Source organism: Erythranthe guttata, chromosome 2 (genome assembly GCF_056151865.1).
Source record: "Erythranthe guttata isolate IM_541 chromosome 2, IM_541, whole genome shotgun sequence".
NCBI classification, from domain to species: Eukaryota; Viridiplantae; Streptophyta; class Magnoliopsida; order Lamiales; family Phrymaceae; genus Erythranthe; species Erythranthe guttata.
Window position 1 is genome coordinate 4,613,669 of NC_142534.1, and position 115,376 is coordinate 4,729,044.

At 35.5% G+C, this 115,376-nt stretch overlaps 13 protein-coding genes and 1 long non-coding RNA gene across 20 annotated transcripts; 5 read left to right on the top strand and 9 right to left on the bottom strand.

Annotated features, from left to right (window-relative positions):
* Positions 1–3,679: 3,679 nt before the first annotated feature.
* Positions 3,680–8,041, bottom strand: LOC105962609 (yacP-like NYN domain protein). Of its 2 annotated transcripts, none has more exons than XM_012986923.2 (10): positions 7,637–8,041; positions 7,004–7,075; positions 6,783–6,913; positions 6,534–6,694; positions 6,139–6,208; positions 5,542–5,596; positions 5,237–5,320; positions 5,035–5,073; positions 4,350–4,396; positions 3,680–4,033 (listed from the first exon to the last, which is right to left on the bottom strand). In XM_012986923.2, exons 1-10 carry the CDS (start codon positions 7,760–7,762, stop codon positions 3,925–3,927), a joined length of 894 nt encoding a protein of 297 aa, XP_012842377.1. In that variant the 5' UTR covers positions 7,763–8,041; the 3' UTR covers positions 3,680–3,924. The 2 variants fall into 2 exon arrangements, with proteins under 2 accessions (XP_012842377.1, XP_012842378.1); XM_012986924.2 differs by having other exon boundaries at positions 5,233–5,320; positions 7,637–8,036.
* Positions 8,042–11,734: 3,693 nt separating this feature from the next.
* Positions 11,735–15,651, top strand: LOC105962608 (NAD(P)-binding Rossmann-fold superfamily protein). Its single transcript, XM_012986922.2, has 3 exons — positions 11,735–12,712; positions 13,543–13,892; positions 15,367–15,651. Exons 1-3 carry the CDS (start codon positions 12,212–12,214, stop codon positions 15,533–15,535), a joined length of 1,020 nt encoding a protein of 339 aa, XP_012842376.2. The 5' UTR covers positions 11,735–12,211; the 3' UTR covers positions 15,536–15,651.
* A 573-nt stretch (positions 15,652–16,224) lies between these two features.
* On the top strand, positions 16,225–18,350 carry LOC105962610 (Polyketide cyclase/dehydrase and lipid transport superfamily protein). Its single transcript, XM_012986926.2, has 5 exons — positions 16,225–16,496; positions 16,606–16,882; positions 17,230–17,388; positions 17,727–17,873; positions 17,996–18,350. The coding sequence occupies exons 1-5, from the start codon at positions 16,462–16,464 to the stop codon at positions 18,116–18,118; spliced, it is 741 nt and encodes a 246-aa protein (XP_012842380.2). The 5' UTR covers positions 16,225–16,461; the 3' UTR covers positions 18,119–18,350.
* A 3,075-nt stretch (positions 18,351–21,425) lies between these two features.
* On the bottom strand, positions 21,426–22,865 carry LOC148772163 (uncharacterized). Its single transcript, XR_016034491.1, has 2 exons — positions 22,536–22,865; positions 21,426–21,973 (listed from the first exon to the last, which is right to left on the bottom strand). It is a non-coding gene; the product is annotated as an uncharacterized LOC148772163 (long non-coding RNA).
* A 4,817-nt stretch (positions 22,866–27,682) lies between these two features.
* Positions 27,683–29,384, top strand: LOC105962611 (putative methyltransferase At1g29790). Its single transcript, XM_012986927.2, has one exon. The coding sequence runs from the start codon at positions 27,863–27,865 to the stop codon at positions 29,237–29,239; it is 1,377 nt and encodes a 458-aa protein (XP_012842381.2). The 5' UTR covers positions 27,683–27,862; the 3' UTR covers positions 29,240–29,384.
* A 6,265-nt stretch (positions 29,385–35,649) lies between these two features.
* On the bottom strand, positions 35,650–41,973 carry LOC105962592 (leucine-rich repeat receptor protein kinase HPCA1). Its single transcript, XM_088825732.1, has 19 exons — positions 41,892–41,973; positions 41,600–41,720; positions 41,431–41,502; positions 41,291–41,365; positions 41,121–41,192; positions 40,865–41,026; positions 40,709–40,783; positions 40,444–40,515; positions 40,284–40,355; positions 40,099–40,167; positions 39,588–39,662; positions 39,414–39,485; positions 38,677–38,811; positions 38,111–38,589; positions 37,843–38,007; positions 37,479–37,615; positions 36,720–36,939; positions 36,357–36,592; positions 35,650–36,254 (listed from the first exon to the last, which is right to left on the bottom strand). The coding sequence occupies exons 1-19, from the start codon at positions 41,971–41,973 to the stop codon at positions 35,775–35,777; spliced, it is 2,871 nt and encodes a 956-aa protein (XP_088681858.1). The 3' UTR covers positions 35,650–35,774.
* Positions 41,974–47,327: 5,354 nt separating this feature from the next.
* Positions 47,328–54,566, bottom strand: LOC105962594 (leucine-rich repeat receptor protein kinase HPCA1). The gene is made up of 19 exons (XM_088825735.1): positions 54,355–54,566; positions 54,104–54,224; positions 53,932–54,003; positions 53,767–53,841; positions 53,605–53,676; positions 53,346–53,507; positions 53,178–53,252; positions 52,806–52,877; positions 52,624–52,695; positions 52,454–52,522; positions 51,694–51,768; positions 51,533–51,604; positions 50,657–50,791; positions 50,092–50,570; positions 49,853–50,017; positions 48,850–48,986; positions 48,546–48,765; positions 48,209–48,444; positions 47,328–48,044 (listed from the first exon to the last, which is right to left on the bottom strand). The coding sequence occupies exons 1-19, from the start codon at positions 54,434–54,436 to the stop codon at positions 47,565–47,567; spliced, it is 2,871 nt and encodes a 956-aa protein (XP_088681861.1). The 5' UTR covers positions 54,437–54,566; the 3' UTR covers positions 47,328–47,564.
* Positions 54,567–57,512: 2,946 nt separating this feature from the next.
* Positions 57,513–63,222, bottom strand: LOC105962612 (leucine-rich repeat receptor protein kinase HPCA1). Its single transcript, XM_012986928.2, has 18 exons — positions 62,577–63,222; positions 62,153–62,273; positions 61,970–62,041; positions 61,577–61,651; positions 61,409–61,480; positions 61,151–61,312; positions 60,975–61,049; positions 60,779–60,850; positions 60,604–60,675; positions 60,447–60,515; positions 60,238–60,312; positions 60,087–60,158; positions 59,861–59,995; positions 59,294–59,772; positions 59,019–59,171; positions 58,581–58,937; positions 58,245–58,480; positions 57,513–58,148 (listed from the first exon to the last, which is right to left on the bottom strand). Exons 1-18 carry the CDS (start codon positions 62,659–62,661, stop codon positions 57,669–57,671), a joined length of 2,862 nt encoding a protein of 953 aa, XP_012842382.2. The 5' UTR covers positions 62,662–63,222; the 3' UTR covers positions 57,513–57,668.
* Positions 63,223–73,715: 10,493 nt separating this feature from the next.
* Positions 73,716–75,878, bottom strand: LOC105962599 (uncharacterized). Its single transcript, XM_012986912.2, has 3 exons — positions 75,150–75,878; positions 74,267–74,707; positions 73,716–74,184 (listed from the first exon to the last, which is right to left on the bottom strand). Exons 1-3 carry the CDS (start codon positions 75,625–75,627, stop codon positions 73,994–73,996), a joined length of 1,110 nt encoding a protein of 369 aa, XP_012842366.2. The 5' UTR covers positions 75,628–75,878; the 3' UTR covers positions 73,716–73,993.
* Positions 75,879–77,801: 1,923 nt separating this feature from the next.
* LOC105962613 (Transducin/WD40 repeat-like superfamily protein) lies at positions 77,802–86,811 on the bottom strand. Its single transcript, XM_012986929.2, has 14 exons — positions 86,252–86,811; positions 86,067–86,151; positions 85,286–85,325; positions 84,946–85,197; positions 84,163–84,262; positions 83,968–84,042; positions 83,012–83,110; positions 82,753–82,869; positions 82,540–82,655; positions 82,256–82,355; positions 81,793–82,151; positions 79,824–81,576; positions 79,031–79,168; positions 77,802–78,951 (listed from the first exon to the last, which is right to left on the bottom strand). The coding sequence occupies exons 1-14, from the start codon at positions 86,381–86,383 to the stop codon at positions 78,175–78,177; spliced, it is 4,143 nt and encodes a 1,380-aa protein (XP_012842383.1). The 5' UTR covers positions 86,384–86,811; the 3' UTR covers positions 77,802–78,174.
* Positions 86,812–89,438: 2,627 nt separating this feature from the next.
* MLO13 (Seven transmembrane MLO family protein) lies at positions 89,439–92,367 on the top strand. The gene is made up of 14 exons (XM_012986930.2): positions 89,439–89,659; positions 89,761–89,818; positions 89,927–90,111; positions 90,192–90,308; positions 90,407–90,467; positions 90,592–90,674; positions 90,768–90,842; positions 90,925–91,013; positions 91,109–91,158; positions 91,234–91,274; positions 91,389–91,595; positions 91,678–91,745; positions 91,841–91,901; positions 92,034–92,367. The coding sequence occupies exons 1-14, from the start codon at positions 89,537–89,539 to the stop codon at positions 92,229–92,231; spliced, it is 1,416 nt and encodes a 471-aa protein (XP_012842384.1). The 5' UTR covers positions 89,439–89,536; the 3' UTR covers positions 92,232–92,367.
* A 43-nt stretch (positions 92,368–92,410) lies between these two features.
* On the bottom strand, positions 92,411–95,269 carry LOC105962615 (uncharacterized). Its single transcript, XM_012986931.2, has 5 exons — positions 94,879–95,269; positions 93,843–94,097; positions 93,491–93,727; positions 92,981–93,198; positions 92,411–92,891 (listed from the first exon to the last, which is right to left on the bottom strand). Exons 2-5 carry the CDS (start codon positions 94,074–94,076, stop codon positions 92,696–92,698), a joined length of 885 nt encoding a protein of 294 aa, XP_012842385.1. The 5' UTR covers positions 94,077–94,097; positions 94,879–95,269; the 3' UTR covers positions 92,411–92,695.
* A 6,005-nt stretch (positions 95,270–101,274) lies between these two features.
* LOC105962595 (endoglucanase 9) lies at positions 101,275–109,210 on the top strand. Its single transcript, XM_012986909.2, has 6 exons — positions 101,275–101,337; positions 101,380–101,590; positions 102,373–102,671; positions 107,540–107,995; positions 108,110–108,245; positions 109,005–109,210. The coding sequence occupies exons 1-6, from the start codon at positions 101,275–101,277 to the stop codon at positions 109,193–109,195; spliced, it is 1,356 nt and encodes a 451-aa protein (XP_012842363.2). The 3' UTR covers positions 109,196–109,210.
* LOC105962616 (putative serine/threonine-protein kinase PBL3) lies at positions 103,435–107,231 on the bottom strand. Of its 6 annotated transcripts, XM_088825764.1 has the most exons (12): positions 106,920–107,231; positions 106,405–106,501; positions 106,036–106,117; positions 105,453–105,588; positions 105,233–105,369; positions 105,005–105,141; positions 104,688–104,926; positions 104,395–104,598; positions 104,208–104,297; positions 103,963–104,067; positions 103,731–103,886; positions 103,435–103,628 (listed from the first exon to the last, which is right to left on the bottom strand). In XM_088825764.1, the coding sequence occupies exons 3-6, from the start codon at positions 106,084–106,086 to the stop codon at positions 105,067–105,069; spliced, it is 399 nt and encodes a 132-aa protein (XP_088681890.1). In that variant the 5' UTR covers positions 106,087–106,117; positions 106,405–106,501; positions 106,920–107,231; the 3' UTR covers positions 103,435–103,628; positions 103,731–103,886; positions 103,963–104,067; positions 104,208–104,297; positions 104,395–104,598; positions 104,688–104,926; positions 105,005–105,066. The 6 variants fall into 6 exon arrangements, with proteins under 6 accessions (XP_088681890.1, XP_088681885.1, XP_088681904.1 ...); XM_088825759.1 differs by having other exon boundaries at positions 103,731–104,067; positions 106,920–107,209; XM_088825778.1 differs by lacking the exon at positions 106,405–106,501 and having other exon boundaries at positions 106,920–107,199.
* Positions 109,211–115,376: the final 6,166 nt, after the last annotated feature.

The window sequence follows — 115,376 nt, forward strand, 5'->3', positions numbered from 1 at the left end:
ACTTAACCACATGGACAAACCACCCATTCACATGCAAAGACCTAACCACATGATCACTCACTCACGCCACGCCCCGAGACAATAGGTATCGTGGATGTTCCTTGGAACTCCCATCGAGACGAACATGGAAGTAGATATTCTCGACCTGGAAAGATGAGAAGGCGTCGCGAGAACTTTAATGACCGTAACTTAAGGAGCTCATGACAAGAAACTTCGAGGTCAATAGCCGCTCATTTTGCAACGTTCCCTGCCTTGGTAAGCCCCTTTATTCCGGCCATTATGAAGAAGTTTTACCGCTCGAATTTATGATCCCCAATCTACCCTAGTTCGATGGAACCGAAGATCCCCAGAACACTTAAACAATTTCTTCGCCAAGATCGATCTTTATGGCCTCAACGACGCCGCCTACTGCAAAATTTTCCAAACTACGTTGGCTGATCAAGCACAAACTTGGTTCAACGGCCTGTCTGGAGAATCCCTAGATGGTCTGAACCAGCTATCAGAACGGTAGCTTAGCCAATATTCCGTAAACAAGAAATACGCCAAAATTGGTTCATAACTCTTAAAAGACAAACAACGCGAAGGAGAACCGCTAAGAGATTATGTACAACGGTTCATCAAAGCTGTGCACAAGGTGCCATATGTTAACCACGACCTATTAGCCGACATACTGCAACATAATTTGAAGCATGTTTGCTTCCAAGGGTCCATCGGAGGACCTCCACAAACCCTGGAATAACTTCTGAACCGCGCCGAGAAATATACCCGGATAGAGGAGGCCGTAGAGATGGGTCTCCCCGTGAAGAGGAAACGCAAAGAAGAGCACCATGAGACAAAAATGAGAGAAGAAGGACACTCGAACCACGCCCCTACATACCCAAAGTTCACTACCCTAAAAGTAAAACTCATGGAAGTATGGAAGGTGGCGGAACATAAAGGTTTGGTCCAACCTCCACGACAGATGAAAGAAAATCCGAAAAGGCAAAAATCGGATAAATATTGCAAATACCACCGAGATCGGCGCCACACTATCGACGAATGCTTCCAACTTAAGCAAAGCAATCGAAGGACTGATTAAGAAGGGACACCTTGGCAAATTTGTGGATACCCCACGACACTCAAAATTCGAAGGTGATGCTGCTCAAATTCTAATGTATATTATCGGAATGTGTATAATAATGATGCACAATACTAACTTTTATTAATTCAACATTGTTAAATGATATTTAAAGCAAACAATTGTATTAACTAAATGCATAATTTAATTGACCTGATGGGTCCATCGGCTTCTTTCCTATGTTTCTAAGACAAAAACGATGACATGAAAGAAATAAGAAAAGTAAATAGGTTTTACCATTCAAGAAATTAAACAAAAGACATCCTTAATAAGAATCAATGTTGTTGCTCACAAGCCAAGAATTGGCAAACCCAGCATGAAGATGAATCATTGGAGCACGGTTTTTCATACATAGTGCCATCATCCCACCTCGATCTTCACATTGCTTTATCCTCGGGAGTAGGCATATACAGAATCGGAGGCAGACTCGAAGGCAGTCTCGGAGTCTGAATCGGAGCTTCATCCCACCTCGACTTACGTTTCAGTCGTCGCTCTGAAGTTGGAGTTGGAGTTGGAGTTGGAATTGGAATTGAAATTGGAATTGAAGTTGGAGTCTCATCAATTCTCCCGCCATGCTGTGACATATCCAACTTTCTATTTCTTTTCTTTGTGTCTTTGAATATCTCAACTTCACCTGCAAACCAATCAAAACAAAAGAAATCTGGATCGGTATTAAATTACGGTCAAGTGAAAAAAAAAAAAACGATTTATCATAATTGGTAAATTTAAAAGATTAGAAAAAAAAACATTAATATAACGAATTATATTAAAATAATTCATTGCATTCTCATAATATTAGTTTCCCAATAGATTTTATAAGGAAATATTTTATTATTTTAGTAATCATAGACATGTGCATCGAATAGGTTACCAAATAAGCAATATTTACAACTAATGATAATCGATTATGTGGAATAATTAATGGCACGTAGAATATGATTAGGACGCTACATAGATCTGCCATTTGTTGAATGCATGCCAAATGTTGATTTCCATAATTGAATAAATTATGGATTGAGAAAATATCTTGTTACTAATATTTACAAATTAATCATAATTAAAATAATGTCATTTATTGATTACCATTAAATGTAATATGACATTATGAAATCTATATTAAATGAAATGAAAAGGAGTAGACACAATCTATTATCAAATAATGATATTACGGAAATGATATAATCTACTATCATATTATGGAAAATTATGATTAAATAGATATTTTATATGTAATATTTAGTGATACATGACTGATGATTAGGATGCCTACGTGGATGGTGATATGGATGACACATGTCCTAATTCTAGATAATGAGGATTTCAATTTATATATTATATTGATATTGATTGCAAATAGGAGGGTAATATTCGCCACTTCAGTTTACGAGTACTATTTCGATTTAAAAATGGTAACTTACGAACACCCCTTGATGTAAAGACAAATTATGAAAGCACCTATCTAGTTTGCATAATTACATTTACCCATTGAGGTATCTGCCATTAGGGATGGCAACGAGTCGGTTCTGGGCCGGGTTTGCCTAAACTCAAGACCCGACCCACGGAAAATATATAAACCCAAGACCCGCCCCAACCCGTTATAGCGTAGACCCAGACCCGCCCCAACCCAGACCCTAAGTAAACGGTTCTGACCCGTTAGACCCGTTAACATACAAAAAGTTTAATATTTTTTTGACTTTCATAACATTTTAGCTTGTATATTTTTACGAAATAATCTCAATACTAAAATACAATATTTTAAAAAATCTCTATAAGTGATATAACATGAATATAAAATTACAATTAATTATATTTAACTTCGATAATAAGTAAAATTCAAAATGCAAGACAATTAACGGTGGTCGACAAGTGATAAATATTACTCACGAGAAATAAGATTCAAAAAATAAAACAGTGAAAATAGGTAAATGAGAATAGACAAGATGAAAATTGATAGTTTGATAAATGAAATCCGAAATTATATATATATATAGTCCTCCAAAATTTACAAATTTACCCTTGTACTATCAGTGGTGTAATTGTAAAAGTTTTATTTAATAGGAGGTGAGTTTAAGGTGTAAAGCAAAATTACAAACACATGGGGCACTTCTGTAATTTAGATATACTTTAGGGGTTTATATGTAAATTAAAAAAATATATTTTTTTTCTATTTTATTTTTATTCAAAGGCAATTAAGTCATTTTAGTGGTTCTGTTAAAATTTTTGACTGACTGCTAATTTAATGGGATAAACGTAATTTCAATAACTACAGCAGTTATATCGTAATTTGAACTTACCTCATGGTTGTACTTGTATTCGAAGTTTACCCTAACAAAATTCTCTCTCTTCATCTTCTCTTTACTCTGTCTATTTTTCCCCATTTTTGGAAATAAACGCCCACAAAAGGAAGGGGCTGCACGATAAATCGAAGCTAGTGAACTCTTTTTTCGCTTCGAGGGTATCAAGATTTGTTTCATATGCATCGGAAAAATACGACGCTAAAAGAAATAATCCAAAACGACAAACAATATAATTGTATGAAAAATTCCAAAACGACAAACGACAAAATTCCAAATAATTTGCAATTTCATTTTAAAATTTACAATTTGCCTAAGATATTTTTGCCTCAAGCGAAACATTTGTATCTGAACTACATTAAATTCGTTTTTCGCTTTCTTTACAATTTTACTTTTTGTCACCATACTGCATTGCGTCGTACCAAAACGACCACTACCGGTTGTTATAACTGAATTGAAAAACTCAAGTTCGTAAGTCGGAACTAAAATTACGATCGTCATGAATATTAAAAATCAGTGAGACGACGCATTTTCAGACAGCTTATCTCTGAGATGCTTAAGAGCATCTACTACTTCAGAATCAAGATTGTGCTTCAACAATTTACCCTGCATGGAAGTAGATCTGTACAAACAAATAATTAAACCCTTCAATTTATTCAATAGTACCCCAAAAATATAGTCGTACGAAATAAATTATGTTAGTTTGAAAAATACGTGTATCTGAAATTCAAACCCAAAACCTTTTTCGATTGTCCTCCCATTTGTGAGTAGAAAAATTCTTGAGTGAGATTTAGTTATTTTTCAAAATACAAATTAGAAATATTCGAATTTGATTAACGGAAATCTCGTGATGGGATCTTAAAAACAAAAAAAAAAAAATGATTTTTTTTTTTCATGAATCTACCATTTGAAATTAAGAGTGAAAACATCTAAAATACCTATGTTCTCGAAGCATCTCCTCGACTTCTTTTTGAGAAGCTTTGATCTGCATTTTACAGTCACAGCATCAGAAAAAGAATGGGAGATAACAGATCTAAAACAACTAGGACAGATTTAATCTCCAAAATTTCCGAATCCCCCCGATTCCGATCTGAAATTTTCCGATTTTGGAACAATAATTTTCATTCCGAATTCCGAAATTCCAATTTGCAATTTTTCCGACATTTGTTTTGGATTGGAATTGGAATATATATGAGATTCCATTTTTTTACAAAATTTACACTTAAAATATCGAAAATATTATGCATTTTGTATTTTAAATGACTAAAAACTGCAATCATCCAAATCCAACGATTCCGATCCAAAAATTTCCGATTTTGGAAGACGTTTTTTAATTCCAATTTCCAAAATCTCAATTTCTGATTTTTCAGATATTTTTTGAAACGAAATTCGAATTAGTTTTTCACTTCTGAAAAAAATTGGAATATTTTCTGATTCCACATAACTTTGGAATTTCTAACAATCAACAAGACTCCATCTTTATTTAAATTTTGTAATAATCACTACGAGACTCTATAAAAGACACCAAACTCATCAGAAAATTGCTCGATACTACGCATTCCGAGTTGTAGATATAAATCAATACAAATAGTATATAGCATAGTTTTTCTAAATAATACTTACCTCAGATACCAATGCCTTTGAACTCCAGATAAAAGCTCCCTGCAAATAATTTAAATAACGAAATATTGACTGAAAAAATTGGTTATTGCCACACACACCATTAAATGAACCCATACTTCTCAATGGGGACTATAACACATCTCAATTTAATTCGGCGGAAAAAATAAAATAAAATCAAGAATTGTAATTAGGGTTTACATACTGCTCCATAAGCTGCATGCTGTTGACAGTGATCGGATGTCACAACCCATACTTTTGGACAGCCATCGCCCCTCAAAGCGGCCACCTAATTAAAAAAAAAAGAAAAAAAAATATTACATCATATTTCAACAGCAAATAAACACAATATCCGTCGAAGAATTACTTTCAAGTAAAAAAATGTTTTGAGTCTCAATAACTATGGTTGACATTACAAATTTTTAATTATTTTATTGATAAAAAATTGAGTTTCAATATAAAGAATTTAGAATCTAGTAAGTTTATTAGAAGCTCGATTATTTTTCTCACCTCTTTCTCAATCCATGCGTCAGCACAGGTTTCACCCGAGTATATTATATCAATACTGCATCAATTTAGATAGCTGATATTGTTAACAGAAATGCACTAAGTACCGATATGAATTCATTAAGACACAAAACAACATTTGAATGACGAATTACGAGTAGAATTCAAATTCCTAAAATAAATCATAACTTTTTTACGTGTAACGAAAATGTCGGAACTTCAGACAATTTCAAGCTCTATGTGAGCTGTCCAAAGGTAAAGTTTTGCAAATACTGTTAAAAAGTGATAATTAAAAGTATAATTTAAACAACGTCGAATTTATCTAACGCTCACGAGAATACATAACAAAAATCGATAAAACAACCATCTGCTACCAAAAATAAAGGTTATATGCGACTACAATATCTCAAACAAGCTGTTTTTTTCGATTCCAATATAACTGAAATATATATATATATATATATATATATATATATATATATATATATATATATATATATATATATATATATATATATATATATATATATATATATATATATATATATATATTTCAAGAAAATTAAGGATGTAAATAATTTAGGTTAACTAAAGGAGTACCCAGAAAAATCTTCTTTATGTGTTGGTAGTCCAGACATCATAGCATCAAATACAACCACCACTTTCACCTCTGTACATGGAATAGCGCATCAGATAATGAAAAATAAATAATCGAGCCTACTATATTATACGCACATATCATTTTATTCGTCGAATATTTATCACAAGTCCCCACATAATTGATCCAAATATATTTAACGCACAATCTTGAGTCCTAGTATTGCTAAATGTAAAGCTCCTTTCAGCCACTAACCCGTAGATTGAGCTATTGCGGGTGTTATAAAAATACGTAGATTTATTAAAAGGGGAAAAATGGATAGATACAGAATTTTGTGTTTTCTGTATATATAGCACGATTCATAAATTGTAGTTAAGAAATGATTTGAAGCACAAACCTCTTAGCACACTAAACTCAATGAGTTCCTCTATAAGCTTTTGGCGAGCAATATCGAGTCTGCCACTCATGAAATGCTTCTTCAATTTCGCCCAATAGCCACATACATTATAACCATCGACAAGCAATACGGGAATTGCAGTCTCTATACCCTGGTTAGTACTGTTAAAAAGAAAAAACTCAAGAACATAAGTTAATCTTGATTAAACGGTTTCAATCGAACACTCGAAATGGAAAAAAAAAGATTTACTAGTAAAGGGTCAATGTAGGGTCTCGATAAAGCTCTGAGTCGTCTGGCATTTCATCCTTCTCTACCCTCTTTCTCCGGTAACTAGTAGTAGGCCTCGCCGTGTTTGAGTTTGATTTTCTCGTTTGGAACTCCTATTAAATTTAAATAACGAGTTAAGAAACTTAGAATATAACAGATAATTTCTTTATTTTATTTTTAAGGATTTCTGCCGAAATGCAAACCTTCCATAATTTCAAGAACTGTAAATTCTGCTTCACATTTGACGTAATTCTCGGAGGTGGTGGCTCCGAACCCTACAAAACAGAACCTTCACTCATCAAAATCGAAAAGTCATCCACATAAGAAAATACTGAACCCCATCAAAGAAAGCTCGGTCCACATAAGCATTCTCTTTCCATCGAAATACATACAATGGAATATAACGTAAATCCTGTCAATTTATTTGTACAGATAAACTAAAAGAAAATCAAATTAAATCCACCAATCGAACAACGTCTTTAAATGGGAGACATTGTCAAGTAACAACTCTTACACAAACTCACCTTCTTCTCCAATCGATCGTCGAGTCTATTAACTTACGAAAGTTCACAAATGCAATCAATTCAGACATGGAAACCAATCAATTAAAATAGTATAACAAATTAATACTCAACGGCCTTGTTTGGGAATAAGGATAGACTATATAATCAAGCATTTTAAAAATTGGTTCGGGAATTTAATCAAACACTTGAAGTACATGAATGATATTGAGTCCAACCTCAACCCCTATTATAACAAACATAAGATAATCCTATCCCATCCTATCCGATTCAATTAATCTTATCAAAAGGAAGAAAGATAAGATTAAAAAAAACCTGATGAGAAGGTGTTTGAGGTGTCTTAATCTTCTTGGCGACAATCTTGGAAGCATAACTGTAGGAACTGTAGGATAATGCCAGAGCAGACGATGACGATGAGATTGTTGATATTATGGGTGTCATCGATCAATCTTGTTGGTCTCGCATTTCTTACAATCATTCATCTTCTTCGTACGTTTGTCAAGAACATACCTTTGTGCAGAGGGTGAATAAACGAATTTCAGTTCATGGGTTTCTCATATTTGCCACTGAGTTAACACCGATTTCTTTGAATTGTGTATAAATGGTGGTGTTCAGTGGCTATTTTTATTAAAAAAAATTGTGGGTGGATGGTGTTTGATTGTTCGAGGGCGTGTCGCGCAATAGACCACCCGTTAGCCACTTGCACTTCTATTGCAAGTTATTAATAATACTTTTTATTTTTTGTCTAAGAAAATTTTAGTTTAGGATAAATTACTGGAATTCCTGATGTAATGTTAAATTACGAATAAATCCCTCTAGTTTGGCTAATTACAATCATTATTTTCAACTATGAGGCTTTTTACACGTCAATCATTAGGGTGTCGAATTCAATATAATCTTATACATTATGTGGAATGTTCTCTATTTTGTACTTATTTTGTATAAAAATGCAGTTTTTGATCCACCACAATCTGATATTTACAAGCTAAGAGACACATCTTATGATCATCTTGCTTCAAAATGTGGAGCTCGAAAAGGTAAAACAGATACAAACTTGAGAATATTTCACATAATCTACAAGATTCTACTAAAATTGATACTGCAAAGGTGAACGTGTAAGAATGATTTATAGTTAACATGGGTGATTGTAATTACCAAACATAAGGACCACCGTTGTATAACCATATATATTGTAAATATGAGAGGTGTATTCTTAATTTGACCTTACACCAGGGATGATCATAATTTACCCTTTTATTTTATGATAATATATGGTAATAATATTGAGTTATTAGCACATATCCCAATGTTATTTCGAAAGTGCACAAAACGTCATGTGATAAATAAAATTAGCACATACCCCTTATATATTGTATTTTATATTGCACACCGCTCCTTACATCAAAATTATCACTTGACTTAGATGAAAACACGAAATTAACACTATCTATTTTTAATAGTATTCAAACTTAAGAAATAAAAAAAATATCAACAAACCAGATAAAAGATAAGGAAATCGCAAAAGAGTGCCCCGCCAATTTTATTTACTTTTGTAGCATGTTCGTTCATCTATCTTGAGTCAAAGATTTTTGTGATGAGTAGTTGTTACTGCTGAAGGAGGTGGATGAGGGTGGCGATGACGATATTTTGAAGGTGGAAATGAAAGCCCTGATCTTGATGTTGAAGAGGGCCTTTTTGATAATATGAAGGACTGAATTGAAAATATCAAAAACTTCATTTGAGTATTTTCATGTGAAAACACACACTCCCAATTGTACATAAGACGAGTATAGTGTACGAATGGCCTTTGCCTCTTTGCTAAAAAAATTAACATGAGTTTTTTGGCAATTAGAGATTATAAAAGAACGGTAAGTGCTAATACTGGTAATGATATGCAAAAGTGATTAATCCAAACTCTTTTCTCTATCCAAACCCACCAAAACTTCCAAAACTCACACGAATCCTCTCAACTCATCTCAAATCCCAAAATCATTTCAAAATTTAAAGTAATTTCAACTATAAATTAGTTATATGTCAATTTTTTGTTGTTTATTTCATCAATTACATGTTAAAAATCCCAAAAATTCGATCTCTAGTTTTTTTTTTATCTGACTTGCGCGAAACCTATGCCCAGAAAGGACGTGCTAAATGTTTTCACGCCCAAATTGGGTGTCAAAAAGCATTTTGCACGTCCATTTTGGGCGTAGGTTTGTGAGCCCTCTTTTTGAAACTTCAACAACGAAAACTAATAATTTTACATCCGATGCACTAAATTTTGTTTCTAAATCACTTCAACGAGACGGGTTTTGGGCTAATTTAAGATTTTTTTGGGATTGAGAGGTTATTTTTCTAGTGATATAAAGTGAGAGTGAACGGTATTCGTAAATATTGAACTGTTATTGTCAAGTTCCATTCAAAAGCAGCACAATCCTTACATGATGGTTGCAAGATAGACCCAAATATCTATTCTAATGACAAGTCTAGAAAATGCCATCAAACTAGCTAAAAACACATGTTCTGAGAGCATCTCCAACCATTGGGTTAGAGCTGCTATATGCTAAAAAATCAGAAATTTAGCATTTGTGAACTAAAAAACCATCTCTAAAACTAATCCAACGGAGATGTTAAAATTTTGCTGCCAATGTAAAACTAATCACCCAAGAGCTATATATACCATTTACTGTTCAGGAAAGCTAAATGAAGAAATATTAAAATAATAAATAAAAAGTACTATCCCATTCACAAAGCACACGTCTGACTTTGTGTATTTGATTTTTTTTTTTCCTTTTGGTTCCAGAGACTTCTTTCCACTTAGGTTTTAATTTATTTATTTAGGTAATTTTATTCAATTTTTTGTTTATAAAAGACATGTTCCATAAATCTAATTTTGGTATATTAGGTTTAATTATCTTTTTATGATTTTTCAATGTTTGATTCATTTATTAAATTTATAAAATATATTATTATTAATAAATTAATTACTATTTATTTTAAATAATCAATTCATAAAATAATTACAAAGATATAAAATCAAATCAAATTATAAATACAATATATAACAAACACTACTTACAAATATCAATTCATAAAATAATTGAAAATTAATAAAATATAATAAAATGCTAAATTTTAAATGATATGATTGGAGTAGGATAGTAAAAAGCAGTGTTCTAAAAATCGGCCGAGGCGGCCGATTAATCGGTCTCCGAGGCGGAGGCGGTCCAAAACCTTTACGATTTTAGTGTAAAGGTTTGAAAAATCGGTTTTTTGCCTGTGAGGCGGTTTTAGGCGGTCTGAGTCGGTTCGAGGCGGTTTGAGGCGGTCAAACCTTTAAGGTGGGTCAAATTCGGTGGCAAAAATCGGTTAAAAATCGGTTTTTTTTTCTTCTTTTTATAATTCAAAATAAAAGTTGGATTTTAATAAAAGAAAATATGAGTTTATGCCTTATTTTGTTTATGTTAATTGTTATTGTTAAAGAACTAATGATGTATGCCACGAATGTTCAAGAATAAATGTAAATTCAACAAAATTGTTTTTTTATTTATATTTTATAAGGATATTTATGTATTATGATCTTATGATTATTAAACTTTTATTATGTTATTAGGATATATACATAATGGAGATATAACTATGTTTAAATATCTTTTTATATATGTTTGGAGTATTTATAAATAATATTTAGAAATATATTATATTAAATTTTAAAAACCGATTTATTTCCGATTTATCACCGATTAATCACCGCCGCGCCGATTAATCGTGAGTCGGTGACTGACTGACTCGGACCCGATTACCGATTTTTACAACCTTGGTAAAAAGTGAGGTGGTATAACACCATTCACTAGCTATTATAGATATAGCATCTCCATTTTTAGCTCTTCACCTTGGAGATGCCCTAACACAACACAGTATAGCTAAAACTAACCCAACCTACGGTGTGTACACATGACATGAGTAAATCACACTTTGCATCAGCATTTGTGCCAACAATTGGGCAAGCTCATATTTGTGATCACTTGGTTGATTTGTTCTAATACTTCAACACACTAATTCAAAAAAATAGAACGTCTCTTGTATGGTTTTCAAGTTATTATACGGGAGTGTAAGTTTATCCAGTGCATTTATATGGTTGGCTGTCGATTCCTTCATTACCAATAATACTTTTCATAGGAGGGGAGGTATGCTCTTATTTATAATCTTCTCATCCGGACACCTCCTTAAAACCAGAACAAGCGTATACTTGTTGCCGATTCCGTCGCCCTCTTTACCAACTTTCTGCCATCCTCAAAGCGGTCCAGGTCATCATTCCCAACCAATCTAATCAGGCGTTCGCCGCTCGTATGCCTACTATTTCCATAGGTGCTTCACCTTTTTCGGTTGTCGACAGTCATTCGAGCATTAAATGTTGGTGTCAGCACATTTAATGAGCCGAGCCGACGAGTGCAACAAGGATACATTAATTCGCCCCCATATATGTAGAACATAATCACTATAACACCCCTCCGAGTGCCGCATATCCACTCGGCTCTCGATGGCGTGCTTTCTTCCTTCGGACAAGCCATTTTCTCGACCGTGTCCCTCCGGTGGGTCTTAGTGGGCTAGTAAGTGGCCTTTGCTTCATGGACTCCGGATCCAGATTCCAATTCCCCTAGAAAAGAAAAAAATTGAGAAAAAAAAATCAAAATTTTTAAAATTTATTGTGAAGTCCAAACGAAAAATACTATTCTCTAATTAGTAATTACACTTAATCGAAATATAATGTATCGATATTTCCCATTTCCTCAAGAACATCCACTCCGGTGTCGAACACTATATAATAAATCTATATATCTACAGAGCTAATTATGTTTTTCATTCATACATCACTGCATCTCAATTAAGCGGAAAATGGCAGACCAATCAGCAACCACCACCACCACCGCCGCCGCCGCCAAGAAGCCGGTGTGCGTCACCGGAGCCAACGGCTTCATAGGCTCATGGATAGTGAAAACCCTCCTTGAGAACGGCTACACCACCATCCACCTCTCCGTATTCCCCGGCTCCGACCCATCCCACCTCTTCTCCCTCCCCGCCAGCCTGGTCGTGCACCAGGTCGACCTCCTCGACGCCGCCGCCGTCGACAGGGCCGTGGAGGGGTGCGCCGGAGGTGGGGTCTTCCACGTGGCGTCGCCGTGCACGCTCGACGATCCCGTGGACCCACAGGCGGAGCTGGTGGACCCCGCCGTGAAGGGCACCCTGAACGTGCTCGCCGCCGCGAAGAAATTCGGCGTGCGGCGCGTGGTGCTCACTTCATCGATCTCGGCCATGGTGCCCAACCCTGGGTGGACACGTGGCAAGGTGTTTGATGAGTCTTCCTGGACCGATCTCGACTACTGCACATCGCGTCAGGTTTCTCTCTCTCAATTTTAATTTTTTTTTTAAATTCCAATTTTTTATTTGGTTGGATCAAATTTAATTAGGAAATTCGATTTAGATTCGATTTGGATAATTTTATTTATTTATTTGAATAATTCTTAGAAATCAAGCACGTGTTAGAATTTTCTTGTGAATGACTGATATTCTAGCATAACTTAAGGCAATGAAACTTATTACCTATGAAATCTACTTTTGTTGTTGAACGAAGATCGTACGTGTTCCGAATTCTTGATTTTCGATGTAATGTTACTATATATACTTTAGGGTGCATTGAAAACGAAATTGCCGTAAAAAGCACTAGAAAAATCGATAACAACGAATCGTCATATTCAATTCTTGGCTTTGTTCAATGTGAAACGACCCCGTTATCAAGTTTCGGCGGCCTTTTTAATTTTCTAGCATTCACTAGCTTTACTTCATGTCTCGGAAACTCGTATTACCATGTCTAGTACTTATGTGGTGACTACATTTACGAGCTAAACGAATTGAAGTAGTTAGTGGAGTAAATGCGAAAAAACGTACTCAAAGAACCTCTAGAGTATATTCCATATTGCCCAAACAAACCACAAAAAAAAAAAAGATCGTATTATTTCCCATCACGAGTCATGTATCTCCATGCTTAAAAGTATTTATTTCAACCGACGAAAAATATCCGATTGCGATTCTACGTAATCCATTAGAGCCCACAAGGGTATCTAGATTTTTTTTTCACCTCTACTAATTGCGAAATTTGATTTCTTGAGCATGATCATAATCTTGGATGTTGCTTCCGATTTACGCAACGGCTTTCTTGAATGTGACAGAAATGGTATCCAGTGTCAAAAACCCTAGCCGAGAAAGCCGCATGGGATTTTGCATCGAAAAACGACGTGGACGTGGTAGCAATAAATCCCGCCACTTGTCTCGGCCAACTATTGCAACCCGGACTGAACGCCAGCTGTGCGGTCTTGCAGCAATTACTGCAGGGGTCGAAAGACACACAAGAGTACCACTGGTTAGGTGCCGTCCATGTCAAAGATGTCGCTAAGGCGCAACTTTTGCTCTACGAAACTCCTTCAGCCACCGGTAGATACCTTTGCACCAACGGTATCTATCAATTTGCTGAATTCGCCGACAAAATATCGAAATTATTTCCTCAATATCCCGTCCACAGGTTCGTTTTTCTCCCCCCACCCCTTTTGAACTATGCATCTATATTTTTTTCTTAAAAACTGCGAATATCTGATAAACCGAAGTAAATAGTGATCTCCCAATCGAAAACTCAACTAACCAAGATTGCAATAGTGAACTTTTAGAAGTAGTGAATTCGAAGTTGGCAAAATACGAGACAAGAAAAAATGCTTCTAAATTGTATGTCATGATTTCTATGCCGAAAAGCAGATACGGGGGGCGATACTATTTGATTTGATTTGATTTGATGATCTCAGTTTAATAATTATTTCATAAGTTGGCAGAGCAATAAAAGTTTGTGGATTTCGAGTGTTCATTATTTGGATCGATTTTTCGGCATCTACATGATTTTTCCATCCCCTACATGATTTTTCCATCCCACTAGCATCGGATCTTATCTTCTCTTTCTTTTTCGTTTGCTTTCTTGGCAAGAATCAACTTTCGTAAACAATTTTTTTTTTATGTGTGTGCATTAATTGCAAATCGGGCCCGTATTATTAGAAAATGCTTTTTCGAAGCAACTTTTAATCTAGATAAGCATCAATCTTATAATGTAATGATGCAATCAACTTCTCTAAATATAACCTTTTTTCATCAACTTCCCATGTGCACTATAGAACCCTTCAACGGGGCATTTATTCTCGACTTGTGACCGTGATCGCGAAATAAACTTAGATTCGTCGACTATCGACAATTTTAAATTGTACTTAATTAGCAAGTTCTTAGTATCTATCAACAATAAATGTATCCTTAATTATTATATAATTACCTGACAAATGATTTATTTAAGTCACTAGTCAATTGTCCTGAATTATTCAGTCTTGCATTGGTGTATGTCAGAGATTGTTCTCATATCCTTGGTTCAGTAATAATAGAAAGGAAAAAATAAAAAATAAAAACAAAAGCTGGCATGATTATTGGCAAGGGCAAATTACAAGGACCCCTGAAGTAATGCTTAATTACGAAAAAAAACCTTTCTTGTTTGGATAATTACGAACACCCCCAAAGTATTCTTTGTCTAAAGAGTTTACCCTCATAAAAACTGAATCAAATAGATTCTTTTTAATATCCATTTTGTAATGACCAGAATATATACCCTCAGGGCTCTAATTGTGAGGTTTGAAAAACAATTGTAATTTCTTTTGTATAATTTTATATTTTAAACTCTTTATTATTAAACTTTTTTTGTTTTACTGTTAACTAGCCGTCGTAAGGGGTTATGTTTAAGGTTTTATATTGCTGAGAGGTCAAATGTAAGAAAATATAAAATTGAATTTATGATGACCCTTTTTCTCTCTTTCATTTAATTATTTAATCCTACATGGGTATTTTAGACAACCACTACGTTCTATTAGAGTAATTATACAAACATGGACGGGTTTTTCGTAAATAGGCCATACCTCAGGGGAGGTACTTGTAATGGTTTATCCAAATTAATCCCTTTTTTTTTGGTACAGATTTAGGGGCGAAACACAACCGGGGCTCGTTTCTTGCAAAGATGCTGCAAGGAGATTGATTGATTTAGGATTAGTTTTTACTCCAGTCGAAGATGCTGTGAGGGACACCGTGTTAAGCCTTGAAGCTAAAGGCTTCCTTGCACAGCAAAAGCCATCATCATCAACTTAAAAGTGCTTTTTTTTAGAAATCGGAAAAATCGGCATCTTTTTCGTTGTTTATTCGATGCTATAATGAAACTCCAATAAAATATTTTTATTTATTAATCTAAAGTAGTTTTATAGGCTTCATCTTTGCTGTTAAATCAATTAAAAAAAAAGATGAGATAATCTGATCACAATTAATTACTATGGTGTAATTAACGTATTAAAAGCACGTGATCAAAATGGTGGGCTGATTGCATGGTTTTGTTTTCTGTTATATTGTCACCCAAAACCAGGCAAGTTTAGGTAAAATATTAATGTGTGTTAACCTCTATTAGCCTGTCTTTTAATTTCCTAGAGAGAGAGAGAGAGAGAGAGAGAGAGAGAGAGAGAGAGAGAGAGAGAGAGAGAGAGTTTATGAGGAGTTTATGAGAGAGAGATTGTTGGTAGATGTAAGAAAAGGAGATTAAAAAGGGTTAAGAGGAGTGGGGAAGATGATGCACATGGAGTGCTCTTTGGCTTTTAGAGAGAGATGAGAGAAGAGAGAGAGAGGAGAGAGAGAGAGAGGAGAGAGAAAGACGTGCAGTAGTAATCATGGAGGTTCTTCTGGCATTCCATGTGCATCTATCTTCTCGGCCCACTTCACATTATTTTACACACTATCTTCTCTCCTAATACAAAACAATCCAACACTTTGTACTTTGCATTTATTTAACTCTTAATAAATATCTCTCTCCCCTCTCTCTCTCTCTCTCTCTCTCTCTCTCTCTCTCTCTCTCTCTCTCTCTCTCTCTCTCTCTCTCTCTCTCTCTCTCTCTCTCTCTCTCTCTCTCTCTCCATATAATCTTCTTACACACACACACACACATATATATACATCACTCTCAATCTTCTTACAACACACCTTCATTAAAAAGAACAAACCCCCCCAAGACTTGGGGACGTGCCGGAAATATGCGCAGCAGCCCTTCAACTTGCAGTAGATCCTGGTAATCAAAATCGACCGTTTTCTCTAATTTGAATTTAAATTTCTCGACCGTTGATGATTGATTTTAATTTTAATTTATTTTATTATTATTACTATTATTGTTATTGCAGGTCTATAAGCGAGGATTCGTTGAGAAGATACGTGTTCCACGCGAGTGAAAATTGCATCCAAGAACTGCTCTCGGCCTCGGATTCCAACCGGGCCGATAATGAACGTAGAATAAACGTGGTGGACGAAGATGGATGGAAAGTGGTGGCGGTGGATAAAGGAGTCGAGATATCGAAACGAAGATCCGGAACATTCCACACTTTCCGAAGCCGAAGGGTGATCAATTCTGTTTCGCCGCAGCAGTTTATTACCGTGGCTAATGCAATTGATGCTGCCAAGGTTGTTTTTTTTCTTTTTCTTCAACTTAAGTGATCATGTTTCATCTTTTATAATGTTTATTTCATTTAAACCCTTGTGTTATATCAAATTGCTAAAAGACTCCCCCGTTATTAATATTTGCAGAAACCCCCTTATATTGCATTTTTTTAGCATGTAAACCCCCTAAAGAGTGAGTTTTTCAGGGGGCAGTTGCCGAAAAAAATTGAATCATAGAGGGATTCTGCTAATAAAATAACATGGGGTTTTTTTTAGCAATTAGAGAAAATACAGGGGTGCTGAATGCAATAAACGCGTGTGTGTATTTATATATACATGTGCATATATTGATGTTCCAGTTGTTAATGTAGGAATGGGATGGTGATTTAGTGGAAGCTAAGTACATAAAAGACCTTGAAGAAAATTTGAGCATCATTAGGCTGAGATTTGGCGAGAGATCGAAGCCGTTATTCCGTAACAGAGAATTTATAGTCTACGAGCGTCGCGAAACCATGGATGATGGCACTCTGGTAAATAAAACTATTTCAATTAATCAATTCGAATTTCTATTTTCGGAATAACTTCTTTTTTTTTCCCTTCTTTTTTTCGAACTAAACCGAACAAAGTCCAAGTGTATAAAATGCTTCTTTTAAATAAATTTACTAATACTAATTATATTTTGTGATATATGTGCATTGAGAATTTAAGATGCTAAATTCGAGAAAATGTATTTCAATTTCAGTGAATCCTGTGCTAAAGATTCTTTACACTGAATGACGAACTTGTTATTATGGATTTGAAATCATCGATCAGCTTGTTCGATCGAAATGCAATTCTTAAATTAATAAATAAATAAATAAAATAATAGGTAGTGGCAGTGGCATCTCTTCCAAAAGAAATAGCAGCAGGATTACATCCAAAGCAAAACAATTCAATAAGAGGGGTATTGCTGCAGTCTGGATGGGTTGTTGAAAAGCTTGAACATGATTCTTGCATGGTCACTTACATTGCTCAAGTAAGCTAATATATTATTAAATCAATTTTTTATTTATTTATTTTTCATTAATAAATATGGGGTTTTTTTTAAATTAATAATATTATTATTAATTAATTTTTTTTTTTAATTTGGATTGGCAGTTGGATCCTGCAGGATGGCTGCCCAAATGCTTTGTGAACCGTTTCAATACAAAATTGGTTATGATAATTGAAAACCTTAAAAAACAGGTGATGGCTTGCCCCACTAGAGGTGGTGCATCATGATTATTTATTACTTTTGTATAAAGTATATGGACCAAAAAGAAAAAAAAAAGAAAAAAAAAAAGAAAAAAAAAGAAAGAAAAAAGAAAAGGTGATTTATTACTTCACAAGGAATGTTGTGATGAAATATATATTATAGTCCCTTCGTTTCTAAATATGTGTCGGTTTTTTACTTTGGCACAAGTTTTAATTTTTAAGTATTTCATTAAATATGTCTTGATTTTAGAAAAATAAATACTGATAGATCAAAATACTCTTGTTTACTAATTAATACAGAAATAGTGTTGGAAAGTTAATAAAATTATAATTGAAAAATATGTAATTAAAATGACTGATAATATGAAATTAAAGAATCTCAAAAGAGAGAAATATTGTGGAGGGAATACTATTTTTTATTTGTCATGATTATACTTTTTGGTCTCGAATTAGTCATAATCACCACAACTTTTTGAATATTATGTATAAACTTTATTACTTAAACATATTCAACCAACGAAAGTAAACATGATTATATAGATGCACTGGGTGGTCGTATAATAGCTGCTTACAAACTATATGAGAGATATAAACCATATCAAGTTAATCATATGTGATAAGTTCGATCTGGCGGCCGGTGACAATAAAATTGAATTTAGATCAATTGACACATGCTTACTTGCTCCAATTGTTAGGCCAAGAGATCTCTTGAGGACAAATAAAAAATAAAAAACATGCCATCTTAATTACCTTGTAATTAAATATGATTTTGTTATAATATCATCTAATTAAACCCTATACACCATCAATATTTCCACACTCGTCATTAATTCTTCCGATTAAACCCTTTTCTTCTCTAAAGTCTGTTAGTTGGGCTTCTCTCTCGTATGGTTCAATTGGGCCTCGCTTGAAATTTAACTTTGCATATCAAATTCAAAGTTTAATATGGCAGGTGTTAGCCCCTTAGATGGTTACATTGACTATGACTCGACCGTGGCCGAGTCATGGCCGAAAAATGGGTGTCAAGTAAAGGTTGGCACAAGACAGTCACACATTGCCAATGAGTTGACGAGCATTGGGCAAATATTTGGGGTGTTTATTCAAGAAAACAAGGAACGGCTTGATTCGAGTGTGAACGGTGATACGAGTGTACTTTGCTGATGGCACAAGTGAGGAAGTCTCGAATGTTCGGCACTTGGCACGAGTGATTCTCGGCAAGTGGCACGAGAGAGTCTCAGCATTCCTCGGCGTTTGGCATGGATGTGGCTCAACAAACGGCACGAGTAATCATCGACAAGACTTTTGGCTGGTATATAACCTTCGACTTTTCTGGTTTTCGTTGTTGATTTTTTTTCTTCTCTTTTTGCAATCCTTAGCCTTTACATCAATTATGAGAATAATTCAATCTTTGTTCTTTTCCTAGATTCAAAACGCAATAATTTTGTAACTAATTCTTATTAACCAAAAAGAAAAAGGAAAAAGAGACTCATTCGATCATACCAACTGATACGGGCTCAATTGCCCCAGAGGCCCGTTAAGCAAACAAACCCATTAGAAGGCCCAAGCGCATAGGCTCAGACCCATGCCAAGACATGTCATTCCTAAAGCCCCTACTTGCGGAGCAGACAGCAGTTGAATGACAAGACCACACGTACGGCTACAACAACTACGGAAAGCCGATTATAGTGGTGTTGATAGGAAGAGTGTCCATGTCAGATTTGGAGAAGGGAGAGCTCTCTTCTAAAGACACTAGCACTGTCCGCAACTCCTAAAAGGGGCTCGCCTCCTACGAATAATCAGTTCGGAGGAGTTATGTCAACTCTACGTGTGGTTAAATGAAACAGAATGTCCCACCACCTCACCTATTAGGTACGTATAAATAGCAGTTCTCTGGACGAGGAAAGAGAGGTCACATTCTCAATACTCTACTTTGACAATACACTTATTTTTCACGTCTAGATTCCAACTAATTACTTGACCGTCAGAGTGGTAACGCCGAAAGACCATCTCCGACACTCTTTTTTTTGTAGGTCACTTGGGCTAACTCTTGGGCTTACTTTTGGGCTTTTTCTTCGACGTCTTTATATCTAAAATGATTTGTGCAGGCACAATTTAATTGTGCAGGCATTTTTTTTTACCCTTCTTCAAAAGTCAAATGGTAAATATTTTCATAAACTCTCTCAAGCTTTTGGAGTTCGATTTCAGACCCCGATCGAAACGACAACGTGTTCGTGTAATATCACACGAGTACTTGAAGATTTGAGAAAAAAACGAAAACGTTACCTCCGGGTCTATATTCGTTGAATCCATTTCAGAAAATGTTGAATATCTAAATTTTTTTGACTTGAATGTTTAAATTCAATTTTTAAAAGATTATAGAGTTTGGTAAAAAAAATGTAAAAAGGTAAAAATTTAAAGTAAAAAAGTAAAAAAATATGATAAAAAACTGCATGCACACCTAAATAACGCCTGCGCATATAGCCACCATTTATATTCATCCATCAAATTCTTTCTTATTCCTCGTATTAGTCATATCACTAACCATAAAGTTTTAGTTTATATTTTATTGAATTGAGTATAACCTTAGTTTTTTGTGTTTAAATTTTTATTTAGTAAACTGCCACATACCCTCATGTTTTATTTTAGTGTGATTTTCATTAGTAGTTAATTAATTAATCGAGTATTTAGTGGAAATGAGGAACTATTATGATATATTTACTTAAAAAAGAGCGTGACTTGTACATGATATATAAATAAAGGGTCCATTTGATATACACCCCTTATATGGAAAATAAATGGGGATAGGTCCACCCCTAAAATTCTTTCTTTGAGATACACCTCTGGAGAGGCAAAAGTACTATTGTGTCCTTTTAATGCAATTTTCGCCCAACTGCATTCAGCATTTCCACCAACTGCATTCAACATTTTCACCAACTGCATTCAGCATTCTGGGTCTGTATTTATAAATTTTTGATTTTTTATTTTAATAAAATTCTCTTTGTTTGTTTTTTTATTCTATATATTATTTTACTGTTTTTATTATTATTATTATTATTTTGTGTTTTTATAAATTATATTTTTTATTCTTTCGATTTTTTTATTTGTTTTATTTTTAATTTTTTAATTTTTAATTTTTAATTTTTTAATTTTTTAATTTTTAATTTTTTTTTAATTTTTAATTTTTTCAAATTTGAAATTTTTACTGTACTGAAAGCTACACATGATATAGAGTACTACAGGTTCTATAGTCATGTATAGTTATGTAGCTAGTCAGACCGTTGATTATATTTAAAAAAACCGAAAAAAAAAACCTTCATCTACATAAACAACAAAATTGGCAATTTGAAACTTGATATTATAAATCAATTATTACCCAACAAAAAATTAGAAAAATACAACCATCAACATCACTATACATAACAGAAAAAACCACAACTTACATATAACTATATATTACTACAGGTCACTACACGTGACATGTATGACTACATGTATATGACCACATGTGACTATATATGACTATATATGACTATATGTATATGACTATATATGACTATACGTATATGACCACATGTGACTATATATGACTATACGAATATGACCACATGTGACTATATATGACTATATGTATATGACCACATGTGACTATATATGACTATATGTATATGACCACATGTGACTATATATGACTATACATATATGACCACATGTGACTATATATGACTATACGTATATGACCACATGTGACTATAAGTTGCAATACGGCAACAACTCCGATTATAAGTTGCAAACTAACTATTTTGAATTGACGAACACCATGTCCTCTGGACAAAAACTTAGTGCATAGAAGTTGTTCAAACACCGAGACCTAAACACCGAGACCTGTGACAAAAAATCAACTTCAGTGTAAGACATTTACATTATAAATCAACAAATACATATCGAAATGCACACTTACATAATTTTTTTCGAGAAAGTTTCTCCACTTTGAGACACGGAATAAAAATTATAATTCTCTTCTTCTACACCAAAAAAATCCGACAATTTTCAGATCTAAAAAATGCAATAATCAAGCTGAGATAGGAGCCAATTGAAAGGCACAATACACAAAAAAAATAAACACTTGATTCCAAAAAATATGATCCTTTCACCAAGAAAAAACAAAGCCCTAACGGTTGATTTCTTCCCTCGAACCAAATAAACCTTCAAAAATCCACAATAACAATAATTTTTCCCAATTTTCAATACCAGAGTAATTAACATACATGTGCATAAAGAAAAAAAAAGGAGATCAAACGATGGTTGCCTTGCATCGACGCTGTCACCAGATCTGGCGAGAGAGAGTTTTTTTTTTTTTTTTCCGACCCAAATGATTCGTTAGGCAAACGATTAGAGGATTTAACAAATATAATTAGAGAACATAGAAAATATAAAAACGAAGCACCTTGAAGATGTAGATCTTGTACGTTTCCACGCTATTCTTCGTCCCATTCTTTGTCTACTCTTCGCTGATGGCTGCCTTCATCCTTGGGGAGCTTCCTTGCAGCCTCCGGTTTCTTCTGCGCCACCGTCGCCGGAGACTTAGAGATTTTGTATTTTTTTTTTCCATAGAGAGTTAGAGAGAGAGGGGCAGAGAAGACGGGAGATGAAGAGAGAGGAGCAGAGAAGACGGAGATGAAGAGAGAGAGAGAAGCGCAGATACGAGAAGAAGAAAAGAGAGAGAGGCAGAAAAGACGAGAGAAAAAAGAGAAATAAACGGCGGTAGTGGGTGAATGGAAGAGAGAAGATTAGGGCATATATTAATTAAAAATTAAAAGGGCAAAATCGGTATTTTAGGTTGTCCAGGGGGGTCTCACAAATTAAGATTAGAATTTGGGTTTTTGACTAGGACAGAAAAAATTATTGGACCTCCTCATATATATTTTCAAAACTAGGGGGTTATCACTCATTTACCCATAAATAAATGACTGCAGTGTTATTTAATATGGTTAGTAGTTAAAAAATACTTAGAAATAGGCCATTTTGAGATTATTGATATCATAGGGACTATTATGATATATCTAGGAGAAGAGGGGGCTAAAGTGTTATTTAGTGTTATTATATGTTATCAACTACATCTCATACAAGTCTTTAATAAACTCAATTGTCAGAACATTAACTTTTATTTTACAATAAGTATAATTAATGTACATAATATTATTACATTAATTAATGTCAAGACTCAAGATCTAAATCTTCAAGAAAAATAAATGCTTTCGTATAACGATTAAGCTTGTCTTGAATATTATTTTACAAGCACACTAATTTCAACTCTTTTTAATTGGATGAGATTGTAAACCACAAATTTCTCTGAGTGTGCAAAATTTAAAATATACGAGACAATAAAAAATAGGAACAAATAAATTTATTAAAAATGAGTTACAATTTTTGGATATTTTTCTGATTTTTTTCTCCTAAATCGATTCGAGGGCTTATAAGTTTTTTTATTAAATCGAGTAAATATAAACACCTTGAATTCATATACGTTATGAAATTTGAGGCGGATGCTCCAGACTTGAGCATGAGAGCTCGATGTGTATCTATGTGAGTTTGATTTTTTTATGCACCGAAAACCTTATTTTATAGGCACAAGCTAGGTTTTCTTGGCACAAGTTAGGGTTTCTCAACTTGCAGCGTGGACATACATTTTGGTCAAATATGTTATAGACTTTAATTTGAGATCTAAATTAATAAGTGATTTATTTTGGTTATTAATTAGTTATTATCACAAAATCTCGATGTCGAAAGAGATACGATACGTAATGAAATTTAAATGATAGTTTAGGGTTAAATGCATAAAAACCTATGGATTAATTAAGAGAAATCGGCTAAACGAATTAATGAGTCCATATTAATCTTTTTTCGTTAATAGTTAATACTGTTAATTATAGGAAATTTCGTGCAAAAACTTTGTACCAAATCGGAATTAGTGCATATTTCTACAACACATGGGGAATTTATGTAAAAATAGTTTACTATAATAATCATTTGAAATTCAAATGATTTTCTTAAATTAAGTCGAGCACATTAATTTATTAATTTACAATATTATGGAAAACAAAAGATTGTAGGGGTGGAAATTGGATGAAATTTTTGAATCCGACAATTTCGATCCGAAAATATCTGAATTTGGCTCCGTATTTTCATTGCGATTTTCGAAGTTTCAATTTTCGAGTTTTTTCGAATTTATTTGTAACAGAATCGGAATTGCATATATATGACTGAAAATTCCGATTTCAGATCCGATTTCAGTTCCGAATATTTCGATTGTTTTTTGAAATATATAATATAATTTTATGATATATTTTATAATTCCATAATATAACTTATATTATATTTTCTATGAAAAATATTAATATTCAAGTAAATTATAACCTTAGAAAAAATTAATTGGTGCAAAAAAAGTATCTTTTGCATTTTTCGTTATCAGAAAATCTTTTTTCAATTTGTAATTTTTTTTTTCTTTTGAAGAAGAAGAAGAAAGGATATTATTAGGCTATATAGTCAAACTAGCAGGAAGAAGAGAGCCTTCACTACAATGTGTTCCGAATCTAGTAGCAAGTAAATGCGCCAAATGGTTACCTGTGCGCTTAACAAAAGAAAATTTACATCGAAGAAACACTTGTTCTTACTAAGTTTTTTGAGTTGTGTGAGTTTTCTTTTAATTTGTTGTTCCTACATGTAGTTTTATTTATTGTGTTTCGTCTCTCTTTTGAATTTTCTTACATTTTCCTGCAAAAATAAAAAAAAGATAGAAAAATACTGTGAAAATTTGATCTTATATCCAAATTTGGAAGAAGAGATTATAAACTAATGTAATTTCCGAAATTCCGCTGATTACGAGGCATTCCAAAATCGGAATGAATTTTTGCATTTTGATTTTTTTGGAATGAAAATTGAAACTCAGTTTTTTACTTTCAAAAAAAATTAAATATTCCAAAAAAGTCATTTTCGATCCATTCCGTCTGATTTTCACCGTAGATCATAGTAATTAGCCAAATATATCCTTAAAAATATGTGAGGATTTAATTTATTGTTTTGTCGAATTAGAAATGAACCATGTGGAAGACATTAATAAAGTTGCTTATAGCATCTCCTTCTCTATTTCATTTATTAATTAGTTTTAAATAATTAGGCAGTTCATGAACTAAAGTCTTATTTTATTATTAATAATTAATGATAGTAGAGCCAAAATATTAGTCTTAACAAATTTTAAATGGCTGCCAAACATTTTGCCAGCTAAAAACAAAAATAAATGATATAGTTTTAGCCTTCAGTTTTTCTACATTAACAACCAAATATTGTGTTATCAAATTAATTGAATTTTTCAGTTCGGCCAAACACGCCCCATAACTATAATGAGTAAATTATTTTTAATTATTATTAATTTTTTTTTTTTGTGGAAAACAAGTGAGAAACAAGACTTACTTTAAAATCTATTGGAGCCAATTGAAAGAAATCATAACCATCTTTGCAAGTTTTTTTTTTTAAATAGAAACAAAACTGAAAGAAAAGAAGTAAAAAAAAATTAGTATATCTTATTATTGGAAACGTTTTATATTTCAAATATAGTGATAAATTTCAATAATTGGATGGATATATTGCATTTTATTCCTATTTTACCTATTGCCATCGCCACCATTTAATTCCTTTAATTCTAGACTTTTGTTTTGCAAACTAAAATAATCGTATACGGGTGTAACTTGTATGTTGAGCCATATCATTAAAATAATAAATAAATTATATATTTTATTATTAACTTAATCTGTCGGGCCTTAATCGGCTAGAACCATAGAAACTCAAACTCAGTCCAACTTACTAAAAAATACGCTCGACCCGAGGCTCGACTCAAATATAATCGGGTCAAGCCATCGGGCTACAATTAGGCCCATCTCAGTTGCCGGTCGTACAGATAGATAGTTCTTCACGTTTACTGAATTTTTATTGAGCTTACAAATTTGCGTTTGAGTCGAGCTCAAACGATTTTAAATCGAGATCAACTTATGTAGATTGTTACACATATGTTCAATTTTAGTTTGTCATCTAACAAACCTAACTCAAACAAATTGCGAAAATCTCGCATCAAATATTTTAATTTAATTTCCAGTCATATACATATAGGCTATAGCCATTGAAATTTTGAGATTCACAATCAGCAAATATCATTTTGGTTTGGTTTGAATTTTTTTTTAAAAAAAAAATACCAATACTAATAATTCATGAATTATTGTCGACATAAAGCAACATTTTTTGGCTCTTTCAAAAAAACAAGAGGGCAAAATTTTGGAGTGTACTGCAACTACTAAATAAAATTTCTTACAAGGGCCCCAAGAGTTCTTAAATAACACAACGACCCCAATTCAACACATGCATGAGCATTCACTCCAAAAGTCATCATCAAAACGGAAGGCTGTGTTCATACTTTACATTCAAAGAGTTGACTTTTGCTACGCAGTAGTCAACTATGACTTCTCACTAGATATACTAAAAGACATTTAGATCTTAAATCTCAAAAAGATTCCTAAATTGACATTTTTTTTTAATTTTTTTAATAAACATTATTAAATTAATCGTCCTTGAACGCGGGCGTCGTACGCGGTCACACTGTCACAAGCCTAACATTTATATTGGGGTAAATTACAAACACCCCCCTGAGGTATGGTCAAATTACAAAAATCCCCCTCTTGTTTGGATAATTACATCTACCCCCCTCAACTACGATTTTTTCTTACACCTCCACCCTTATTGTGCCAAATTCAACATAATCATCTAGATTCTGTGGAATGTGCTCTAGTTTGTACTCGTTTTGTGTAAAAATACAGTTTTCGATGCACCACAAACTGATATATACAAGCTAAAAATCACATATTATGATCATCTTGCTTCATAATGTAGAGTTTGAATGGGATAAACCGGGTACACAAGTGATAATATTCCATAAAATCTCGAAGATTCCACTAAATTTGAGGAGTTGAGGGGGTGGTTGTAATTATCCAAACAAGAGGGGTGTTTTTGTAATTTGACCATACCTCAGGGGGGTGTTTGTAATTTACCCTTTATATTGTCCTATATTGGAGCAAGTGACCTTCAATTAAAAGGTAAATTACACATACACCCCTGTTGTATATTAAAATAATTTTAAGGTCATTGTAGTATCGGTAATTATAATTACCCATCGAAACATTGTTAAAAATCCTACAAAATAATACATTAAAATAATACATTGGATAAATTATTCCACTAGGGTTCTAACGGACTATTAGTTTCAGTCAATGGTAGAGACATCGTATAGCTAGGAGGTGGCATAACTCTCTTAACATTTCTTAAATCATTATTGTTTCATACAAGATTTATAAATTTTCGTCTTGGGGGAAACAAATATAGTGCATATTGGTCCCCCAGACATGAAATCTTGACTCCGATAATTGTTTCAGGGGTGCAACTATAATTACCAATACTACAGGGACTTTAAAGTTATTTCAGCATACCTCAGGGTGTAGGTGTAATTTACACTAAATTAAATTCCAATTTTAAGACTGTATCCAATAATAATAATAAATCTAGAAAATGTTTGTATAAAGAGAGAAGAACCAACGTTGCATGTTTTGTACACACTGTCTCAATTCTTGTTCTTCTGTCTTTCTTGATTATCTAAACACAAAGTATATATATACACCTCCCACTGTGTGTATGTGTGTGTGAGAGAGAGGGAAGATCTAGAGAGAGAAAGAGATGGGTGGTGAAGACTCCACACCAAGAAAGCAAGCTTTCCCACAGAGCCAAATGAAGTACAAATTCAAGATACTACTCCTCATCGTACTCACGAATCTGCTCACCTTTTACATCTTCACCGGTAATAATTCTTACTCGAATTTCCAGAACCCCATTTCAAGAATCTCCGGCGGCGGCGCGTGCGACTCCGCCGCCGCCGCCCTCATCCTGAAACTCAACGCCACCATAGACGAACTCGCCGCCAGCCGCTCCGAAATCTCCCAGCTGAGGAAACAGCTCAAATCCTCCCACTCCCAAACGGAGGAGCTCATAAACGAACTCTCCCAGCTCAACGCCGCCGTCGAACGAGCCGCCGCCGCCTCAGACAGGCCGACGACGGCGGCGACGAAGTCCACCTTCGACAACCTCCTCGCCGACGTCTCCGACGAGGCCAAGTTCGCCGTCGGCCCGCACAAACTCCCACTCGGGTACAACCCGCGGATGGGCTCCGACGAGATCTACTTCTCCGTCGGCGGCGGCTGCCTGAACCACAAGGAGGACCTCGAAAAATACATGTCGTACCAAGTCGGCGGCGAGTGCCCCGTCGACGACTCGCTCTCCCAGACGCTCATGCTGATGGGGTGCGAGCCCCTCCCGCGGCGGCGGTGCCACCCCAAATCTCCGGCGAACTACGTGGAGCCCAACCCACTCCCGAAAAGCCTGTGGGCCACACCCCCGGACACCAGCATAATCTGGGACCCTTACACGTGCAAGAACTACACGTGCCTAACCAACAGAAGAAAAACCCCAGGCATCTACGATTGCAAAGACTGCTTCGAATTGGACGGCAGAGAAAAAACCAGGTGGCTGTACGACAACGGCGGCCTGGATTACGGGATAGATCAGGTCCTCGAGATGAAGCCACGTGGCACAATCAGGATCGGGCTGGACATCGGGGGCGGGTCGGGCTCGTTCGCGGCCCGAATGAGGGAGAGGAACGTGACTATAGTAACGACTTCGATGAACTTCGACGGGCCGTTCAACAGCTTTATTTCGTCCCGGGGTTTGATTTCGATGCACGTGAGCGTTTCGCAGAGGTTCCCGTTCTTCGAGAACACGTTGGATATGGTGCACTCGATGCACGTGCTGAGTAACTGGATACCGGATACGATGCTGGAGTTCACGCTGTATGATATTTACCGGGTTTTGAGGCCGGGCGGGCTTTTTTGGCTGGACCGGTTCTTCTGCTACGGGGCGCAGCTGAATTCGACGTACGTGCCGATGTTCGACCGGGTCGGGTTCAGGAAGTTGAGGTGGAATACCGGGATGAAGGTGGACCGTGGGTTGGATAAGAATGAGTGGTATTTCTCTGCTCTCTTGGAAAAGCCCATGACTTAGATTTTCTTTTTTTTTTTTTTTTTTAATGTAGTCATGTTGTTTGTTATGAAAAATTTCTCGTTTTTTTTTTTTGTTAACAGTGTCATAATTGAAACAGATTAATTGAGCAAGTTGCAGCAAATATGGATTTGTCATTTTGCTGAAATCATGCTTTAAAGTCTTTGTTTGATTTTCTTTTATTAAGTCATTGAAAAGATGGACCAATTCTTTTTGCAATTTTCTTGAAAAAAAAATCATTAATTTTGGTGCTTGCTGCCAAATGAAGCAGCAGGCATCGGTATGGCGACCGTGGAGTGGAGTTACCGGATGAATTGCCGAGTAAATAGATGAGAACCAGTGCGCGGCTGTTGCTCCACAGCGCTACAGACTCCACCCGCTCCTACCCACCGCGGGGCACCGTAAAATGTCGGGAATTCCCTTGGTTGGGGGAAGTGAATGCGAGATGCCAGCGGAATGATCAGTCGGACTTAACTAGCACGAGATTCAACAACTGAAGCTACTATTCAACAAAACAGCAATAAAGCTACCAAGAAATATCAATGATAAATTACACCCCATCAGCTAAGGTCAAATTACGAAAATTCTCCTCATGTTAGAGTAATTACAATCACCCTATCATTTATGAATCTTCTTACACGTTCACCATTGCACACGTCCACCGTTGCAGTGTCAAATTTAATCGAATCTTCTACATTATGCGAAATATTATCCAGTTTGTACCCGCTTTACCCCATTTGAGATCCACATTTCAAACAAGATTAGTTTCTTGTCTTTTAAATATCAAATGCATTTTTGCACAAAACGAGTACAAACTAGAGAACATTTCATGAAATCTAGAAAATTATGTTGAATTTGACACATAAAAGGTGGTCATATAAGAAATTTCATGGTCGAGGATTGGTTATAATTATCTAAACACAATGAGTCACATCAGTAATTTAGCTAAATATCAAGAAATAGAAAAAATGATTGATAAGTATGGGTAAAGTATCATCACCCAAAAACAACCAATAAACCAGAGCATAAACTAAAAAAACGATCTTTTTCTTGTAAAGCAACAAGTATTGACCAATCATCGATTACTGCTGCTCCTCCTTCAAATCAAAATCATCAGTATTCCTCTTCTTTTTCTTCTTCTTCTCCACCTCCTTCGCCTGCACTGAGTTATTAAAGGCGTCGGCCGTGCGCTTCAAGTACAAGGACACGGCGGCGGAGGAGCCGTTTTCGACGGCGGCGAACCGGGAGATGAGCTTTGCCGCCCGAGATAGTGTGACGGGCTTCGACGAAATCAACTGGCCCGATATTTTCCTCATTCTTTCTGGTGTTGCCGGAGATGGGAGCTTTTGGTGCTGGCGGCGGTGGCGGTGGCGGCGTTTGGAGGAGTAGTCTGGTGGGGAATGTGGATTTGGGGGAAATTGAAGAATTACAGACACGGACGAATTTGCCCTTAAAGAGGGCAACCATATATTTCTGTAATTTCAGAATGGTCTTCCAAGACCAAGCGGTTAAAACCTAATATTTTTGCCCCTACAAAAACCACATTTTTATTTGGGTTAAATACACGTTACACCCCTAAAATATACTTTATATAACATTTATCCCTTAAAATAACATTCGTAACATTTATCCTTTCAAGCATAATTTATTTTTTTTAAATTCTAATATCTTCAAATATTCTCTTTTATTGAAAATAATAAGTAAAAAATAATTAGATTACATCAGTATACAGCTAAAAATATCCTTTGAAAAAATGCAATATTTTAAAATTTAAAAATATTATCTTACAATGGTTACATATTTAATAAATAACATCTAACTGTTCTTGGACCAATTAATCGAATATATTCATATCGATAATTTTTAAGAAATCAATACATAACTAACAGTAATCTTAAGTATTCAAATTTATTTTAATTCATTAATTTTTAAAATATATAGTCATTCATTATTATACGATATATGTGACACCCCTTTTCTAATTACACTTACTTAGTAATTTAGAATATGCTACCGGAAGACTTATAGATATTAATGAGTGTGGAGTGCTCGTTTTAAAAATCACCTTCTACAAATACAAGGTTACACATAAATTTTTCTTTTAAAATCAGAGGAAGAGTGTCCACATAATACCATATCATATACAATTAACCAAATATCACAAAAGGAACATGCATGACTAGATTAATTAAATTATCAAGAGTAAATATTAGGAATTTCAGACAGATTAGGTAGATCAACTTAGAAAATTAATTTCTCTTAAACCTTTCATGAAAAGATCTCGAAAGTTTAACCACATACTCTCATATGTGTCTAATTATGTATTTAAAACTGTTTTCAAATATCATTAGCCATTTGAGAGAAATAATTAAATAAATGCAACTGTACAGTTTGAAAATCCAGAATAGGGGAGGGAGCTTTGAAAATTATTTATTAATTCCCTACTATTCTAAACACTACCAAATTTTATACCAAAACAGAAAATTGAGTTAGGAACATACTCCAATTTAAATAGATCGATTTGAGTAAGAAAAACTTCACATATTGATGCATGTCCTAAAATGACTCTGCATGTGTACAGTTATGTAAATTTTCATGCAATTCTAAATAGAAGGTATATTTAATACGGATTATCAAATAACAGGGCAGAACACAACATACAACTAACCGATAAGGATTATATAGAAGTTTGGCAAAAAGAGGAAATCAAAATCCTAATTATTATTAGATGCAATGTTCTTACTAATAAGATCCCCCGAGGGGTGGAAGAGTACGATAATAGATATCTAAGACGGTATCGAAAGTCTTTAAAATTAAACTATACAAGTAGAACAATATGGCTAAATTAAGAGCACACAAGCTCCACACGCCTTCCATATGAACACATCCCTCGATTCTCGAACTCGACTCCAACTTTACGACTCGTGCTCGGGATTGAAAGTACCTACAAGCATTTCAACACCTATATGAGTCTTTTGGACTCAATGAGAATTTCGAAGAAATATCGAATACACATAGGAAAACAAGCATATATTTATGATATGTATATATGTATATATGCCATCTCAAATCACACATATACACAATATAAACATTTCGATTTTACCTCAATCGTCATTTCATTGAGGAACTTTACCAAATTACCTTTACCTTATTGGATTACCTCTTAGACCATTCTCATTTTACCTCTTAGACCTTCCTTTCATCATTTCATAAGGAATAAGAGTAAATCCCTTACAAGGGAGTCGTCATTCTTTTACACACACATTCATTCAAGTGTTCATACAATGTGTGAGAAAAACATTTTTGTTCGGATATCCTTTGGAAAATCAAGTAAAACCATAGACAATAGGCCTTCATTTATTTGAAAACCGTTTCATAAGTGGAATCAAACCACACACTCTTCATATCATTTTGGGGTACCAGTCCCTCATACCCCGTGCTTATTCGATCTATGTTTTACAAGATTTCCCAACTTTAAACACGTGCAAGTGATGTTAGCACATACTTTCATTCATTTCAAGCAACTTGATTAGGCGTGTGAGAAAAACATTTTTATTCGGATATCCTTTGGAAAATCAAGCAAAACCATAGACAATAAAAGCCTTCATTTATTTGGAACACGTTTCATAAGTGGAATCAAACCACACTCTTCATCTCATTTTTGGGGTACCGGTCCCTCATACCCCGTGCTTATTCAATCTATGTTTTACAAGATTTTCCAACTTTAAAAACATGCAAGTGAAGTTAGTATATATTCTTCATTTCACATATTCAAAGTTAGCTTTCACTATTCAAAGTTAGCTTTCACATAATCACACATATTTCCACATATTTCACAAAGGCACATAGTTTAGTCACAAAATCACAAAAGCAAGTACGACACATAACAAGTCAAGCAAAGAACATAGATCACATATTTACACATATAGCAAAACAACTCAAAGCATTCGGTTATTTATAATTACTATCTCCAAGTTTCATTAATTAAAGTCCAAGCCCTCTTTCTCAAGAGACTTGAAGTTTTCTTTCAAGTAGCACCAGATTTCCATTTACTTCATTTTCTTTCCAAAATATTCGAACCATCAACAATTCAATCACAAAAAATTCCATTTTTATTAATCTTGTTCTCGGTTTTTATCTTCGTATATTATCTTATTACTCATAGATCATAAACCATGGATCGTAAGCTTCCTCGATCCGAAGGGAGTACACTTACAACCACGTAGGTATATATATATATATATATATATATATATATATATATATATATATATATATATATATATATATATATATATATATATATATATATATATATATATAGCACATATAGATTATAAATAAACCATGGATCAAGTACTTTCTTCGACCACGCAGGTTTACGAAAATCATGGATCGAAGTTTCCTTAAGATCACGCAGGTCTAGTGTATATACATAAATAAAATTACAATATTATTCTTAGTTCTTCAAGATTATATCATTTAAAGTTTAGATTCTTACATGCATGGATGATCAAAGCAAATTTAAACACAAAGTTTTATTTTCTTTCTCCTTTAGTTTTCGGTCACCACAAGAACATTAACAAGAAATTAAAGAGAAGAAAAATACTATTGGTGTTGAAGCACTTGTAGCAAGAATTCGAAAATTATCACCTTTATCTTCTTAGAAAAATACGAAGGTTGTTCTTTAATTTCCTTTTTACAAGGAGAAGAAGAAGAAATTTTAGAGAGAGAGGAAGATGAAGCTTAGCTTCTTGAAATTTTCGAAAATGAAGAAAAGAAAGAAGATGAGGAAGACTTACTCCTTTGGCCAAGAATTTTACTCTTGAAAGAGAAATTTTGGGGCTTTCCTACACTATAATTTTGAAAATGGGGAAGAAGAGAAAGAGATTTTGATCTTTAGAATGTGTAGAGAAAAATGAGAAGTAGATGAAGGCTTGGGTTCTATTTATAGAGTTGTGAGGGACTTGCATGCTTAATGATTAAGGAGTGGTCTCTTTGTAATTTAGAAAAAACTTAGGAATTATCTAGAGGGGACTTCTTTGTAATTTCATTTAACTCTCCAAAAGAAATTCAAAAAGGAAAATCTTAATGTACATGGGCTCACCTAGAGAAGGGTTGCACTCAAGGAAAATTTTGGGCTTGTGTTGTACCATGGTCAAAATTGAGGGATGAATAGGAGGAATTTTTTATTTTTATTTAAGAAATATGTGATTTTAAAATTCTCCAAACAAATAAGTTCTAGCAAACAAAGGAGTATAATTAATCTCTAGATTAATAATTAACTAAGATGATCAATTTAAATTCGTCCAAAAATTATTTCGGACAATGCATCTTATATGAAATTTCACCGGTTATCACATAAATAAAATCTTAAACTAATAAACGCACATAAGAGATAAAATCACGTTAACTAAATAGATGCTAATTAATGAAAAATATTAGAATCTTATGTTTATTATGTTTTAAATTTTAAAATATAGAATAGTTGAAGTTGAGGGGTAAGTGTTACAAATGATACTTCATGGGGTAAGTGTTACATAGGCTGTACTTCAGAGGTGCAAAGTATATTTTAACCCTTGTTCTTTTATATACAATTAAACCTCTATAAATTAATAAATATGGGACCGATAAAGAAAAAAAATCGACCAATTTAACAAAAAAAAATTAAATAATTTATCATTTAATCATTATTAATTTATAGAATATAATTTGGATAAACGTTAGAGAGTGGAGACACAAAACAATAACAAATTTGTTGAATTTGTTACACAATACGGAAGCGCGAACATGTACGATACTTCATACTCACACAAACACAACCAAGAAACCAAATGAAACAGGAGACATGCGTGGTTCAGAGAAATAAATTCATTCGTCTCGAGTGGGAGCCAAATTTTACTCTATTTCCTATATAGATTTCGTTTTTTACATTAGCATAAGTTTTAATAATCCTAATAAATATGTCATGATTTTATGAAAATAGATATTGATAGACCAAAATACCCTTATTGACTAAATCCTCTATTTATTTGATGAACTATATATCCATCCAAATTTGTTCAGATTATTCAATCCATAGTGGTTGGGTTTGTAGTTTTACACGTGGTTTGACATAATTACCCTCAAAACATTAATTGCAATTTAAGAAAATATCTAAGTTTTGCATCACACGTCCGTGAATAGTCAGATCTCCAAACTTGGGAACGTTTTCTAATTTTTCATGACAAAAATAAAAATAAAAAACCTAGAAGTTAGTTGCATAAATTACTTATCCTAGATTAAATTATGATTTAGGGATACTTTAGTATTTCTAGCATTAGTTCAAGTAAAAGAAATGTAGTTACATTGGATACTTTATCAAACAAGCCAAACAATGGATTAATTGACAATTGAAAAGTGGCAAAAAGTTTATGATCACAAGGAAGCAAATTGCTAAATTGAATTACACATTCAAGAATTACAATCATCACTCAACAAATAACATACTAATTTTCAAATCAGAAAAATTTACATAAATAAATAAAAATTCCCTCTACTTTGGTTGAAAACCTGAAGAACTATCAAGATAAGAACCACTGTAGGCAAACAGACTCTCATCACTATAAGGATGCTTACTCGCTTTGTTCGCGTCTACGTAAGTCGACGAACTCGGTGTTGACTCAGCATTAGGGTTTATCCCCGCGATTTCCATCGTATTCTCAATCTCCTTAACAACCTCACTCATCGAAGGCCGATTCGACCCTAGTTCTTTAACGCACCACAAAGCCAAATCCACAAACATTTCGACGCTCTTTGCCGACATTCCGGAAGCTACTGCGGGGTCTAGAAGCCCTTGTAGGTTATACATACTTTTCGACTTATCCATCGATGACATCACTTGTCTTACAATATGCTTATTCTTTTCGATCGGAAGTCTTGCAGTCAAAAGTTCGAACATCAATATTCCGAAGCTGTACACATCGCTCTTTTCCGTCAGTTGCTGTGTCATGTAGTATTCCGGATCCAAATATCCCTAATTTAAATTAAAAAAAAAAAAGAGTCGATTTTTTCGTTAAAAAGAAAACTCGAATGAAAATAAGAAAATGATGAGTGATATATATGTATGTATGCTGACCATTGTGCCTTTAACTTGAGTAGTGACGTGGTTCCTTTCGGAATCATGCATAATCTTAGAGAGGCCGAAATCGGCAACTTTGGCGTTGAGGCGTTCGTCTAATAAAATATTGTTCGATTTGATATCTCTGTGTATGATCGGAGGGTTTGCCTCGTCGTGTAAATATTGTATCCCTTTGGCTGCTCCGTGTGCTATTCGAAGCCGCCTCATCCAATCTAATCGTATTCCCGATTTTCCTTTTGATCACCGAAAATCAAGAAATGATATCTTAGTTCACAATCCCCTTTCATTTTAGTTGCAACTTTTGTGCATTTCTTTATTTATCGACACGAAAAACAAAATAAAATTTAAAGAAATACGAACCTGAAATACTATCTCTCAATGTTCCATTTGCAATGAACTCGTAGACGAGCATTTGTTCGCCGTGATCGAAACAAAAACCGACGAGACTGACGACATTCTTGTGATGAACCCTAGAGAGGAGTTCGATCTCGGTTTTGAACTCGAGACGGCCTTGCATAGATCCTTGCACAGCTCTTTTAATAGCAACCAATTGTCCTTTCGCAAGGGTTCCTCTATATACCTGAAAAAAAAAAGGTAGAAAATTTTCGATATGAAACAACTTAACTTCTCTTTAAATAAAATAGGGTAAATTACAACCACCTCCCTGAGGTATGGTTAAATTACAAAACCCCCTCTTATTTGGATAATTACAAAAAAACCCCTCAACTATAAATCTTCTTACACTTCCACCATTGCGGTTTCAAATTAAGTGGAATCTTCGAGATTATATGGAATATTACCACTTCTGTACCTGTTATATCCCATTCAAACTCCACATTTTGAAACAAGATAATCGTAATATGTTTTTTGGCTTGTATATATCAGATTGTGGTGCATTAGAAACTGTAAAACGAGTACAAACTAGGGCACATTCCACGAAATCTAGATGATTATGTTGAATTTAACACCATAAGGTGGAGATGTAAGAAAAAATCATAGTTGATGGGTAAGATGTAATTATCCAAACAAGAGGGGTTTTTTCCATAAATTGACCATACCTCAGGAGTGGTTGTAATTTACCCAATAAAATAACAAAAAAAGAAGATGAAAATTTCTAACCCTTCCATAGCCGCCACTTCCAATCGCATTGGATTCTGAAAAGTTATTCGTGCTTTCTTTAAGTTCTTCGAACGTGAAAGCTTTGGCTCCTTTCAGCTGAGGAACTGCTCCGCTGTTCTTACTCGGGTCCCACAATGCTGAAATCGCGAGTAAATAAAATGGTCACTAAATTTAGCAATGAGCTACAGTTAAACCTCTATAAATTAATACAGGCGGACTAGCAAAATTCTATTAATATAGCGATATATTAAATTATCGAGCTGATAATTTAGTAGGTTTTTACCGAATCGGGACCGAAAGAAACCATTATTTAAGCGAGGTTATTAATTTATCGAGTATTAATTTATCTTAAAAACATACATACCGAAAGGATCATTCATTCGGTCGGCTGTTTCGGCTCTTGTCCTCTGTCGAATCGCATAAACACCTGCAACTATTAGCAGCAATAACAGAACAGCACCGCCAACTGCCGCTCCGATGATAACGCCCGTGTTCGATGACTTTTTCGATGGCGAACCCTCCACCGAAACTGAAAAACAAAAGTAACGGACATGAAAGAAAAAAAAAAAAAAACAGATTTAATTCAAGTGGAAATCAAGAAGTTATATTTATAATATTTTGACATTTGCTACCTTGAAAGTATGGATAGCTACGGCCGATGAAAAAGAAGGGTCCGAATTCAGGCGGAGGCTTGAACGTTTGATTGCTCAGCGTAAATCCGATCCCGGAAATCGCGGTGCGGTTGAAAAACTCTTGGCCCGACGGAAAGACTTGCAGATCAAGCGAAAGGTAATTATCGATGTTTCGATTCGGATTGCTGACAGAAACGGAATCCACAGGGAGGGAGCGAGACTTGAACACGGACATCAGTTTGTTTTCGAGAGAAACAAAAATAGTCCCGTTTCTGTAGTTTGAAAACGATGGGGCTCGGAAAATAAGCGTCCCCGTGTAAGGGTAGGCGCATTTACAAGTCGGGGACGAAACGGTTTCCGAACTGCAATTCGAAGGCATGCAGTTTTGCGGCGGTGTTGAGTATGAATTGTTAGACGGTTGAGGAATGGTGCAGTAACTCTCTTGCCCTCCTTCGTTGCATATCGGGTTTCCGACGAGTCTAGCGCATGCACGTATGAATATACATTATATATAGAAAGAAAAAAGATTAAATGGTTTAGAGAGTGATGTATATGTGTATTTTTACATGACTTGAACGGTGAAACCAGCTCGTTGAGTGAAGGCGTCGATCAGATTGTTTTGTAAATCGATGATCTGTAGCTGGTTACTGTGGTTTGAGCCGATGTTTAAGGTACCGTTGATTTGATTATTCTTCAATGTTCTGATCAAGAAAAAAAAATCGACATTTTTATTCCTTCCCGTCAAATTTTCGTTAGTACTTAATCAAGCGTGTGCTCATATGACTGCCTTAACTGACGGACTAACGGTAAATCGACATAAATGACCAGAAGTGTTAAAATATTGAAACATGAGGGATCAAATATGATTTTTTTTAAACATAAGGGATCAAATGTGAAATCGTTGCAAACTTAAGGGATGAAAGCTATAAATTTCCCAAAAGATGTATGATTATATTACTGTAAATATACAGTTTTCATCACTCAAGTTTGTACTGATTCCACATTTGGTCCTCTATGTTCACAACAAACATATTCGGTCCCTCATGTTTCAAAAATTCAACACTTTTGGTGTTTTTTGTCAATTTTTCGTTAGTACTAATGAAATCAAACGTGTGCCCATGACTGCATTAACTGACGAAGTAACTGTAAATCGACATAAATGACAAAAACACGTTGAATTATTGAAACATAAGGGATCAAATGTGATTTTTTGTGAACATAAGGGACCAAATGTGAAATCAATGCAAACTTAAGGGGTGAAAACTGTAATTTTCCCATAATAGTGTCCGAAGAGTTAACTTACACCGTTTGCAACTGGAGAAGGCCAAACAGAGAAACTGGAAGTGATCCTTGAATTTTTGTGTTTTCCATTATCCTGAAAATTCGGAGTTTTTATTGTTCGGTTAGTCGTAAGATAAATAATAACACGCGCGAGCGAGCGAGCGCGCGCACACACACACATTCTTTAGAGACATACAGTGTAGTCAAGGACTGCAAAGATGAAAACCATGGTGGAATATCCGTTGCATCGAATGAATTATTGCTCATGTCCCTGCAAATTTTTAAATACCGGTTAATGAATATATAAATAGGGTAAATTACAAAAATATCCCTGAACTTAGGCTAAATTGCAAAAAATACCCCCACTTATCCGTAATTACCAAAACCCCCAACATTAGTTTCCATCTAAATACCGACTCCCTTACGCTGTGATTTTTCGCACAATCTTTTTTATTCCAGGGAATATTCCCCGAAAATGCCGATTCTATCCCTATAGACGTGTCATTTCTTTATGCTGTTTTTTAAAGAAATTACCCTTAGCTGCCTTTACACGGAATCTTTATTCTTGTTCAATAGTACATTCACAACTTGTTTGTATTACTGTTACACCATGAGGCTAATATCTGTCTTTAAAGAATAGCATAAAGAAATGTCACGTTTGTAGGGGTATAATTGGTATTTTACATGTAAATTCTATAGTAACTTACACATAGTGGAGCAAATTCATCCCAGTTAGATTGGGCAATGATCCAGTCAGCTTATTATTTGCCAAGAACCTGAAAATGTTCAATCGATTTTATTTATTTAATTCTATTTATTTTTATATTTTATTATTAAGTAAAAAAAAAGAAATTGAAGATTAATGCAATCAAATTACTTTAATTCTACTTACAGCTCCTGGACAGAGGTGAGGTTGTTGAAGTTTGAGGGAACTGGTCCACTCAGTGAGTTCCTATCGAGCCGCCTGTTCGATCCGACAAAACCGATAACTTAAAGAAAGAAAAAAAAAAAAACGAGAGTCGTAATAAATAACGGGTAGCGACGATACTTACACAACCTCCAGTGTACGTACAAGCCCCATTGTAGAAGGGATACTTCCAGTTAGCTGATTGTTTTCGAAAAGCCTACGCAAAAAATAACCGTTATATTTAGTACAGTTAAAACATCTATAAATTAATACAGTCGAGATCACTAGTAAAATATTATTATATTTAGCGAAATATTAAATCATCAAACTAATAATTTAATAGGTTTTTATAGAGTCCGGACCAGAAGAAACTATTATTTAATCGAGGTTATTAATTATGGCGTTCTTACAAATGTATGAGAGCCAAGTTTGAGTTAAACAGCTGGGGTGGTATTACACCGGACAACTGATTCTTTCCGAAATGGCTGCAAGAAAAATTAACGGTATTCGAACATTGATACATTAAATTATAAAAAAAAAAAAAAAAAACGAGGAGTACAACGTACAAGTGCTTTGTATTGACGAGCATATCGAGACCAGGTGAGGTTCCATCGGAGACGGGGATTGTTCCGGTAAGCTTATTATCGGCTAAATCCAGCCAATAAAGATTTAACAAGTTACCGATGGAGGGTGGTATCGAACCAATGAAGTTATTCGAGTTAAGCGATCTTTATTGCCAGAAAAAAAAAAAAAAAAAAATGGGGTCGGGGTTAGAATTAGATATTAACTAATTACGGACGAAAGATTCGTTTAGATACTTACAAGTATCTGAGCTGTTGTAGAGAGCCGATTGAGGGTGGTATGGGGCCGGAAAATCCGCAACCGACGAGTATTCTGAAATACATAATAGAGTTGACTTTCTTGTAAACGAGTGTATTATTTGCGTCGACCGATAATTAATTAGTTACGATTTTTTTCTTTTTTGTTCTTACAAGCTCGATAGTTTCTTGACATTTCCGATTCCCGAAGGAAGAGATCCAGTCATGCCTTTGTTATATGACAGGTCCCTATACATACATAAAAGCAAATTAGTATATACTATATATCAGCAAAATCGCACACACAAACTTACAAGGTCTGCAACTCGGTCAATCCCGAAATGTCCGAAGATAGTTGACCGGTCAAGTTGATGCTCGCTAACGTGCTGAAAGTTTCGACAAGAAAAAACAGTTAGTTAGTTAAACACCGAAATATGCATCTTCCTACACATATGCGAAAACTGTATGTTCATTATTTATTACATGGACACGACGCGGTCGTTCTTGCACGTAATCCCGTCCCAAACATCTCCACAAGGATCGGACCCGACCCAATTCGGCGGAACGTTAATCCATGTGTCTTTCAACGCTTTCAACGCAACATCTGCGAAACAAATCAAAAACAACATTGTACGACGATGTAGTATTATTTCAAGAACCGGTACTTTTAAGCAGGCTTTTGGACAACTTTTAAAAGGGTCGAAAATATAATTCGATAAGAATCGAAAGAAATAAATAACCCTTGGATCGATAATCAAGAACTAGCAAAACTTACAGTCGTTTGAATTCGTGAGTGCCGCGATAGATAAAACTTGGATAAACGCGAGCAGCATAGTGAGATGGATTCCCGAAATCATGATTACTCGATAAACGAACAACGACAACCGAATAGCTATATATATATATACATATGAACTTCAGAATGTAACAATATATATATTATGAGTACACCGAGAAACCTTCAAAAATGTAACAGCTATATTACAGCAATGGCTTGTGCCCAACACTCACTATATATTTTATTTAATGGAATAGTATATATATATATATATATATATATATATGTTTTCATCCTCAAATTTTGGTCAGACCGAAATAACAGATGGTGCTGAAAATGTCAAAGTATATACGTTCAAATCATGACTATACATTGAAGTAAACTATATATATCGACCTGCTCCTATATACATGTTGTAATTAATTAAAGAATGTTAAATGCAATTAGCGAAGCAAGTGCCCCCAAATCAAATTAGGATCGGGCTGGACATCGGGGGCGGGTCGGGCAAGATGATTATAAGATGTGTTTCTTGACTTGTAAATCTTAAATAATTTTTTGCACAAAACGAGTACAAACGAACATTCTATGAAATCTAGAAGATTATGTTGAATTTGACACCATAAAAATGGTCGTGTAAGAAATTTCATAGTCGATAACTGATTGTAATTATCTAAACATAATAAGTTTTTTCATAATTTGACGTTACATCACGCACGAGTGGCCCGTAATTTATCCTAATATCAAGAAATAGGAAAATAATTTGAAAAAAAAAAAAAAAAAAAGACCGATCTTTTTCTTCTAAAGCAACAAGTATTTGACCAATCATCGATTACTGCTGCTCCTCCTTCAAATCAAAATCATCAGTCTTCTTCCTCTTCTTTTTCTTCTTCTTCTCATCCTTCGTCTGCACCGAGTTATTAAAGGCGTCGGCCGTGCGCTTCAAGTACAAGGACACGGTGGCGGAGGAGCCGTTTTCGACGGCGGCGAACCGGGAGATGAGCTTTGCCGCCCGAGAGAGTGTCACGGGCTTCGACGAAATCAACTGGCCCGATATTTTCCTCATTCTTTTCGGTGTTGCCGGAGATGGGAGCTTTTGGTGCTGGCGGCGGTGGCGGTGGCGGTGGCGGCGTTTGGAGGAGAAGTCTGGTGTGGAATGTGGATTAGGGGGTGGAGGAAATTGATGAATTACAGACACGGACGAATTTGCCCTTTAAGAGGGCAACCATGTTTCTATAATTTCAAAATGGTCTTCCAAGTTGTTAAAACCTAATCTTTTTGCCCCTACAAATACAATATTTTTCTTTTCTAATTAAACCTCTAAAGATAAAGGAAAAAAAAAATCATCCAAATTTAGAATATTAAATACTTTTATAACTTATTCATTGTTAATTTATAGAATTTGGATAAATACTTGACAATGAAGACACTAGAACATAACTGAAGCGCGAACATGTACGATAACCAAATGAGACAAGAGTTTTACGTGGCTCGGAGAAATAAATTCCTACGTCCGAAGTACGAGCCAAGTATTATCTCATTACTAAATGGCTCTTTAGGGGCTTGAGGAAATAGGGTGATTTGACTGAGATCAACTCCCCGACTCTCTATCCTCTATTTATTCGATAAACTATCCACCCGAATTTGTTAAGGTTATACGATCCATAGTGGTTGGTCGGTGGTTGTGCTTGCGGTTTGACATAACATTTGAAAGTATAAAAAAGTTATGTGCAACAGAATCAAATCATAAGGGGCTTAAGTGCTATTTATCCCAATTTATTTGATAAACTATCCACCCAATTTTGGTCGGATTATACAGCCAATAGCGGTTGTTGGTTGTGTAAAAGCCAAAAGTCAATGGCGATTTAACGAAGATTAAGCGAGAGAGACAACTTCGGTCATTGTGTAAAAGCCCTAGAATAAATCAAGAATTTTGATATGGCGAAAAATAGCGGAAATAAATTAATTTTCCTATATTTAATAAGGGATATTTTCGTATTTCTAACATTAGTTCAAGTAGAAGAAATATGTTGTATTGGATACTTTATCAAACAAACCAAACAATGGATTAATCGGCAACGAAAAAGTGGCAAACAGATAGGGGGCGGCTATTTTAAAAAAATAGATAATAAATAGATAATGACAGTAATACTCATAATGAAAATCAATACCACACTAATATTAAAAAGGGGCTCTTTCAGAAAACCCCCTCATTATTTTTTTTTAATGGAGAGAGATCCAAAATATTTCACTCCATTTGAGAAAAGCCCACACCCATTTTGAGCTAATTTGTTTTCCAGCTTTGCCCCCGCCCGCCACTTCATCACTGGGTCACGCGCTCAACAATTTTTTTTTTTTTTTTTGTTTTTCCGTTTTTTTTTTTCCGTTCCTTTATGTACCAGTTTTCTTAATCGACTATGGATCATAGTCGATTAGCCTTAATCGGCTATGCTTCATAGTCGATTAAGGAAATTCTTTAATTTTATTCTTTTTTGTTTTTCAATTTTTTTTTTCTATATCATTATATATTCAACTAAAATGAAGCATAGTCGATCAAAAGTCTGCTACTAAAAATAACAAATCAAAACTGCAAAAAAATGCAAAATCAACTATATTTTACAAAAAAACAAAAAATATAAAAAAAATTATAATTGATTTATACAATTGGAATCAATAAACAAAAAAAAAACAAAAAAAAAACAAAAAAAAAAGAAAAAGAAAAATTGGAATCGATCAACTTTAATCGACTACCAGAGCATAGTCGATTAAGAATCTGCTACTAAAAATAACAAATTTCAACTGCGAAAAAATGCAAAATCAACAATATATTACAAAGCAAAAAATATAGAAACATTATAATTGATTAATACAATTGAAATCAATAAACGAAAAATCCAAAAAAAGTAAAAAAAAAAAATGGAGTCGATCAACCTTAATCGACTACCAGAACATAGTCGATTAGCTTAATCGACTATGAATATGTACATAGTCGATTAAGGTTTCAACCTGCGTGAAATTCTCTACACGCGTCGTTTTCCGCCCAATCCACCAAAAAACCCTAAATCTGCCTCCCCATCGTCACCACACCGCTGCCACAAACACTATTCAACCAATCCCTATCAAAAATAAAATAAATAAATTCAATAATTCATTCATAAAAACACAAATTAGCATTTCAATGTCCACAAAAAAAAAAAAAAAAAAAAACGATTCAAGATTTGTCAAAACCAACATAAAAAAATAATAAAAAAAAAAAGAAAAAAAAAAAGTAAATACCTTCACCAACATCAATTACAACAGCGATTTTCTCATGTCTCATCCTCATAGCCATCAACCAACTGCGTCTTCAACGACGAGCGCCAATCATCATCTTCAACGTCGTCGGTGGAAACCACCGCCGCGAATGATAGATCCATCACCACCCTTCACGCGGCGGCAGGAGGCGGTGACAAACACTCTCCACCACCACCACCACCATCGGTCGACGTCTTCATTTTCTTCCGAATTTCAGTCTAAGAGAAGAGAGAAGAGAGAAGACGAGAAGACAGAAGAGAGAAGACGAGAAGACAAGAAAAGAAAAAGAGACAACGGCAAATGAAATGGGTTAGGGTTTTGAAGAGATTTAATATAATAAGGGTGGTTTTGGAATTATTAAAATAATATTTGGGTAGAATATTAGCTAAGACGGTTTTCTCTAATTATTTTTAGGAGAGGATGTTTCCTTAACTCATTTTACTAGATGAGGGGTTCTTACTAATTATCTCTATTAAAAAAATTAAAAATCTCATTTTTCTTTATTTAATATCACACACACACACACACACACACACACACACACACACACACACAAACCTCACACTCCTCTTCTTATTTCTTCACAAACACTCTCCTCCACCTCCTCCTTCTTCTTCTTCTTCTTCACAAATCCTTCAAAAAACCTCACAATCAAAACCTCACAAAACGTGCAAAATGGAGTTAGAAGACAACAAAATTGTAGTTTGCATACAAGGAGAACCCATTAATGTATGTATCCATGTCTTTTTTGAGCTTTGAAATCGATTTTCAAGTTTTGCTTCTTTTTTTTTTTTAATTCCGTACTCAATTTTCAACACTTACATATCGAATTTTGTATTTTAATTCGACATATTAGTGTCAAAAAACAGTCAAAATTTTGACACCTGGGTGTCGAAAAATGAGAAAAAAATAGTTAAAATTTGACACCAAGGTGTCCAGATTTTGATTGGTTTTCGACAACAATGTGCCGACATTTTGACAAAATTCGACACCTTGGTGTTAAATTTTAACTGTTTTTTCCCCCACAATTTCCAACACATGCATGTCGAAAAAACGCAAAAAATCAACATATATGTTTAGAAAAATGGGGACGGGTTTAAAAAAAAACTTGAAAATCGACTTCCACGTTCAAGAAATACATTGATACATAACTGAATGGGTTCTCCATCTATGTAATCTACTATTTTATTGTCATTTTATTGTCCCATGACTTCATTTCGTAAGGTTTGTGAGGTTTTGATTCTTTGAATTTGAAGGTTTTTTTGGGTGTTATGCGAGGAAGAAGAAGAAGAATATGAGAGTTTTGTGTGTGGTAATTAAACAAAGAAGAATAATATTTTTTATATTTGTGTGGTCCTGTTTTCCAATAAGGTGTATTTATGGGTGAAAGTCGGATGAATCGGATCGGAATAAGCCTTTTCGGAAAATTTCCAAAAAAAATCGGAAGTACAAAATCAATTCCAATTCCAATTCCAATTCCAAAATTTTCGGAATCTAAAAATTCATTTCAATTCCAAAATGCTCGGAAATTTCGGAATTTCGGAAAAAAATCGGAAATCACATAAGCTTTAAAATTTCAAAAATTAGCCGAGATTTTCTAAAATGTTCATAATATTTCAAAAATAAGAACATCCACGTCGATAAAAGTAAAATTAATAACTATTAAATTCAGTTAAAAAAATAAATAAAAATAAACACAACATAATATCCAATAAAACTTCTAACAACAATTCATTATGTCAAAATCCTAAAACAAAACTTACAGTTGTATTTTTCGGAAAAATAAGTATTATATAATATATATTATTTATAGGTGTACTTTTCGGAAAAAAATCGGATTATTTCGGTATAAATTCCGGAATTAAATCGGATCGTAAATCGGAAATTCCAAATTTATTTTATATAATTCCAATTCCAATCCAAAAAAATCGGAAATATTCGGAAATCGGAATTTTGGAAGTCAGAATGAAAAAAGTTGTTCCAAAATCGAAACTTTTCGGATCGGAACCGGCGGAAATTGGAATTTCCGTTCCAACTTGCACCCCTAGGTGTATTAATTTCATTGCCTATTTCCTTTATTGAAATAGCCGCCCCAAGACAGCTATGATATATAAAAAAAAAAAGAAAAAGAAAATTGCTAAATTGAATTAAACATGGATTTTTTCAAGAATAAATTACAAATCATCACTCAAAACAATCTTTCTCCTTTTTACATGCCACTCTTTCCTCAAGAGGCTTATAAATCCAAACAAACAAAATAAAATGCTCAATTTTCAACATGAGCAGAATTTAAAATAATTTTTGCAAACAAACAAAAACCAAAATACATATCAGAAAATTTACAAAAATAAAATAATTAAGAAAAAAAAAAAAAACCCTCTACTTTAGTTGAAAACCTGAAGAACTAGCAAGATTAGAACCACTGTAGGCAAACAGATTCTCATCACTATAAGGATGCTTACTCGCTTTGTTCGCATCTTCGTAAGCCGACGAACTCGGTGTCGACTCGGCATTAGGGTTTATCCCCGCGATCACCATCGTATTCTCAATCTCCTTAACAACCTCACTCATCGAAGGCCTATCAGATCCTAAGTCTTGAACGCACCTCAAAGCCAAATCCACAAGCATTTCGACGCTCTTGGTCGACATTCCGAAAGCTACCGCGGGGTCTAGAAGCCCTTGTAGGTTATACATATCCTTCGATTCATCCATCGTTGACTTCACTAGTCTTACAATATGCTTATGATTTTCGATCGGAGGTCTTGCGGTCAAAAGTTCGAACAACAATATTCCGAAGCTGTACACATCGCTCTTTTCCGTCAGTTGCCGTGTCAAGAAGTATTCCGGATCCAAATATCCCTAATTTAAATTAAAAAAAAAAAGTCGATTTTTTCATTTTAAAAAAAAACTCGAATGAAAATAAGAATATGATGAGTACTATATATATATATATATATATATATATATATATATATATATATATATATATATATATATATATATATATATATATATATGCTGACCATTGTGCCTTTAACTTGAGTAGTGACGTGGCCCCTTTCGGAATCATGCATAATCTTAGAGAGGCCGAAATCGGCTACTTTGGCGTTGAGGCGTTCGTCTAATAAGATATTGTTCGACTTGATATCTCTGTGTACGATCGGAGGGTCTGCCTCGTCATGTAAATATTGTATCCCTTTGGCTGCTCCGAGTGCTATTCGTAGCCGCCTCATCCAATCTAATCGTATTCCCGATTGTCCTTTTGATCACCGAAAAAACAAGAAACGACATTTTAGTTCACATTCCCTTCTCATTTAGACGAAAAAAATATAAAATCAGAAATTTATTTAATTTACGAACCTGAAATACTATCTCTCAATGTTCCATTTGCAATGAACTCGTAGACAAGCATTTGTTCGCCTTGATCGAAACAGAAACCGACGAGACTGACGACATTCTTGTGATGAACCCTAGAGAGGAGTTCGATCTCGGTTTTGAACTCGAGACGGCCTTGCATAGATCCTTGCACGGCTCTTTTAATAGCAACCAATTGTCCTTTCGCAAGGGTTCCTCTATACACCTGACAAAAAACGTAGAAAATTTTCGACACGAAATTTCGATAAACTTATATCCAAGAAAAAATTTTATATGAAAATTTTCTAACCTTTCCATAGCCGCCACTCCCGATCGCATTAGATTCCGAAAAGTTATTCGTGCTTTCTTTAAGTTCATCGAACGTGAAAGCTTTGGCTCCTTTCAGCTGAGGAACCGCTCCGCTGGTCGTACTCGGGTCCCACAATGCTGAAATCGCGAATAAATAAAACGGTCGCTAATTTTAGCAACGAGGTATTTGTTGGGAAAATTGGTTAAAAGTTGAGTTATAAACAACTTTTGATCGATATTAATGTATGGTCTATTTGATTATTTAAATCAACATTTGGATTAGATTAATATAAAGCAATTTGTGGTGAATGAAAGTTATTAGTCCAAAATATGTTGAAATAAGGAAAGTGGAATTTTGAGCTATCGCACACTGGAAAAATAGTGATGCATTGATCTATTTATATATCTCAATGTTGGACATAAGGGTCAAACTCTTAGGACATAAGACTTTGTTTGGGAGAAAGACTTATATGTTATAAGTTTCGAATCATGCGCGCCGCCGGCCGGTCACTCAGGTCGGATTTGGATTTGGAGGCCCAAATAACTATATTAATTTTTTTCCTAAAAACATTAGGACATGGGCCGTCAACCATTGGACTCTCCTTACCCGAAGCCCATCTCAAACGGTCCAATTGGTGCGGTCGAACCAATGCAGACCAATCGGCTCGGCTCAACTCGAAATGGTGTAACCGATTCGACCCCAACGGCTCTTTAGCCGAAACAGTACAAATCCAGGGCAAACCGGTGGATTTTTGTACTTTTTACTCCAAAGGACACTACTTTTCAAATCTTATAAATAGACCCCGTTTTTCCCATAATCCCTCACTTCAATCCGGAATCCTTTTCAGCTTTATGCATTTCTAGCCTACCCTTTACAGATTCTCTCGAAAAGTTCTACACAAAGTATAGTTCGTCGTGCTTGGGATTTGGAGTGCTCTTGGAAGACGATTTCTACAACAGTATTTAGGAGAGATAGATTGAATTATCTTAAAAACGATACGTACCGAAAGGATCATTCTTTTTGTCGGCTGTTTCGGCTCTTGTCCTCTGTCGACATGCACAAACACCAGCAACTATTAGCAGCAAGAACAGAACAGCACCACCAACTGCCGCTCCGATGATAATGCCCTTGCTCGATGACTTTTTCGACGGTGAACCCTCCACCGTAACTGAAAAACAAAAGAAACCGACATTGAAAAAAAAAATCAAGAAGTTATATTTATTAGATTTTGACATTTGCTACCTTCAAAGTGTGGATAGCTACGGCCGATGAAAAAGAAGGGTCCGAATTCAGGCGGAGGCTTGAACGTTTGATTGCTCAGCGTAAATCCGATCCCGGAAATCGCGGTGCGGTTGAAATACTCTTGGCCGGACGGAAAGACTTGCAGATCAAGCGAAAGGTAGTTATCGATGTTTCGATTCGGATTGCTGACAGAAACGGAATCCACAGGGAGGGAGCGAGACTTGAACACGGACATCAGTTTGTTTTCGAGTGAAGCGAAAATAGTCCCGTTTCTGTAGTTTGAAAACGATGGGGCTCGGAAGATAAGCGTCCCCGTGTAAGGGTACGCGCATTTACAAGTCGGGGATGAAACGGTTTCCGAAGTGCAATTCGAAGGCAAGCAGTTTTGTTGCGGTGTTGAGTATGTATTATTCGACGGTTGAGGAATCGTGCAGTAACTCTCTCTCCCTCCTTCGTCGCATATCGGGTTTCCGATGAGTCTGCGCATGCACGTATACGGTATACATTATATATTAGAAAGAAAAAAAAGATTAAATTGTTTAGAGAGTGATGTGTATTTTTTTACATGATTTGAACGGTGAAACCAGCTCGTTGAGTGAAGGCGTCGATGAAATTGTTTTGCAAATCGATGATTTGTAGTTGGTTACTGTAGTTTGAGCCGATGTTTAACGTACCGTTGATTTGATTGTTCTTCAATGTTCTGAAGAAGAAGAGGAAAAAAAAAAAACAGATTGTTATTTTGTTATGTATACCTTTCAAAAAAATGTATGATTATATTATGGGAAAAATACAGTTTTTGTCCCTCAAGTTTGCACTGATTTCACATTTGGTACCTTGTGTTTCAAAAATTCAGCATTTTTAGTCCTTCCTGCCAATTTTTCGTTAGTACTAACAGAATCAAGCGTGTGCCCTTGACTGCCTTAACCGATGAACTAACGGTAAATTGACATAAATGACCAAAAGTGTTAAATTATTGAAACATGAGGGATCAAATGTGATTTTTGTGAATATGAGGGATTAAATGTGAAATCGTTGTAAACTTAAGGGATGAAAAATATAAATTTCGCAAAAGATGTATGATTATATTACTGGAAAAATACAGTTTTAAATTTTAACTACTCAAGTTTGCATTGATTTCACATTTGGTCCTCTAAGTTCACAAAAAACATATCCGCGGTCCCTCATGTTTCAAAAATTCAACACTTCTAGTCTTTTTCGTCAATTTTGCGTTAAAACTAACGAAATCAAGCGTGTGCCCGTAACTGTCTTAATTGATGAACTAACCGCAACTTGACATAAATGACCAAAAACGTTGAATTATTGAAACATGAGGGATGAAATGTGATTTTTATGAACATGTGGGACCAAATGTAAAATCGGTGCAAACCTGAGGGATGAAAACTGTAATTTTCACATTATAGTGACCGAAGAGTTAACTTACACAGTTTGCAACTGGAAAAGGCTAAACATAGAAACTGGAAGTGATCCTTGAAGTTTTGTGTTTTCCATTACCCTGAAAAATCGGAGTTAGTATTTTTCGGTTAGTCGTAAGATAAAAACACAGACGCGCACGCGCACGCGCACACATATTTAGAGACATACAGTGAAGTCATGGACTGCAAAGATGAAAACCATGGCGGAATATCCGTTACATCGAATGAATTATTGCTCATGTCCCTGCAAAATTTGAAATACCGGTTAATGCATATATAAATAAGGAAATTACAAAAACACCCCTGAACTAAGGCTAAATTATGAAAAATGCCCCCACCTATCTCTAATTACCAAAACCCCCCGACATTAGTTTCCAGCTGACACTGGCTCCCTTACGATGTGATTTTTCAAACAATCTTTTCTACTCCAAGGAATATTGCCCAAAAATGTCGATTATATCCCTATAGACGTGTCATTTCTTGATGTTACTTTTTTAAGCCAAAAATTACCCTCATGGGCCTTTACACGAAATCTTTATTCTTCTTAAATCTTAAATAGCGCACATTCACAACTTTTTTTATTATCATTACCCCCTATGAGACTAATTTATGTCTTTAAAAAGTAGTATAAAGAAATACCACGTTTGCAGGGGTAGATTTGACATTTTTTTGGAAAATTTCACTGAAATCAAATAGATTCCGTGAAAAGTCACACCATAGGCATAAGGGGTCGGTGTAAGACTTAAACAAACGTCAAGAGGGGGAGTGAGGTGGGGGTTGGTAATCGCGATTCATAATTTAGCCTAAGTTCAGGGTCATTTTTGTAATTTACGCATGTAAATATGGTTAGTGACTAATTTATTGAAATTGTTCTATAGTAAATTATATTGAAAGAAAAAGACCAAGACGAAAATAGACAGCTGGCTTACACATAGCGGAGCAAATTCATGCCAGTTAGATTGGGCAATGGTCCAGTCAGCTTATTATTTGCCAAGAACCTGAAAAATGGTCAATCAGGTTTTTTTTTTTTTTTTTTTTGATTAATAAGTAATTTTTTTTTTTGAAGATTCATGCAATCAAATTATTTTATTCTACTTACAGCTCCTGGACAGAGGTGAGGTTGTTGAAGTTTGAGGGAACTGGTCCACTCAGTGAGTTCCTATCGAGCCGCCTGTTCGATCCGACAAAACCGATAACTTAAAGATTCGAACTTTCACTAGAAAAAAAAAATCAAAAAAAGAACGAGAGTCGTAATAATTAGCGGGTAGCGACGATACTTACACAACTTCAAGTTTATCTACAAGCCCCATTGTATAAGGGATACTTCCAGTTAGCTGATTGTTTTCGAAAAGCCTACGCCAAAAATTAAACGTTATATCTAAACCTCCATAAATTAATACAGTCGAGACTAGTAAAATTTTATTAATTTAGCAAAATATTAAATCATCCAACTAATAATTTAATATGTTTATACTGAATCAGCTGGACTGACTCTGAAGAAACTATTATTTAAACGAGGCTATTAATTTATCGAGGTTTTGCTGTATTGTACAATGATATATATATATATATATATATATATATATATATATATATATATATATATATATATATATATATATATATATATATATGAAAGTATAGTGTTCTTACAAATGTATAAGAGTCAAATTTGAGTGAAACAGCTGGGGTGGTATTACACCGGACAACTGATTCTTTCCGAAATGGCTGCAAGAAAAATTAACAGAGTTTGAAACGTTGATACATTAAATTTAATAAAAAAAAAAAGAAAAAGAAAAAAAGAACGAGAGTACAACGTACAAGTGCTTTGTATGGATGAGCATATCGAGACCAGGTGAGGTTCCGTCAGAGACGGGGATTGTTCCGGTAAGCTTATTATCGGCTAAATCAAGCCAATAAAGATTTAACAAATTACCGATGGAAGGTGGTATTGAACCAATAAAGTTGTTCGAGTTAAGCGACCTTTATTGCCAAAAAAAAAAAGAAAAACCGGGGGTAGATGTTAGAATTACCGACGAAAAAAGAAATTAGAATGTGGGATTCGTTTAGATATACTTACAAGTATCTGAGCTGTAGTAGAGAGCCTATTGAGGGTGGTATGGGGCCGGAAAATCCGCATCCGACGAGTATTCTGAAATACATAATCGGGTTGACTTTCTTGAAAACGAGTGTTTTATTTGTATCGACCGGTAATTAATTATGATTATTTTTTTGTTCTTACAAGCTCGATAGTTTCTTAACGTCTCCGATTCCCGAAGGAAGAGATCCGGTCATGCCTTTGTTGTATGACAAGTCCCTATACATACATAAGAGCAGAGTATGTATAATATATATATCAGAAAAATCACACACACACGTGCGCGTGCACACTTGCGCACAAACTTACAAGGTCTGCAACTCGGTCAATCCCGAAATGTCCGATGATAGTTGACCGATCAAGTTGATGCTCGCTAACGTGCTGAAAATTTCCGACAAGCAAAACAGTCAGTCAGTTAGTTAGTTAGTTAGTTAGTTAGTTAAACACCAAATATGCATCTCCTATACATCGTTATTATTACATGGACACGACGCGATCGTTCTTGCACGTAATCCCGTCCCAAACATCTCCGCAAGGATCCGACCCGACCCAATTCGGTGGGACGTTAGTCCACGTATCTTTCAACGCTTTCAACGCAGCATCTGCAAAACAAAATAACAAACACGATACACGACGATGTAGTATTTCAAGAACCGTACGTAAACAAATGGACTTTTTAAAAGGGTCGAATATAATTCGATTAAAAAATCGGAAGAACTAGCCAAAACTTACGGTCGTTGGAATTCGTGGATGCCCCGATAGCTAAAGCTTGGATAAACGCGAGCAGCAGAGAGAGAACGATTCGCCAAATCATCGTTACTCAATAAACGAACAACAATTACGATTAGCTATATATATTTATATACATATGTATGTATATATATGTATATATATGTATATGAACTTCAAGAATGTAACAATTTATATATATATATTATGAGTACGGAGAAGAAAGCTTCAAACATGTAACATCTATATTATAGAAGTGGCTTGTGCCCAACTAACTATCACTATATATATATATATTCTTCACCAACTCAATCAATCATCCTCAAAATTTGGTCAAACCGAGTAACAGATGGTGCTGAAAATGTCAAAAGTATATATATACACATTTTTATGTTTATAAATCATGATTTTATATTGAAGTAAACTATATATCGATCTGCTCCTAGACAAGTTGTAATATGTTAAACAATTTTAATATAATTACCAAAGCAAGTGCCCCAAAATCCAATCATTTTATTACATCGTGTGAACAAAGTCAAACATCTATCTGTAACTTTAATATTATCGATTAATCAACTTTAATCGGTTTTTTTTATCATGAGGCCCCTTATTGTAAAACGAGGGTTACAAAAGTCAATTTCTATAACTCCAATTTTATCAATTTCGCAGAAAACTTCGATTCTAACTTTCTTTTTATGGAATTTCCATTTTTTTTTCGGCCGAGGTTAACGACGGTCCCGGCGGCATTGACTTTTTGTTTTTGTTTTTTCCCGCCGCCGCTGACTGACGGATAACACCGGTCTTCGGTGGAGTTAATTTTTTTTATACTTTTTATGCTTTTTCTTTTTCGCGCAGACAGTTGACCGTAATATTAATATTATTGTCAAACACATCAATATTATATTTTTTTGATCTTTTACTTTGTTTTGTTTAGTTGAATCGGTCAATAAACACATGCGTTTTCATGTTTCGAAAACCGAAATACCATAACATCTGATACGGGTTCATTTGTCCTAAGGGGCCGTCTGATACAAATCACAAGCCCAAGAATTGAGGCTCAGGCCCGTGACAAGACATGCCATACACATGCCCCCTACGTGGAGAGCATGCAACAGTTGGCTGACAAGACCGCACGTGCGGCTATGACAATGACAGAAAGCCTACAGTCATGGAAACAGAAATGTCCACGTCAGGTTCTAGGAAGAGCTCACTCACCGTTAGGCACTAACACTGCTCGCGAGCCCTAAAAGGGGTTCGCCCTTTACAATGAAACAACTCGGATGAGTCGTGTCAACCCTACGATTGAGCATGGTAAAGGAAATGGAGGGTCCACCACCTCACTTACTAGACAGATATAAATAGCAGTCAGGGGGTGCAGAAAGAAAGATCACATTCGCACTACTCTACTTTTAACCATACATTGATCTTTCTCTCTTAGATGCCGACTAACTTGATCGTCGGATTGCTAACCCCAGAAAACCACCTCCCGACGCTCCTTTTTTGTAGGTCATTTGGGCTTGCTCTGGGCTTCTTTGTGGACTTCTCCATATTATCTTATTCTTCCTTCTTTCTTATAGTGGTCATATCGATCACATCAACACCTGTCGGAAACGTTTTGGGGTCGTTTTCGTAAATGTTTAAAAGTTTTGGGGACGTTTCTGGTAATAATGAAAATTATATGCCCCAAGTGTAATTTGTAGAATTATGTTTATGTCTCGTTTTCACTTCTAGAGATGTTTTATTAGTTTTTGTAGATGCTACTAAAATAAAATTATATGGCCCAAGTGTAATTTGTGGAATTATAATTTGGATTGGAATTATATATATTATGTTGATACAAATATGTAATTGCCGATAAGTATATAAGTTAAAAGTTATAATATTTTATAGAAATTATGATGTACCCTATATTTTTAATATTTATACGTTTTCCCCATGTTCCCTTATTCAACTTTTTGAAAATGAGGTTTCTCCGGGTCAAATTCCTTGTTTTGTCTTGTCAGCGTTCACGTGTTTGTGCTACATTGATGTCTAGTGTTGTAGTATTACTATGATTGATAGTTACTATTACTGTCAAATCTCACTAATTGGTTGACAGTAATATTACAGTCAGTATTGAAATCAACTTTTTACCACGATCTAAATAAAATCTCATAAAACACAAGGCATAAAAATAAAGCTAGTACACTCTTATTTTCGGTTCAACAATGAGATTAGGACAATAGTATTCGATGAGATTATTTAATTGATCCAATTAAAATTTTAGAAAATACAAGACATGTAAGTTGTAGAACTTGTTCTCTTCTTTCTAATGCAAGTTGAATTAGGGTAATCGAAATTTGTATACGAAAGTTATGATCAAAACAAAACATATAGTAAAAACACGTAATCTTAATGTCGTGACATGCAGTATCTAATGCGATTTTTTACCCTGATTCGAATAAAATCTCATAAAACACAAAACATGAAAGTTGTATAACTTGTTATCATCTTTCTAGTGCAACTTGAAGCTCGAAATTGAGATCACGTTGTACTTTTTTTCTTTCCAAAAACTTCGAATGTGCTATAACATAATGGCCTCGTTTGCTTAGTGCTATTAGATTCTATTAATTAAATAGTAGAAGGTAGTAAGATGTTTTTTGTTGATAAGATTCATGATTAGTCAAGCCTTCTGCCAAAATTCATTACCATTGCCCTACCAAAAATCCGCAAGTATATGTTATTATTTGTTTGGATTAGTAACACCCCTCCCACCTGCGACTAATTTTGTAGGGGATTAAACAATGAAAATACAATTTTGTTCATTAAAACAATATCTTATGATTTTGTTAATTAAAAGATTTTTTAGACAATTTACATTTAATACCAGAATTTAACAAATTTAGTACAAGATTTAATCTAATCAATCAAACATCTTAGAGATCAAATAATTAGTTATTCACTGGGATATAATTCAATCTCACATAATCCAATGTAATCTGATATAGGTAAACAAACAAACGGGCCTAGTTTAATTACACATGGATTTTTCAAGAATTACAATCATCACTCAAAAGCACCCAATAAAAATGTATACAGAAATTTACACTTGTTCCTCCTTTTTACATGCCTCTCTTTTCTCAGAGGCTTATAAAACCAAACAAACAAAATAAAATGCTCAATTTTCAACCATGAGCAGAATTTAACTAACTTTATAAAAAAAATACATTTCGTTTCTCCAACAAATAACATACTAATTCAAATCAAAAAATTTAAATAAAAAATAATAATAAAAAAAAATAAAAAAAATAAAAAAAAATTTAAAAAAAAAAGATCATTTACTTTGGTTCGAAACCTTTAGAATCAGCAGGATAAGCACCACTGTAAGCAAACATGTTCTCATTACTATAAGGATGCTTACCATCTTTATTCGCATCTTCGTAAGTCGATGAAGTCGGTGCTGACTCAGCATTAGGGTTGATCCCCGCGATCTCCATCGTATTCTCAATCTCCTTAACCACCTCACTCATCGAAGGCCGGTTCGACCCTAGTTCTTGAACGCACCTCAAAGCCAAATCCACAAACATCTCGACGCTCTTGGCCGACATTCCGGAAGCTACCGCGGGGTCTAGAATCCCTTGTAGGTTATACATATTCTTCGACGTATCCATCACGGATCTCACTTCTCTCACAATATGCTTACCGTTTTCGATCGGAAGCCTTGCTGTCAAAAGTTCGAGCAGCAATATCCCGAAGCTGTACACATCGCTCTTTTCCGTCAGTTGCTGTGTCATGTAATATTCCGGATCCAAATATCCCTGATTTAAATAAAAAATTAAAATAAAAATCAAGAACTTGGATAATCATCGAACGAAAATTAAGAAAGTGATTTAATTAATGCAGTGTATGCTGACCATTGTGCCTTTAACTTGAGTAGTGACGTGGCCCCTTTCGGAATCACCCATAAGCTTAGAGAGGCCGAAATCGGCTACTTTGGCAGTAAGGCGTTCGTCTAATAAGATATTGTTCGATTTGATATCCCTGTGTATGATCGGAGGGTCTGCCTCGTCATGCAGATATTGTAACCCTTTGGCTGCTCCGTGTGCAATTCGAAGCCGCCTCATCCAATCTAATCTGATCCCCGTTTTTCCTTTTGAGCACCGAAAATCAAGAAATGATATTTTAGTTCACAATCCCTTTTCATTTAGACGAAAAAAATATAAAATCAGAATTTTATTTAATTTACGAACCTGAAATACTATCGCTCAGTGTGCCATTTGCAATGAACTCGTAGACGAGCATTTGTTCGCCGTGATCGAAACAAAAACCGACGAGGCTGACGACATTCTTGTGATGAACCCTAGAGAGGAGTTCGATCTCGGTTTTGAACTCGAGACCGCCCTGCATAGATCCTTGCACGGCTCGTTTAATTGCAACCAATTGTCCGTTCGCAAGGGTTCCTCTATATACCCTTCCGTAGCCGCCACTCCCGATCCCATTGGTTTCCGAAAAGTTATTAGTGATTCGTTTAAGTTCTTCGAACTTGAAAGCTTTGACTCCTTTCAGCTGCGGAACTGATCCGCTTGTCGTATTCGTGTCCCACAATGCTGAAACCGCGAATAAATAAAATGGTTACTAATTTAGCAACAAGGTACTTACGAGAGACAGATTGAATCATAAAAACATACCGAAAGGATCGTTCATTCTATCGGCTGTATCGGCTCGTCTCCTCTGGCGAATAGCGTAAACTCCTGCAAGAACCAACAACAAGAAGAGTACAGTACCACCGACCGCCACTCCGATGATAACTCCCGTGTTTGACGACTTGTTCGAACCCATCACTGAAATGAAAAACAAAAAAACCGACATGAAAACAAACGGATTTAACTGGAAATCAAGAACTTATTTTTATTTTATTTAAAAAAAAAAGATGTTATTTTTATTATATTTTCACATTTGCTACCTTGAAAGTGTGGATAGCTACGGCCTTCGAAAACGAAGGGTCCGAATTCAGGCGGAGGCTTGAACGTTTGATTGCTCAGCGTAAATCCAATCCCGGTGATCGCTGTGCGGTTGAAGAAATCTAGGCCCGATGGAAAGACTTGCAGATCAAGCGACAGGTAATTATCCGTGTTTCGTGTCGGATTACTTAAAGAAACAGAGTCTACAGGGAGGCTGTTGGACCTAAATGTGACCATCAATTTGCTTTCGAGAGAAGCGAAAATGGTTGCGTTTCTGAAGTTGGAAAACGATGGGGCCCGGAAAACCAGTGTTCCTGAGTAGGGGTAAGCGCATTTACAAGTCGGGGATGAAACGGTTTCCGAAGAGCAAGTGGACGGTACGCAGTTTTGTGGTGGCGTCGAGTATGAATTCGAAGACGGTTGAGGAAGGCTACAGTAACTCTCGGTTCCTCCTTCGTTGCATATCGGGTTTCCTACAAGTCTGTGAAATACGAATAAATATTATTTAAAAAAAAATAAAAAAAAAAATAAGAAGATTACATGGCGTAAAAGGGTGATGTGTATTTTACATGATTTGAACACTAAAACCAGCTCGTTGAGTGAAGGCCTCGATGAAATTGTTTTGTAAATCGATGATCTGTAGTTGGTTACTGTAGGTGGAGCCGATGTTTAAGGTACCGTTGATCCGATTGTTCTTCAATGTGCTGAAGAAAAAAAAAAAAAAGGATCGTTTTTTACGTATACCTTTCGAAAAGATACACGATATATAATATAGTGGTCGAAAAGTTCGCTTACACAGTTTGCAACTGGAAAAGGCTAAACAGAGAAACGGGAATCGGCCCTTGAATTCCTGTGTTTTCCATTATTCTGAAAAATTGGAGTTTTTATTTTTCGGTTAGTTGTAAGATAATAACACACACACACACATTCTTCTTTAGAGACGTACAGTGAAGTCAAGCTCATCAAAGATGAAAACCATGGTGGAATATCCGTTGCATCGAATGAATTATTGCTCATGTCCCTGCAAATTTTCAAATACCAGTTTTATATTATATATATATGGTTAAATGGTTAAAACTGCATTTGAAAAAATAAATATTCTATACGACAGAAAAAAACATTACAGTAGTTGGCGAAATATAAGTGACGACTTACACATAGTTGAGCAAATTCATGCCGGTGAGGTTCGGCAAGGAGCCGGTCAGCGCATTATTTGACAAATACCTGGTTAAATGATGTTCAGTCATCTTTTTTGCGGAAAGTAATAAAAAGTAATAAAGTCATCGAAATAACTCGTTTATTTTCTACTTACAGCTCCTGGACAGAAACGAGGTTGTTGAGGTTCGGGGGAACTGGTCCACTCAGTAGGTTCCTATCGAGCCGCCTGTTCGATCGGACAAAACCGATAAATTAAAGGTTCAAACTTTCAGTAGAAGAAAACAAAAGAATGAGGGTCGTAATAATTAACGGGTAGCGACGATACTTACACAACTTCAAGTTTATCTACAAGCCCTATTGTAGAAGGGATTCTTCCCGTTAGCTGATTGTTTTCCAAAAGCCTACACAAAAAAAAATAAACGTGTATATATTTAGAACAAATCACGATTACTCTAACATGGTATGTACAATGATATATATATATATATATATATATATATATATATGAAAGTATAGCGTTCTTACAAATGTATAAGAGTCAAATTTGAGTGAAACAGCTGGGGCGGTATTACACCGGACAACTGATTCTTTCCGAAATGGCTGCAAGAAAAATTAACAAAGTTCGAACATATCACACATTAAAAAAAAAAAAAAAAAAAAAAAAAAAAAAAAAAAAAAAAAAAACGAGAAGTACAACGTACAAGTGCTTTGTATTGACGAGCATATCGAGACCAGGTGAGGTTCCATCAGAGACAGGGATTGTTCCGGTAAGCTTATTATCGGCTAAATCTAGCCAATAAAGATTTGTCAAATTACCGATGGAAGGTGGTATTGAACCAATGAAGTTGTTCGAGTTAAGCGACCTTTATTGCCATAAAAAAAAGAAAACGGGGTTAGATATTAATTAATTACCAACGAAAAAAGAAATTAGAATGTGGGATTCTTTTAGATATACTTACAAGTATCTGAGCTGTTGTAGGGAACCTATCGAGCCTGGTATGGGGCCGAAAAATCCGCAACCGACGAGTATTCTGAAATGCGTGCAACGAAACTTTGTTAATACGAGTGTATTGTTGTTATACTATTTGCATCGAACTTGTAATTACAGTGCGGTGAGATTTTCTTACAAGCTCGATAATTTGTTCACGTTTCCGATTTGTGGAGGAAGAGGTCCGGTCATACGTTTGTTATATGACAGGTCCCTATATATAGAAAAGCAAAATATCAGCGAAAGCATACACATTCAAAACCATCATAACAAGTCCAATATAGTGTTTGAACGGTTCTTTTTTAAATGAATTTCAAATCCTTAGCTCTCGTTTTTTTTTTTTTGCAGTTATTTAAAATATTTCCTCTCCTCTAATCCAAATTCAACGTTACATAAGTTACTGATAATTATCCATTCAAGAATCGTTTGCTCTAGTATAAGAAAATGCCAGACAGTTAATATAATGCACATTGGAAAACATGCTTTATTGCAACACGGAAACATAGGACGAGAAAAGAATAGAAAAACATACAGTGTCTGCAACTCGGTTAATCCTGCAATGTCCGACGATAGTTGACCGCTCAAGTCGATACTCGCTAATGTGCTGAAATTTGACAAGAAATCGGTTAGTAAATACCAAATGAGCCAACACAAAAAAAAAAAAAAAAAAAAAAAAAAAAAAAAGAAAAAAAAAACCCATAAAAGTTGTTATTACATGGACACAACACGGTCGTTCTTGCAGGTAATCCCATCCCAAACATCGCCACAAGGATCGGACCCGATCCAATTTGGTGGGTAATTACCCCATGTATCTTTCAACGCCTTTAACGAAGTAACTGTCGTAAAAAAAATTAAAACAATCGTAAGAAGTAGAATTTGTTAGCACTCCCAAAAAGACGTATTTCAAGAACCAATTAACTATAAACAGAATATTCCTATTTCAGATCCAGATTGAATATCTAATGTCAACTATACTCGAACGATCCACCACTACCGAAAAAAAATGTAAAAGCAGCATTTCAGAAATTAACGGAACATCACGGCTCGTCAAACGATATTAAAGATCAGTAAACGCGTCGAATTCGATAGAATTCGACAGAAAACGAAAAATCTCGGATCAAGAATTAGCGAAAACTTACAATCGTTGGTATTCGTGAGTGCAGCTATAGCTAAAACTTGGATAAAAGCAACCAGCAAAGAGAGAAGGACTCTCCAAATCATCATTACTCAGTAATCAACGACCATACACGTTTTTCGTAATTATACGTATCAACGAATCTGAACTTCTCAAAAATGTTCGAAATTTACGAGTATGGAGAAAACCTTCGAAATCAACACATATATCACAGGAGTGACTTGTTGCCAACTATCCGTATAATTTATTGAAATAGTCTCCTTCGACAACTTACTAAATCCTAAAATTTTCTTATCGGTTTCGAATGCGATTGGTCAAGCTGAAGCTGCTGAAAATGTCCAAAGTAGACATATTTTTTATGTTCAGACCATGATTACTATATTGTAGTAAAACTACATCTGCTACTAGACAAGTTGTCATTAATTAAACAAATGTTAAATGCAATTACCAAAACAGGGCTTCACCATGTGAACAAAGTCAATTATCAAAACACAAAATTATTGATTAAATTATGCCATTTTAATCCCAGAAAACACATATATATTTTAAAGAATCAAACTTTTAGGGGGCATTTGCGTCAGAGGGGGGCAAAATGCAAATACAGGCAAGTTGAGGAATTATAATAATAAAAAAAAAAAAAAAAAAAAAAAGAGCAGACGCCCAACAAAGACTTGGCAAGGAAAAACAACAAGTAATGTATTGAATTGAATTGGAATATAGAAATGGTGGCGGGGCGGTAGGTCAAATATGAGTTGTGAACATTTGAATTCCGCGCATTAGTATAATAATAGCACTACCGTGGAGACGTGCTGCTGTATATAAACAAATTGCTCTGCGCGCGCGTGTGTGCGCGCGCGTGTGTGTGTGCGCGTGGGTTGAATCGGTCGTTTTCCCCCCAACGCCCGCCACCCGCCGCTCATCAAGACGACGTCGTCGTCGTGTTTCACTGTAGTGTGTTTGACACACACCTGCTTCCAAATTATTAAATACTTTCATTTTTTTTAGACGCATTCTCTCGTGCTATTTCCACAAGTATCTGAATTTTAAATTAAGAAATTCAATAAATTACCTCATACTTCCTATTTTACCCTTTTTCTCAAATTATTTCCAAAACTTTATTTAGGGATCTTAAAAAGCCATCAAACAATACACATATTTAATTTTGGGGTCATTAGCAATAAACTCCTCATATACCTAATAAATAGTGAGATGTACATCCCTTAAATCTATCTTTGTGATAATCTCTAGAAATTGTATTTTCAATACTATCCTTATGTCAATTAGCATAATTTGTCTCAATTGTTCATTTTTTCTCTCTTTCCATAACAATTATTAAATTTCTAAAAATCTGCTTCCAATTTCCTATAAATAAATATGCTACCAAATAAAAATAAAATGATTTTTTTTTTATTATTTCGGATTTATTTTGCATTTTTTTTTTAAATATTTGGTTGAGAAAATTTTTTTTTTTTTTCTTTAAAAAAATTTACAACAAAAATTGTATTTTTTTTCTCGACTTGTTTACTACGCCGAATATGACTATATGTGACTATATCAACTGTAGTCATATTTTTTCTTTATATTCAAGTTTTTTACATTTTCAATTTAAGAATTCCGATTATATAGTGTGGTACAGTCATGTCTACCAAATTATATAAAACAACGAAGATTGCCTATTGTTTACGAAAATAATCCAATCAACATCCACACAAAAAATCACAATTTGAATGTTGTTATTACAAGTCAAGTTGAAACGAAAATATAGAACATATTTGAATATGACTACAATCATAATCAACAATAGTCATACTCAAACAATAGTCATACTCAAACAACAGTCAAAAAAGAGAGAAATCGAAAAATACACAAATAGAGATAGAAATATAACGAAAGAGAGGAAGGGGAGTTGACGACAACGGCGGTGGCGGCGGTGAACGAAAGCGAGAGTAAGAGAGCCGGTGATAGTGGTGGTGGTGCATAGATCTGAAAAGAAATAAAACCAGAATATCGTACTTAATTTGCAATGTGATCGGATAAAATAAAGTTTCATTCTTCTGTATAATAAAACGAGAAGCTTAGCTACCTCTTCTTTGGTTTTATAATGGAGGCCCTCCCATTCTTTGTGAAAAAACTCGTATTGGTTTTGAATCGCATCTTCCTTCTTCGAATTCGTGAAAATTGATAGAAACCACTCTTTCTCATCATCGTATACTCTGTTATTCGTGATTCGCATAACAAACAAGAAATTAATAAATCACTAATCGAGTAAATCAGCAATAGTCATATTCGAACTAGACTATAGCCACGTTACTGCTGCTGCTTCAGATTTAGGGAGAAAAAAATATTATTAAAAATTCCGATTATATAGTGTGGTATAGTCATATTTGAATATGATTATAGTCATGTTACTGATGTTGCTCAAATCTGAACTGTATACATATGTGGAAAAAAAATTCTCGAAAAATACAGAAACTTAGATGGAAAAATAACGAAAAAAAAGAAAAAATAACGAAAAATACAGAAATAGAAATGGTAATTTTCATACCTAATTACATTTCAGTTCTTAATTCCACCAATTTTTTTATCACTAATTATATGTAATAATTTTGTAACCGAGAAACCATAAATTAATTCTCCTCAACATGTACAGTTTAATACATCTCTGCTGCAAAATGCATTCAACTTTAGAAAATCCAAAAAAAAAAAATACAATTATAATTAACATTCTAAAATAACACAAAATTAACAGAATGAATTGATTCAGTTCTCCTCCCAAGTTTCAGGGGTATGGTACTCAAATCGTGTTTCTCGAGATCCTGCCCGGGTTATCGAAATCAGGACGTGGGCGGTCCGCTGCTTGCAATGCGTCAACCCTAGCACCAACCTCTGTGGCCTTCTTCCTGATGGAGGCGGCGGACAAGAGGCCGCCGACGTCTTCGATGGCGCAGTAGGAAAGTTGAGGCGGGCGGAGGGGCCGCGGAGGTATAAAATGGCGGCAGCCATGGTATGTGGTTGGGTTGAGAATATTACCGCGGTGGTGTGAAAAAAATGGAAGTAGGAGGGTGACTACGGCTATAGATCTGAGAAAAAAAAGAAGAGAGAATTTGTGAGGAAGAAAACGAAAGAGAGGGATACAGAAAAATAAAGAAATGTAAATTGGATTACGTGAAAAAATGTGAGTGGGCTAGGGCTTGTAATGAAAGGGTAGAATAGAGATATAACAATTCCAAGGGGTTCTCACTAATTAAGAGTGAAATTTGGGTGAGAGTACAAGTCTTTAAAAGTCAATAGGGTTTAGTTTAAAATATTTCCAAATTGAGGGGTGTATCGCATATTTCCCCTTTAACTTTTCTGGTTGATCAGGGTTAATTTGCTAAGTATGGGCCGAACTCTCAAAAATGAACTTAGACATGGAGAAATCGATTGGGTGGGTCGAGATGGATGTATCTGGCCGAAGGCTTAATAAATATTGAAGACATAGATTGGTCAGAAGCTCACTTATGAGAAGTTAATTGCCAATGAGCTTGCGAATAGAGAGTTCGTCACCGGTAAGTTTGTTGCTTGGAAGCATGTCGCCACAGACCTCACTGCCATATCTTAGCATGCATACGAAAAGGAGGCGAAATTGACGGATATCGAGTTGACTTAGAGCTGTTGAAGAAGAAGATAAAGAAAGTGTGTTCCATAAATAGATGAAGATATTTGTAATTAGGGGTAATATGCCATGAGCTCCTCAAACGAAACTTAATTTGAACTAAATGACAAGTTCAAATCCAATTTTTTAATTAAATAATTAGTTTGAAATAATATATGAGCCACATCTCTAATTATTTTGGTATCCATATCTTGCCCTTATACCCTAAATTATATAACATATACATTCACGTTTCTTCAATTTAGATTTATTTCTCTTCATTTTGTATTCTCTCTCTCACATTTGCTCCTCTCTCTCTCTCTCTCTCTCTCTCTCTCTCTCTCTCTCTCTCTCTCTCTCTCTCTCTCTCTCTCTCTCTCTCTCTCTCTCTCTCTCTCTCTCGTAGCAGGTGCCTAGCCATCAACTCATTCTCGTAAGAGACGCCGAGAGATAGAACTTCAGGTTCGAAGGTCGCCGATGCCGCCGGCGACGGAATGAGAAGGAGCAGGGGCGGCGGAGGACGTCGTCGTGGAGGCGGCGGTAGAAGGCGTGGTGGAGGCGGTGGCGGGGTGGAGGCAACGACAAGGGTTTGTGTGGTGGGGTTGTGGTTATGGTTGGGGTGTTATTGAAAGCATATTCTGACTGATTACTTGCATCTAATTTTCTTATTTTTTAAGAGATTTTGCTTGATTAGGGTTCATGTGGCGGATCTAGGTTTTTCTAAAGTAAGTAGGTGGCTACAGTTGCGGCGGCTACAAGCGGTAACTGCTAGAGTTGGCAGCGGCTGAAAATTGTTGGCGGCTAGGGTTTGGTCGTAAAGCATAGTACACTGTAGTATACTATACACCGTAGTATACTATAGTGTAGTACACCGCAGTATACTATAGTCTACTAAAGACAAATTGAAAAATATGTAAATTGCAAAAAAAAAAAAAAAATACCATAATTTTTTTTTTTTTTTTTTTTGTAATTTTCAATATTATGTAGAGAAAAAGGGGAAAACATTTTTATAATAGTGTATAAAATGATAAAATGAAGAAAGAAAAAAAAGGAAGATAAACGGATATTATGTAAAAGAAATGTTATATGGAGAAATGAAAATATTAAATGCATAATAAATAAAATGATAAATACAATTTGGAATTTACTTAATGCATATTTCGAATCTGTGAGTGGAGGGGCATATTTGGAATGGATTTTATGAAAAATGTGAAGCAAATGTTTAATTGGACTTGTCATTTAGTTATAATATGTTTTGTCAATAGGGACTATATCCTAAGATCCCTTGTAATTATGTGTAGCACGAGAATATTTAGCAATAAATGTAAAGCAAATCAAATGGCTAAATATAGAAAATAACTATCTTTAGTACAACCATGTACAACTATATATACTGGCGTAAGGAGAACGATATGGGGACAATGACAACGATTTTAACGTCGATAAATATTATACTCTCTTTCAAATTCTTTCTTTTTCACTTTACAGTTTTAGTCCGTCTAATTCGCCTTCTCTGGCAAGAGATCAGCGCTAGGTAGATTTTTTGGCTGTCAAGGGAGTTGGATTCGGAAGAAGGTCTTGAGGGTACAGATCTTGTACCATCAAATGGTGCAGTATGTGAGAAGTCGAGGCCGAATTGAGGCGTTGAGTTCCCAGATCTATCGAGGTTCAATTTTCAAAACGACTAGGGAAGGACCGTCTGAATTTAAATTTTTTTATCGATATTCCAATTAATTAATGTTGTAGCATAACGTATTTAAAGGATATGATATTCGGAATTATATGCTATCAATATGCTTAGATTTGATTCGTAATTTGAAATGATGCATGCATAACCACATCCTTTCTTGCTTGTATTGATGTCGTCATTACATATCACAATACTGGTAATCAATTTAAGTGTTATAAAATTACACTACTATTACCTTATTTTATACCAATTAGGGTTTTCAATTTAAGTGTTATAAAATGACTGGTAATCATGTCCGTTGCACGGGATCGCATTCAACAAAAGGAAAAAAAAGAATTGTTTAAATAAATGATAGTACAAATTATAATAAAAAATCTATCAAATAATATTGAAATGTATCTGTGAAATTCAAATTACACTACTATTACCTTATTTTATCGTAGCATATATTTTTCATCATACAATCAATACACACACACACACACACACAAACCCCTCACACCCTTTTTGTTTCTTATTCACAAACATTCCCTTCCACTCATGCTGTTTCTTCTTCTTTTTCTTCTTCTTCTTCTTCTTATGTTTCTTCTTCTCGCTTCTTCTTCTTCCTGCATTTTCTTCTTCTTCTCGCTTCTTCTTCATGCTTCTTCCTGCTTCTTCTTCCTCCTCTTCTTCATCATCTTCTTCTTCTCCATCTTGCGTTTCTTCCTCTTCATCCTCTTTCTCTTCCTCCTCTTTCGTTTTCTCCTCTTCGTCATCCTCGACTTCTTTCTCCTTCTCCTCTTCGTCCTCCTCATCTTCGTCTTCCTCTTATGCGTCTTAATACCTCTTCTTCTTTTTCTTCTTATTTTTCTTCTTCTTCTTCTTCTTCTTCTTCTTCTTCTTCTTCTTCTTCTTCTTCTTCTTCTTCTTCTTCTTCTTCTTCTTCTTCTTCTTCTTCTTCTTCTTCCTCCTCTTCTTCATCTTCCTCTTATTCTTCCTCATTGTTCTTCTTCTTCTTCTTCTTCTTCTTCTTCTTCCTCCTCCTCATCCTCCTCCTCCTCATCTTCCTCTTCCTCTTCCTCTTCTTCTTCTTCTTCTTCTTCTTCTGCTTCTTCTTCTTCTTCTTCTTCTTCTTCTTCTTCTTCTTCTTCTTCTTCTTCTTCTTCTTCTTCTTCTTCTTCTTCTTCTTCTTCTTCTTCTTCTTCTTCTTCTTCTTCTTCTTCTTCTTCTTCCTCTTCCTCCTCCTCCTCCTCCTCCTCCTCCTCCTCCTCCTCCTCCTCCTCCTCTTCTTCTTCTTCTTCTTCTTCTTAAACTCCACCATAAACGCTATTTTGCAAGAGTGAGTGCTTCCTAGTGCATTGTCACATTCAGAACATAAGCCTGTAGTTTTGAATGATTTTTTTAAAGACAAATAGTAGGTTGTGGTTTTCAATGTAGTCAACGCCAAATTTCGTCCTTTGACTTCGTCCTTCATTAGATACATCAGACCTATTTATGAGCTCTTTTGTTGCATCTCCCTTTATGTTAAATTCTACCAATGTTATTGAATCGGAAATTTATTGCCTATCGTTTTCTTCTACTTATCGTAGTGTTTATTATAGTGTAAGATATTTAACCAACCAAAAAAATCGTACAAAATATATATACATAATAAAAATATTATAAACATGTAAAATTTAATACTTTAAAGTCTAACCATTTGTTTCAAAATCGATCTAAATTCGAATGTCAACACTACATTATAAAATAGAACAAAAGTCATAAGCATTCATCAAATAGCATCATCAAAGTTGAAATTTGGATCACTATTTGTAAAAAATAATCTATCGTTCATCATCTTCAAGATCAATATCACTATAATCCTCCTCATCCTCCAATTTCAAATGATTGTGTTCATTTTCATCTTCATCGATCTCTTCAGCTTCATTATCAACTCCAATTCTGGCTTTTCCCTTCATCTTCTTATCAATATCAAACTTGACATATCGATTCCCCAAATTGACGATTTAGTAGTTATTAGGTTTTATTAGTTTCAAATCCATGTGAAGAAATTAGAGAATTTGATGTCGAATTGAATATTTAATGAGCTTTAAATTTTGTATAATTTGAAGAATTTGTAGAGGCCCATCATTTCCTTTTACAGACAGTTTCAGGAATTGATATTTTAATATTTTAAAACGAACCGAATGGTTGTATATTTTAAGATACTTAGGGCTCGTTCGGTTACCTATATTGGATTAGATTGGATTACATGAGATTGGATTAACTCCCTACTGACTAATTAATTATTTAGTTAGTAGCATGTTCGGTTTCTTAGATTAGATTTTCTATTAAATTTGTTAAAATCGGTTATTATATATGAATTGTCTATAAAACCACTTAGTTTACAATAATAAAATATGATTTTAAGGATAAAATTGTCTTTTTCCTTTTTAGTCACCTCCTATTAAATTAATCTCATGGGGAGGGGTGCTACTAATTTAAAGAAATAGTAGCATTTAATAGCGGGCTTTGATTTTAGTAGCGGGTTTGAAAAAGTGTGAATCTTACCAACCGGACATGCTATTAGCCCCTACTATTTAGTCAGCAGAACCTTATAGCGGTAACCGAACAAGCGCTAATAACACTGACCTCGACTAGCAAATTGCAGGCCCAGGCAAGCCATGGTGTTGATGCGCTTTATCTAAGGTCCAGAATGCCCCTGATCCTTAAAAAATAGTCAGTTCGCCCCGTTCCACAAAAAGACCATTCTACCCTTAAGCGCAAATGAATGAAATTACCATATGTAAAAAAAGTCGAAACATATTCAGTTGCATCAAAAAAATCGAAAGAGTCCCTGTTACTAGGTCCGATGAACAACCATTGGATCTTGGTGCAAACTGCCAAATATTGAAATTTTAATTTTTCCACCTTCAATGCTTCAACTATTTTTTTACCATATTACGCCCAAAAAAAAGATAATATCTTCAACTTTTTTTACTAATCCAAAGACATACCTATTCAATAATTTTGTGATTTACTTTATGATAATTCTATTATTTGAATGATTTTGTACTTTTCAAATGCGCCAAGTGCTAATAAAGTTCTTTGCGATGCAAAGTGACAAAATGTTACATTGTGACGGTACAAAGATAAATTAGATAAATTAAGCTGATTTTAGGGGTAAACAACATAAAAAACCCTATGTAAAGACAAAACTGCACCAAATTCCCCTTGTTTCATCTTTTTCTTGCACGTAATCCCCATTTCCGGTAAATAGTTAACTCCGCTATAGACTATATTTTATGCAAGTTTTTGAAACATTGGGGGATTTGGTGCATGGTTTTGCAACATAATTGGGTCTATACAAAATTAATTTATTCATTTAACATTAAAATTATTATCTTAAATTAAGTTGGATACAACTATTAATTTTAAATATGAAAAACAAAAAAAATAATATTCGAGATGGAAGTTGGAACAAATTCTCAAATTATTTATGTTCTTCTCATATATAGTTAATCCATGATGAATTATAAAAATATATAATAATTCTAATAGAATAATTATAAATTTAAATAATCAAAAAAATTAAATACATTAATAAATTAAATCATATAAATTTTTTTTTTTTTTAAATATTCACCACACCTATCAAATTTTTTTATTATTAATATTGTGACTAAATAAATAAATGTGTTCGACTTAATTTAAGAAAATAATATTAATTTTAAACGAATTAATTAATTTTGCATAAAATCCCCTTGTATTGTAGAAAATATGCACGAAATCCCCCTCTGTTATGAAAAAAAAAATGCATAAAAACATCTCTATAGTTAACGGTGTTAACTTTTAACGGAAAGGAAATTTCGTGCAAAGCAAAATAAAGCGCAAAGCAAAGTAAAATGAAACACGAGAGAGTTTTACGCAAGAAAAACTACATGAAGATTTGGCGCAAATTTTTCTTTAACGGATGGAGGTTTGATACTGTTTCCTGATGAATAGACCCAAGGCCCTAGATAGCAAATAGTTTAGATGGATAAATTTGTAATTTTCATTTTTAGCCCCCCTACAAAACTAATTGGATGAAGGTAGGGGTGTTAATAATTTCTTGAAATAGTAGTATCTTTCCACTTTGGTAGCAGACTTCAGTATTTTTCCAATTTACCAACCAAACATCTTAGAGTAAAAAGCAGTTTACCCCCTAAATTAAAGGTTGTTTTGCACTTTGCCCCCCAAACAAAAACATTTTGCACGTTTTTACCTAAACTTGTTAATTCATTGCACGGTGCCTCATAAAAGGAATATTCCGGCAATTTTGACCGGAATGAGAAACCATGTGCGTTGCACGTGAAATTTGTAGGGGTAAATTTGTCCCTTCACTTATATCCTATGTATTAATATAAACTAATCATTAAAAATAAAATTAAAAAAGAAAAAGAAAAAGAAAGCTGCCACCATCCCGTTGGCCATTAAAAAAACCCCAAACTCTTCCCACACCGCCATTTTTCATCTATCTTCATAGATCAACTCTGTTTCTTCTTCTTCTCAGGCTACATCGAAGAATTCCACAGTTCACACGGGATTTCATACCCATATTATAAAATACATAAAGTTTATGAATCACTCGTATCTAACTATTAAAAAGAAGGAAAACTAAATAAAAAAAGAATATTGTCATCTTCTTCCCTTGGCCGACCCCTGTCTGCAAATCATCATCATCACCTCCAACTTTCCTACCTTCATTTCGACCTCTAAACTTTCATTCCATGAGTCCTGCTAACCACCACTGCCCGATTCGTCGGCTTAATAACCCCCTTCCCTCTCAGCTTCATCAACGCCGACAAAGCAATACCTGTGCGCGGGCAGACAAACATTCCGGTCGAATCCACCATTGCCACGGCGTCCATCAGAGCAAACTGGGTCGGAGTTCTTCAGAGCATAAACTGCTCTGTCGATTGAAAAATTAAAATAAGCATTACAGGCCCAACACAAACAAACCACCGCCTCCGACCCTCTTTCTCAACAAACTCTGCTCACCTCCAGACACAATCAAGCTAATACATGAAAGTGATATTTGGAAAGCGGAAGCATACGACAGCGGGTGTGGGGAAGAAACGAACAAGAGGAAAACGGAGAAGATAGAGGAAAGGAAAACGGTGATAAAAGGGGAAACGGAAGAGGGTTTTTGAGAGGAGAAATAAAGAAGGGTGATTGGAGAACCCGCCATAGTAAGAATCTATGGAATTGTTTCTTGATGATGGTCGTACGGGAGCCGCCGGCGGCGGCGGCACCGTCGTTATCCTTGAACAGTCTCCGATCTATGGCGGCGGAGATTGACCTGTAGGAGATTTGCTCCACCTTCATCGCCGCTGTCTTTACAATCCCTTTATAGCAGCTGCAATCCTCTCAATCTCTCCGAGTTACAGGGCAGCAAAGGAAATTGACTTTTTATAATTTGAGTTGGGATTTCTTTTGGCTGGGCTTGGAGATGGGTTGGGATGGTAGTGCGTTACAACGCTTTTTCTTTTCTTCTTTTTCTTTTTGTTTTTTTGCTTATTTATTTATTTAATTTATTTAAATGATTAATTTATATTCAATATATAGGATGTATATGAATGGACAAATTTATCCCTCCAAATCTCACGTGCAATGCACATGTTTTAGTATTCCGGTCAAAATTGCCGGAAAATGTAGTTCAGGAGGCACCGTGCAAGGAATTAACGAGTTTAGGTAAAAACGTGCAAATTTTTTTTGTTTGGGGGGCAAAGTGCAAAACGGTCATTAGTTTAGGGGGCAAACTGCTTTTTACTCAACATCTTAATAACTCCTACTATTTAGTCAATGTAACCAAACAGTAGCAAACAAACGAGGCCGTAACATGTATTGTATATGTCGATAACGTCCTCAATATACGGTTTATTCTCTGTTATACTCTTGAATATATGATATTTACTTTTCACATGAAAAAAAACTGATGCACCATTACATAATACCAAAAAAAGCACTTGTGCAGCATAAAAAGCTAGGAGAAAAAGCAATCATAAGTTCGATCATAAAGTTTGGTTCAAAATCCTTGTGTAAGAAGAAGAGCAACAAACTAAACTCCAACTCATACTCTACTTTCTCTACACACTTAAGAGGACGCATCGACACACGACGAATCACTCGAGTCGACATCAGACTTCAGCAATGAAATATAATTACTTGCTTGCGGAATGTACGAAAACGCCAAGAACGATACCCCAACAGCAATCGACAATCCCGTAAAACTCCATAACCACCTTCTTCGGCTCCTTTTCTTTGCTCGTTGCCTTTGTGCCACCTCTGCATTTATTCGACCGACACAATTAATTAGACACAACAAAATGTAATCAGATAAAATGTCGGAGATTGAAAAACAACATACCGACAAGCTTCCTCTGTGACAGTTCATGATTGACGGTCTCGTAGTACTGAAGTTTGTCCTGCAGTCGCAATATCTCCTGGTCTTTCGATTCGATGATGACATCAGCAGCTTCTTCAACTTCGGCACGTGCTTCGCCCTTTGCAATGGCTTCGTCGACGAAGCTGACGAAAACAACTTCCTGGGTAAATTGGTCCATCAAGGAACTCTTGTTGCCCTCTAATTTCAGCTGCGCAAGAGATGGAGGCGCGGGAAACGTTAAACCGGCTCGAGACATAAGATTACTGATCCTCTCCCATTGATTGCGCATCAGAAGAAGAGATTCCTCTGCATTTGTTCGTTTTTCGATTTCCTCAAGAATACGAAGCCTTGTGGTGTGCAGTTCCGGTTCGATTCTCGAACACAACGAAGGCGTATTTGAAACGGACCCGTCGGACGAGAAATCTGCAAATAGAAAACGCAAATCGATCTCAATACCAATTGTGAATCACATACTAATTATTTTAATTATATCGGCATAGGGGTGACAGTCGGATGGATCAGATTGGAATTAGCATTTTCTGAAAGATTCAAAAAAAAATCAGAAGTCCAATTCCAAAATTCCAAAACTTTCGGAATCTAAAAGCTCATTCCAATTCAAAAAGGCATGGAAAATTCGGAATTTAGGGGGAAAAAAAAAGGGAAATCACAAAAGTTTTAAAATTTCAAAAAAAAATTGGAAGGAGTCGAAAATCGGAATGAAAAAAGTTATTCCAAAATCGGAACTCTTCGGATCGGAACCGGCGGAAATTCGAATTTCCGTTCGAACTTGCACCCCTATATCAGCACATTGTATATTATACGATTATATATATAAATTATTAATGAAGAAGCCCTAAAATTTTACCATCAATTGCATCGAAGAAGTCACCCTGAGCTGAAGTGAAGCTGCAGTTCTCGAATTGCCGTCCGCCGCCGGAGAAATCGTTGTCTCCGATTTCACTTCCGACGCTCAAGTACTCATTCCTCGGGTCGAGAAACCCTTCCTCGGTCGCGAAATCGTCCAAATTCGAACCGCCGCCGCCGTCGTTTGCGGAGGGCGAATCAGGAGCATCGCCGTGGCCGAATTCCGCCGGTTCAGTTCCGCCGCCGCGGCGGCGCTTGTGGTTGACGACGTACGGGGAAGGGGTGAGCGGGTCGGTGGAGGAATGTTCCGGTAATGGAGCCTGATTCGGAGTGGAATACAGAACGGGCGATATGTACAAGTGTCTACTTATCTGGTCCGGGTCCGGGTTCGGATTCGGATCCTGTTTGGAGGAGGCTCGAACATCGGGTTCGAGCAAATTTTTCAGGTGTAAATTAGCGAAAGCGGGCATGTTTTGCATTATCGTTTTGTCCAAGAAAAAAAGAGTGATCTCAACTATAAAATATCAAATAAAAAGGAGTTTGGCCGCCATGGATGGAAAGGAAGAAGAGATGAAGGTTTACCAAGTATATTTCTTGAAGAACAAACAATCAAGGATTGAGTTCGCGAATCATCGTATTATTATATATTAATATTTGTTTGTTGGATTTGGTCAAATCACGTGTCTTCATTCAACTTGTTCTTCAAGAAAATTACTGCTCAAACCGACCTAACCAAACCTTTGTCCTCACACACGCTATTTATTAATTTTAAGAAAATCCAAAAAATTCCGATTTTGAAACCACCTCGGAATTGGAATTATATACATAAAAAAAAAAAAATTAAAATTTTCAATTTCCGATCCGATTTAATTTTCGAAATTAATTCCGAAAAATACACCTATAAATAATATATATTATATAATACCTATTTTAAGTTTTTTTTTTCCTTTTCTAAAACAATGATTTGATTTAAGTTGTCTTAGAATTTTGACATACTGAATTGTTGTTAGAAGTTTTATTGGATATTATGATGTGATTTTTTTTTTTTTTTTAACTGAAGTTTGGCACTTATTAGTTATTAAGTTTATTTTATGGACCTGGATGTTCTTATTTTTGGAAAATTATGAAGCTTTGAAAAAATTTCGCTATGTTTTGAAATTTTAAAACTCGTGTGATTTCTAAATTTTTCCGAAGTTTCGAAATTTTCGGACCTTTTGGAATTGGAATGAATTGTTAGATTCCGAAACTTTTGGAATTGAAATTGATTTTATAGCTCAGAATTTTTTTGGAAATTTTCTAAAAAGACTAATTATGATATGATCCATCCAGACTTTCACTCATATTCCAACCTATCAATAGATCAAAAATCAATAAATACCTAAAGAGGCTAAAAATAGCAAGTGCCAAATAATAAGAAAAGCTATCAAAAATCGAATAATACGGGCAAAACATCTATTTTTATGAACTATTTCATTTCACTTGTTTCGGTTTGCGTTAATTATTTTTTTAAGACGATGGTTTTTTAGCCTTTCGAGATTATAGAGATTATACAGGGTTATGCAATTAACTTTTTATATGGGAAAATTTGGAAAAGGAGTAATTGATCAATCATTGGGTTTCTAAAATAACTGATGGTTTGTAACAAAAGTACTATAAATTAGTTTGAAATGAATCGATTTCTTAAGAGAGAGAGAGAAAAAAAAAAAAAAAAAAAGGAGTAATCGGAAAAGAGTTGGTATGAAACTAATGCATGTAAATAATGAAAACATTAGATTTAAAAGTAACAGAGAAAATTAAGTGGTGCTAAGACATAGTATTCCACATGAATAAATATATAATGTTTAAATTAGTCTCTTTATTAGCGTTCTTGGTGTTAACCGTAAATGCCTCTTGACCTTTGGGATTCAATTCTTATTACTTCCTTCGTGCCATTTTGTATGTCGTTTTTAATTATTGCGCACGTATTATGAAAATCAATAAATGTGTATAGATTATAGAAAAAAATATAGGAAATCACTAAAATATTCTTGTGAATAATTGTTTTTCAGTTCATTAATTAAGAGTGATAAATGATAAAATTAAAAAAAAAACGATTGAAATTGCAAAGTGATAAATAATTTGAAACAAGAAAATTATTCGAAGGACAAATAATATGAAATAGAGGGAGTACAATTTAGTTGATCTTGGAATGTCAACGGTGGTCTAAGAAGCCACGAGGAGCCAACAAATTAAAACATGGTTTGAATATTAAACATTGTTCTTTTTTGGACGCTCCAAGAAAACTCAAATTCCAATTATTATATTTAAAAGAGCTGCTCTCCTAATCATAAATTATGAGTATAAAAATTGATTAAATTCATTGGTGTAAACATTTGATTTAACTTGTAATATTGCACCTATTTGATAAGGTATTGGTCAAATATTAATTGAATATTTATAACATTTCAAGGGGGTGTTTCATGTTTGTGCTTACAAAGCTAATTAATTGATTCAAAACTTGACTACACTAAACTCAGAGCTGAATAATGCTAAATTCTTCTATGTAAGCTTTTGTACTAGTGTACTATCAACGTATGCTAAATGCTCTAATATATTTGTAGACCGTGTTTTTCTCATTGTAGGTTTCTTCACTAAACTCCAAACCCAAAAACAATTTCTCACTCGCAATAATAAAAATCGTATTCAAACCGAATCCCCTTTCAGTAAAACAATGCTCCATAACAGCAACACTAACGAATAACATGGTACAACAAACAAATCACCAGTTGATATAAACGTAGAGAAACTAAAGGAACAAGACTGCAATCGAGCTTCGTAGGCCACTCAACTTACATCGGTCAAATCAATCGCCGCACCTCCGAAAATAAAAGAATCAGATATCAAAATACTCCTAATTCAGGCCAACAGGACAATGCAGAATGTTCAGTCCGAACGCTCATAAATATGTATCTGCAAAGTTTCTTCAAAAAAGCCAAACTCCGAGTCTTGGTAAGAAAATATTCAGCAGATAATTAATTATGTACTTCTCAAGTGAAGTCAATCATGGAGAGTTCAGGGCGGACTTCTTTTCCTCTGTTAATTGATTGTTTGGGAGCATCAACTGCCGCAATAGTACCATTTGTGGGTGGTGGAGGGGCAATTCCTATTGTTACAGAAGGTTCCGGAACATTTGGTAGTACTGGCGAAGGCTGTTCCTGATTTTCTACAACTTTATCATTCGATTGCGGCAGAGTGGGACCGCTCGGCTCAGCGGTTACTGGAGGAACAGAAGCATCTGCCTCCGATTTTGATGGTTCTTCTGAATTTACAATAACAGGTTCTGCTGTAGGTGGACCTCCTATTTGAGCCTCTGCTTCTGACGTAGTGGATGTATTTTCCACATTGGTCGAGGGCGGAGCTGCTGTAGTGGGCCCTGCCTCTGATGTAGAGAGTAAATTCACAGGTGTTGTTGTAGTGGGCCCTGCCTCTGATGTAGAGGGTAAATTCACGGGTGCTGTAGTGGGGGCCCCTTCAATTAGCAATTGTTTGCCAGGTGGCGGCTGTGAACTCTGCAGGGCCAGAACGGGCTTTTTCAGACCGGATTGACCTGGATTGGGCCCGTATAAGGATGCCATCCCGGGTGGCAGAATTTCGATTGGAGGCTTCTTTGCTGAATCTTGGAGGCTCGTAAGCTTGGATTCCTCGAGGGAAGCCAAAAATGCAGATGCAGCATCCATTTTGGTGGATGGTGTGTGCTCTAGCTCTTTTTGTAGTGTTTTGTTCCATGCCTGAACCAAGCTCCTTAGTGTAGGTCGACCGTGTGCCTGAAGAACAAGAAGTAGAAAGTTCAATAGAAAAGTTCAGCAATGAAATTGAATAAAGGAAAAAAAAATCAAATCTTACGTGAGCGTGCAGTACAGCCTCTGCAAGCATTCCTGTATCCTGCCAAGCCTTTTCCATTAGTACGTTGTCCCCCAAAAGTGCTGCTGCAAAAGCAGCTTCCTGTCCCGAACCAACTGATACCAAATTCGTCACCAAATTCTGCAAAAAGAATCACATGAGGTCGTTAAACGAGTACTGTTTTGTACCGCTGTCTTTGCTCCGCATTTGTCACTGGTATAAAAAGTATTTAATCAACTATGCGCCATAAAACCGTTTGACAAATGCTAAATACAAATGCAACTTTTAATTGGCTAAGAATATCTTATTGAGTCATTACAAAAACCAGCAACTACCTCATAAGAACAATTAGATATGCAACATATAGTAGGGTGAGAGATAAGGAAAACATATTTGTAGGATTATGAGGAGTAAATGGTGTTATCCATTGTGCACAAACTTGACTAGGTAGGCTTTAACCAAAACGTTACATGCGTATGTGTTTCTACCTCATCTTATTAACGGCCCTCAATCATTTTAACACATTTGTCATGCTTCGATTAACTTTCAAGTATACTAAACGGTCAAAAAAGCTAGAGAGATTAGAGTCATTTTCAAACAGGTGCATGCCAAAAAATGATATTATAGACCTACAGATGTTATTTTTATAAGACATTGTGCAAATGCTAGAATATGATCTTATACATCTAATCCATCTTGTTCAGTTGGGTTGAATCCTAATCACGTTGCAGATATTTCAAATTTGTTGCACGGGCAAGAAACAATAACAGAACAACAAACAAAACATATAACATACACTGAGCCGTGTCAACTCCCCATGATTTCCTAGGCGCAAAGCAAGCCCTCTCAACTCATGGTCTTGTAGAGCTCCTTTGACAGAACCTGCAGCAGCTAATCTCTTTAGAGCTTCACGAGCAATGTCAGCTTGTGCAGTAGCATCGGCAGCATCAATAAGGTCAAGAAACTCCTTGGCGAATTTAGCTACTCCTTGAACGGCATCCACAACATCTTCCTTCTTCGATGACAAATTCATGATATCGTTCAAGTCCAACCCCAAAGCTTCTTGTCCTATATCCCTGCTGTTGCTCATTGTCAAAAGGGACTGAAGGGCTCTTTTCAGATCACTACTCTGCATTGCCAGATCGAATTCCAATCTCTTGGATATACCGGGCAAGTGAAGTGCTTCGGTGGCATAACCCATCCCAAGCATAAATTGTGCTAAATCATCATGGTGTTCTCTACCAAGCCTACTTGCCCATTTTACGGCACTAACAGCATCTCCATAGGCTGCAAGACATCGACAGCGAATACCAGGATGACTAAGTGATATTGCGTGAGCGCACATGTACCTATCGATTAGCCAAAGGGCCCCATCTCTTACCCCTGCAACAACTAGAGGCCCAACAGGTCGTTTTTGTTCGGCTGGGAATCGAGTAACAGCCACCGCAACACCACCACCACCAACAGCAACCTCATTGACTCTCCTTTCTTCGAACTCTTTCGGTATAGGTGAATCGTCCTCAACTTTAGATTGTTTAGGCAACATCAAGAAAGGTGGTATGGAAGGAGCATGCTGGAAAGAAGCTAGCCTGACAACTTGTAACATAGGGGGTCTAAATGCTATCCTCTCTTTTGAGACTGATTTTTGACTCTCAACTGTTAATGATGCTAATTCTCCATGTTCTGCAGAAGCTCTTGACTCTAACTCTTGAACCCGCAACTCTTCTTTCCTTCTCTTTGTTTCTACATCAACAGGAGAAATACCAGCATCGACAAAGACACACTCGATCGTTGTTGGGGTGGAGACAAACAACTGTCTTCGGTGCCAAACACCCCCAGTAGCAAATGGAATTGCCACATCTCCTAAGTACCGAAACTGAGGGCGTAAGGAGGATATGACGATATAATGTTGATAGGCAAAGGCACAATACTCGACAGTTTGGTCCCATGCGGTCCATTCTGGTTGAGGAAGAAGGCCACCCACTGGTTGGAAGGTTTCCCAGCTATATAATTGGAAGTTCTGAGGTGCAGCTTCAGCAGAAGACTTCTGTGAAGAATATCCATCATCCATGGTGCTAAAAGAAGAAACTGAACTGCCACTAAATCCTGACAAGGGCATGGACTGAATTGTTGAAATAGCTGTTGCAGTAACAGGGCTTATCCTTCTAGATGTTCGATAGGCAACACCAAGTAGTGCTCCTCCATGCAAACCACTAACTGGTTCACTGCGATTTCCAACTGACCTCATTAATATGTTTGATGTTCCATCGTCGAGCAATATTCGAACTTGAACACTGGCAGATGAAGCCGCTGAGGCTGCCGCTGCAGCAACTTGTGCAGCAGCAGCTGCAGCTTCTTTTGCTTTTTTTGATGAGCTGCCTTTAGGAATTATAGGCATTCTAGGAGGTAATGCAGACTCCAGCAAGGCAAACCTGTCTCTACAAGTGTCCCAAGCTAAGAGCCTTGCACTACCTGAATCAACGATCGACCAGTCGCTGACCTTATAAATTGAGAAGTAGGGAATATCAGGCCACACAGCCGCAAGGTACCTGCAGAAGTGAAGAAAATGAAAACCGAAACATCAACACTTCGTTCTGGAAAAAGGTAAACGAACATGAAATACATGCATGACCACGCAATAGGAATATATAATAGTTTAGATGCACTTGGAAGTTTCCTGCAAAACTGTGGACATAATAGTGCAAGATGGATTAAGCTTGAGCTGTCAGATCATTGTTAGGTAATGGATATAAGATGTCACTTACTTCCCTGAACTGCTCACAGAAAGAACTGAGTATGAATCATGCGGAACAGGAGTGTTGATGCGCTTTTTAATTTGCTTGACATGGAGCTGTTCTGGTGTGTCTCCCCTGATTCTTCCAGCATCATTCAAGGAGCCATTGCTTCCCAGAGCTGGATTTGTGGTGTTAGATAATTGAAATTGTAGCAGGTTCAATCCCCTTTCAACTACATAGACAGCAGCATGTTCCCGGTTTCCTGGTGGTGTTGGCAATGGAACAATAGGTGGGAGTGCCTTGGCATCAAATTCACAGACAAGGACACCAATGTTGGTCCCGGTTGCAACAAGATGAGGTTGTAAAGTATGTGCGACCATGGAATAAACCTACAGCAGAAATGCAAAATACAAGCTCAACAGGAATCCAATTTTCAGCAATCAACCAGCTAATGATCAAACTTAACAAAGATAACTCTATATTGAAATCAAACCCTAAGCTTCTTGTGAGATGCAAGCAACTGGGGAGGAACTAATGACGAGAGTTCACATAATGGCCTCGTCAAAGCTGAATAAGTAGGATGCTCAATTGCCCTGTCAAAGATTTGATGCTAAATTAAAGTTCCTCAATGAACAAGATCAAATACAAAGGGATGAAGCATCAAAACTACACCAATTAGTTACAAGAACCTCATTATTCGCTTACAAGATAGTTAAGAAAATAAAGCGCTTTGTATTACTTGTAATGTGGAGCTAGCTTGGAGAATAATATACATACCATATGTGGGAATCTTTAACACAAGTCAAGATGTCCAGATTTGGCGCTCTAGGGTGGCACCAAGATGCCACACTATGGCAAGCCAACTTTGAAACAGGTTTTATTCGACGCAGCTCCTAGAATGAGAATAAGGGGTTATGAAACAGGGGGAAAGGACATGCTATTGAATTCTTATTTAAAAAATGTAGCAAATTGCAAAATTCTTTTTTGGACCTTAAATGACGTTGTGTCCCAGATAGCTAAAGTCTTATCTGCGCCAATTGTAATGAGTTGTGGTGAAGCACCAGCAACACGAGAAAGCTCAATAGCAACAACCCCACCATCATGTGCCTTAAATATCATAAAAAGATAAAAGTCCTTTAGAATCAATCATCAAAATCAATAAATCAACGGTAAGCAAAAAACTGTTGTTATAACTCTAGAAGAATAAACCAGTAGAAAGAAATATACTGAGTCAACACAATGATATTACTTTTAAACTTAGCTTCGGGACAAGTTCCCTTGAATCTTGACCATAGTCTGCATTCCATAGCACAAGCAAGCCATCGCTACCACCAGAAACCAAAAGGGCCTAACTAAAATGAACAAACACCAGAAGAGAGACTAATGAATGATAAAATAAAAACGCAAGGAATAAAAAATACATATACGATTTCCAAGACAAAAAGGAAGGGAGTCTAAGTCATGGGAATTGTTGAACGACCACTTCATTTAAGCTAAATCTGTTAGTGAAGTGAATCATTTAATATTAGTACCCTCATCTCTCTCATTGAAGACACCAAAAATATCACTCATGAAACATAGAACAAATTGCAAAAATAAAAGTAACGGTGATGTCATACTAAATTTTATTGTTTTCTAAGTTATTACATTTTCCATAATAAAAATAAAGGAAAAGAAAAAAACATAAAGCGCCAAAAGGTGTTAAAAGGTTGAAGTAGAAGGTGTCAGAGAAAGAGCTGTTTGTTTTTATTGTTTTCTCATTTGGGATGGAAAAAAGAGAGAGAGAGAGAGAGAGATCAAAAGGAATTTATGGGAAATAGTAACATGACAGGAATTTCACTGCAATTGAGGGTAATAACTTCCTGCTATACCTAGATAGTAAGCCTGAAAAAATAATGTTTTCATTATCCTTCCCAAATGTTATTTTGCATGTGACTAAAGATCCAAGTTATAAGACATTATGTTTGTGTAATCCTTTTCAGAGGAGTGAGATGTTATTTGCATGCCAAGAAATGATCTAAGTCAATAGATTTTGTCTGTTATAAGAAAATGAAACCTAAAAGAGGAGAGGCGAATCTGGTCCACTATTACTTAAATGTCCTAAAAGGATAGTAGATGAAATCAGATCAGGATCAATTTGCAGAAGCCAAGCACATGCCCGCACTTAAAAGGAGAAACTTCAATATCTTACAACTGTGTCATTACCTCGCCAGAAGAAGCCACAAAAGTCATCAAACAAGAAATTGATCCCTTATGACCTCCTGTATATCTACGAGCAAGCTGCATCCAAATAATGCACCAGACAAAATGTCACTGATCCATCATATATTTTCTAATCAACATTTCCTGAGTAACTTAAAAGTCCAAATGTGGACTGAAAATGATATAAACTGGACATACCTTCCAGGTTAACATGGAAAGAACTCTAATCACACCATCCGATCCACCAAATGCCACAAGAGGACCATCACTAGCAGACGATCTATAAAGGAATTCCATACTGCATGAAATATGACTTTGTCATGACAATTGATCCTTCATGGAGACCCAACAGGCATTTCAAAATATTTTTCATCCCAGAAAAATAAATGCAAATAAAAACACGAGTTTCTTTCGTCATTATTAGGTCAACGGAAGATAGGAATCCCTGTAGTCAAAGGCAATGTGCAGTATAGGCAATTTCTATATAAGTTTTCGTCTGGCCGGCAGTAAATATTGATTATGCAATCTCAATTTTGAAATCATTCCTACCAGAAAATGAAAAGCCATATGGAGGTCGACACATGATGGAATGACAATTTTGATGATGGTCGATTAATTGATTATCTTTCTATAACTAAATACTGACTTTGATAAAATATATTGAGTTGTCAATACTCAAACAGTTGAGCATTCCATTTTAACCAGTACGAGCCTCACAACCAACATCAAACCAGAAACACTTTTAAATATGAGAGTGCTCATGTTTTCATGTCAAAGCAGTTTTCTGACAGTTACAAGAACCAACCTTTAATGCGTGCACTAGCAGTCTAGCACACATATAGATATATGTTCTCAATGATGTGTCTTAAAAACAGTTTGACTCATATGGTTCAGGATTAAGCATCACATATTCCTAGAGCATGAAAATTAAAGATAGACTAAAGATATATTGCAAAAGGTAATAATAGATTAAAGACTTGCCATAGAAGAGATTTGTTATCCAAATCCTGCTTTGGTACATCCCGGCCACGCATTGTCACCAAATCTAGAAAAATAGCCTTGTTCTCACAACATATTACAAGAAAATGCCGTCCTTTTGTTGATGAGGGACCAGGGGAATTGAAAGCTGAAGTGACATTGTTGACAGCTGTAGGAGCTTCCGCAGCAGCAGAGCGGTTACGCCAATGTTGCCAGTAGTGCACATCATCGTCATAAAAGCTAACTTGTTTAACACTTGAACCATAAGCAAACTATCAGGATCGGGTAAAAGAAATATGCAAAAGAAGTCATAAGTCATCAAAATGCAGGCATGGAATTATACCTCCCACCTCTTATGGATTCTGCACGTTTTCCTCTAGGCTCTGTGTGTACAAAATAATGGAATCAATAGCAATTGATAAACACTAACGCCAGTACATTCACTAAAAGATAGTATTTCCCAAAGAGACATAAGTTAGAAGCTCAGAGACACCTTTGTGAAACCAAGAGAGTGTTCTAGCACATAAACTCTGAATAAGTGATGACTCATACAAAGAATCAATCTTCACATATTATCAATTACACTCTGGGTTCTCAAGATGATAAAATTACACTAGAATTTGCCTCTTCGATTGATGGATTTGCTAAGTAACGCATTCAGTTCAGTTTTTCACTAATTAAAAATGCTATTTTCCAAAATGCAGGAGTGAGGCCAATAAGAAGTGCTGACAGCTCATTCTCTTGATTATCTCAAAAGAGAGATCACAAGACATATACTAAAAAGTCCCAGTAACAATTCATCAACATAAATCCATAAACCAATAAACTGAACCCCCTCAAAACTTATAACCAACTAACCCACTGGAAAAAGGAATCACAGTCATAGTTCGAGACGTCTCCACCTAAACGAACGACTAAGTGTATAACATACGCCCACCATTAGATATAGCAGTACTCACAATCATATATCAAGCTTCCAAACTACAATTAGACAGGAAATTAGTACTGGATCACAGAGGATCTCCATTACATATCTTCTGACAATTATTTTACCCTAATCTCAAACTGAAGGAATCAACACCAACAAAAATTAAGAAGAGGAAAAAAAGGCAACAAAACAAAACCTGTTTCACCCTCGGCCAGCTTTTCCAATTTAACACCAACCAAACGCCTCTGGTCCACACCCCCAGCTTTCAACTCATAAATCACCTAAGGAGAAAAAAACGCACACACACACACACACACACACACACAATCATCAAAAGTTCAAAAAATACATCAATTTCGATCCAGAAAAAAAATTACAAACCTGGCGGTGCTCCCAATTCCAGACGGAGACGTGATCCGATGCATCGGCGGTGACGAGCCACGGGTGGGTGGGGTGCAATTGGATTTTCACGATCTTGTCGTTCGTCGGGCGAAACGCCCTTAACCGCAGCATTTTACTTTTTTTGGTCGGCGGAGCCTGGATCTACTGAATAGCTACTGTGGAAAATGAGAATTTTCAAAGCTTCTTCTCCACAGATAAACTGCTTCTTCTTCTTCTGGGAGAAAGCGGGTCGGTTATTCTGCCTCGGATCGATCCGGTTTCGAGCATTTCATATGAAAATGAACTTGCTTTTACACCGCAGTTGGATAAAAGGTAAAACGGAGAACAAAGTCTCCAAAATAATTATAAAAAAAAACAAAACAAATTATTGAGAAACTATTTTGTGTGTAAATGCAACGTTATTTTACCTAATTTCAGTAATTAATGGGGGGTTTGGGCATATACTACATAACATTTATATACAAACATTTTTTTACTGAGTTATGAAGAATATATGTATAAATAAAAATAACAAATTTATTTTTGTACAATTGCCATTTATTTCTTGTTGAAATCGGGGGTGGTATCTATTTTTTCTTAGGACTCGGTTGCTTACCTATATTGGATTAGATTGGATTAATTCCTCACTAATTAGTTAATAATTAATTTGTTTGGTTCTTTAGACTACATGTTTAGACTACATGTTGTATTAAATTTGTTGGATTATGTTTTTATATGTGAATTAAGTCTTTTAGTTAACAAAATTAAGTTATTGTTTTAAGGATAAAATTGTAATTTCCCATTTTAGTCATCCCTACAAATTTAATCCGGAGTTACAAATTTCATGACGTAGTAGCACTTAACTGCAGGCTTCGACTGTAGTAGTGAACTTGAGTAGTGTTGAATCTTACCAACCAAACATCTTACGAATTCCTACTATATAAGAACTTATTGTGTGATTTTACACAGTTTAACGAAAAATATTCGATTTCATTGTTGGTCTAAAAGTTTTCTTCTCTTGGACTTATTATCTTTTATAATTTTCATTCATGGTCTTTTCCTTAATTGTTTGTTCGTCGATCACTATTTATGCAATTATTTTATTTCTTCCATAGTAGCTTAAGAGATTAGAGATGTTACAAACAATGTTGTCATGATCGAATCGACCATAAAATCGGACGACTGTTTGGGTCCCTATTCGCTGGGGTCGAATCGGTTCAACTAGATGTTTTATTTTTATTTTTTCATTTTTTTGTTATTTAATTAATTTTAATGTTTTAAAAATACTATTTCCTTTATAATTTTTAAATCTTCCGACTACTCTTTTCACTTTTATGCACTCCTTCAATTTTTCCACTTTTTATTTATCTATTTTCTTACAAATTAATCAAGCATCTCTCTTATATCCCCGTTTTTTCCATTATTTCTTCTCGAGATATCCATCACCTCTATTCGATCACCCATGACCAGATCAGCCACCCACAACAAACTCCATGAAAGTTCGCTTAGATTCGGCTACAAATAACTAATTCCATGGTGATTTGAGTTGTTTTGGCTGAAAGTTGGAGTTCCTTGACTACTTTGTCGGTTTCTAGGTTTTACCCAATCGAACTGGGTTTCGATCATCGAGCCCAAATTTTATTTTTGCCAAGTTAATAGGTCAGATCGGAGCACCACATTGTCAGTTCACGTTTGAACCGGTATGACCGACCAGTCCAATCCGATTCTGACAACATTGATTACAAGCCGTCTACGATGGACAATTCAACTACTTGATTAGGTAAACACCATCTAACATTTCAACCAAATTTCACAAATTAATGATTATTAACTTATCAATTATTTAAATATTTTGCAAAATTAATAAGATCTTACACTGATTCGTGGAGTTTGTCGTCGAGACTGTAATTCCAATTCTATTGCATCATTTAGAACATTTCGTCCATTTCGTGACGGATAATTTTTAATTAAAATGCCAAAAAAATAATACTCTTTAAATTATTAGTATTAAATTACTAATGTACACAACACTTTTACAACTCCAACAATACTACTACATCAATCTTCTTTTTTCTTTCAACAATTTACATCATGCATTACCATATAAACTTTAAAAGTACATATAAATACTAATACAACATTGAATGGTGAGGTGGTTAAAATTCTTCAAATTTTACATTTAAGAATCAATAGGTAAATATTTTTAGTAGGCTCATAAAAAAAAAAATAGATAAGATACACATTAAAAAGGGCAAATTACAATTATCCTCTGAGATATGCTCAAATTACGAAAACTCCTTTTATATTGGATAATTACCTCTGTTACATAGACACGGCAATTTGGTGGAGTATCCGCGTGTCGGAAATGTTTTGGACACGAAATGCGCGGACACCCTTCAGATACTTCATTGGGTCGTGTCTGTAATTTCCCAAAAGTTGGACACGCATATGGCATATCTGAATTGGACGTACGTATCAGTATAAAAAAAAACTTTTTATTTTATCAAGAAAAGCCTAAACCCAACTAAAAAAACCCTATTTTATTATTTTTTCTCACATCTTATTATTCTAAGCCAGAAGTTCACAGGTTGTATTTATTTGAATAACTTAATAAAAATTATAAGTAAACCGTAATATTAATAATAAAAATAAATTTTAAAAATTATAAAATGCACCCTATATTTTTTAATACTTATACATATCCCCACGTTCTCGTGTCCTGCTTTTATTGATAAAATGTTTCCCCGCGTTCGTACCTGCGTATCGTCGTGTCCCCGCACCCGTATCTATGTAACATAGATAATTACAAATACAATCACTCTCTCAACTATATATTGTCTTACACGTAAACCATTACAGTGTCAAATTTACCTATACTGAATGAGGGATTTTTCTCGTAACGCAATACGTAGTTGAAGGGGGGTTTCTTCGTACTTTGAGTTTACCTCAGGGGTTGGCCGTAATTTTCCCAATTAAAAAACACATCTTTGGGCAGTAAGAGGTGGACACAAAAGACTAAAGGTAGAAATGACTAAAAAAGACAGCCTTAAAACCATGTTGCCATTGTTCTTTACTTGGCCATAAACCTTGTTATATATATGTCCTATACTTTCCCTTCACTTATCAATATTCTTTTCCTTAGCTTCTCCATTCTTTCTTCCATTTTCAACATTTTCTTTTTTAATTATCTTAATTTTCATGCATTATAAAACTTATCTTTTCTCCTTTCCAAAAATGTTTCTCTATAAATATTAGTAGCAACCGAAGACGAATATATAGAAAAAAATGGCAGGTGGAGAATCGGGCCGCTCGTTCGAGTATACCCCCACTTGGGTTGTGGCACTCGTTTGCTTCGTCATTGTTTTCATCTCCGTTTTTGCCGAGCGTGCTCTTCATAAACTCGGAAGGGTATTTAATTTAATCATCACAAAAAAAAAGCCTTTAATTATAAAATGCAATTAATTGTTGTCTAAACTAACTCTAGTTTTTCTCTCGATTTTTCTGATTAGTGCTTCAAGCATAAGAACCAGGACGCGCTATTCGAAGCGTTGCAGAAACTAAAAGAAGGTCTCTTACCGAAATTCTCTTTTCGTCTTATGCTAATATAATCATTAACTTATTAATTAATCTCTTGTAATTAATTAACTTAAATTTTTTCGATCTTGAATTATTCAGAGCTGATGCTGTTGGGATTTATATCGCTTCTGTTAACGGTATTTCAAGGTCTAATAAGCAATATATGCATACCTAATCATCTAGCCAATATCATGCTCCCATGCAAAATGGAAACTCTTCAACATCTAACTGCAAACAACGGAAGACGACTTTTAGCTGAAGTAGTTTCGGACAAGTGCTCCGAGGTATACACGAACCAACGCAAATTAATTTAAAAAAAAAAATCGTAATTTTTTTTTTGAAACCCTTTATTTATTTATTACAGGGACATGTGCCGTTTCTATCTTTAGAAGCATTGCATCAGCTGCACATTTTCATTTTCGTTTTAGCGGTCGTTTACGTTGTCTTTTGTGCATCAACCATGGTTCTTGGAGGACTCAAGGTATGTTTGTTCTATGCCTTGAAGAAACACTAATTACTCAACCATGGTTAAGTGTATAATATTTGGTATAATTGTAAGCCGTAATTTTATGGTCGTAGATACGGGAATGGAGACACTGGGAGCGCTCGATTAGAAACGAAGCATCAAGACATCACAGAGGTAAAAAAAAAAAAAAGAAAAAAGAAAAAAATGATTCTTTTCTTTCTTCATTTTCTTGTTTTTGAGTTAAAAAGATTAATTTTTGGTTTTTACGTAAATAATTTGAAATTGCGGTGGTGCGTAGTGCATGCTCCTCATTTACACTTACAAGAATTCATGGGGCGAACGGGAAGATATTGGAGAAAATTTCGTGTAGTGAGTTGGATGGTGAGTTTTATTATCTATATAGTTCAACTCGGTAAGAAATTCATATTCTTGAATCTTAATGTAATAACAATCTTCCGGTTCTTAAAAATGTAGGCGGCGTTCTTCAAACAGTTTTACGGGTCGGTGACTAGGTCCGACTACACAGCCCTGCGCTTGGGATTTATACGTGTAAAATTCCCCGCTATCGACTCTATTGCCAACAAAAATAAAAAAATTGAAACTGGTAAATATTCGTTTGTCTCTTGTGCAGGAACATTGTCCTAGCAACCCGGATTACGATTTCTACAAGTACCTGATGAGGACATTGGAGCAAGATTTCAAGAAAATCATAGGAATAAGGTGAAAACAGAGTAAATTACAAGTATATATATACATATACATATGCATATACATATATATACGTATGCTGACCGTCGCGACTGATACTTGAACAGCTGGTACTTGTGGATGTTCGTCGTAATCTTCTTGCTAATGAACATCGCAGGTACTATAATTAATATTTTTAAGACTTCTCCAATGTTTAACTCTATATAACACTTATAGGCCGAAAATATTGCAGGATGGCATGCATATTTTTGGATGTCCTTCTTACCACTTATAGTAAGTTAGCTTTAAATTCCAACCTCTCTCTCTCTGATATGCCTCTCTCTCTCTCTCTCTCTCTCTCTCTCTCTCTCTCTCTCTCTAACGTATGCCGTTGGGAAATGATTTCAGCTACTACTAATCGTGGGAGCAAAACTGGAGCATATAATAACTCAACTAGCGAAAGATGCAGCAGAAAGAAGTGGGGATGTCGAAGGAATACCAGTTAGGCTTTCCGATGAACTCTTTTGGTTTCATCGCCCGACGCTCGTTCTCTACTTGATCCACTTCATTTTGTTCCAAAACTCGTTCGAGATTGCGTTCTTCTTCTGGATTTGGGTCAGTCACAATCATATACATATAACGTATATATATATAAATACTCAATTATATAAAAATTCAATGTTTTTACTGTCGACAGACCACGTATGGCTTCAAATCTTGCATCATGGAAGGCTTGAATTTCATTATTCCGAGACTTGTAATCGGGTATCCACTAAACACCACCTTCTTCAAAACCGATTTTTTTTTTTTTTAATTTTTTAATTTTTTAATTTTTATCACTAAATTATTTTGGCATGCAGGGTAATTGTGCAAGTTCTTTGCAGTTACAGCACTTTACCTTTATATGCTTTGGTCACACAGGTAAACTAAGAGCTACCTACACAAAAGACTTCGGTTTATTTTTTTTCTTTTTTCGTCGTCGTCGAAACAACGTAAAAAACGGCTAATTTTATTCTGCAAAAATACATAATCAATTTGTTTTCAAAATTGCAGATGGGGAGTATGTTTAAGCAAACTGTTTTCGATGAGTTCACACACGATCTGATTCTAACATGGGCTAAAGATAGGAAATTTGCTTCCTCCGAAGCCAATGAAAGTATGAGCAAACTTACAACAGAACCGACGAACCCCGTTTGCCTCTCTCAACAACCAGTGTCTGAAATCGAACTTTCTTGTCCGAACAAATCCTAATATTCAATATTCAAAAGAATTTACATTTTAAGAGAGATCTAAACTAAGTCAAAGCTACGATAAAGAAGGCAATTTGAGAAGAATTATGATAATGTTTTTCGAAGGGTAATGATCATCACATATAAGTATATTATTATTTATTTTCATAATAATAATAGAAAAAAAACCGACGAACAATAAAAAAAATAAGCTCGACCTCATCAAATAGAAAAAAAGCTCGAGTTCTGATAAATCCTGTCGAGCCAACTCAACCCATTTACACCGCTATTTGCACCAATCCACACGTTTGAACTATTTTGTGAAGTGTAAAAAATTACAACGGATACACATATAACTTTTACTTCCATATTCAAAGCATTTAATTTACAGTAAGAGATATAAAAATGGATATATAATCAAACCTATAATGACAAAAAAAAAAAAAAAGACAACCTTAAATACCGAGTTTCTCGTGTAGGAAAGCTTCAGTGAGTGGGGGCAGGGGATTTGCCGTTGGCTTCTGCCTTCTTAAGAGCATTTATGAATCTCTTTGCGTAAACGGTGAAAGCAACTATAGTTATTATTGCACCAACGCACGAAGCGGCGTTGTAAATGATCTCCACTGTAGTTAGTTGCCGGTTCTTGTACTTTACGTCTGCTAATGTTCTCATTAGCCGACCCCTGATTATTAAAATAATAATAAATCAAGTTAAGAGAGAGAGAGAGAGAGAGACGGTTTTAGGGAGAGAGAGAGAGTGAGGGGGGCTCACATGTAGATGTAAATGAGAGCTTCGGGAACCATAGCTGCTACGGAGCCACATAAATAGGGCCAAAATCGCATACTTGTGACAACGATTACGTAATTGAATATTGTGTAAGGAAACGGAGAAATCCGAAAAACTGCGACTACTTTAAATTGATGGAACCAGGTTCCTTCTCCGGCCAATCGAATCATGTCTGCTCTTTCAGGCCATCTCTTCAACCATTGCTGTTGGTCGGGCCATAAACAAAATTAGAAAAAAAAAAACAAAAAAAAAAGCAGTGTTGTTTATTGCATTCGGCACCCCTGTATTTTCTCTAATTGCTAAAAAAACTCCCCGTGTTATTTTATTAACGAAACCCCCCCTATAATTCAATTTATTTTTAGAAAAATGCTCTCTAAATGCTCACTATTTGGGGGTTAATGTGCAAATAAAAAGCATTATAAAGGGTTTCTTGCTAATATTAATAAATGCGATAAACTCAGAAAAAGAAAAAATGGAAGTTGCTGATTTTCTTACATGAATGCGATCACGGAAGAGTAAACCGATGAAGTACGGGAGGACCATTCCGATGGTCATTCCGACCATGATAATGACAAAACCGAGTCCATAACCGAAAATCATGCCAGCTAGCCACATTGAAGGACTAGAAGGTAATAAAATAACCGGGAGCAATGCGAGAGAAGCTACTAGTACAAGCGAGAGTACCACCGGACCAAATGCAGTCGCCTCCCATTCCAATAGCGGATATAGACACTAATCACAGCCCAACACAAAGTAACACGTGAAAAATTACTTTCCGATTAATCGTAATAAAAAAAAAAATCGGAATAGCAAAATGGAGAAAAAAAAAATATATATGTATATATACCTTCTCTGCAAGAAAGGGCACGCCCCATTTGACGAATACGAAGAGAACGAGTATGGTGATGAAAGACCATACTATGACCTTGATCCACCGTTTAAGAGTCCACTTTTTTTCGTTTCTTGGAGATTCTAAATTAGTATTTGCTGCTTCATCTTCTTCTTCGGGTATTTCGGTTTCGTTTGGTATAATCAGTTGCACGTACTCGCTGCCTTTTCCTGACTCGGTGGAATCTAGCATCTTCACCGAGTTGCCAGATGTCTGCCAAATGATGAAGAAAAAAGATGCATCGGGATTTGTAACGCATATCATTTTATCGAACTTTCCATATCACATTTTCCACCGAAATCTAGGAAATATACTAAATCAAATCTTTGGTTCACGAGTTCGGAAATCGAGAAGGAAAGCCCCTTTAGGAGGGTTGGTTTCACCATTTGATACATAAGTTAACGGCAAGTGAAATCCCTAGATATACACGAAGAAAACATCGAAACTAATCCTTCTTCTCCAAGCAACATACTTCAAAAATCATAGCAAATAATCGAAGTATAGATACGAGTTACGAGGTTATAGGCTTCGTGGTGTAGTTACTATGCATTCAATACTGGATTATCTTAAGGCCTAAATATACACCAAGAACACTTTCAACTACGTGTTTCACAAATCACAATTGAAAAAAAATAACACCAGCACAAAAAAACCTAATAAGAACTAAATTAATTTCCTTGCATACAAGATTCAAGAAAGATTCCATTTTTTATTTTATTTATTTATTATTTTATTATTTTGTTTTTGAATTTCTCCAGGGCATCAAAACAAGAAAAGGGGCTCTAATTCATTAACCCAGTTCTGAATTAGCAATACCCCCAATCTACACAGACAACTAATAGGGATTCAGTCAACGCGCGCGCGCACAGAGAGAGAGAGAGAGAGAGAGAGAGAGAGAGAGAGAGAGAGATCTTCTTACAACACAATTAAGCAATAAATCAGAAGAAAAATACAGTTTAAAAGTACACAATGATTTTTCGAGATAGTGACTTACTCAGAGAAAATGGGAGATCGCTGGATTGCTGCCCAGTTTTTTTTTTTTTTTTTTTTTTTTTTTCTGGGTATATTTGTTGAGACGATATTTTGCTGGGTTTTTATTGGTACATAGTATATACCTTTTTTCTGTCGTAATAAGACAGACGATCAAAATTGATGGTTTTTTTTTTTGTTTTTGGGTTATGGTTAAGGTGGAGCCTTGTGGTGGAGCGTGACGTCACTTTCTTGCTTCCCATTATAATAAAAGAAATACTCTGCCAGAATCAAGATGCGTTGTCATTTGAGTTGGATTCTCTAATATTAAAGTTTGATTTATTTTCTTCTAATAAAAATTAAGGCTTTTTTTTTTTTTTTTTCTTTTTTGGAATTCAGATCGGATGGTTGAGTTTGTTATCAACTTAATATATATATATATGAAAGATATATATATATTAACTCGAAGTTGTATAAATTATAAAAGATACTACCTCCTACTCTTGACATTAATAACTTCCACATGATGAGTTTTCCTATTTTTTCTCCAATTTCATTCTATGTGTCCACTTGATTGGTTGACATAATTTATGAAAAAACATGTCATCATTAGGTTGTATTAACACTCTAAAACTACTTGTCATAGCCATTTCTTTTAGTTTTAATTATTTCCATATTTCAATTTTATTTAGGGTTAATTACAACTTGCACCCTTGAACTATCACTAGTGTCGCATATACCTAATGTACTATGAAATGCCATAAAATGGCTCTTCACGTTACCCAACGTTAGAGAATCTGTCACTTTCCACTAGGGTTGGGACTGAGTTAGTTTTTATCCACCAACCGACTTATTACCGACCATATTTTTAGACGAATAATCAATTTTTAACCGACCAATTGGATCGGGTCGAAAATTTGAACCAATCAATCTATAATGGGATCGGTTGGTGGTTTTTAATATTATCAAAAGTGGGTTGACCAACAATTGCGGTCATCCCAATATACTTTAAAATTTTATTAAAAATATAAAAAAAGGTCGTGTTTGCTTAAGCGGTTATTGAAATTATAAAAAAATAGTATTTTAAATTTTAAAAACAATCAACAAAGGAAAAAAGTTTGACATAAATCTTCCACCAATTTCTTTATACCCAAGCTTAAATAAAAAACCCACAAAACTCCACTAAATCTCTTGTGCATGTTTCAAATTACTTTGAATTTCTTAATTATATGTTTTCGTTAAATTGTTATTAATTATTTTGAACTGATAAATGATGATTGCACCGTGGCATTGATGCAGAATGTGGATATTTTTACTCCAAATTTTGATTTTTTTTAAGTGAACCAGGTGGCAGGTATAAACCATCAAACGACCCATTCCGAAACCAATATTCGGTTGCCAACCATCAATCGACCCACAAAGGTTGGGTTGGCAATGGTTTTCAAATTTAAGCAAAAATGATTTGACGGATGTGCCAGTTTTTGGGCTGGTAATCGACCGACCCAACCCAATCACATCCCTACTTTCCACAGTTGACCGACCATTGAATTGACCTTGGGATGTTTTTGGACAAAAATACCCATGTAGTGGTGTATAAAAGGATATACCTCATTCTTACTCTTTTTTACTAAAAAAATTGCACCCCAAATTTTTGAAAAAAGAAACTTACATTCTCAAAATTCTTTATAGTTTCTTTTTAAAGTTTCGGCATTTTACAGTTTCGTTTCCCAGCCTAAAATCTTAGCTGTATTCTTTTAAATTATTGATTTTTTTTTGCTGTATTATTCCCTAATTTTAGTTGTATTCTTCTGATTTTTTTAATTTATTTTCTGGATTTTTTTTTAATTTTACAATTTTATTCAAAGCCTAAAATCTCAATTTAAAATGTCTTCTGCTATTTCAAAATCTTTCGATTTCATTCAATCGCAGTGGAGAAGATAAAAGGGAAGAAGGGAAATTTTCTTACTTTTCTTCCGGTGTTCAAATAATTAACAAGCTACAAACTCACAAAATGGCCAAGGGTAAAAAAACTTTGCTATAGAAATTAACGGTGTTAAAGATGTGAGAGTTGAGTTGTAACATGAGGGGCCATTTTGTCGCATTTCGTAGTATGAGGGGTATATACGACACTGGTGATAGTACAGGAGTGCAAATTGTATTTAACTCTTTTATTTATGGACAATTACTAGAGGTCCCTTTATATTAGATTTTATGTGAACAAATTCAAGTCATAAGTCCCAAATTTTCATTATTTAATTGCAAACAATAAAATTTCGGGTATTTTCTTTTATTTCTCACCTATTTAACAGAATGTATAATATATTGTACACATTTTCTATTAAAAAACCAACAGTTAATCAGATGAGGTTTTTGGGTAATTACAAATAGGTGCATGATGATGTTTTTCGTTAAAAGTTCAGGGATATTTCATAATTTACCCTAACTGAAAAGAGAAAAGACTACACATTTTACTATTTTAGTAAATGAATTGCGGCTACACGCAATTTCCATATTCAACCACAACTTTCTTAGTCTCCCGCCTCAACAAAAGAATATTTAAAAAAAAAAAAAATTTTGGGCTGAACAAAATTGTTAGAAAATAAATAAAATAAAATCGGCCAAACCGTACCCCAGATGGTTACATCGGGTAATAATTGAATGATACACATTTTTGGAATAATTACTGAGTAACAGCACAATTACCGTCAGCATATATGTATCTTTTTCCTCTTACAGAAAAAAAGAAAAATGAAAAGTGAGAAAATATATTAGAGAAGATTTTAACTTGTCTTTTATTTCTTGAACCGTGCTTTGTATTTATACAGACGCATGAAGAAATCCTAACTTAAGAAGAGTCCTACAACTACACAACCCACTGTATCTCACAACTCTTCTTAACATATACTACGTAATATATATATATATATATATATATATATATATATATATATATATATATATATATATATATATATATCAATACTCCCCCTCAAGTCGGCGCATGGAGATTTCGGATACTCGACTTGTGAAGTAAGTGATCGAACTGTTGTTTACCCAGTCCATTTGTCAAGATATCCGCCAATTGTTCACGAGTTCGAACATGAGAAGTAGATATTGTGCCTCGTTGAATCTCATTTCTAACAGAATGACAATCAATTTCAATGTGTTTCGTCCTTTCGTGAAAATCAGGATTAGCAGCAATATGCAACGCAGCCTTGCTATCACAATATAATCTCACCGGTTTATCGTGCACCACACCAAGAAAATGCAACAGCTCTTTTAACCACTTCAACTCAAAACATGTGGTCTCCATCGATCTATACTCCGCTTCGGCAGATTAGCGAGATACAGTGTGTTGCTTCTTGGTTTTCCAAGCAACGGGCGAGGTTCCCAGCATTACAAAGTAACCCGTTAGCGAGCGACGAGTGAGTGGAAAACTTGCCCAATCAGAATCACAATACGCATACAATCCCAAGTCGTTGTCGGAGCGCAGAAAAATACCTTGCCCGGGGTTTCCTTTTAAGTACCGGACGACCCGTAATGCAGCATCCCAATGATCCACTCTCGGGGTTTGCATAAATTGAGCCAATACATGTACACAATAACTAAGTTCAGGTCTCGTGATTGTCAAGTATATTAACCTTCCCACGAGTCGTCGATATTTCTCCGGATCATTCATGAACGGCTCTTTTGACAAAGCTAATCTATGGTTTTGTTCAATCGGAACAGACACGGGTTTACCGCCTAACAACCATGTTTCTTTGACAATGTCCAAAGAATATTTACGTTGGCACAAAAAAATTCCTTTCAATCCACGACTCACTTCTTTATCGAGAAAGTAATTGAGGACATCAAGATCTTTCATATGAAAGCAACGACCAAGGTATTCTTTGAGATTTGACACTGCTGTAGATTTGTTGCATGCAACGATCAATTCATCAACGTAGACCAATACGCTCAAGGGAGAAACTCCCTTACACCAAGTGAAAAGGGAATAATCTGAATATGACTGAGAAAAACCGTAATTCTTCAAAGTGGTCGCCAACTTCGTGAACCAACATCTCGGAGCCTGCCGCAATCCGTAGAGAGATTTTTTCAGTTTACAAACCTTGGTTTGATCCTTAGAGGAAAAACCAGGGGGCAATCTCATATAAACCTCTTCATGCAAGTCCCCATGTAAAAATGCATTATTTACATCCATCTGATGAAGTTCTCAATTTTTCGCAGCAGCAATAGCCAAAAATGTTCTCACTGTCACCATCTTCGCTACCGGGGCGAATGTCTCGTTGTAGTCTATCCCTTCTCGCTCATTATTTCCCAGAATCACCAGGCGAGCCTTGTGTCTTTCAATTGTTCCATCGGATTTGTATTTGATCTTATACACCCATTTGGACCCTATGGCTTTCTTCCCTGGTGGTAGACGTTCCAATGCCCATGTTTCATTATCCTCCAACGCTTGTATCTCTCTTTTTGCATAGCCTCTCGCCATTTTTCATCTTTTATCGCACAAATGCTTAGGCTCAATTCATGGATCAATTCTAGCCAAAAGAGCTCGATGGCGCCCAGAAAAATTAGCACAAGTCACATAATTCACTATGGGATAAGGAGTAATACCTGAGGATCCCGTCGAGGAGTTGGGTGCAGTGTGCGTGGGGGTTTGTAAGAATTGTGCACTGTAAGTAACATAATCCCTTAATAGAACATAAGACTTGGCTTGGCGGTGTCCCCTACCAAGATTCTCTGTTGGCCACGGTTCTTCCAAAACTTCATTTTCGACGCCATCTTGACGATCTGTTACCTCAACCTCACAGGTATTGTTTTCGCTCCCCCTAGCTTCTACAACATCAAACTCCGATATCCCAACATCATCATCAACTCCTACAATCTCGGCGGATCTAGGGTGTTTGTCGGAAGCACGTTCCAAATCCGCTTCAAAAGGAAATACATTTTCTGAGAATACGACATCGCGCGAGACAAAATATTCACCAGTTTCAACATCATATACTCGCCAACCCTTTTTACCAAAAGGATATCCCACGAAAACACATTTCCTACTTCGTTCGCCGAATTTATCTTTGTCTCGCCCTATGTAATGTGCATAGCAAAGACAACCAAAAACCCGAAAGTATTCATATTGCGGTCCCTTTCCAAACAGAATCTCATATGGTGTTTTGCCTCCAAGAAGTGCAGATGGTGTTCTATTTATCAAAAAACTAGCAGTTAGAACACACTCACCCCAAAACTTTATCGGCAAAGTTGCTTGAAACCTCAACGCTCGTGCAACATTTAAAATATGCTGATGTTTTCTCTCCACCCGACCATTCTGTTGTGGTGTCCCCACACATGAAGTTTGATGCAAAATTCCATGGGTTTTAAAATATGATGATAAACACATGAATTCTGTCCCATTATCACTACGAACCATTCTGACTTGTTTGTTAAATTGTCGTTCTACCATCACACAAAAGTTTTTAATAGTTTGTCCGACTTCATTCTTCTCAAGCAATAAACAAACCCACACTGCCATTGAAAAATCGTCAACAATTGTCAGAAAATAATGAGCACCACAAGACGCAGGTACTCTATAACCACCCCACAAATCACAATGAATCAAAGCAAAACAATCATCAGCTTTATTATCACTTTTGAAAAATACTTCACGAGTTTGTTTAGCACGAAAACAAATATCACATGGTTCGTGTGTCTCACTATTACTACTTTTAATTCTATTCTTAATACCAGAAATAAATGACAATATTTGATTAGAAGGATGTCCCAATCGTCTATGCCACAACTCATGCTCACTTAATCCAACGACTTTATTCACTCGTACTGGTGCAAATCCTCGGATATGGTAAACCCCACTGCACTCCTCACCCACTCCAATCAGGGTCCTCGAAGTCCGGTCCTGTATCACGCATAAATTATCAGCGAAAGTGACTATGCAATTTAATTCTTTCAACAACTTAGCTACATATATAAGAGTGCAATTCAAATTTGGAATAAACAGAACATCTTGCAAATAACCGCGGGCTCCCAAAGACAAGTTTCCCTCTCTCGATGCAAGGGTATTCTCAAAACCCACTGTATCTCACAACTCTTCTTAACATATACTACGACTCTTCTTAACATATACTACGTAATATATATATACATATATATATATATATATATATATATATATATATATATATATATATATATATATATATATATATATATATATATATATATATATATATATCAATAAAAACAAAAAGTTCTTTATTAGCACACAAGGAAACTAAATTAATAAAAGAAGTTCTTCCCATACTTCAACGTACAACGGTCTCAAAGTTATATAAGCCATTGTCTGAAAAATTGTTTCACTAAGCAAATTAAAACTCACAATACTATAAAAAAATAATAAAAAAATAAAAAAATGTACGATAGGGGAGCTTCGTTCGAGATAGAGGAGGCCGCGGCGGATGACAGGCGGCCAGCGGCCCTGCCGCGTCGGGAGCTCAACGAGATGGAGAGGAGTTAGCTGCTCCGGCCGGTGGAGCATAAGACGACGACGAAGAAGCGTAATACTATCTTTCTCTGGATGATCGGCGCCATTTTGGTCGCCGGCTTAGCCACCGCATTGATCAGCTCAATGGTAAAGAATCTGCCGCGCCACCGCCACCGCCACCAACCTCCCCTCCCGCCGGATAATTACACGCTGGCTTTGAACAAGGCACTCAACGCCCAGCGCTGTAAGTCACGAAGTATTTTTTGACTATTAATTTTGTGATTTTTCAGAAGCTGTGAAATAATGTTACGTAATTATTTAACCCATAATTTTTAATATTTAATCTGTTGGCATAATTCATTAATTTATTTTAGCCCATAATTTTTACTGGGCCCAAATATTTAATAAAAGTAAGCCCATAATGTATTACCCAGCCCATATTTGTTACTAGCCCATAATTTCTGTTATGTTAATTAACCCAAATTATAGATTCCACCCAATTCCACTTTTCCCCCTTTATTATTATTAATCTATGATTAGTTAGTTGGTCGTTAATCTGTGAATAAATCTTGTTCCACGCATTCACATCAACTTTGTTCAACACGCGCCCTTCCTCATCTCCAGCTTCCAGTTCGTCTTCCTATTACGTATTATTACAACCTATGTTTAGTAATTTATGTATAGGATTTATCATTTTTTTAGATTTGTACTATAGTCGCATCTATGTTCATATGACGTTTTTATTCTTTGCATTTAGTGAGTAGCACTTTTGTGTTGGTTGGTTATTAGTGTTTAAATCTTTGTTACCGTTGAACTCTGTACTTTTCACACTTTCAACAGATTAATGCTAATTATTTTTCTATGGAATTTAATTTTCTTAAATCTTTGGCTAGATTTGCATAAATCGAATGGGGGTATTAATGACAATGTATATGGTTTGAGTTAGCAATTTTGGCTAGTAATTTGTTGAAATTTTGGCTAGTAATTTTGGCTAATAATTTGCATTAATTGTTGGCCAATTTACAGCTGGAAGATTACCGGAGGATGACAACGTGTCATGGCGAGGAGACTCGTGCCTGAAAGATGGTTCGAGTTTGTCGGAAGATCTGTCCGGCGGCTATTACGATGCCGGGGATGCAATCAAGTTCAACTTCCCTCAATCATTCGCCATGACTTTGCTTAGTTGGACTGTGGTTGAGTACAGTGCGAAATACGAGGCTGCTGGAGAACTCAACCACGTCAAGGAAACCATTAAATGGGGAACTGATTACTTGCTCAAGACCTTTAACAATTCAGCTGATACTATCGACCGAGTCGTAACTCAGGTAATACATCGACTTTGTGTACTGACTTAATTTCATTCTTGTTGTTTTTTTTTCCTCGCTGCCTTTCGTTTAAACAAATTGAATTATAGTGTTACGTATATCAATTTCAACCTACGTAGAGATGAAACGACTTGTAAAAAACGTGGAATTATGCTCTAGGTAATACATCGACTTAGTGTACTGACTAAATTTCATTTTTTTTTTCTCGCTGCCTTTCGTTTAAACAAATTGAATTCCAATTTTACGTATATTAATTTCAATCTACGTAGAGATGAAACGACTTGAAAAAAACGTGGAATTATGCTTGGTTTGACAGTTTATAGAATTTTTGTTTGTATGTAAAAATAAATAGACGGATCATATGTAATGCACTACAACATTTATGGCTTTATGCGACGGACTAAAACTGTCAGAAATAGTAGAAAAACCGTCGGGAACATTATGCTTGACGGTTTTCAACCGTCTAGAAAAAGGCCGTCGTATATACTTCTACGTGTAAAAATACCATCAGGAAAAAACTTTAACGACGCTTTAAGAACCATCGTAAATGCTCATACATATTTTAAAAACCGTCAAGAATACATTATCCACCGTTGAAAACCGTCGGGAAATCTGGTACATTTTTTTCAATATTTTGTTCGAATTAATAATGAAACCTATACAACAATTTAACCAAATGACAAATATTAATATATTTTCCCAACACAAATATAACAGATGCCAAATATAAACACAAATATTAAAAAACTTTATGAAATCTATCTTTAAAACATGAACTCTTCCTTTCCAAAAGTATACCAAACTTTACAAAATATATCTTCAAAACAACACTTGAACTTGAAGTATTAATACTTATAACAAAAACAACAAATTAAAAACAAATAACTTTGAAATTAATTAGATTTGGCTGATTAGTGGCATGCATATCCTTGCTTCGATGTACCATATAGTGTCTTCCTGAACAATTAAAAAAACAAGTTATTTCTTAATGATCAAATTGTCTACGTGTTTTTTTCATTTGGATAACTAAAAAACATCAAATTGTATTATAACTACTACCTTAATGGTCTGCAGTGATACTTTAACTTCACATCAACCATCAACTTTTCCAAATACTCCTCACACTCCTTGAAAATAATTATCCAAATTGATTGTTGAATTCGCGCATCAGTTTCTTGGACTTGAGGCCTGCTAGACTAATTGTTTAAGCTTTCCCTACAAATGATATAAATAGTTAGAAGGTGATTATTGAAAACAAAGATTATCAAAATATAAATAATAAATAACACACAATAAATTTAGAAGTCTTCTTATCCAATGTTCTCTTGGCAAAACCAACATGTGTCGCCATCCAAAAGTCATAGTATGTAGGATCTTCACCGTTTTCCATTTGCATCTGAAAAAGCGATTTAAAAAATTAAACAACACAATTTCTTTGCTTCAGCAAATATGCATCCTTATAGATGAAACAACTCAATTCATTTTAGAGCTAAACATTAGCTAAACTTAGTGATGAAGAGTGGGAAGTTAGATCACCTCATTCCTCACGACAGCATAACTCTTTTTTTCAGTTCTATGCGGCACTTTTTGGTTACCTCTGTTCGAAGCATTTTTTAGACTCATTTCCTACATAGAAAATAAGTAAATTACATTAAGTAAGTTCAGTACAATTTCCAATTGTAATTCCAGAAATATAAAAGGAAAACATATACAATTATCAAACCTTTACACTACTAGAACTCCAATAATGAACTAAAGTAGGCCATTAGTCTTTTTCCACAAGGTCAGGACAATTAGCCAATCGGTCGACATCCGTCTCCTGCATAGATTAATAAGATTTTTTTACCTCCGATTTCCAATTCTTCCACATTACGCCCAACTTCTTTAAGAACTGATGTTTAAAATTATCTTCAAGAGAGAAGTTTGCCTATAATCAAATATTAAAAAAACAAATAAGGTGTTGATGACTAACCAAAGAGAGAATGTAAGATAATGTACTTAGAGTAGAAAGATTACCTTGTACTCCAACCAAGTTATTTCCTTGCTATATTTGCCAATTTTCCTCCAATCTGTAACCGTAAGAGGAAATCGACTGCCATTCTTTGCTACACAGCCCATTTGGCTCGAGAGTTTTGCTGCATTCTCTCATATGGCTTGATTAGGGTCATTAATCTGAACCTCAAATTTTTCATTACCCCATGACGTGAGCATTTTTGTTCTACCTCGACCCTTTTTTGTTGTTTTCTCACTCATTCCTAAATATTTGAAAGTTATAAAATATTGAATTTTTTGTGAAAAATATAACATTATAACTAAAATAAGTAATATTTTACCAGGTGGCGTCGATGAAGCCTCATCTGCGTCACTATCAGACTCCATAAATTCAGCATCACCATTAAGTGGAATATGAGAATGAGGTGATGATGGCCTTTCTTGCGAGCCCGAAATCCGAAAGCTTCGCACGAAACTTCTGCAGAGATTCAAGAATGTCACTAACTACACGAATCAAACTCACTAATGATACACTATATTCAAAAAAATTGAAGTACTTTTAAACGTACCGAATTAATTAGAATATTGGAAGCCTTTAAATCGCGGTAAATTATGTTGGCATTTAAACTATGCAAGAACGTCAATCCTCTCGCAATATCAATCGCTATCTGCATTCTTGTACACCATGCCATCGGCTGTACTCCTCCTATACAGACGAAAGCAAATCAATTCCTATTTCCACACCACTTTTCGATTTTTCGATATTTCGATCTAAAAAAAAAAACATACTCTTGAACAAGTGATTCTCCAAGCTTCCTTTAGGCATGAATTCATAAACAAGCATTCTGTTTTTAGATTCCGAACAATACCCGATCAGCTTAACCAAGTTCTCATGTTGAAGCTGACCTAAGCATTTAACCTCAGTCTGCAAAATTCGACAAAGGCAAAAAAATAAGCTAAATTCTCCATCTCCCTGTGAGACAGATTTGCGTTGGCGCTTTCCACGATTCATAGCTTGTGTGAACGAAATAGATTTCTTAAGAACATTTTTTACGAATTAGAATTCATAGCAGAAACAAAATAATCAAAATTCATGTTTTTAAAGCTTATAAAATTCATGTGCAGAAAATCTAAAACCCCAAAATTCTTGAATCATCTGATGAAGACCTTATTCAGAGAATTAATCATCAAATATGCAAAAATAATCAGCACGAAACCAAACACTTGAGTTGAAAACTAAAAAGCGATTTTTTCTTGGTAATCAGGCCAAAATTTAAGGATAAAGCGATAATATATTTGTATGAATGATGAAGTTTATAGACTAAGGTTGCTAACTATTTTAACTCTTCCATTAGATAGAGAAAAATCTTACTCGGAATGGGTTAACTGCCTTATCTTTGATAACAATTAACAGCCTTATCATTGACAATGGTTCTACATCAATGCTAGCTCACCTGTATGAAATTAAAAGAACCAGATATTAGATTAAGTTCAACACATTTTGAAAAGAAGCAATAATCCCCTTTTTTCTATTCATTAAATTCTGACATTTAGTGCACAAACACTCTATTTCATCACCTAAACTCCCATTCCTATATGCAAACTTAAGAAAGGCGTTGACACCATTTATGTACTCGGACTGGAGTCGGTTTCAAATTTTAATCCAACTTTTATCCATGATATGCAAGTTGTAAAATAAATTTCAGTATATATGTTAGTTGATTTTCCATTTGATTCTCACCATTTTTCAAAACCTCGAAAGATGACTTGAGTTGATTCTTGATATCCTTGAGTTGATTCTGAAAAACTATTTTAACCTCGTTGATATCGAAAAATAACTGCAAAATTTGTAATCAAAATGTTAGAAAGTGGACAATCTAACTATTAAAAAAAAACAATATAAACTGATTCAATTGTGATTTATTTGGTCATATATATAACTATGCTTTAATTTCTACCTCTAAATATCTAATGGTTCTACAGCAGTACCATATGAATAAATTAAATATAATCATATGCTGGCAGATTGTACAATTAAATATCAGCATTAGAATTAAAAACTTATTTAGAGATTTATATATAATTTGACTTATTAGTATAAATTCAAAAGTATTTTCACTACAGTTTTTTTGATTTTTATGAACCATATGAATTCCATAGCTAATTTGTAGAAAACCCACAATATCAAAACCCAATCAGGCCAAAAAATAACACCAAGCGTAATTAGAAGAGATGTATATGTAATTTTGTCATAACCTAATTCCAATTTATGCCTCGAATTCGTAATGGTAGCGTTAGTGGCGCGTCGGAAGCGGTTGTGCGACGGTGGAAGCGGATGTGCGACGGTGGAAGCGGATGTGCGTCGGTGGAAGCGATTGTGCGTCGCCGGCAGCACTCTCGGCACGGTGGTAAAGGTCGCAGTGCGGTGGCAGCAATCGCGGGCAGTTGAAGCTGGACGGTGGAGGTGTTGTAGCACCGGCGGTGGTACTGCTGAAAAAGCCCTAATTGCGTTGTTTAGAGCTGGAGAGTAAATTTTATTTTTTTATGTTTTATAATATAAGATTGTATTGTTTAATTTAAATCGTTTAATTAGCCGTTTTATAAAACATTAAACAGGTAATCTTAAGTAGCAATTTTATTTTATCAAAAAGAAAAAGTAGCAATTTTATAAAACTTTATGTGACGCTTATAATTCGTCGAGATTGGGTTAAAAAGTGTCAAGATAACCAATATATTTGACGGTTATTATGCGTCAAGAATCTTATAAAACTGTCAAGAATACATTTTTTTACGACGGTTATGAAACCGTCTGGTAAAAATTGCGTCGTAAAAGCCCCAAAATGTTGTAGTGATGTATGAGGGTTTGTTGTTGGCAGGTGGGAAGAGGGGGCTTCCCAAGTGGTACCGATCCCAACGACCACTCGTGTTGGATGCGACCTGAAGATATTGATTACGAGAGACCTGTGACGGAATGTAACAGGTGCTCTGATCTAGCAGCGGAGATGGCTGCAGCTCTAGCATCTGCTTCGATTGTGTTCAAGGACAGTGTTACGTATTCGCATCAGCTGATCCGTGGTGTAGAGACGGTATTTCAGTTTTCGAGGGAGCGACGCGGTCTTTACAGCATTGAGAATCAGGCAGCCAATTTTTATAACTCCACAAGCTATTGGGACGAGTTCGTGTGGGGTGCCACATGGCTTTACTACGCTACGGGGAACATCTCGTACCTCGAGCTAGCGAACGCCCCGGCTCTCGCCACACGTGCCGGGGCCTTTGAGAGGCGCCTGTGCGACAGAGTTTTTAGCTGGGATAACAAGCTCCCAGGAGCTCAAGTAAATTTTATTTATTTATTTATTTTTATTTTTATTTTATATTTTTTTTTCCGCTTAGTAGTTAATAATAAACACTAATCCAATTTTGTTTTTTTCTTTTGATTTTATATATAGGTGCTTTTGACTTGTCTACGGATATTTTTTAGCCCAGGATATCCGTACGAGGAGATTCTGAACGAATTTCACAAGCAGGTGGAGTTGAGCATGTGCTCATTCCTACCAAACCACACCTCGTTCAATCGAACACGAGGTACATGTGTGAATACTATTATTATTATTTTTTGGATTAAGTGCATTTTGCCCCTATACTTTAGCCTGTTTTGCACTTTGCCCCCTATACTTTGGTCTGTTTTGAACTTTACCCCCATACATTGGTCTGTTTTGCACTTTGCCCCCTATACTTTAGCCTGTTTGCACTTTGCCCCCTATACTTTGGCCTATTTTGCACTTTGCCCCTATACTTTGTCATATTTTGCACTTTGACCCCTATACTTGGTATGTTTTGCATTTTTTCCCCTATACATTGACCGCCAATTCACAAAGTTTTTAGAAGAAAGAAAAAGACAAAAAAAAAAAAAAAAAAAAAAGGAAAACGAGAAAAGAAAGGGCTGCCATCGTCTTCTTCAGTTCTTCCTCCAGGCAGCCGAACAGGGGAGCGGAGGCTTTCTCCGGCGAGTAGGAGACAAATGAGAATCTTACACCCAATTCACCCGCGGCCCATTCATTCACCGCCGAATCCAAACCCGCTTCAAGAGACCCGCACCCGCGACCTCGTCGCCTTCCCCACCGCCGCCACAGCCAAGAAACACGCCACACGGCCCCTTCATCTCCCGATGGGCCCCTCATGCCGGCGTCAAAACCCTCACCGCCGGCGAATTCCTCAGCAAATACCCCCACGTCCCGTCAGAAGAAACCCTATCAACCCTTAATAAGGGTCCCTTATATTTTTACATGATCTGGTTCATTTCTTAAGTATTCGACTGACATAGTTATTTGGAAACTTAAACAGGTGGGATGATTGATTTGAGCCAAGGACAACCTCGAAATCTGCAATACGTGCTCAATGCTGCATTTCTCGCCCATTACTTGAGCGCTTCTGACACAGGTGGCTGGTACTGCGGCCCGGATTTCTACACCCGGGACGCTCTTCGCCAATTCGCCGAGAAGCAGGTACCAAATCGAATTATTTTTAATTCCTAAAATTCATGCATCCAATTTTAAGTAACGTATCTATTTCATCTTTCAGATCGGCTATATACTCGGCGCAAACCCGAGAAATATGGTGGGCTTCGGGGATCATTACCCGAAGCACGTCCACCACAGAGGGCCTTCAATCCCCAACGACAATATCAAGTACAGCTGCAAGGGCGGTTGGAGGTGGCGAAACTCAAAGAAGTCGAACCCGAATACGATCGTGGGGGCGATGGTTGCTGGCCCCTACAAGCACGATGGCTTTGAGGACTTACGAGAAAATTACAATTATACAGAGCCCGCGATAACCGGGAATGCGGGCCTGGTGGCTGCCCCCCTAGTTGCTCTTTCCGGCAAAGAAAGCTCCGGGATCGACCGGAATACCGTGTTTTCAGCTGTGTCGCCGATGTATCCGGCCGAGCCTCCTCCACCGGCTCCTTGGAATATCCGGTTTTTTTGTCCAAAAATGCACATTTTGGGGTTCGAACTCGGGGCAGTGGGGAAGAATGTCACTGAGCCAACCAACATATTTGATAAAAAATAGATAATAAATATATAGAATATACAACTATGGTGTAAATGATAAATATGTTAAATAAATTAATAATTTTCATATTAATTTTAATGAAATAATTTTGATTAAATAATTAACAAATGCAATATAAGAAAAAATACATATAATCACGGTTCAATACTTCAAAACATCCATTGTTAATTAATATATCAATATAATCTCCACTATTGAAAAATATAAAGTATTGAATCAATTCACCTATGTTATTAAAATCGATAGTGCAAAAAAATCGAATGAAAAATAAAATAATATGTTTATTTAAAAAAATAGATTATAACTCATTTCAATTAATTTAAATCGATTTACCTCAATTATTGACAAAAACTTATTAATATTATTGAGGATTTTATCATAAGATAATTATTTAAAAATATAAATGATGTTTATTTTAACAAAAACAGATTATATCTCATTTCAATTAATATTCTTACTTTAAAAATAACATTTATATATGACTAGTATAATCAACATATTATGATGTGATTTCTCTTTTAATAATTGGTTTATTTTTTAAAAATCGTAAGAATTAAATCATACATCATATGATTTAATCTTTTTTTTTTTTACATTTACATTTTATTCAAATATTAGAATCGAATCGTAAGATATAAATGGATTAAGCTCAAGTCCATTCATTTTATTTTATTTTTTTATTATATTATATTTGTTAATAATTTAATTAAATTATTTAATAATAATGAATATGATAATTAATAATCTATTTAACATTATTTGTTATAATCATTTTACACCTTTTGTTTATGTTATATATATTCCTTGTTATAATAATCCTAACTATAAATATAAAAATATAAATAACACTATCAAATGATTATAATAATTGTATAACTAATGTTTTATAAATTATTAATTGTCATGTTGACTATTATTAATATTAAAAATCCCGACTAATAACAAATGCATATATATTTAATTTTGAAAAATATAAAAAAATACGATTTAATTTAAAAGAAAGATTGAATGTTGATTTTTGAAATTTTGAAAAAAATTTCAATTATTATTTTCACTTATAAATACTCATAATCCAATTTTCACGACTTTCATTTTATTTAGTTTATGTCTCAAGGTCTTAATCGTTTCATTTTTTTCTAAAATTTGTTAATGTTTAAATTCAATTATTTTTTAATTTTGAATTTAAAGTTAATCTCATGTTTTTTCAAGTTTCAATATAAGTTTTTTTTTTTTTTTTAAATAAAAAAAAAATTGAAAACCCGGGTTGGACCCGGACCCGGCCCGGACCCGGACCCGGCTTCTCGCGGGTCGGTTTCGGGTCCCCTATGTTGGAGATATTAATACTAAATGATACATTTCACTAACAGCTTAAGCTTTTGGTTGAGATGGTCATTTAACATGGTATCAGTGCCAGACCAAATGAAAGGTCCTGAGTTCGAATCCCACCGCCACCCAATTCAAATATTAATACTAAATGATACATTTCACTAACAGCTTAAGCTTTTGGTTGAGATGGTCATTCAACACCCTAAAAGTCGGATCCGGACCCGCCCCGCCCCGTGGCCATGTCTAACGGCAAGTAAGGAATATTATTTTTAATTTTCCTTATTTTAGAAGCTTATGTTGAAAAGTGTTTATGGTGTTTTCTGTTTCAGTGGTTTTTATTTATTCAGGCTCGATTTGTACTTGTTGATTACATTTTTTTTTCCTTCTACGTTTGTATATATTTGGTGCTTCCTTGTAAGTTTTTGTTTGAGACTTTTACGAGGCTAATGCTGGTTTGGCCTTTAATGTACGATAGGTATTCTCGAGCTTGCTTGTCATTGTCGATATATGAATGGAGAGGAATCTCAAGAAATCGTCGCTTGCTTTTTGAATAACTATTATTTCCTTGTTGGATCGGTTTAATAATATAGAGTGAAAACACGCAGCGGAATAACTTAAAATAGAGAGGAGGAGTAGTGGAGAGGAGATAAAAATATATTACTCACTCAATCAACACAAATATATAAACTCACTCAAGAACTCTCTTTTGATTCTCTCTAGAATACTTCTTGTTTTTTGACTTACTCCAAATGAAAAACTACATAAACTATTTATAGGATTTTCCTAGCATGTATCTAAACAAATACATGAACACATAATTAATAATATTCTTCCTCCATAGCATTATACATGAATCTCTCCAAAAGACACATTCATGTATTCTTCCACATTCATGAATTCTAGAACCTTCAATACTTTGAACTTGATTAATGAATCTAGCTTATTCATTTCCAACACGCCCCCCTAAGCTTGATTCACGCATTCCAAGTTGTCTCCTCAATTTCTCGAACAATTCTCTCTTGAGGGGTTTCGTGAAGATATCGGCAATTTGATCTTCGGACTTCACGAACTTCACTTGAACTTCCTTCTTTGCAATGCACTCTCGGATGAAATGATATCGAGTGTCAATGTGTTTGCTTCGATCATGAAACACGGGATTTTTCGCTAGTGCAATCGCTGATTTGTTATCGACAAAAACTTGTGTCGAATCTTCTTGAGCAAAATTGAGCTCATTTAGTAAGCTCCTTAGCCATATTGCATGACATACACTCGATGTCGCTGCCACATATTCAACTTCACAAGTTGATAGAGTAACTATCGGTTGCTTCTTCGATACCCAAGTGAATGCTGAATCTCCAAAGTAGAATACAAAACCACTTGTACTCTTTCGATCATCGGGATCTCCGGCCCAATCGCTGTCGCTATATCCGGCTAGTTTCAAATCTCCATTTGTTGGGTAGAACATACCCAAATTAGTAGTTCCTTTGATGTAGCGGAGTATCCTCTTTGCTACTTTGAAATGATACTCATTTGGATCTTCCATGTATCGGCTAACAAGACCAACTGCAAATAGAATATCGGGTCTTGTGCATGTAAGATACCTCAAACTTCCAACCAAGCTTTTGAATAAGGTTGGATCAACGGGTTCTCCTTCAACGTGCTTCGACAATTTGTCTCCAATGTCAATTGGAGTGCTGATTTCCTTGCATTTCTCCATTTTTAATTTCCTTAGCACATCTTTTGCATAGCCTTCTTGTGAGATGAAAATGCCATCATCTTGTTGTTTCACTTCAATGCCAAGATAATAAGACATCAACCCAATGTCTGTCATCTCGAACTCCTTGGCCATCTCCTTTTTGAACTCCTCAAACAATTTCACATTGTTCCCTGTAAATATTAAATCATCAACATACAAGCACACAATTAGCATATCACCTTTATCGACCTTCATATATAGCGCATGCTCATGTGGACATTTTTTGAATCCCTTTTCCAAAAAATATTGATCAATGCGGCTATTCCACGCCCTTGGTGCTTGCTTTAACCCGTAAAGTGCTTTTTTCAATTTTAGCACTTTATTCTCTTGACCACGAACCAAGTAACCTTCGGGTTGGTCAACGTACACCTCTTCTTCAAGCACTCCATTTAGAAATGCTGATTTCACATCCATTTGATAGATGTTCCACTTCTTTTGAGCTGCTAATGAGATTAACAATCTAATGGTCTCCAATCGAGCAACGGGAGCAAAGACTTCGTCATAGTCAATTCCCGCCTTTTGCTTGTACCCTTTGACAACAAGCCTCGCCTTGTATCTTTCCACCTCGCCTTTGGAATTCTTTTTCACCTTGTAAACCCATTTGACTCCGATAGGTTTATGCCCCGATGGTAAGGAAGTGAGCTCCCAAGTATCATTCTTCTTGATAGCTTCAATCTCTTCATTCATGGCCTTTCTCCACTTCTTGCTTTTCGACGCCTCCTCAAAGTTGATAGGCTCCGTATCAACAAACAAACAGAATAAGTTTGGATTCTGATTGAGTTGATTATAAATCTCATGTAGAGACCTTATCTTTCGAGGTCCTTCACTACTCGAACTTTCACCATCGGAAGAAGATGCAGGTGATGATGGTGGAGTTATTTCATCTACGGGCTCCTCTTCAACTTCCTTAGTTGCTGCCTCAAACGGGTAGAATGTGTAATGCTCCTTTTCTTGAGCATTCCAATCCCACGAATTCTTCTCATCGAACACAACGTCTCGACTGATTTTACTCTTCTTCTCAACAGGATCATACAACTTGTATCCTTTCGCAGCTTGATCATAGCCCACAAAAATATACTTTTGGCTTTTGTCGTCAAGTTTCTTTCGTTGTTGGTCCGGAACATGCATATGGGCAATACTCCCAAACACTCTCAAATGTGCTATGCTAGGCTTGAATCCACTCCAAGCCTCTTGTGGTGTTTTCTCAAAAACACTCCTCGTCGAACTCCGGTTTGATAGATACACAGCACAATCAACGGCTTCTGCCCAAAACTCCTTCGGCAATTGTTTGGACTTCAACATGCATCGAACCATGTTCATAATGGATCGATTCTTCCTCTCCGCAACACCGTTTTGCTGGGGTGAGTATGCAACGGTGAGAGGTCTACGAATACCGTGCTCATCACAAAACTTCTTGAACTCACTTGAAGTGAATTCACCTCCACGATCAGATCTCATCGCCTTAATGTGATAGCCGCTTTGCTTCTCGACAAGAGCTTTGAACCTTTTGAAGGTTGAGAATGCCTCCGATTTTTGCTTCAAAAAATAAACCCATGTTTTTCGACTATAATCATCAATGAAAGTCAAAAAATAGCGATTCTCCCCTAGTGATGTAGGTTCAATTGGACCGCATATATCCGTATGGATCAACTCCAACGGTTGCGTTGCTCTTGACAAAGACTCCTTTGGAAAACTTAGTCGAGATTGTTTTCCGGCAATACATCCTTGACATACTTGATCGGGATGATCAATTGATGGTAGTCCCTTCACCACCTTCTTCTTGGACATCATCTTTAGTCCACCAAAGTTGATATGGCCTAGCCTCAAATGCCATAGCCAAGATGGATCCTCGTAACACGCCTTTAAGCATTTCGCCATATCGTGATAGATATTCAATAAGAACATCCGATTGCTTGTCATTGGAATAGTAGCTATCAACGTACCTTGACTATTCTTCAAGTATAGGTTACGACCCTTCATATGGACGTCGTATCCTTTCTCTAGCAGCTGGCCAATACTTAGGATGTTTGTCTTCATTCCCGGCACATAGTAAACATTCTCGATGAATTGGTGTGCTCCACTTTTCAATTTGAAGAGTATTCTCCCTTTACCTTTGATGGTAATCTTCGACATATCTCCAAATGAGATATTTCCCGTCACGGACTCATCGATCTCTACGAACATGTGTTTGTTCCCGCACATGTGGTTGCTCGCTCCCGAATCAAGGTACCACGAGCAATCTTTCTCCTCCGTTGATTCTTTACACGCCATTAGGGATAGCTCGGCAACTTTTTTTTCCGTCGTTTCAACATAATGATTCTTTTCATCACTTGAGTCATTTCGACACTCCCAAGCATAGTGACCGTATTTGTGACAATTGTAACATTCGACATCTTTCTTGTCTTGACGCCGATTGAATCCACCTCTTCCACGACCTCTTGTTGGTCGATTCTCTTGCTTCGTATCATCATTGTCATACGAGGATTGTCCTTCACGACCTCTGCCACGACCACGACCGCGTCCACGACCACGGCCTCTACCTCTGCCTCGAAATCGAGCAC

Bases quoted from the DNA above. Each gene is read 5' to 3' on its own strand.
- LOC105962609 (XM_012986923.2), bottom strand. From the start codon at position 7,762: ATGACACCCATAATATCAACAATCTCATCGTCATCGTCTGCTCTGGCA. The intron at 6,209-6,533 runs GTTTGTGCTTCA...TTCCATGTACAG, and splicing joins TGAGTTTAGTGTGCTAAGAG to AGGTGAAAGTGGTGGTTGTA. The intron at 4,034-4,349 runs GTATTTTAGATG...TTGTTTGTACAG, and splicing joins GAGATGCTTCGAGAACATAG to ATCTACTTCCATGCAGGGTA.
- LOC105962608 (XM_012986922.2), top strand. From the start codon at position 12,212: ATGGCAGACCAATCAGCAACCACCACCACCACCGCCGCCGCCGCCAAG. The intron at 12,713-13,542 runs GTTTCTCTCTCT...TGAATGTGACAG, and splicing joins ACTACTGCACATCGCGTCAG to AAATGGTATCCAGTGTCAAA. The intron at 13,893-15,366 runs GTTCGTTTTTCT...TTTTTGGTACAG, and splicing joins CCTCAATATCCCGTCCACAG to ATTTAGGGGCGAAACACAAC.
- LOC105962610 (XM_012986926.2), top strand. From the start codon at position 16,462: ATGCGCAGCAGCCCTTCAACTTGCAGTAGATCCTG. The intron at 16,883-17,229 runs GTTGTTTTTTTT...TTGTTAATGTAG, and splicing joins ATGCAATTGATGCTGCCAAG to GAATGGGATGGTGATTTAGT. The intron at 17,389-17,726 runs GTAAATAAAACT...ATAAAATAATAG, and splicing joins CCATGGATGATGGCACTCTG to GTAGTGGCAGTGGCATCTCT.
- LOC105962611 (XM_012986927.2), top strand. From the start codon at position 27,863: ATGGGTGGTGAAGACTCCACACCAAGAAAGCAAGCTTTCCCACAGAGC.
- LOC105962592 (XM_088825732.1), bottom strand. From the start codon at position 41,973: ATGATTTCGGGAATCCATCTCACTATGCTGCTCGCGTTTATCCAAGTT. The intron at 41,193-41,290 runs GTAAGAACAAAA...TATGTATTTCAG, and splicing joins GTCAAGAAACTATCGAGCTT to AATACTCGTCGGTTGCGGAT. The intron at 36,940-37,478 runs GTTAGAAATTTT...TTTTTTTTTCAG, and splicing joins GAAGTGGCGGCTATGGAAGG to GTATATAGAGGAACCCTTGC.
- LOC105962594 (XM_088825735.1), bottom strand. From the start codon at position 54,436: ATGATTTGGCGAATCGTTCTCTCTCTGCTGCTCGCGTTTATCCAAGCT. The intron at 48,987-49,852 runs GTACGTATCGTT...TCGCGATTTCAG, and splicing joins CAAAAAGAATGATCCTTTCG to CATTGTGGGACCCGAGTACG. The intron at 48,045-48,208 runs GTCAGCATATAT...AATTTAAATTAG, and splicing joins CTCAAGTTAAAGGCACAATG to GGATATTTGGATCCGGAATA.
- LOC105962612 (XM_012986928.2), bottom strand. From the start codon at position 62,661: ATGATGATTTGGAGAGTCCTTCTCTCTTTGCTGGTTGCTTTTATCCAA. The intron at 62,042-62,152 runs GTAATAACAACT...GTCAAATTTCAG, and splicing joins AACGACCGTGTTGTGTCCAT to CACATTAGCGAGTATCGACT. The intron at 61,652-61,969 runs GTATGTTTTTCT...TTCTATATATAG, and splicing joins TTAACCGAGTTGCAGACACT to GGACCTGTCATATAACAAAC.
- LOC105962599 (XM_012986912.2), bottom strand. From the start codon at position 75,627: ATGCAAAACATGCCCGCTTTCGCTAATTTACACCTGAAAAATTTGCTC. The intron at 74,708-75,149 runs GTAAAATTTTAG...TTCTATTTGCAG, and splicing joins CTTCTTCGATGCAATTGATG to ATTTCTCGTCCGACGGGTCC. The intron at 74,185-74,266 runs GTATGTTGTTTT...GAATAAATGCAG, and splicing joins GTCACAGAGGAAGCTTGTCG to AGGTGGCACAAAGGCAACGA.
- LOC105962613 (XM_012986929.2), bottom strand. From the start codon at position 86,383: ATGCTGCGGTTAAGGGCGTTTCGCCCGACGAACGACAAGATCGTGAAA. The intron at 84,043-84,162 runs GTATGTCCAGTT...ATTTGGATGCAG, and splicing joins TTTCCATGTTAACCTGGAAG to CTTGCTCGTAGATATACAGG. The intron at 82,870-83,011 runs GTAATATCATTG...ATGATATTTAAG, and splicing joins TCCCGAAGCTAAGTTTAAAA to GCACATGATGGTGGGGTTGT.
- MLO13 (XM_012986930.2), top strand. From the start codon at position 89,537: ATGGCAGGTGGAGAATCGGGCCGCTCGTTCGAGTATACCCCCACTTGG. The intron at 89,660-89,760 runs GTATTTAATTTA...TTTTCTGATTAG, and splicing joins CTCTTCATAAACTCGGAAGG to TGCTTCAAGCATAAGAACCA. The intron at 91,159-91,233 runs GTACTATAATTA...AAAATATTGCAG, and splicing joins CTTGCTAATGAACATCGCAG to GATGGCATGCATATTTTTGG.
- LOC105962615 (XM_012986931.2), bottom strand. From the start codon at position 94,076: ATGCTAGATTCCACCGAGTCAGGAAAAGGCAGCGAGTACGTGCAACTG. The intron at 93,728-93,842 runs GTATATATACAT...GGCTGTGATTAG, and splicing joins TGCCCTTTCTTGCAGAGAAG to TGTCTATATCCGCTATTGGA. The intron at 93,199-93,490 runs GTAAGAAAATCA...CCCGACCAACAG, and splicing joins TCTTCCGTGATCGCATTCAT to CAATGGTTGAAGAGATGGCC.
- LOC105962595 (XM_012986909.2), top strand. From the start codon at position 101,275: ATGTACGATAGGGGAGCTTCGTTCGAGATAGAGGAGGCCGCGGCGGAT. The intron at 102,672-107,539 runs GTAATACATCGA...TGTTGTTGGCAG, and splicing joins TCGACCGAGTCGTAACTCAG to GTGGGAAGAGGGGGCTTCCC. The intron at 107,996-108,109 runs GTAAATTTTATT...TTTTATATATAG, and splicing joins ACAAGCTCCCAGGAGCTCAA to GTGCTTTTGACTTGTCTACG.
- LOC105962616 (XM_088825764.1), bottom strand. From the start codon at position 106,086: ATGATAAGGCTGTTAATTGTTATCAAAGATAAGGCAGTTAACCCATTC. The intron at 105,370-105,452 runs GTATGTTTTTTT...TCGTCTGTATAG, and splicing joins GGAGAATCACTTGTTCAAGA to GAGGAGTACAGCCGATGGCA. The intron at 105,142-105,232 runs GTACGTTTAAAA...GAATCTCTGCAG, and splicing joins CCAATATTCTAATTAATTCG to AAGTTTCGTGCGAAGCTTTC.